Genomic DNA, 144,179 nt, shown 5'->3' with positions numbered 1-144,179 from the left:
CAATGTCATCACTTACAGAAATACTGCAATTGTGCCAAAAAGCTGTTTAACCCTAAATAAATTGATTTCTACTAAAGATTAAAATTAACAAATTTAAACTGAGTAATTATAGTTGTACTTTGTGATCTTTAAAAACATTTTCTTACACAAACCCACAAATAAAGGCCAGGTAGTGCAACACATAGGCATTTTAAGGTCTGCATTAGAATATCCAGTCATGATTCTCATGGGAAATTCTCCAGATGAATTATAGATTTGCCAGAGTGATAGCTAAGGTAGTTGAAATATATCCATACAGTTAGAGATAGAACTGCAAATCTCTACACCTCTCTCCCTTCAAAAGTACAACCCCTCAGAGCCAAAAAACAAACAGTTGACAAACACAGAAATCAGTTCAGACAAGAAGATGTGAAATTCATATACAGATGAAAAGCATTTACTCTCAAAAATAAGAGGTGCCTTTTCCATTTCTGCTTTCCAGAGAATGTTGACTGATTGCATGTAGGAATTTCATTGGATTTTCAAGTGCCGCAAAAGAAGATCAAATATTGGCAACTGAAGTCTGATTATTTCACTGCCTCACACTGCTTTTTAATATCCTGCCTACTTGTCTTCTTCCTTGACTTTTATAAGTACCTTTAAATAGTGTCTTTGCTCATTCAAAGAATAATGAGAGTTGAGTTTGCAAATCTCAGCATCACATCAGATACAGCTTAAAGGATATTTGCTGAAATACTGATCATAGAAGTGTTTCTTTCAGTTGAAGTTTTGATCAAGAATCAGTTAAAATGTCTATCAGTTACTATTAAGGCTTATGTTCTGATGGACTTATCTAGGGGTGTCCTAGGTGGAGTAAGTTTTTCATAGCAGCAATGACACCACTTGTGTGTTTTTGCCCTACTCTGGATCAAAGGCAGGAAAGAAGTTTACCCTCAGTGGATGATAAGTCTTTTTGTTGTCATCTTTGAGCTTGCCAGTAAAGTCAGTTTAAAATATTGAAAGATCAGGTTGTCAATAAATGAATGGAGAGGTGAAGCCTGAGGCATAAACAAGGACAAGTTTCCGTCCTTTTTGCATCCTGGCTTTGGGAGGCACCTGCATTTGTCAGATAGTTATCTCCCAGGTCTGGCAAATACTCCCAGATCTGGTGACACGTTTATCTACATCTCATATGTGCCAGCTCATTTCTCCTGTCTTTTGCTGAAACGGCCCAACCAGCTTTCTCCCAGAGGGAACCCAGCTACAAGTGATAGAGCAGTGCATAGCAAAGCATGTTCCAGCCATATCATATGAACATTAATTACACCAGGTTTTGCTTCCTCTGCCCAGGACAATTTCTCTTATCTCTGCAGGCCTTGCCCTCTCAAATGCCTCTCAGTGCCATGTCTTAGAGTATGCATCCCACATTCTCACAGGGATGATACAAATTAATCATTCTGGCAAACCCTCACATTATATTATGCTCTCACACAAAAGTAATTACTAGGACTTAAAGTCACCTAGAATCCAGAGAAGATCCAGGCCAAGTGTTATGTACGGCAAGCACACAGTCTAGAGGCCAAATCTAAGAACGTGAATGCAAACCACCTTGCTCCTCAGGCTTGAAGGCCACATATAACCTACTGGGTCAAAAGTCTTAGCAGTGCATAGGCAGAAGTACAGTTACTGAAGATCTGTAATTCATTTTCCAGATTAATCTGAAAGGAATCTATGATGTATGTGGTAACATGGCAACCAGAACACAGTAGCAGGGCCCACCAGGAAATTTCTTTCCCAAGCACACTCTTGATCCAGTGCTAAATTGGTTGCCAGTGCAAACATCCAAACTAAAATAATGAGATGCATTGTTTTCCTCCCATAACAACCTTCAGCCACAGGCATCTTGCTTAGCCTTTAGAAGACTCCTCCGAAACAGGCTTCATTCCTAGTCCTGTCTTGCTACTTCCTATCGTTATCCTTGCACTAGTCCTGTCTCTCCATCTGATCTGCTTCTCTTTTCCCTCAACCACTGATATCCAGTCATATTCTCCAATCTCCATTTTTAATATTTATACTGAGTTCTCCTACCTCCTTCTTTCAGTTTATTTCCAACATGTCACCATTGCTAGTGCTGACATCTGACGCAGCTCAGGGACCGCAAAGCACAGGATTATGGGCATTGCAGAGGAAAGGCTGCCAGAATGTTGAATGAGGCCAAGACAATACTTTTGCCTGGAAAAAGTTTGGACCATGTTAGGTGAAATTTTCCATAAAGCAAAGAGTGCTTCTGTAAAGAGAGCTAACACAGGACATCCCACACTGAATGAAGTTTGGTCAAGTGCAGGGTCTAAAAGACAATGTCAGACAGTCTCATCAACAACGGGTGTCACAGTAGACCTGCTGTATATTAAGAATGGTTTGAGGAAATAAGATTGAAGGACATAGCAAAGAGAAACAAGGATGTATTCTGTGAAATTAAGCACAACACTCCAATCAACTATGCAACTTATTTTCAGAAAATACTGTTTGTACATCATGTGTTAGGTTCACCTTGGTGCTACCAGATGCCCACCAAGAAGCTCTATCAGTCCCTCTCCTCAACAGGACAGGAGATAAAAATATGATGGAAAAGCTCATGGGTCGGCATAAGGACAGGTAAATCATTTAGCAATTACTATCACTGGCAAAACAGACTTAAGGAAATTAATATAATTTATTGCCTATTGAAAAAAGATCTGGGTAGTGAATAAATAAGAACAAAATTAAAAGCACCTTTTCCCCACCCCTCCCTTCTTCCCAGGCTCAACTTCCCTCCTATCTTTCTAACCTTCCCACTCCAAGCAGCGCAGGGGGATGGGGAGTGGGGTTTGCGATCAGTCAATAGTGTTTCATCCCTGACACTCTTTCCTCCTCATGCTCTTTTGCCTACTCCAACATGGGTCCTTCTCATGGGCTACAGTTCTTTATGAACTTCTCCAGCGTGGGTCCTTTCCATGGGATACAGTCCTTCAGGAACAGACTGTTCCAGCATGGGTCCTCCATGGGCCACAGGTCCTGCCAGAAAACCTGCTGTGACACCAGCTCCTCTCCAGGGACTGAAGTTTCTTCCAGGAGCTTGATCTAGTGCAGGCTCTTCATGGGCTCAGCTTCCCTCTGAGCACATTCACTTGCTCCAACATAGGGTCCTCCATGGGATGCAGTGTGGATATCTGCTCTGACATGGTCCTCCCTGGGCTGCAGGGGACAAAGCTGCTTCACCATGGTCTTCTCTGAGGGCTGCAGGGGAATCTCTTCCCCAGCACCCGAGGCACCTCCTCCCTCTCCTTCTTCACTGACCTTGGTGTCTGCAGAATTGTTTCTCTCATACATTCTCACTCCTACCACAGCTGCTGTGAAGCTTTTTTCACTCTTTGTTAATCTTTCTTTCTTACCTTTTCTTGAATATGTTAGCATAGAGGTGCCACCAACATCACTGATGGGCTCAGCTTTGAACAGCAGTGGGTCCATCTTGGAGCCAGCTGACACTGGCTGTGTGTGACACAGGGACAGCTCCTGGCATCTTCTGTGAGATGACACCACCACAGCCACCATTCCACTAACAAAACCTCAGCCAGGCAACCAGCATGAGGTGTTCACAAAAAAAAAAAAAAAAAGGACAATTTAAAAATGTTTTTAATATTTTCATGGATAATTTCAAAATTTCTGGTATTACACAGAAAAAAGATTTTTTAATACCATTATCATGTAAATTTTCTAGACTACAAATGAACTGTAAGGATTCTTTCTGCACAGCTCAAATTCTTCTCCTTGATTCTTAGGAGTTGTAATCCCTTAACAGAGATTAGAATTAAATGAGATTACTTCTTTTTTCACTAAATATATTGATTCTTGAGTTCTTCATATACTTTTAAATCTTGTTTAAATGTTCTGTTTTGTTTTTCCATTATGTCTTCATTGTTGGTTTTTAATTAATTTCCTTTTAGTTTAGTAATAATAATTATTTTAAATGATGTCTCATTTCTATTTGCTTTTCTAGTTCAGATACATCTAATAACTGATGAGCTATGGTGCATGCAATATATCTATACTGAGTAACTGTAAAATCTCTAACTTAATTACAGCTGTAGAAATACTCTGAAGAAATGTTCTATTCTGAAAACATTCAGATTTAAAAAATCAGATAAATCTGTACAAAAACACAGTTTCATTTGAATTACTGATTGATCTTACTGGATCTAGAACTTAACATTAATAAAAACCTGATGTAGACAGAAATAGATCTTTTGAACTAATCTGTTATGAAAATTTTACTGGAAAACATTACCTCACAAAAATTCTGACAATGGGGGAAAGGGCAGACCCTTCATGCATGAAAGTATTTGTTGTTGCGTTCATATTAGTGACTAATGATTAAATTAGGTTCACAACAGATGGGAGGAATGTAAGTCCGTTTGTGGCAGAAGGCAGACGTCAGCTAATGAGAAATCACAAAAGTATACAGCAAAGAGTGGACTGAGGTGGGTGAGCTGCGTCTTCATGCAAACTGTATTTCCATTCAAGCTGTGAATATTTTAACAGAAGAACTAACAGTACCCTTCAGTGATTCACGCCTAATAGTATGTATAACTATCACGCACAGTTCTAATCTCCTCTAATATATCTCAAAGGGACCAAAGGAATCTGTTCATGCAAAGTGATAAAAAATCAAAAAAATTATACTCTGGCCAGGTAGTGACTAACAAAGTAATGTGATATCTGGTCTACAAGAACTGGCTAAAAAATAAGTATATATATAAACTTTATAATATTTTTTCCAGAATGTGAACTGGTGATTGAGTTAGTCACTGATATTTGAACAATTTATATTCATACTATATTTGACTGTAAAAAGTAATGCTTGTTCTATGGAAACAATTAGCCAATTTCTCAAAAAGCTAATTCAATTATATATATTTGGATAGTGGTAGACAGTCCTATAGTTCACAAATAACCAGATAATGTAACTATTAAAGAAGTGTGGAGCAATTTCTGTATCTAGATGGAAATAAAACTGAAGCACTACAAGAGGGTGATATCAATAAAAACTCCTTGAGAATGAGATATATAGTAAATCTTTGTGGAATGATACATATAAGAAATCTAGGAAGGAAAGTTAAAGCACTTGATAGTCAGGGCCATCTCCACCTCAAGACTGGGACACAGTCCACAGAATGATTTACTGGAACTATTGGTACATTAAACTCTTACCACTCCTGCTAGATGAAATACATTTGTTCAAGATGAGTACTTGATGCACCACTCAAAATAATGGTTGACACTCAGAAATCACAGAGGTGGTCATCACACAAGTCTTGGTGGTGGCTGCCAGGGCTATGGAAAGCACAAAATGCAACCACCCTGTGGATCACTGGTTGGTGTGCTGTGTCTTAGTAAGTTGAGCTTGCCGGGCTCAAATGTACAACAGACGTTCCAAGTACCCAACGAGGTGGGCTCATCACATCTGTGCCCTATGTCCTGTGTACTATCTGGTTAAGGCTGTCTCCAAATGAGGTTTCTCATCATGTTACAAGTTTACAACTGTTTTCAGATCCCATTTTTTAATCAGGTCTGCTTCCAATGTGCGCTTCAGCTGTAAATAAACCATTTAAACACTAGAGATTCAGAAGGTCTACTAGGTCCACATGTTTCTAACTGTCTTTTACAGTGTAAAGTCCTCTGGGAAATTCTTCTATTGATCCTTCCATTTTATTGTAAGACCAGAATAAAAATAAAATCTACATATAGAAAATTATGGTATGATTGCTCCTAGCTCTCACCTGGGGCCTGGCACAGATTTAATTGATACTCCTTTATTTTTTCTGTTTTCTGTATGTGTATGTGGAGTGTTAGTTGAAGTATCTCATATGTATCCTTTGAATTTCTACAATAACGCAATTTCCGCAGTCATGGAGTTCTACATGATTCTAACAAAATATAAAAACGGTTGAGAAAATCAGTCTTCCCAAATAAAAAGCACAGAGATTGTGGTGTGATAGATTTTAAACTGGAACATTCAAAACAGAACAAAGACCAAGGCAGTTACATTTTGGTATCCAGGTTATTTTCAGAGAAGAAAATAATACAGAACAAATGACAGCAAAAACATTTTGATTCTGCAGTTCCAGTTTCCTAAGGAGACTTGTTGTGAAAACTACCTAAACTTTACTGTCACTCACAGAGTAAAAATATACATATTTTAAATATAACATATTATTAAATTGCTTTATCAGATATATTCATCAGCTATGTGGATATGAAACGTCTTTTTCCATACAAGTTTTCTCCTAGCAAAGAGCAATCTATGAACTTGCCAAGGTAAATTTAACTGCAGAGTTCTAAGAAAATTAGCTGTAACTACGAGAATTTTAAACTACTTAGGTTAACAAAGGTCTCCTATACCTAGATCTAATAGAACTTGAAATAACAGTTAACTTTATATTTATGAGACAGACTGTAGACAAAGGGACCATTGCTTACCAATACCATAAAGAAAAATATATAAGCATTTTATTATAAACTTCAATGAGATGTTGTTTAAAATATGACTTGAGTGGAGGGAGAAGCGTACATGAATCATCTGGTGTGACTGATTTCCCCCACTCTGTTTTATTTAAGCAGTTTTACTGTGCCATTGAGATGGGAAAATACCAGGGATGTGTATAAATTCCAGACTTAAACTCATGTCTCTCAAAATCTCTGGAACTATTGCCCCCTTTTCCAAGGCATTATCTTTCAGACTTGTCTTCATAGAGCCTTTTTAAATACATAACAGGTTTAAAAATACAGGATTTAAAGCCAACATTGTTAAATGAGTTGACCTGAGTTCTACTGATCAGCTTGACTGCTTTCCCCATTACCATGGAGTTGTCGTCTGGTTTGTGCAGAGAAGGTTCCAGCAGCGTTTTGTGTGGCACAGAGACTCTCATCAGACTGCGTGAGTCCAGCTCCGGGAACTTCTCTTCCCTCCTAAAGTGCAAGATAGTTTATAGAAGGCAATGAAGGACGTGAAAGAGTCACCATCTGAAAGTCAAGTCCTTCATTTACTAAATTCTTATAAATAAGTACATATAGCATTACTCTCAGCCCTCTTTCAAATCAGTTTAAAACATTTTTCAGACATTTATTTTTCCAATTAGTCTTTTGAATATTTTAAACAATAAAAGAAAGAGGAGAGGATGTTGCATATATTACAATAATAGCCTCAGAACTGAACAGCAGCCTCTGAAAGAGAGGTTTTTTTTGAAAGCTATTAATACATACACATTCTGAATATTTTATAAAGACCAAATATTTAGTATAAGGGAATTTTAAAACAAAGAAACAAACAAACAAACCAACAAAAACAGCTAATGAATCTGTCTAGACTTTTGTTTGATACTCAAGTGTGTGCCTCTGCCTTGCTGAAACTTGATTGCTTTTTCTTCCCATCCTTCATTTCGACACAAAGAAAACACAGGTATTTCACTCCAGACAGGTTTGGGTGACCTGAGCATCATCTGGACAAACAGAAGACCAGGATGAGAGGATAAGGGCACAACACAAATTCTGACTAGGTACTGCAAAGAAATGTGATTTGCTTTCCTGGGTAAGGGGCATTTTACCTGGTTGGTTTGAGTTTGTTTCTTTTAGTATAAAGACCTATAGGACTTACATTCCACCAGAAATACCTGTCTGCCCCTCTTGTGCTGAATTCCACTTTCTTTAGCTGTGGCCTGATGGAAAGAGGCAGTTTTAAAGAACTGTTTTTTATAGCCTTTTCTAGTAACAGGAATGCAATACTGTAGGTGAGAGTGAACCCTCTGCATCACAGAGCATGTTTTTCATCCTAGAGGAATAAGTAAAAAAGAGGAAGCTATGCCAGCTTTTCTTTCTTTCTGGAAGTACTCTGGGAAATAAGTTCACAGCATACTTACCAGCACTGACCCTTCAAGCAGTATGGACACCTGAAGGGTGTCAAAACCCAGGGAGTATGTTGTCTTCTGGGGTAGCAAGTGTGGGGATGTTTTGAGTGAAGCAGGAGAGCATCTAGGTCCCCATTACAATTATGGTCCTCAAAGCCCTTATGTACATTCAATTAATTCAATGGGTTTCCATCTCAGATAAGAGCTATCTGTCTCTTTAAGGTCAGAGGACTGATAAAGACTCTACGTCTAAATATAATTATCCTCTTTCACAAACTAGTCCACATTTTTCCAAGAGACACAAACAAAATCTATGCCTTTCTGCTCCCAGGTAGCACTACCAGGAAAAGAGCTCTCAGATTTACTCAGGCAGGATAATTTTGATTACTCTGTCATGAAAAGTGGTTTTGTCAGGTCAGATCTGTATTTCTTTGTGAAGAATAAAAGGCTTGAAAAAAGACATATAAGAAAGAAATGGGGATGTATCTCTTTTGAAGTACAAAGGCAGTGTGTTTTGAAAGTTATGTTTGAGGCTGTTACTATGGCTGCTTGTGTACCTCCACAAATGAAACTAGAATGCAGAGGGGTCAGCATTAAAAATTGTTTTCAGAACCCATTGTACTGAAATGTTTCATTGTAGAAGAAAATGAAAGGAATCTGCTGTACCTAAAGCAACAACATACCATTTTTTTAATTGCAGAATCAGATCACAAGTTTTTAATGTAAAACACTGCAATAATTAATCCAGTTTAAAGGCAATGTGTTGCTAAAAAAATTAAGCATGCTCACAGATATGCAAATGCTCTTTTTAAAATCAGACCCTGGGACCAGACTTCTGGCAAATAATGTTCTGCGTCACCAATAGTACTCTAAGAGTTTGTAATGTTCCTCCTAGGCTTGACTGTAGCCCTGTTCAACACCACTTTGAAATAACACTAGCAGTGAGCAAAGCCAGCACATTAACCATCCAAGCACCTCTTGTGTTCAAATTCTGTACCTTGTAATTATATTCTACCTTTTATGAGCTTTTATTACAATTGATGTGCTTTTCAAATGTAGAATGTTCTTCTATTTTTATGTACTTTATTTTTCAATGTGTTTCTTCCATTGCAATGAGTTTGCCCTACATATTTAGTTTTTCTGCATTGTTTGCTTTCTTTCCCCCTGCTTTCCCAACACAAAATATTCTTAAGTTCATCTGCATTTAATGCCTTTGGATGGTTATTTTACAACAATTATAATTGTTGTAAATTGTAATTGTAATTGTAAATCCAAGTGGTGCTTTCTGAGAATATAATCTCTCTTAATGAGGTAAAAAACCACAGTGCTTCAGAGGGGCTGCTTTCAGTATGGTGCAGTATTAAAGACATTCCCTTGATATAACTTTAAAGGTTTAAGTTTACTTTAATAGTGGGAAGTGCAAAATTACGCAAGACCTCATTTTGTGTTGAGGGGGCAAAGTGAGCCCACTGGTAGCATCCTGAGAGGAAAGCACACATAAAACTGCCACATTAAATTTTTCCCAGCCAGAGCAGCTGCTTCGGTAAAAGACTTGTAAGTGTGTCAGTGCAAGAGACAGAGTTCCCTCAGTTGACCCAAAGTGGGAAATAAATTCCCACGGGAATGAATAGTTACAACAAACCTCACCACCTCTGTCTGCACATCTTTGACCTTACCTTGACTAGTAGTGTAAGTATATAAGGTGTATTCTAAATACACCATCGGTCACTGCATGTCATTATTGACTGGGAAGGAGAGGAATAAACAAAAATATAATAGATGTTAGTCATGTCCTAGTGTGCCCTAGCGGGGGCTTAGATGTGGCAAGGGTGAGTCTGATTACTCAATGCGCAGTAGAAAAGGGGTTGTGACTGCTTCTTTTTTACAAGCTTAATCACAAATAGCATGTTTCTCATACAATAGGAAATAGCCTGGCCAAATTCTTTATTAGCTTCCAGCAGTTTGACATGAAGGTGGTTCCTTTGATGTCAGAAGAATTTTTATGATTTTAAATGGGCTTGACCAAAATGAGAGTCTGTCCCTGCTTTTTACAAATACAGAAATATAATAATCATGCTATCTATAAATTTACTTTTAGCAAATGCTGTTATCCTGTGGGTTGTGTGAAACTCAATTAATCCCGTAGAGAAAGAACTGCCATAAGGAGTCATGAGATGCCTTTGTAAAACTGGTAGCTGAAAAGCAGCTGTTGCATGTGAGACTTTAGGCATGAATTAGGATGTACACTCTGGGTTTAACAAAGGCTTGCATCTGAGTGCTCTTTGTTGCTTGATATAGTTGTGCAATGTGTGTGCATACATGTGTCCTCATGAGGGGGAAGAGAGGAAGAAATCCAAGCAGCAAAACATTATAGCAGGACATTGAGGAAGTAACATGGAAGTGAAAATTCCACCAGGCTTTGCAGCGTGATCCCAAAGCAAAAATAAGAATAGTGCTTTGGGGAGTGCTTTGGAAATGTGAACAAAGAAAACTGGCTCCACCCTCTATATGTCCCTCAAAACGTCCCTGCAACAACCCCAATATTAGCCTGAAACAAAAATTAAGTGCGATATTACTAATGTGGTCTATGTGATGGCAACTGTATTTCCCTTATAAAAAATCAGACAGAAGAATAAGAATCTGTTAAAAACTCATTGCTGAACACTAGGTTATTCACATTCTTATTCTGCCTGGAAACATTTGCAAAAGAATATTTAAGACAGGAAAAACCTTATTCCATTAATAAAAATGCTGGCAAGATATGAAAAGGCCTAAAGATTACGTGACTGGTCTGGTTAGGTCAGTTAAACAAGCACTGGTTTAAGTAATTGCTTTGTATATAGAGGAACTCTCCTGAAAGAACAAGCATTAGCCCATTAAAAAATTAAATATGCTACACCTAAGTGAATGGTCACAAGGTCTATAGCATTGCAAATAAAGACAAGCTATATGGGTCCGATAGTCCTATAGAGATGCATGTTAAATATACATTACCCTAAAATTCACAGATCATTTAAACTTAGTTAAACTGCTGAAATTGAGGCTATAGATTTTGAAGTTAATCTTTTGGTGAGCAAGTCCAATAGGTGCATAGTTCCCCATATGGGTGATATTCTTACAAGCACTATGGTTAGAGCACTTACTCATTGGCACTGCTGGTAGTGTTAAAGTTCCTGCATAGTTTCCATTATAGGTTCCTTTTCATCCAAGCACTGTTTTCAACACTACTGTCAAAACTCACTAGAAAGCTGAAATCAGCCAAGACTAAGTTATTAATTCTGTATGTCTGTGTTTCTTAACTGGTATTGTATTTCTAGAATGAAATAGAATAGTTTTCTGAGCTGGGTGTTTTCCCTCAACAGTAACAGTGAAATCTACCCCCAAGCTAAGGGTGTGTATCTAAGTCTTACTTCAGCCCCACTTGAAAACAGATCCTGCTAACCATTAAACACACAGATTTTCCAAATGTAAGTAGTGTCAGTGTGGTGGATAGTTTTACTGATGCAGACAAATTTGTGTTTTTAGGGCCAGGCCATTGGCTTGAGCCATTTGTACAGTGTTGCCTTTTATTACCAAAATGAAATTATCTATCCTCAGTTTTCTGAGGAAAAAAAAATCCTGAAAATTAGAGAATATGAAAATTCCATTTTGATTTTTTTTAAATTTTCCCTTGTTATCTAAATTATGTGTCAGTTTGTTTGTTTGGGGATTTTTGTCATTTTTTCAACCTGAAATTTTTCCTCAACTCCTCTTTCCTTTGAAAGGGATAGGATGAACTCATGCGAGGCTGGAGACCTAAAATTATTTTAGAGGACTTTCTAAATGTTCTATTAAGAAAACTGAACTAAACAAAATAGCTGCTTATTCAGATCCTGGCTTTAACAAAAGAGTACATGCAATCAACGACTAATCATGTACTTTCATCCACCACACTCATGGAAGGTTCAAGCAGTGTTCAGCCCACTGAAGAGCACCAACAGCAGCAACACACTGCAGATGTACATTCATTTTTCCTGCCTCTCTTCATTTCAGTGCTCATGCCTCTTTTCCCTCCTGTCTAGAAAAGGCACAACTGAATCCTGGAAAGAAAATGCTCTTTACATGTTATGTAAATGAAAATATTTTCGATGGTTTGGCTGCAGTCACAGGTTTGTATCAGATTATTTTTCTTCTGCATTCATTTTTTCATGTCTCATCATAATAAACAGTAAATTTAACCTCAGTTAATTAGATACCTTGTTTGCCAGCCTGTAAAGTGTATGTTGTTGCGGAGAAGCAGGAATGTATACAGGCATTCAGTTAGAACATTAGGCTCCGTATGCTTCCTCTACAGTCAGAGGAGAGCAATAAACACCTCAGGAAGGCAATTCAAAGCATCAGAGTTAAAGTAGACCCTTTGGTCAGCTGAATCACTCTCTAGATCTACAGGCTTTATGGACTACAGGAAGAGTTTAAACATATAGCTCACACATAAGCCCACATATCTACACCCATAAGCACAAGTGTTTCAGTGGACTTCCAGCTGCATGAATGAGTTTAAGAGGTGTACCTCTCTTATATCCTTCAAGAATCTCATTGTAGCGATATTAGGAAGGTTTTTTCCTAGTTTTAGGGGAAAAAAAATTTACATTCTGTGAATTCTGTAATCTACTGCATTTACTGTATCCTTAGTTACATATAGATTGTGAATTTAGGCCTCAAAGAAATCTTTCAAAGCAAAAAAAATTAGAAGTAGGGAGAGAGACCAATGAACGAGCTCATTTACTCTTGACTACAAACCTGACTGAGAGGTACAGATGCCCTTGTTCATTAATCTGCAGTGTAAATGAGTTAGAAGTTTTATATGACACATGCAGGAAAAGCTTTTATCAGGGGAGATTAACCTTTCTTCTCCTTTATTTCTCATCTAATACATCACAAGGCACTTTCTTTGGAAAGCAACTTTCTTGTTATTGTTCAAAATCTGCTTGTCGACATTTCTTATGTGTAATCCCTTTGGCTATGTAACTCCTCATCACATACTTAGTCCTTAAGCGATAGGGCTGTGAACTGGCTGGAAATCCTCTGGGTTTGCACACAGACAGACAGACTGAAGTCTTTCTGACGTGTATTTAAATGTGGATAACCTCCAGCCCAGATGCCCTATAACCAATATTAGAGCAACCTGGTGTTTGAAATATTAAGTCTTGCTGAGAGCTATGGTACGTTAGAATGAGCACAGCATGGCACAAACATGGCTATGTGATTTCTGCAGGGGATATTAACTCAAATGCAGCATTTCACTAACGCAGATACTTGCTTCCCAACAGGAGCTTGCCCTCAGATTAATAAATAGGTCTAATCTGCATGTGTCACTGGTTTCCCTAGACAGTCTGCCTATGCTGACTACAAGATAAACTCTGCTGTGGGTGAAGAATCTTTAGCGAGCGTTAAATGTGCTCAAAACATTCTTTTTTCTACCTATCATTTATTTGAAATATAAAATTGCGCTACGGCAAGATTGATGCACATAGAACATTAAAGAGAATTTTTAATGATTTTCAGGAGCTTTCCGAACTCATCTGCAGTCCTTCAGATCTGAGATAAAAGACAGTCTCTACCTGCTGGTTCCACTAATAAATGATCTTCCTTGTTATAAAATCAGATTGTTTTGAGGCCTTCTACCTTTACAAAGAAAATATTGAATCGCATACTTAATGACATTGGCCTTGTTTTCAGTGTCAGATTCTTAGCCAGTATCAGCTGATGCTGAGTTCATCAGCTTCTTTGAATAGCTTAAATTTACACCAGCTGAGGATCCATGCCAACACAAAAGGACTTTCCTCTCTGCTTCTTCTAGGTCTTTCTAGCATTACAGCTACTAATCCCAGATGTAGCCTGTGCTGCTGACAGATGTCCTCAATAATTATATTGTTGGGTCTTCTGCTTACTATGTTTAGCATGATACTGACATATGGCAATGCTGCAACGATACTGGGGCACGGAGCCAATGTTGTCATTTCCTATTTACAAAGTAATATGTTTGGGAACCAACATGAATTCAAATAGGAAGGAGCTTTCTGATGAGGGCCCCACAGTTGGTGCTGGTTAGTGGGAGGCATAATATGGAAATGGAGAGATTAAGTGCTTTATTTTAATTAATCAATTACTTAATTAAAGGGGCAGGGCTGACAGCTGCATAATCAGGGTTGGATGTTTGGAGGTTGAAACATTTTCTTTCTCTTTTCAGGTTCTCAACCTTCATGTCACCTTTCATTTCTTTCACCCCTTTTCCCACCCTAATGTCCTGCTGTTTCTTTCTCTATAATACTTAAAAAATCAGTCTCTTCCTCGTCATCCCTGCTGCCCAGACATATTGTCTGTTTGGCATAATTTCTCTTCTAGACTACCACGACCTCCCCTCTTCTCTTATTTTCTATATAATTTCATATACAGCTGCAGATGTTTTCTGCCTGTCCTCCCACTGCCCCTGTGGCTTTTCTTCTCTTTCATTGCTCTGTTCCTCAGTGCCAGAATTTTCCAAAGAGATAATTCAGATATATTCTTTTCTGTTTGACAATCAAGGATTTTGTGACTCTTTTCAATTCTTATCCATAATGGACTTTCTACAGTGTCTCCTCTGACCTTCTGGTTAGCAAAACAAATAAGCCTTGAAGCTTTGGAGGAAATATGAGCACTAAATTCAGGTGTTTTTCCAACCTCTTTTATTTACAAAGCCCTGTTTAACTGAATTTAGGAGGAAGCAAACAAGAGGAGACTTCTTCCTGTTAGAGCAGTTCTATGTCTCTTTCAGCCACCACTTTACCCCAAAAAATCACTCTTGATAAGGTCTGTTTGTTTTGAGGGTCAGGCTCTCAACACTTCTTTGAGGAGTGACTAGTGTTTCTTTCCTCAGTGTTGTTTTTCCCACCTTGGTGTCCTGTGCACATATATATGTCTTCTAAGGCAGCATTCCCACAAATCCTTTGTCAACATGGGTATAGGTTTTCATGCATGTACTTTGCAGGAGATTTTCTACAGATTTAGCCATCTGGTTGCTAGGTGTTTAACTGCATGTTATCTAATATATCTTGTAGGCTGCTGTTTTCAAGTGAGTTTCAACTCAGACCATAATTCTGAAACAAAATGGTCAAAGGCAAAGGCTCAAGTAAGATAAGTCTTAGAAAAGAACTCCTTTACAACAGGTTGGTCACTCAAAATTAATGAGAGTACAAACACAGAACAGAATGTGGATCAGAATATTCTTGCCTAGTATCACATATGTTTTATCTCTAACCCAAGTTTAAAGACAGAGACAGTACAGAAGGCTGTAGGCCTTCTGGACTTTAAGTCTGATGTTATCTTGAGAAAGCAACACAGAACTTCACACCAGTTGTTTATAGAGATGGCACTGCTCAGATGGAAACAGATGGATGTTTTGATTCAGAGGTTCTGCATCCCACAAGCCACATGTAACCTATGTTTTGTCTGCAAAGAGACAGATTAATTCAACCACTTTTGTCAGAATAAAACAACTATGAAGGCTAAAGCCAACATAGATCTTTTCCTGTTGTAGTGGCTCCTGTATGAATAACCGGGAACTTAGGTCCTGAAGTTGTCAGCCAATTAGAAGATGGAGAAGTCTGTTTTGTTGACTTATTAACTAAGCTTCCTGGCTTTAGACCAGAAAATCCTGCATACTGGACTCCATCTGCTTTTCTTGAATCTTGTCTCGCTCTAGCAGCAAATCTATTCCAAGAGAACCATACGTACATCAGGGAGTCTATTTATTTTTCAGGTCAAACTACTATATCAGTTGAAACTGGACGATTAGAAGTCTGATAGTCTACCATGGAGAGTAAATGTAGGATAGATCCTTCAGTGACAACCACAGAGCAAGAGAGGATTACCCTTGTGCTGTGTAGATTTGGGTCCGGACAGACTGGCCAAGCCTAGCTGCATTCTTGGGACTAGGAAAGGTTGGTGCTTTTGTGGCTAGCAAGATAGAGGACACATAAATCAAGAGATAAATGTACAGACCTGAAGATGTCACATCTGTCACATCCATAGAGTCAAAAATACAGTGACTAGAGGACTTGATACGGGAAGAAGAGATGGAGAAGCAATGAGAAACAGCACATGGGTTTATTTGCAAAAAGCAGCTGCATCAGACTGAACTGTGGCAAATCTGAGGACCAAGTGTTGCTCACAGAACTGGGGGTGTGTAGAGAGCAAAACAACATGTGTGAAGGAAATACAGATCATTTCTCACTGTCAGTATACTGAATTGACAGTCCTCTCAAAGACTAACAGTTATCTTCTGGAGTTCATGCCCATTAAATATTGTGTGTGTTCAGGCTGAGAATACAGCTGAAAATGATGCTTTGACTCCATTGTTCAAAAGGAAAAAAATTTGGAAGCATAACCATCTCAAAACTTTTGCAGTGAAAGTCTAGTGTTCTCTTCCCACTTAAACATGAATTAATCAGTGATGGTGATCTTTACCTTATTTGAAATTTTGTATTTGTCATGGTTTAACACCAGCTGGCAACTAGAACCACACAGCCACTTGCTCATTCCCCCTCCAAAAGTGGGATGGAGGAGAGAATTGGAAAGGGAAAAAAACCCTTGTGGGTTGAGATAATAACAGCTTAATAGGACAGCAAAGGAAGAGAAAATAATAATAATAATAGAATTTACAAAATAAGTGATACACAATGCAATTACTCACCAGTCACATACCAATAGTCTATTTGTTCCTGGGCAATGGTATTTTCACCACCCCCGGCCAACTCCAGTTTATATACTGAGTATGATGTTATATGGTAAGGAATACCCCTTTGGCCAGCTTGGGTCAGCTGTCCTGGATTTGCTTCCTCCCAGCTTCTTGGGCACCTGGCAGAGCATGGGAAGCTGAAGAGTCCTTTACTATCCAGCAACAACCAAAACAGCAGTGTATTATCAACATGCTTTTCATATTAAGTCCAGAACGAAACACTATGAGTTACTAGAAAGAAAATTAACTCTATCCCAGCTGAAACCAGGACAGTATCATGGCAGGTATTTCCAGTTACATCTGTTGAACACACAATTGATTGATTTCAATACACAATATCTATGTTGCCATAGACACTACTCTTGTTAACCCAGCACCCTACCAGCCGTTGTCTGTGGATTAAAGGTTAGGATTGAAGTGAATCAAAATCTATAATTGCATGAAACATTGAGATGAAAGCAACAGTATGAGGTGCATTCTATATTAGGCAGAAAACGAAGAATACCTCAACGAGTGCCTTTACATCAGCTCACTTTTGCTCAAGTCCACGATTGCGGAGGAACCGCATGCTATGCGTAAGAAAATTTGTCAGCTTGTTCTTCAAGAAAGTGCATTATAAACTGAACTTTGAGGAAGAAATTTTTCTGGGGACCTTCTTTTCTCCTTACTCAAGAGAGCAGTGAAGACCTTCCTGATCATAATTACTCATACAGTGATCCTTAGCAAGGCGTTTATACCAGTTTCAGGACTTCCTTCCAGCTTCTTGAAATATAACTTCAGCCAAAGTAACAGCAACCTCTGAAGCTATCAGGTTAATGTGAAATTCCCAGAGGAAAATCGTGCAGCTGTGTCTGCCTTTTGTCTCTGTAACATTAGAATGATGGCAAACTTTGGGAGGCCTTCCTGGCTACCCCATACCCTTAGTTCTTATGCCCTCTTACTCTTTGGATCTGAAGTCCACAGTGTCTTTAAAGTAAAGTTCCTTTTTGACAGAAAGAACGTGTTGCCTGGTGAGACCTCTCCTCTCTGATGGAGGTAAATTCCCCTCTGCAGGCTGCACAAGGACAAACTGCTTGGGAGGAGCTGGAATCCCCTTCTCCAACAGTGTAACTCCTTTGACTCCAGTGACAGCAAAGGATCTGGCTACAGGATTGTTTTGTGTAGTGTAGTGGTTAAAAATCCCTGTTGCAGTTATTATCATATGAATAAATCAGTCAAAAGCACTTTGATTCTTTGACAAAGTCCTGGCCCTTTGGATATGATATTTCTAGGGCTTAGTATGGGTGCTGGTTACCATGCAACTGGAATTTTTGTTTGTTTTGTAAATACAAGATTACTTTATTCAGTGTGAAGATTGGTTCAAATTGCCAAGTGCAATAAAGAAAATCTGAAACAATAAACAAAAAATTATCCCTGTACAGAATTTCCTTATATGAGCTTGAAATCACTGATCTGTTTCTCTGTATCTAACTGTTAAAGGATGTGCATGTTTTACAGAATGGAAGCTATTCAAAGAAAAACAAACAAACAAACAAAAAGAGCAAAATAAACCACCTCACATCATGATATAAAATAGAAAACAAAAAGGTGAAATAAAGGTATAAAATGAAAAATACTTGTGGACACTACTGCCCTAGGAGAATCTCCCAACTTTCATCTCCTCTCCAGAAAGTGTGAATTAATAGAATAAGCTTTATGTTATTCTAACATCGTGAATATCTTTGTTTTCAGAAACTGGTATATTCATAAAAAGTTCAAAATTACTAACATTGACAGTGAGCTGTTACTTCTTCACCTAGTATATCTTATTAAGGCAATCACTGAAAAGTTAACACACCATATGCATGAAATAATTGTTTTAGATAATTCAACTTAAAGACCTCTGTGTAGAACCCCATTCAAAGAAAGACATATGTTGCAACAGACAGTAATGTGTCACCTAAAATCTTGAGTCTTTGGAGTAGGGGTGGAAAACATATCAGCCCCTCACACACACAAGAGTATTGACAGCGGCTGGCTTGTTCTTCCAGCTGGAGACAGAAATGTATCTGAAATTGTGTATTTTCCCCTGTCTTGAGCTTTGCCATCCAATGTATACGTACAGTTGGTATTTGCTCCTCAGTTAAGCCAGAATGCCGATCCTTGCTATCTCTGTTGATTTGAGAGCAACTACAAAATCAGGTGTTTTGCTGCTAATAACTGGAACAGATGAAAGCCCTTCTTAGCTTAAGGGAGCTAAACTCAGATCTCCTCTGTTCTAAGAGGATCATCATAAGCTTATCGGTATATCCACCACACCTCAAGCAGTTCATATGGTGAGCACAGTTCAGCTAGCAAGTCTGGGACCAAAAATACAGAAAGTAAAACAAGATTTAATAGCATTTTCTGTTCTGCTGCTGTGGATTGCTTCTGCTTTTCAGTTTAAACAGAGAAACACACATAAAAGGAAATTATGTACAGTGTTTAAATCACTGGACTACCAAATAATGTTTTCTCTTACCTGTTCTTTCTTGGGTCTCATGGCTCTTACATTCTTTGCTGCAGAGTTCATGGTTTTCAAGGGAAAGGGAAAAACTGGGAGTTGCAGTTTTCAGCATGAAAATCTAAATTATACAGCTCCTATTCCCTGCACAAAATATTTAATGAGTAAACTGCTCTATCACCTCCTTTTGCTGTGTTTCAAGGTGGAAGTAATTGTGACTTTCACATTTTATTTTGAATGCCATGTACTCAGAATGTGTTAAGTGTGACTTAAAGGATACAACACACTTCAGAGACTTCTGATGTCTAAACTGAGTCAGGGCTTTAGATTAGACTGCTGTCCTGAATTTAGAGGTCTATATTCTATTTCAGAAACATAAATTATATTTTAGAGAAATTCCCTATAAACTGATTTTCAGACTGTGATTTATAGGTATGAAACTACATGTTATTTCTGGCCTCAACTATACAACCCCAGTTTTGGCAAAGCTGAGGATCTTCTCTTCTGCTTGGTGTCATTAGAATTTTCTGTCACACTGCACTTCAGAAAAATACACTTTTTATCATTTAATTCTTAACTGAAAATTTAGGACTTTTAATGATCAGAGTACAAAATTGATATTTGGGTCTCAAAGTCCATATTGCCCAAATGCTTAGCTAGTGTTAATGATGATTTACACAACTGACACTCTGGCTCCAGATAGCCAGCTCATTGCTTTGGGAACTTTAAGTGACCATTTAGGCATTTAACCTTAGACACGCAACTTTGCAAATCAGGTCTTAACTGCTCGGTATCTCCATAAGAGAAACACCTCCCTTAGGAAGATTTCACATGTTATCAGGTCTGTTTTTCATTTAATCAACAAGTAGCATAGCAACTGCCTTGTCTCTTATTAACTGTGAGAGCTTAAGTAGATACTTCAAAGCCCCTCTTGAAATTATAATGAAAACCAATTTCTAGCTGAGAACAGTAGAATCATTTACTTTACATTCCCACGGCACCAGAGAAGAGAGAATAGCACAATGAAGCTGAAGAGTAATGTGTTGACAGAGAGAGAAGTTGAAGGCTTTAAAGACATGTAAAACAATAAACATTGTATGTCATGCCATCAAAATATTCCAGAGGCAAAGCGGTTCAGGAAAAGAGTCTGCTTTTGCAGTCTTACTGTTTGTTTTTTTCAGATTCTACTTATTACAGTAAAATTATACTGGATGCCCCTTAACATTGTAGGGAACAGGCAGCAATCAAGCTGTATTGTTACTCTAAGGGCTACCAGAAATGGTTACTTAAATATTGAAAATTATTTTTGCAGAACAGCCTTTGTCACTGCAAGTGTTTGAGTTGTTTCACCTTGGATACACATTCATATTTTATGCATCCTGCAATAATTGCTTTGTTTCTGGATGTGCTCAAATTTTTCATATTTCTTTCTTGTTCCTGTCCACTTCTGTTGTGGTATTGCAGAAACCTAGGGGGAAAAGTCTGCCTAAAGCCAAGCTGAGTCTGTCTCTCTATAAAGTTGTGTGTCTACTCTAAATGCAGGGAGGACAGGAGAATATGGTGCCAAACATCCAATCCAACTTCTTACTCTGCTGTCCTGGATACATGGCTTGACCTGTTGCGTCATTACTCAGAGATAAAGCAGGTTTATGCTCAGTCCTCTAACCAGGGCTCACTGGGTACCAGAACAGGCCATGGCAGAGGTGACTGCAGCACTTAAGGAGACACATACTGTCATAACTTCAGGAGAAACTGGGGTGACAGAAAAGAAGACTTGAAGACATTAATGCAGCCCCCTAAAGGCTGAGGAAAGGATCATCCAGGATCCATTTACTGAGCACGTCATTGCTGCACGTTACTACTGGATGAAGCCCTCAAGATGTAGCAGTGGCCAGCCTACCTTGGTGAGACATCCAATGCAGCACCCTCCACTCACTGACAAAACTGGTGTCTAGTCCTTCCTGTCCCAACAGAAGTGGCATATTTTGTCTTTCACATATCCCTGGGATATTCTGCCTTTCAGGTTTATTCAGTCATTAGTTATTCCTCTTTTTTCCTGGGTTCTTCACTTCTCCAAATAGCAGTGAAACTTTCTGCATTATTTTACTTCTCAAAATTTTATTTTTCAGTGACTCAGGTAGCAGAGGAAAATAGAGCTTCCACACTTTTTTACATAACCTATAAAGATTTACATACTACCTGTAGAAATAAGCAAGATTATACATCTTTTCTCTCAGTCTTTGAGCACACAATACATGGGCTTATGCTCCACCTCTATTCACTGTTTAATTACATTCCTCATGAGGAACTAATTTGTTTAGGCACAACATGAACTGATGCAATTATAGAACTGCAAACTGAGGCCTCTGCATGGTTTGCATAGTCCCCATGTGGATATGCCACCTTATTCAGACTTTGAATGAGACTCTGCACTTCCCAAATAAACAGATCCAAACAGAACACCAATTAATCACAAGTATATTTAATAATTACTTATACTTATTTTATCATCTTTAATGATATAAGTCTTGAAAGTTTATGCATTTTTAATCTCTTGGACCACAATTTTACATGGGCCTCATTATTTATTAATTTAATGACTGCTACTTTCTAAATTCTTAACTTTAGCAATTTTCAAACCCAGCCAAAAGTTTTTTTCTCCCCTCCCAGGTCCTACCACATTTGAAGCATTATTTCATTATTTCTATGCTTCACTCACAACATTCTATATAAAACCTCATTAGCACATTTCTTCCTTTCTTCTCTATTTCATGTGTTCAGTATTCATTTCTGGGCTGATAACTGGGCAAGCTGTTCCCAGGTCTGGAACCAATCTGCAGGTCAGCCAGTTGGAGCAGTGACAGAAACACTGAACTGGATATCATCCCCCAGGGGCCAGCAGCTTGCCTCTCAAAATGTGTTAATTCTTTTCTCATGTTCTGTAGGCCAATGGCCTCCTACTTGACGTCCACTCTTTCATCTCCTGAGCTGGCCCTTATCTTTTGGTTTCGCAATGGTTAGGTCTGAGTACCAAAGCCCTAAACCTACACTGAAAATACAAATATTTTATGACAAGATCTTCTACCATGTTCACATTTATGCTTAATAAATACTAAGTGAATCAACAACATAACTTTTAGTAAGTTTCCAACATTGTTGAAGTCTGCAGATGTAAGAAAACTCACAGCTGAAGCCTCTTTTTTTTACTTGAGCATTACACCAAAGGGACCTAATAAGTTCCAAGACTTCTGTAAAGCTAAGTGCGATACAGACAGTTGGAGGAATAGAGAAAAAGCTGACATTCTGCACTTCTAACACCTTTGGCTTTTAATGGTTCAACTTAAAAATTCAGGGTTAATTCTTGCCTCAGGCAAGAAAGACAGCAGCATAGCAGTGTTGCATTCAGCACAGTATGGCTACAATTCAAGGCAATGAAGAAGTGCCTGTATAGAGAGAGGTTTGCTAGTAGAGACACGAGAATATACTGATACTATGCACTTACGTAACTGCATCTATATGCGAGTTTTTGCCAGAATAACTGCTCGGAAAGTTATAGCAATATAAACTTGTGCTTATAGTAAAACATGAGTCATGTTATAACAGATTTATTAAGGAATGTATTTCAGGTAACCTCTGTGAAGAGGAGAAGAGTGGTAAATCCAATTTACACTGCAGAGAACTGAGAAATACGTTTACTGAACATGTCCTCAATCAGCTTAAAGGATTCTCTTCAGGATTTTCCATTGATGAGCCAACACAGTTTTCTTAAAGCAAAAAGTAATTTCATCTCCACATAAGTAACACAGTGTAACAAGGGAAAGTGTTAATATAACATAAGTCTAGAAGAATGCTTCTATCTTCTACATGAGATCTTTTGCATATTCCTCTTTTGATACATTAGGCTCTGGGTTTTGCTTTCCTTGAGCAAAAGCAATGCATCTCTCCCTTAAGAGAAACTATTTAAATTCCTCTTCTCCATCTTTATTGATTTAATCTCCTCCTCCTGCATTTACTGTCCTCGGGAAGACAGTCTGGTGAGCCCACAAAGGAGCAGGGGAGTGGCTATTTCGGCTGCTGTCCATTCGCCTGGTCATCCAGCTATGGAATTTGGATATTAAACACACAACCTTCTTAACGTTTCTCAGAAAGCAGTGCCCATAGATTAGTACAAACTGCTTCCAGCCTGTTGACACAGAGTCATTTGTTGAGTGCCACTAGTGTGGTTGGCACTGCGAAGCAAATTATAGGAGATGTGGATGTTATCCCAAAGGGATGTTTGTGACATCCATTAGAGAAAGCACTATGGAGGCACAATCTGCTGCTCTACCACCCTTGGTTTCAGGACAAAACAACAACACCATCTATGTGAGCTGAGTTTGAAAAGTGATTTGCATGCTGTATGTTAACTGTTAAAGCTAGATTCTCACTTTGTGTATAAATAGCCATTAATGGAAGGACAAATGATCCAAAGTTCCTGTGGCAATTCCTACACATCTCACTGTTAGCGCTGAATCTGTTGGTTTCTGCCACCTCCTGTCTTTCACCTTAGACTTGTCTTTTAAGATCATTAAAACTGGGTCAGGCACAATCTTTTCATTGTGTATCTGTATCACACATGGCCCAAGAAGAATGTCCATGAAGCACCGTGATGTCTGCACCATTTGATGGAGCAGTTCAGGATCAAGCCTGGGCCTGAGCCAATCTTGCCTATACCAGACGTGTGGCTGGAGTTTGTGTGCAAGCCAGGACCCCTGCTTGGAGACCTGCTCCATTTGCTCAGGACAAAGGCCAGACCATCAGGGAGTTTGAGCTCCAGTGCAAACTAACCTGACCAGACACTTCTGGTGAGGTTTCACACCTGCTTTGAGCTAATCTATACTTGTACTGATGCGCTGATCCTGCTCTCTCCCTACCCCAACTTCTTCTTCCCACCTAATCCCTCATGTCAGTGCAATAATAAATACAAAATGTAAAAATGTAATTTCAGTTTCTTAGTCTTTGCAAATTCAAACCCATGGAGCCAAATACATTATTCTTGATGGACACTACTATGGCTGATAGTGAGTAGGAGCAGAAAGGGCCTGTGGCATTACTATTTTTAGGTCAAGTCTAGCTTATTTAAATTGATCTAACATGTATATTCTTGGCTAAATTCTGAATTTCTTTAGCCTGTGCATTTTCAGGGTCTCTGGCTGGGATTTGTAAGACATAATTTGAGCAGATTGTGTAAATCAGTTTCTTACACAAGTAACTGTTCAGATATTTTCCAAAGCAACTGTGTCAGAACTCTTTATTATGTTATCTAGAAAGATGGAGAATATCTTTTCTAATATTTCTTGTATTCAACTTTGAAAATCATTAATGGAGAGCATTAGTCTACATCCCAAGATAATCCATAATGGAAAATGAACACTGCCTCTGGCAGGCTCTTCTAGTTAGCCTAATTTACTGCAATATTCCCTAAATGTAATCGTACTGAAGATGTATATAGAACAAACATACATTAACTGAAAAAAACTGAAAAAAGTGGGATTTTTAAGGTCATTTAACTAAGAAAATATTTCAATATCATTCTTTAACTGCAAACTACTGTGTTTTTCCAAATCAATAACCTTTAATTTAAAGATTCTTAAGTATACCATCATCAGATAGGATAAGGGATTCTACAGGAACAGGCATCCTGAAGGTTTATTGTTTCAGCAGTGGGCAGAAGAAGAGTTATAGGCAGGTTAGGGTACTGGCTACAGGATCTTCCTGCAAAACTGTATTTAAAAGCACACATTCCTGAATAAGGACCTTTGTCTCTGCTGAGAAGTTCAGTCACTTGTAACAGATCTCATTGTTCTCCTGCTCTTGAAATACAACCTTCTTCAGCACTTCCACACTAGCTGCGCTGAATTAGGGTCAGGACACTCTTTAATCCTTGACTCAAACTAGTTTACAAGTACACAGATTTAGCCGCAGTGCCTTCTGGTTTTGTAGTTCGCAGTCTCTGAGAAAACAGCATATTTGGGGAATTTTAAGGATTCTTCTGGAAGGGTCACACATTCACAGGTTGCATGAGAAGCTGCTATTATTTCTATGAGATGCCTGGGTTAGAGGGGAGTTCAGTTGGATTAGAAGCCATTTACGTTGTTGCAGCAAGGACATTTTTTATACCTGTGAGCTTAACATTGCTGGCATTTCATTTTTCTCTTAATCAGCTTTCAGTGGAGTTGATCTTGACTTAAGATAGGGGATGACCTCTCAAGGTCATACCCTTTCTGTCATCTGAAAAGCATTAACTCGGCCAGGCCAGGACGTAGGTTTTTTTCTTTTTTCCAACCAGCAGGCTCGTTGCCTGAGAGCAGAGTTTCAGATTCAACTTCTTAGTACTTTCTATTATGAACTTTATTTTGCTTTGCAAATTCTTCTGTACAGGCTATATTCTTCTTTCCATGAGTATGATGAGATTTCAAGGTTTTCCAGCCCAAAATTGTTGTTGGTGAGTTCTGAGCAGTAAACAAAAATTGCTAGCAGGTCACTGTTCTTAAAAGCAATAATGAGACAGTTATATGGTGCTTTTTCACCTAGGTCTCCTGGAAAGCAATTGCCATTCCCTTTCACAAAACTATATCCTTCCAAAGGCACAGAGATGATTAAAGATGAAGGTTCCCTTGACAATTTCTTCTAGTAATGTGCATATACTAAGTACAATATATTTTAACTCAAACATGCACTCCTTAAACTTCCAGACATTGGGTTTTGTTACTTCCTTCCTCCTAGATTGAAGGGTTATTTAATACCCGTTACGTTCTCCCTGTGAAAGTACTATGATTGTGATCAAGGGCAAAACTACATCATGCTGGCAGAGGCATCCAAGGCATCTGAGCTGTCTCAGTTTATACTAACCAGCAGAAGAGAAAGAGAAGTGCAGTACAGAGGCACCAGAGCTGCTTGCACTCTGAAGAGCCTGAATGCAGAGAACAGCATAGTTGTACTTGTAGGCAGGTAGCAATTAGAGCTAATTATCAGCACTTTTACCATGCTGAGACCTCACATCAGTCTGCTCCTTCACTTTGATCCCTTGGTCCTTTTCAGAGCCCTGTTTACAAAGAGATCCAGATCATCCTGCCTCATTGCCTTACCCTTATTTACTATTTTACCACAGTCTTTCTCCAACCTCCCCCCCCCCCGCTTTTAATTACAAATGTTATCATAAGTGATTTATTATTTACTTTCAAAAACAATCAGTGAAGCCATTGAATGGTATCAGGTCTGCTACTGATCCCCATGAAACTCCATTATAAGTATATTCAGCTGTTGATAATTTCCTGGAGACAATCTCTTTTTAAGATCTATCACTTAACCAGTTCTTAATTCATAAAACATTTGCTTTATTAATAGTATAGGATGCCAATGTTTAAATCAGAACATTCTGTGCTGCTAAATTCAAATATTTTACAAAAATCAGATTACTCAAACAAGCTTGCCATTTCATCAAAGAATAAAGTGAGATTTCTTTGACATGTTCTGCTTTTTGTAGAACCATGTTGTCTGGAATTAATTTTATTTCTATCCTTTAATTATTTCTCAGCTGATTCTCTTCCCAGCTTTTCTGTTTTATTTTCTGGAACAGATGTCAGACTAATTGACCTATACTTACTCCAATCATCTTGTCAGACTTTTTGGAAAATTGGCATACTGTTAGTTCACTTTCAGTCTTCTGGAATTTTTTTGGTATTCCAGAATTTGTTAAAAATTAGCATTAAAGATTTCCTAGAGAAATTCGTGTGCAAACCATCTGTGTCCACTGAATTGTGTTTAATTTTAGTTACAGTTGCTCTGTATTTCCTTCAGATCATGACAAACCAGAAAGAAATTTGCTGTTCTTATATGGTAGAAGTATTTCATCTGTATTTTGTTTCTAGAAAGCCAGTTGTTTTATGAGTTTTAACTACTCTATGTCTTCTAATAAGAATTTGATGATTTGTTGCCAACATCAGGATGTATCTATGTTAAGACATAATTTTCTTCCAATATGTATTTAAAAACTACATTTTATCATGCCAGCATTTCCCTCAAGATTTTTAGCTTCTAACATCCTCTTTTTTGTTGTTTTGGTTTGGTTTTGTGGGGTTTTGTTTTGTTTGTTTTTTGTTTTTTTACCTCCAAGTTACATCATAGGTATTTCTTTATATTGTACATCATTGTGGGTTTTTTCCCTGTTACCTTACTTCTTAATTTAACCAGACTTTTTTTATAAACAAGCTAGAGACTTGCATGTGAATCACTGGAAGGCTTAGCTATGTGGCAGATATACGTCAAAGCAAAACCCATTATCAGCCTATATTTCAAGTCCAACCCCTTCTCTCCATTAGGTTCTCCAAACTGTTTTTGCTTTAATAAATTGAACCCTTTTCAAGGCACTTGGAGGTGATTAATAAATGCGAAATAATTAATATTTGAGATATACCTTCTGCTTTCTCACCTTAAATACAGACAAATTACAATCAATAGTTTTCAAGGAGCACATTTCCAGTCCAATGCCACTCTTGCTTTTATCCGTCACTTAACCCATCCTGTCATGCTGCTGTGGAAGCTTGAAAGCATGTTCCTTCACTTGGTCCTGAAGAAATTTATCAGCAAACCTGACTTTTATGATCACAGTAATCTTTGTCCTGGAGAATATGATGTTGTACCCACTTCAGTGGAAATGTCCCTCCTAACTTCTCTACTAACTGTTCTAAGAATGAAATCTTTTTGCAAACATGTTTGATCTGACTTACCGCACAGCGAAAAATGGGCCAATTTGGAAAACGTATAGGAACTTCACATGTAAAGAACCATTGAACAAGTGTTACCAGAGAAAGAAAATCCTGGTTCCTCATCGAAAACACCAGCCTGCATGCAAAAGCAAGATTTCCACTGAGCATCCTTCAGGTGCCAGCCGAAGGAAATTAGTAGGGTAATTTACAAAATATTACAGTGGCGCATAAGACATTTAAATTAACTCATTATCTCTTATCTGAGCATGTTATAAGCTACGCAACACTCCTGCAAGACAGAACTTTTCTGTCTTTTACTGTAGTTTTTAGCTCAGAAGAAACTGAGGTTCAAGTGAATTGTTCAAGATCATACACAAAATGTGCAGCAGAGCAGGGATTTGAACGCTGTTCTCCAAAAGCTTAGAGACATGAGCTCCTGGACTGAGCTCCCTTTCTGTAAAAACTACAGCTGTTCTTTGACTGAACAAGGAATTTACTTCCTGTGCAGTCAATTCACCCCCTAGCAGCTCTCAGATTTACTTTCTTCCAGTTCTGTCAAACAGCTTATTTGCTTCTAAATCTGAACAGCAGATAGAGAAATAGGCAGCTCTGGAATGAAGCTTGTGATTAATTTAATTATAATAATGTTAGATGGCCCACTAAACCACTATCATTCTACAATGACAATAAGCTTACAATAATCTATATTCCCATCTCCATCTTGCATTGTTCTAGTTAGGCTGTTTGTTTAAGCCTCTTAACCTAATTAGTGAAATTCATTGTTCTCATTAGTGCCATTTGTTACCAAAAAAGAAAAAAAAGGTTTTCCTGACAGAGTTGGAATAGTCCCAAAGTATGTGGTTGGCTCCAGCACTTCTCTCATTCTCACAAGCTTAGGCCAGCACAGAACATCTTTGTTTTGCAGTTGTCAAGGCTCTAAGCAGTTGTTGGGGTCTCTGTACACTGAACATTTGCCATCACTTATGGACAATATAAAATATATTGACAGCAACATGGGTATAATTCCCAGATGAGATTACTGGGATAAAGGTAATTTTTCAGGAAATGGAAGTGCTGCAAATTGATGCCAGCATAAAGATTTACAGGAAGATAATACAAATGAACAGACGTTCCTGTGGCAAACACCATTCTTGTCTTGTGATAGACTTGTAACTAGATGCTGCCAACGGAGTTTGCAGGAATTACAGTTTGCATTCCTGGCCATCTCATTCCAGTTCGTTGGCCAGACTCCTTTTCCCACAGTGCATCTATATCCATGACTGCCTTTTTGTACAAACTTCATCCAAGAAACTCATCTACTGAATTGAAAATATGAGAAAAGTGAGGATCTGTGCTAACATTTCTTCAGTACCATCCTCAGGCTCTGGTGTTTGACTTTTCAGTTGCAATTCAGCTTTTACTATAGAATGTGGACATGGTCAGATACAATTTCAGTGGGATGTGCAATTTGCATAACAGACGCACTGAAAATATGTGGTAGAAACCCTTGCAAATGAGATTGGAGTGCATGTCATTTTTGTGTGGTACATGACAGAAAAAATGTGTACTTTCTCTTGTATATACTTTGAGAACTTTCTTGTTAAAGAATCTGATTTTTCAGAATAACATCAAAGTTTTCTAAACTTGCTGAATTTCAAGAGCTTTAAGACATGTGCACTTAGGCATCCAAATGATATGTGAAAACCTATTTCTAAAATACAGAGTTGCTATGTCCCCTCACGTTTGTACACAGAAATGACCTGGAATCTCTGTTTAGCAACTCTACATTCTTTAAGTCATTTTTCTGAAGGTACATTTTGTCCTCTTAGCTTTGTCCATGTGCTTATTGAATTTTATATACAAGCAGAAATAACCACTCAAAATAAATTATCTAACATTAAATTATGTCACGGTTGCTTCAAAGCTTATTTTAATGAAGTTTACGTAATTGGTTTTGGTAGGAAGTAATTTTTTAAGTAAAAATTTTACCTTAAACCAATAGGGAGGCAAGGAAAGGGAAAGAGGAGGGAAAAGAGAAATATGGAACTTTTTTGCAATTTCTATTTCATTCTACGCTTCTACCCATTATCACTGAACAAGCAGGGCATAGGATTAAGAATCAGAATACCAGGTTTAATCCCCAGGCCTGCCAATTTGCTGTCGTCCACCCGTAGGCAAGTTACTTCAGCTTCAGTTGTTTCTTCCCCTGTTATTCGTCCATCTAAGTTATGGACACTGCTCTCCTCAGCAGTGTTTAGCACAGAATTAGTGCTGAGTCCCATTCAATAGCATCACGATATCCAGTGGGTCACGTACCTACTATTCAATGTTCAATATCTAAAATTACAGCGTGATCCTGCCTGCAAAAGGAAAAGTACTTGTGCCAGTTATTCCACACTCATAGATTGTACCTAAAATACCATATCATGAGATATGCAGCATTAAAGCATCTAGCAGTGTAAATCTGTACTGAAAATACGCAGCAAATTGCCCTTTTTACCTTTTCTCCTCTTCCTCCCTTCCCTTCGCCTCCACCTTGACCTTAGTAGTAGAAATAGTCACTTTCTACTCCTCAAACCTCCTCTTCTCCAGATCCCAGGTCATAAAAACACATTTCCTTCCTGATTTTTTTTTCTTCTGATATAGTGAATAACGTAACCAGTTCTAACAAGGACATTCCTTCCTGACACCATGATGAATCGCAAGTCACTTGGATACAAATGAGACTGAGTCAATCTAGAGAGGAGAACCTAGAGAATCTAATAATTTCTTTCATTTTGTAAACAAGGCCAGACCTTTTGGCATTTAAATAAAATATATCAGACAAAATACTTAGTAACCAAATTCAACTAAGTATACCTGTATAATGTGCTCTTAATTCCTTTGTGGGAAAAAAAATAAAAATAAAAGCATTGAGTACATTACCACTATAGTACGTTGCTGAACTATTTTTATTTCAAACAGTTAAAGCTGAGAGATATGGAGGTAGATTTCTTCAACATTATGCACTGAAAGCCCAACTTCAGTGGATCAAGGGGACAGTGGCATTTACTTTAATGGCACTGAGATTTCACCTTCTGTAGCAAACTCAGCAATTTTCTTCGCTCACAAAGTGCTTGGATCAGGCCCCTAGGACATTGCAAAGACCAAAACATTTTCCTGTTCAGAAGCTTTTCAGAAAGCCTTAGAAATATAAGCTACCTTTTGATTTGGATGTGTCTGTAGGGTGGATTCTGCCAGGGCAGGAAGGTCACCCCTTCTTCCTCCCCGGAGCTCAGGGAGAATGCGAAAAGCATCCCCTGAGCATATGCAAGTCTCCTTCAGTAATGAACCACATGCTTGTCACTAAGTAAGCATAATAATTGCATTATATCCATATGCAGCTTTTAATATCTGAATTAACTGAATACTATTAACATACTATTTAATTTTGCAGTATATATACATATAAAATTTCAATTTCTTGGGGTAGACTTCCTGAGTTCCAGTGTTTTATGCTGAAGAGTTATTTGTTGCAACACAGAAACAAGCCAGTAAATTAAATGTGGACCATGTTGTTCTCTGTCATTGAGATCAAATGACACAGTAAAGCCTGCATCAAGAACATTGCACCCAGTGTGAATGCCCAAACAGAGGACATTCAATGCCTACTGAAATGGTATTTGCCTTGTGATAGATTTGAACCATTTCTGAGGCATTTGATATACGGAAGTTGGCCCAAGCTAAAGACATGCCAAGGATCTCCCTGACGATTTAACAGCACAGATGATGAAGTCCCAGTCCCTCGGGACATTCAGTGGAGTTATTCAACATGTAGTAATATGTGACTCAGCTGAACAGCTGCACAGTCCCAGCAAGGCCACCAGCAACACCCCTGCCTATGTTCTCTGCCATCACTTGCAGTATCTGGAGGTGCTAGCACACGTTGACAAGGATAATTGAGTGCCTATGGTAGATGCATCACTAGAGCTAGTCAAATAACTAATTTAAGTGGTTCTATGATTAAGAAGTTGACAGTTGAACTCTGTAGGATGGGACATGGTGCATTTAGCACTTGGAGCTAATTTCATAGTTGAACCAAGCAGGTGGAAATCCTCTGCAGTTCTCTTTTCTGAGCTAATTCCCTGACCATGGATTAAGAAGACTTGGTGGAAATTAGACAAGCTTAGAGCATCAACACAAACTGAGAATGTATTCTAGTCTCAAATCATGTGAATCATTATCTTATCTACAATATTTCCTTCCTTTTATGAGCACCAGTATTTTAGCTTATCACAGTGACTTCAGAGTGTCTGTATATTTCACAATTCAATTAGTCATTCACAAGTGAAGTATTGCAATTCATTCTTTTTTTGGTCTCCACTGGTGATAAAGGTAATGGATGTTTTTGTCAAGTAAATGGACTTCCTCTAAATATCTGCTTCTCCCTGGCACTGCCTTTGAAGTAGATGGTGGGGTGTATTTCTATAAATAGAGAAGTAGCTGGCAAGAGGGGAAAAAAAAAAGAGAAGGGGAAAAAAGAGTGGAAAACCATATATTTCCTGACATTGCAACATTCATGATGGTTTAACTACCACAAACGTACATTCTTAAAACACTCCTATCTTGGTGAACATTGCAGGAAGCAGAGAGTAATTTGGATGTTAACAGATACTGCTTAAAATACAAAAGAAAAATTAATCAAATGCCTTTGTACAATGTCCGTGGTTTCAATTTGGGGGAACTGATGTTCTCAGAAAAGGCTAAAGTAGCACTTTGGTACTAAGAGCTGTGGCTTACAGCAAGAATTGATATACCATTTTCCAGCAGCTGGTCTGCACTTGAAAAACAGAGCAAGCAAAGCCTGAGAAACAAAATCAATCAGCTGTGTTTGCCACAGCTCTGTGAAGTCCTCAGTTATGGATATTGTTATCTGAATACAGTTTTCCTTCATGCAGTGAGGGGCAACAAGCCAGGAGCAGCGGTACAGTTACCTCAAAGAACACAATGCCAGGTTTCAGGGCCTTCCTCTTTGTAATGCTTCCTTTCACCACCTAGAAAAGACTTGCTGACCTAAGAAACATCCTGGATCACATTAAAATCCCATCACATCTGAACTCTCTGGGAAGAATTTTTTACTCATGGAAACCAAAACTGCTGATTCCTTGGCTTTTTGCCAGCACTGCGATGTAACAGAACAGGAACGCCTGGCATTTTGTCAAGATCATGCACATGATTTTGGGAGGTACACAAGTAGCCGTTGGAGGTAGAAAAATATTATCATTTATCTGTCAGTGATGGTCCTTTCCTTCTTGAGACTCACATGAAGATGTTAAAACGAGAAATTCTGGTGTTCTGAGATTTTCAGAAAATTAAAAGATAATAGGAATCTCTCTGGACAGCTCATGCAGGATTCCTAGTGGGCCACTGTGGCTCCTTCTTTCCATTTAGCTGATTTTATGAAAGAAAAGAATGCATCATTCACAATGGAATATGTTCCACTATATTCACCAGTCCTATCAGCTCTATAAATTAAATCAAGGACTTCTAGAACTGTACCTAGAGGAGAAATATTTCAGAAAAGTCTGATGATGCTTTCCCTAAATTGTATTAAAGCCCTCCATGCTGTTGTCTTTGGGTCACATATAAAAATGTGACTGAGGCTTTACATATCCCAAGGCATATTTTCAAAAGCAAAAGGATATTAATCTGCAGCCAAACTTGTTTGGGTGTGGGCAGTCTTCTGAAATTTCTCAACAATCTTGGATGTTATAGCTTTTCTCCTATACCCTGCCCTAAAATCTAGAGTGGTACTGTCACGTACTTGTAATATACTGCAGAATCTTACATTAAAGATGGATAAAGAGCTCCATAATTTTTATAATAATTAGAAATCTAATCTGAATAGAAGCGCCTTATATCTTAATATAAAATAGGATTTATTATAATTAGAGATATAAATGATCTGTTAGATCCTATAAGGGCAAGATATAACTTTGAAAAAATATTAACTATTGTGTTTCCAATTCCTTGTAACACATAAAGAACTGGAGAATTTGGAGTATTTGGAGAACCTACTAGTTAAAGTAGCACGTCTTTTTTGAACCTAGGGATGACAGCGTAAAGGTGTCCCTTTAAAGGTAAAGAGCACTTTCTCTAGGTAAAGAGCACTACAAATTAAATGTGAAAGGCCAGCTAACATCTCCGTGCTGAGAAAATTCAGAAGATTGTATCTTATTGCCCACTCTTGGCTAAGAGAATGTGGAGTTCCCATCCAGGGTGGAAATGGGCTGACTTCACTGGCATCTCACCTCTTTAAGTTGGTGATTAGAATTTTTCTTCCTCTTTAGTATGCTAAGTTTCACAAGACTTTTGTGCGTCAGCATTTCTTCCCTTGCTTGTAGAAGAGATGGGCATAGAGGAAGTGTGGAAACTTGCTTGGCTCTTCTCAAGAGCACAATTGCCTTCCTAACATTTTCTATTTAGTGAAAATAAAATAATGTTATTTGAAGTCCACGTCTTTAGCTAGTGTTTTGTTAACATGGTCTTATTGGTTTTGATGGCTGCTGATGCCAATTTATTTCAAATTAGGACTGTGCTGTCGTTAGAAAAATTGCTTAACTACAAAATCTCCTTTTTCAGCTGGACATTATGTTCTGGTTTATGTTATGTTCATGATGAGTTATAGTCCATATATTTTGAATAACATTTTGTATCACATTTTTAATCGTGTTCAAGTTTAAAAAGTGATCTAATCTTTTTATCCCTACCCCCATGTATTGGTAAAACATATAGGCACTGCCAAGAGTGTCTATCAAATGTCCTAAAATACAGCTAGCAGGAATGTGTCTCTTCAAAGATGCCTGCCTTTCTCTGCAGAAGGTGATCCTCTGGGAAATTCACAAAGACAGGAAAAACCCGGGGTTTACAGAGACAGGAAAAACACTTTAGTGATAAAAGGAGGTTGTACGAAGCTTGTTCAGATGACTGGAGTTAGTTTAGAAATGAAACACATTTGTTCCAAAGCCAACTCACTGGCTCCATTAGCCAACATTGGGAAATTGGAGGTGGTCTTTTTTGGAAAAAAAATATGAGAAATAAAAGAGTCACAGACATTTTTTCCCCCTCATAAATATAAGAGGACTCTCTGTGAAACCGTCGCTGATCCACAGCTGCATTGTGACAGCTCAGAGTACTCAGAGATGGGGAAGGGAGTGGATGCGGAGGAATCACACAGCACTAGCACTGAAATGGCACAAGCAGAGTTTGCCAAGCAGCAGTCGGGAACCTCATACATCTGTTCCTCAGAGCTCAGCAGGCCAGCTGCGATGGAGAGAGATTAGCTCAAATGAAATGGAAGATGAAAAGTCTGGTGAAATTGCCACAAATATAGTAAAGAGTGGTTCCTGGAGAGACAAGCAGCTCCATCTGCAGCAGAGCTAATGAAGCTCGCATTTTTTTTATGGATTTGTGTCTTGTGGTTGGATTCTCTGGTGTGAGTACCAATTAAAACTTTTCCTGTGGTTGGGGCAGCCATAATAGTTGTCTTCTGTGTGAATTCTCCAGTGGGTGGAGAGCATGCTGCAACCTGGTGTTGAAGCTAGTTCAGTGATTCAGAATTATTGGAATGTAGATGGATACGATAGCAGACCTAAGTGCACAGATTTCTGCATATGCACAAATGCAGTGTAATGCTGTATTGCCCATTCTTCAGGGAGCATCATATGTTGTGAATGTATGTATATGGACCTTTAATATTATCTCCTGGGTAATATTGGCTTGTGAATTAAGCAATAAAAGCCAAAACATGCCTTTTGTCAAGGTGATGATATTTACTACGACAACAGCGAGTACAGAAGTGTTTCTGAAGACACATGCCTTTTGGCTTAACAAGGGTCAGTAGTGCTAGTAGGCAGATCACAAAGGAAACAAGAAATCTAACTTTATGCTTTATTTGGAAAAGCAACTTCAGCTACAACTCCTGTTTGTAAGAGAAAAATAGTAATCTCTTCCACCCATAGTTATCCACTTCATTAATTTCACATTACGTGTTCATGGACTGATACCCTTTAAGCTGAAGAATGCTCACCTTTTACCATCATGGTGGCTGTGACGGTTGAATGTTGGGTATCCCACTTGTGTGACCAGGGAGCAGATATTTCAGGTGACAGTACTTCCATTTTTGAGAAGCAGAAGTCACCTTCAAGAGAAAGCCCACAGCTCTAACGTAAAGATCTGCAAAATTTGATTGAATTTTCTAGACACTCAGTTCTTCTTGGCACTGGAGCAAGTGGACCAGTTTTCTGAGCAACTTACTGAACTCGTATTTTTAGTAAACTTTAGGAGTGACAATAAAATAGAAAAGATGGTCCTATATTGGGCTCTACCCTGGCTTCAGTTCCTGGCTTGGTTGCAGCCTTACTGTGTGTTTTGAAATCTTGTACCATTTTTCACCCTGTAAAATTCTTCACTGTCTAACAGGGTCATTGCAAACTACTACTCCTTTCTCTTTTTAGGTACAAAGGCACTAAAGCATAACAGTCTATATACATCCATATAAACACTAAGATTAATACAGTTCCAGAGCTACTTAGTGACTGACAGAGACAGGATAAACAACTGAATTCAGAAAAAAAGGCTTTTTATAGACTACAGAAAACTATTTGCAGAATTCTTATTTTATTCCATAATTTTAACAAAAATAAACAAACTTCCTCCCCCAATCTTCCCCCAGCTAGAAATGTAAACACTAAACAGAACACTTTTGTTAGGGCAATTATTCCACATTGTGTCCAATGGTTATGTTAATTTTAACACATTGCTCCAGAACCATTGGCTCAGACTCATTGTTGAGGATTTTGGTGTAATATGACTTTCAGAATAAGAACACTTCTATGATCCAGTCAAAATGTTGATCCCATCTGCTTGTTGTCAGAGCTGGAACACAGACTAAAACTAGCTCTTCCCAGATGTCAGCAGAGAATTGCCATATATTTGTGGATCTTATTCCTGAGAAATGTTATGCCAAGAACACCCCCACCTGGTCAAGGAAAGAAATGGAGTCAGAGAAAGATTACGACATTTGAAATACATTGCACAAAAAAACTACTATTCTGTGCTTATTTTTGGAAAACCACTGTCCATGAATGTCAGCATGAATGAAATTCTACAGGTTATAGAAAGAGAAAATTAAGTTCTCAATGGCAATTTTTAGTGATTTGGTATTGTTCATTGAAAATTCATTACATAATCTTATATTTCAGATTGTGGTGCAAATACTCAAGCTATCTTGCCTGGCATCAGTACTCAGGCCCCTACAACATCAACCTAAGTACAAACTAGTTTCATTTGTTGTTACTGAGGAACAAAAGTTTTCCTAAATAATAATTCCAGCACTAGATATGGAATTCCTGTGTTCACCAGAACTATACCATACTGTATACATTTATTATGGAATTCTTTACATATGGCTCTTTATGCTGCCATTTTTTAATTCACAATTAAATCTTATTTTCCAGAATCTAACAAAAAGCACAATATCAATAAACCGTTGCAATCCTCATCAAAATTCCCTGGGAGATTTTCAGTGTTACTTTGGTGATACTTGGACTGTAGCTTGGCCAGATCCCATTGGGAAGTTAAAGCTAACAGTCTGTCCTAGAACTCAAAGAACAGAGAAAAAGTAATGGGAATTAAGCATATGACCAGATTAACAATCTCACAAAGGATTCATATAATAATTTTTCTACCATTCCTTTCAAAAGAACTTTTAAGTTACATTTGGCTAAAGTAATGGTGTTTCTACACTGTCTCCCGAGAAATGAGCCCAGACAAAGTGATTGAAATAATGCTGTGAATTTTAGCACATAGGAGTTTTTTTTAAATTTGTTTCTTTTTTTCTTTTTTTTTTTTTTTTTTTATTTAGCAAGATTTGTACAGTGTTGAACACTCAAAGACAGCAGTCACCTACATACAGCTGTGCACAAAACACAACATCAGCACAAACATTTTTCTTGCATTCACTCTCAACTTTCGAAGGAGAGCAGAGAACCAAGAACTCCTCTTTTATTTACTGTAGAGAATCAACTTACAATCATCCCTCATTAGGCTTCCAACAAGATGTTTGGTTCCAGTCCAGGAGTTCTTAATTAGTCTATATAGCCATCGATTTCAAGGGGAGTTTTATCTGAGTCAGGATTTTGAATGAGGCCATGAAGAGTGAGCCCCGAGGAAGCAAATGGAGCCTCACCCTGTGCAGGTGTGTGGGTGAAGCTGCCAGGAGCTTCTCCAGTCTCTGTAATCTTTTTGGTCCCCTGTAGGTAAAAGGCCGTATTTTTAGTGTGGTTCTGCAGGAATTTAGAAACATCCAGACAGGGTTAAACGCGCTTCAGAAAAGGAAAACATCCCAGTAAAAACAAGAAAGAAAATTTGTAGGGAAAAGGAATTCACAGTAAAGTTCAGGAGCAGCAAAGCTTTGGAAATAAGAAGTGAGGGTTTGAACTTGACACAGGGTTTCTGTGAAAAAAAAGAACACCAAAAACGCAGCTTGTGGCAGGAGACTGGGAGGTAAATGTGAGCAGGATGTGAAGAGCAGAGCTGGTGAGGAGCTGAGGCTGGATGGAGAACCAGGGGTCAGACCAGCTGCCTGGGAGGGGGCTTGGGGAGGTCTCTGGCCAAACCTCCTGCTCACACACAAAAAAGAAACTTGGCCTGAGAACTGGTGGGTCTGTGAAAGTGCAGACAATGAAATGAGAAAAAGGAATCACTTTATAGAGAGAATGGGGTGACATGTTGTGCCACTGTGGGAAGATGAGGGCTGAGATGCTGTAAAAGGCACAGTCCCTCCCTGCCGAATTTTAAGCCCCATGTGGGTAATTGGATCACTTAAAGAAAACTGCCTCTGTAACACGAACAAAATCATGTACTTTTCTCAAAAATGATGTATTAGTTTTCTGAAACAGCTGAAGAATTTTGGACAAAATTTTCTGTGCACATGCACAGAATTCCACACAAAGCAGATGCTTGGCTTAAAAAAATAATAGCCCAGAGAAAAGGGACATTCCAAACAACTGAAAATCTATTCCTGTACATAGCAATGTTTTAAGCTTAATGAGATACAGATCCCTCTCTAAGATTTTGAAATATGAATTGAGATATTTAGCAGACTCTGTTCATGTAACAGTGTGTGGATGATGATGTCCAGTAAATGTAATTGTAGCAATCAATAAGTATATATTGGCTTTGTAATTACTTTCCTATTAAAGCTAAATTAGCTAAGGTATATTTCAGGCATTTTTTATAATGTAAAGGATTGCTGATAATTCTTATCTTATTGAAAAAAAGATTACTGCTTATTGGAAAGGCCATAAAGCAAACCTGAAAATCTTTATCCATGGAGTTTGTCTCACAGCCTGTGGTGTCATCAATAAAACATCTCATGGATGGCTCACTGCTGCTGCGCAGAACTGAGAGTCCTCAGTAGGAGTTGATCATTTTCCGTCCTAACACACTCTAACACACATTTTAATGCTGATCTTGCTCTTGGATCATGTCTCACTCCTTTAGGACAGGTCTGTTAAGCACCCAGCTGACCTATTTGGCATTCCTAGCATACCTTCAGTCAAGCCCATGAACTGATATCCAGAAAAAGTCACTTTAGCTGACAGAAAGAGTACAATACCCTGGTTTTAAATACCTGCTTTTAAAAATCTGCTTCGTAAAACTTATTTTTTTGCCTCGGCCACCCAGCTCTGTTGTTTTTTCGTGCTGCAAGGAGCAGCTTGCATCCTCCCCTCCAGATTTTACCAAACAGCCTGAGAGGGGCGAAGGCAGTGTTTAAACCTCTCACTAACCAAAAGTTAACTCTCACAAATCACCTGTTGGGGGAAGAGTCTGCCTTTGCATATGTCCCTCTTACTATTCTGTGCGTGACACAGTTTCTCTCCTGTGTGGCCCAAGTAGTTTTCTCAGGATATGATTGGCATTCTGCATAGGCCTATGTGGATCCACACGCCTCAACAAGAGTGATTTTTACAGATTTACTAAACCAGTCAGAGGCCCAGGTAGGACTTGAATTTTTTTTCTTACTTAAATGTGATTCACAACAGTCTCAAGGGCCGAACATTGCCCAGCTGCTACAGGCGTAAACTCCTGGGAAAAGCATACACGTCCAAGGTGGAAGATCCTTCTCAAGGCACAATCCCTGCCGAAGACTTTTTAAAGGAGCTAAAGAAAACTGAGGGTTCTGACATATGATCAAGTTATTGAATATTAATGAGTTACCATGCATCAGCTGAAACACAGCAGCTCCTGCATACTTAATCATAGCCCATTGCTACTGCCAAGGATAACATAAAAGTGTTATCTTTTTCACTGAGCTCTGGTGTAACTCATTTTATCTACATTTGCTACAAACTGAAAGCACACACAGAGCCAGCTACTGCCACTCAGCTGACATGTGATAACCCATAAATCTACGGTCACAGGGGATACAGGGAAATCAGTAGTCAGGTTCATCAAAGTTGCTCATGCACTTCTGAAATGCCATATCAAATGTCAGTACAGTGGCAAAAGCACTAGCAAATGTCTCCTAACTTAGAAAAGACATCCTTCAGCTGTCAGGAGAACAGCCACAGTGATACAATGAGCACTACTTTGACATCTCCTATACAATGGCTCTGTTCCTAAATTCTCCCTCCACCTTAGGAGCTTGTATGTCACACCAAAAGACCTTATTTCTCACCGAAACTCCTTTGCATGGTCACCATGCTTTTGGCAAGAGGGTGAAGAGATGCTTTGCAAACCAGTGCAGCCCCACCTCAGTAAGATGTCTCAGTCTGGTCCTCTCCTATTAAGTATACAGCACAGTTTAGGTTTAAATAATTTATTTTTTTTTTAAGTATTCGCACACAAACAAGCCTTGTAGGCTACAGAGAAAAGTGGCCTTTCTGGATTTTGGAGGTGGCTTTGTTTTGTTGTGTTTTCTTTTGCTACTGCAGAAAATGGTGCCGGGCACCTATCCACAAGAGATGTTTTGCTTTGAGATAATGCCAGCCAGTTTGGGGTGGGGCAAGAAACCACTAGTAGGCAACAGGTATTTTTGGTGATCTCAGAGGATAGAAGCCACTGAACATTTCTAAAGTTGTATTACTAATGAAATCAGGTAAATAGAGAATCACAGAATCATAGAATCATTTTGGTTGGAAGGGACCCTCAGAAACATTGAGTCCAACCATAACCTAATTCTGGCACCAAACCATGTCCCTAAAACCTCATCTATGCATCTTTTAAACACATCCAGGGATGGTGACTCCACCGCTGCCCTGGGCAGCCAGTTCCACTCCTTCACAGGCCTTTCCTGAAGAAATGTTTCCTACCATCCAATCTAAACTTCCCTTGGAGCAACTTGAGGTCATTTTCCCTTCCTATCACTTGTTACTTGGGAGAAGGAGAAGAGACCAACACCCTCCATGCTACAACCTCCTTGCCTGTAGTTGCAGACAGTGATAAGGTCTCCCCTCAGTCTCCTTTTCTCCAGGCTGAACAGCTCCAGTTCACACAACCGCTCCTCATCAGACTTGTGCTCCATCCCCTCATCCCTTTTCTGAACTCTCTCTAGTATCAAAATGTCTTTCTTATGATGAGAAGCCCAAAACTGAACACAGTATCTGAGATGCAGCCTCACCAGCAGCAACTAAAGGGGTATAATCACTTCTCTAGTCCTGCTGGCCACACTACTCCTGATACAAGCCAGGATGCTGTCGGCCTCTGGCCACCTGGGCACACTGCTGGCTCACGTTCAGCCAGTGTCCATCAACACCCACAAATGCTACAGTGAACATCAAAAGTTTATGAACACGAATACTAGGACAGAAGTTTCTATGGGCTACCAGGTGTTGCAATGTAAGACAAGCTGGATCGTTATTTTCAAAATTCCTTCTCAAAATATATATGCTTTAAGTGTCGCACTTCAACATAACTTGGGGTTATTTATATTTGTTCCTATTCTGGTATTGTGCAGTTTATTTAATGTAATTCAGCCTCAATATTCTAAGGGAATTGAGTATTCTTATGGGCCTTCATCCAAAACAGATAAAATCTCATCTTCAGCTTAATTCAAGCTAGCAGCAGGCAAATACAGCAGTACAGTCCCGAGGTACGATTGGCCTTCTGGGCTGCAAGTGCACATTGCCGGCTCATGTCCAGTTTTTTATCCAGTAGTACCCCCAGGGTTGCTCTCAATCCCTTCCTCCCCCGGCCTGCATTGATACTGAGGGTTTATTTATCTCTGATATGGCTATAGTAAATGTCTTCATCTGTCAAGACAAGAAAAAAGCCTAAACTGGTTACCAAGACGGCGGTTAGCATTTCTGCAACTGCAACTTCTCCATAACACTGAGCTTTGTTTCTCCAAGGTCAAAAGATCATTTTTGTTGTTTTAACTGAGATTCCTAAAATAAAGTTGCCAAGCTTTTAGTGTCAAACATCAGGTAAGGAGGGAAACTGCATGCCCTAGGAGAAAAAGATGCTGTGAGGCAGAGTGGGTTTTCCTTTTTTAAAATAAGCATGATAGAAGTGTTTAGTAAAAGTAAGAAATGTAAAGAGGAAAAATAAGAAATGTAAAGAGGGAAACTACATGGGTCATGTAGTGAGGATATGACATCCATTTCTCAGCTATACCTGCTCAGAGAGGGACCATTTGCTGTATGTTTAGAGACTTAGAAGTTGCCCCCTCCTAAGCTCGCAGGAAGTTATGTGCAGTTTTTCACAGTCCATGATTTCCATGATCCCACGGGGGCAGGAGGACTGTGGGCACATGTAAGCAAGTCCCTGGAGCCCTGTCACTGATGGGAAAAAGATCAGTGCAGTTTGCAAAGACATGGAGCAACACGATAGGGAAGATAACTTAGCAGAGCATCTACCCCAAAGTGATTTTTTACCAAATTGCCGTCGTGTGTGCCTGACAGCTTCCAGTTCACTGGGATTAACATCAAGGCTTCTGCGCAGGAAAGGTTCCAGAGTGACCGTGGAGAGAGACAACAGACAAAGCTGGGCTCTTTCATCTGGGCGCTGCTGGAGCAGAGCCCTGACAGGTGATGGATGACCAGAAACCGACGCGACTTCCCCATGTCCTCCCCAACACTGCGTGGTTTATTGCCCGACACACTGTGCCCATTATCCCACCCATCGCACCCAGTTCCCCCTGGCCCTCCCCTCCCCAGAGGCCGCTGCATCCTCCACTAGTCCCCAGGCATCCTGTTCCAAAGCCTGACAACCCTTTCCCTGAAGAAATTTTTCCTAATGTCCAGTCTAAACCTCTCCTAGTGCAACTTGAGGCCATTTCCTCTCGTCTTATCCGTTGTTACTTACGAGAAGAGACCAACACCCTCCATGCTACAACTGCCTTTCAGGTTGTTGTAGAGAGCAATAAGGTCTCCGTTCTCCTCCACAAGTCACTGTGTGTGTGGGGCATTGCTGTGTGTGTGACATTGCTGCCTGGGTGTCACAGTGCTCTGTTTATGTGTGGTGAGGGCATCCAAGCCATCAGACCTTCCAGTGGTCCATGCTCCTGGGTCTTTGGTGCCATCACTCCCATCACGCTTTCAGCCACTTAGGGCACTGAACACCCTAGTCAGTCCTCTGTCACTGTAGGTACTCTAGGTTTTGTGGTCATAATTGCCATCAGATGTGACCATTGCACAAATGTTACAGAATAGATCCCTAAAGGTGATGAAGGGTCTGGAGAACAAGTCTTATGAGTTGCAACTGAGGGAACTGGGGCTGTTTAGCCTGGAGAAAAGGAGGCTGAGGGGAGACCTTATCACTGTCTACAACTACCTGAAAGGAGGTTTCAGCATGGAGGGTGTTGGTGTCTTCTCCCAGGTAACAAGTGATAGGACAAGAGGCCTCAAGTTGCTCCAGGGGAAGTTCATATTGGATATTAGGAAACATTTCTTTGTGGAAAGGGCTGTCAGGCATTGGAACAGGCTGCCCAGGAAGTGGTAGAGTCACCATCCCTGAAGGTGCTTAAAAGACACATAGATGAGGTTCTTAGGGACATGGTTTAGTGCCAGCATTAGGTTAATGGTTGGATTTGATGATCTTGAGAGTCTTTTCCAAACAAAATGATCTATGATTCTATGATCCATGATTCTACAGCCTCCTGGAGGGAGACATTTAGAGAGGAACAGGAACAGAAGACTTGGATTACTTTTGCTCCATCCTTCACTGGACAGCTGAATTTAGCCCTTCACAAATCTCAGCTCAGGGGGATTTTAGCTTAAAAAGAGAAAATCTATCTAAACTGCTTGGCAGTTCAAGACTTTTCAGTGTAGTTGCTTTATATGAGGAAATATCCATTAAGCAACTTTACAGCATCTTGTTTAGCTCTCCCGTGATATAAATATTTAACTCTGTGATTCAATCATGTCCCTCAAAATTGTCTAAGGTCTAAGATGCTCTGAAGTCCTCTTCGATATGTGCTTCAAACTCATGCTTACTAAGAAAAAAATTAAGCTTTAAAAGTCCTGGTACCACAGCAGCATTGCCACTTTGTAAGCTAAAAATTAGATTAGATTAGAAAGCAGGAAATTGCCTGCAATTTAATCCGTATTTTTTCACTCACTTTCTATTATATTTCAGATAATGAGACAAGAAGGATCAGGAAGGGTTAAGTACAAACGTCATAAAAGATATAATAGTGTAATTAATTGGGCTTGGGAGGGGTAAGAACTGAATGAAAAATGAATAGTCTTTAAAAAGAGCTGAATTTATTGTAGTGTTACATGTACAAAATTTAAAATATTTATATCTGTCGTTGTTAAGACAGGTATAGAAATACCACAGCGATGGCCTTTTTTATGTGTCAGCAAAAGGGTGTGACACCCCTGTAAACAGAGTTATTGAGCACAGCTAACTTGGGGGGAGGGGTTGTGCTTCAAGGATAAATCACAGAGAAGACTAAATGTTTGGTCTTCGATGTGCCCATATGGTGAAGTCTACATCTGTAGATGGTGATTCAGAGACATAAAAAGAAGTCTGGGGAAGCAGCAAGAAACCATCTGAGCTTGTTCCTGATAGACCTTGATTGATGTACCCAGTATTCCCTATGTTATTAGTCAATGCACAAAAACTAATACTTCAGTGAAACACAGTAAAACTGATTAATATAGAAGCCTTTGAGTCTACAGTGTTATACAGATGACAGTTTTATAAATTCAGATTTCAGGTGAGCAATGAAGAATGCATGCCATTAAGTTGCATAATAATACGATGATGCTGAACGAGACAGCATTAATAGAAATGATAGCTAGATGGACTGGAAAAGCAACAAGATAGAAAGTTGAGGTGAACTGCTGCTGCTTTTAAAAGTAAAAAGGTAAACCTGATGATCGGCTTGTTGGATTGTTTTTCTTCTTAAAACTGGCAATTTCATGTCCTCAGAAAACACATAGAGCTGTCCTTAATAATTTCATTAATTACTTTATATAGCTGATGAACAGATTTCATTTAGCTTTTGTCTGCACAAAACCAGATAATTTAAAAAGCAGTGCAAGTGGAGCCATTTTAGGCAGTGATGCTGCTACATGAAATTACAAAAATTTGGATCTGATATGATGTTAGAAACCCTCAAAAATTCAAGCTCTGTTTGGCACTGTGTATCAAATGTTACCCTTCTCATTGAATAATCCAGCAGCAAACCTTACAGATTTATCAAAGTAACAAGCAAAACAACCCCAATTCCTTTGTTTCTATAACTTGCAATACATTAATTCAGATTGCCTGTAAGCTCTGTACCCATTGTTAAACTATTGCTGGCCATTCTCACCATTAATTTAGTTGATAGAAACATACTCTTCTGCTCAGTTTAAGGTATTTATGAAATGTTTTCTGTCATACTTTGCAGAAAGCAGGAGTGGTTTTAATCTGATTAATAAATGGCTTAAACTTTTTGAATTTTATTGTGATTGGCAAACAGATAGTTTGGAGACCCAGGCAAAGTTCTCTTTTACTTTACAGGTTCCCTCTCACATTCCCCTTTCACTTGCTCACTTTCTGGTGCTGTGATTTCTGCATTCCTGAGACCAGCTTTTGTATGGCTGTAGGGGTGGTGGAACACAATTGTTTGCAAGCATGTAAGTTTTACTTTGAAATCACGGGTGATGTTAACATTTCCAGCAGGCGGAACTGCCACTTGTGTAAAGCTGTTGGATTCAGTCCAGAGAATTTGGCTTGGGTGAGTGAATAAAGCCGCACTGAAATCCTAGGAATTCCTCTCTTCCCTGTGGCTCAAAGAGGCACTGCTGGCCATAGTCAAAATCTTAAATCAAAATTAAAAAGCTGCTTGCTTTGTCATCCATGTGTTTCTGATAATTTAAATGAAACTATTCACATAAGGGAATTGTGCAACATTTATCCCATTTTCCGAGGAATACTACTGTATCATATAACATCGTGTCATTAATGTTCGGCTGTCTGCACTGATAAAAGTTAGCTGTGTCACAGTATTTACTTTAAATTGCTTTGATAATATGTTTCCATAAATTACAGTATTTGGTCTTTGTATGTACATTCCCTGTTCATGTGTTGAAACTTAAACTTGTTCCCTACTGTTCTTACTGATGCAAAACATTGCTATGAGCAATTTTCTGTATACATATACTACTTTTGGATTACTGAGATTGCCTAATGAGAATATAATTTTCTGTATAAATATTTCTAATGGAGAAAATACAGTGTAGAATTTGGAAAACATCTTTATCTCATGTCAAAACTTCCAGCATGTTTTGTCAGAAATATTCCCAAGAAAGCCTTCACAATTCTGCAATAATTTTTCCTGCATAATGCTAATAAAAAACCATCAGTTCACATCGCTGCTAACAGAAAAAAAAATTCTCAATTGTTTCGCCCTATCAGGCTCCCACACTTGGAAATTATTACAAGCAACTGCTAGGAACAAGAAAATGAACACAGGAAAAAGTGGAGAGAGAATTTTCTTTACTTTGATTACTCTTGGCACCTTGGGGTGATCATTCAAAACTGGATCCAAACAGAGTCAGTCACCTGTGTGAAACTGCCTCCAGTGGAACACCTCTCAATATACAGGTTAAAATTTGTTTTATCTTTCTATGAATTCTAATTTTTACAAGATGCCTGGATTATGTTTTATTATGCAACACTAGAACAGTTGGGTTTTAAAAAGGAAGATTATTTTTCTCAAATTATTTTAGAAGTAAGATGTCGCATACCAGTGTGCTTTACTAACTGATGTTCACAGGCAGGAGTTCAGCTGGCTGGAGGGAAGGTGAGCTTTGCTGCATTTTGGGTTAGTTTGCTGCATTTTTGGTTAGTTTTCTGGATTTTTTTATTTTTTGCTGGTTGAGATGCTGGTTTGAGATGCTGCAGCTCTGGCCAGCTTGATACAAATGCTTCCTTAAGGTGAATATTGATGCAAGCTTCATCTTCCTACGATTGCTTGGAAATCAAGGAAGATGCTGAACCTTTTACCACCATATCCTGCTGATTGTGGTAAAAAGCATTGCAATAAAGAAATGCATAAAAAAGCTCTGATGAGCATTAAATAACAATTATTTTGTCTCTTTTATAATCATACTGTCTGTACTAAACAAAACCAAAGCATGAAGTAAAAAAATGTTCACCGATCATCCTTGTGTTATGTCCAATTTAAGAAGTTGCGTGCCCCAAGAGGAATGGATCTGTAGAGCAAAACTCTTGGTGCTGAGGACATGATGTCCCCTGTATATGTCCAGATGTATTCTGGTGTTGTGGACTGAACTCTCATTAGCACCTAAAGCTGCTAAGTGAACTTCTGCTTCAGCTCCTGGTTTAGCATCAGGTGAAAGGAGTTGCTTCATGTGCTCCAAGACAGCTCCACCACATGGGCAAGGAAGTAGCTTCAAAAACTCCATTCCCCTCATCTAAATTAAAAAGCAATACAGACACATCCAAATACATAGTTTAATTATTACCATGGGGCCTGCTTTATATGGATGTAAACTCTGCCATGTCACTCGCCCTCATCTTAGACCGAGCCACGGGCTGTTGTATTTGCAAAAACAGCCACAGCCGTCCTGCCCCCACCACACGTTCTCATTGGCAAGAGAAGACATGGTAAATGCAACTCACATTCCCTCGATTTAATCTGAACATTGGATATTAAAGAAGTGGAAAAGGTATGTCTGATGACTTCAGGCTATGTCTATGCTTGAAAATAAAACTTGCCAAATATCACAGCTTGGCTCACACCCATAAACATAAGCTGTCTTTCCTCCAAACCCAGGGTCTCCTCAGGTAAAAGCCTTCCTTTCTTGTAGTGACATTGCATATCTCTCTCACCCACTTCCTGTTGTTTGTTTGTTTCTTTTAACATTATTGAGAATTGAACAAAAAAATCCGCCACAGCCAGATAAACCCTCTCTCTTTCTTCTGTCTCCAGACAAGTGGCACTATTGTGCTATTACAGCTCTTTGTGATCGGAATAATAAAACTTCCAGAAACAGAAGAGACTTGTTGCACACCCTGGCAAAAACTGGTGGAGCAGTACATGAAGATGAAGTTATATTCTTGTTTGGGAATGTGGTGCACCCCTTGTTCTACCGTTCTTCTGAGGACCACACCACAGAACATGCGAGCACACCTTAAGTCTGCAGCACCCAACAGTCAACCTCAGAGACCAATGCATCTAAAATCCTTCATGCTTTGCATAAAACTAACACAACTCAAGCCCATCCTGCAGATTCTGTACAACTTGAAAATTGCTTTACTTTCCTGACACTGATGAAGATGCTGCTGATGCCCAGGGGTCCCAGTCTTCATTGCTTCCAGTGCTGGCAGTTCTGTAGATGCTGTGGTCTCTCTATTAGGAAAAAATTGCCTTTTAACCTCAGCTCACATTGAAATGTTTTCTGTCTTCTGCTATTGTTGACATTTCTTCTTTGTTTTATAACTGAACACCAAAAATAGCAGCCTGTATTTCTACATAGACAATATAGTTAAAAAGGGTTCAGGTGTAAACTGCCAGTAGTTTGCCTCAGTACACGGTGTCTGGTAAGGTCATATCCTCTGCTTAGATGAGTTAGAGTTGCTCATTGAATAGAGCTATTCTGATTTGTGACAGTTTTCAATATGACGTGAAGAAAAATTTCCTAAAACTTAGACATAGCATCCTTGAAGACTGATGAAGGAACATAATGCTCATATCTGGTACAAAGAATGCCTTGATTTAAAATCTCTGCATCTCTAAAACTCCTGTCCATGGACACTCTAAAATTGCACATCCAATACTTGTCCATATCAGGAACATTAATTCCAGACAGGAGCGAAGGCTTAAGAACTAGCTCTCTAGTCTAACATCTGGATGTTCAGGGGGAAGTATTTATTTAAAATCCACTTCTCTACTAGAGAATTTACAGACTAGCAACATAGCATGAACATGGTTATATGGACAAGCCTACCTATAAAGATGAAAATGAAAAAAAAAAAATCCAGGTTAATCCAAAATAATTCGCTTAAATAAATCTCATAAAGGAAAAGCATACTTAGAGTCATCAGTTGTTCATTGTCAGAAGGAAGGTATGTATTGAAAGATTTGCAAAGGTCTGTCCTAATGTCCAGTGTTCTCCAATATATTTATAAAAGTCATGGACAATGAGCTAGAGAATACTTTCATTACATTTGTAGATAATACCAATGTGGGAAGGATTGAGAATGCAACAAAAAGACTCCAGGTACAGCTAGCTACCGAAAACCGGTCCCATTTTCCCCAAGCCTTTCTTTCCTGCAGATACAATTATTCATGTGGCAGTTGGAAATAGCCAACAAAAACCATGAAAGGATTAGTTTTCGACTACATATTGTAGACTGTGAAGTGACCTGACACCTGGCCCAGAACAAGGAATAGGGTGGGGATGCATGAAGAGAGCTGGGGGCATGTGGGGCAGATGTTCTCTTCAGCCACAGGCATTGTACAGCGACCCCACAATTGCATCCTGATAAAACCCTTAGGCCAAAAATAGAGTTCAAAATAATCTTGACAAATACAAAATTCACTGAAAATTGCGTTAAATAGGATAGGAGTGAAGTACTGTACTTAAGTAATACAACTGGCCATGGTAGGAGGATTACAGGATTGCAGTTCCCCCTTTGAAGTTCAGTTTATTTCCATGCTGACTTCTGAGTGCACCATGCTTACCTTGTGCCTCTGTGCTACCTATGCAAATTTTGGGTTGCCTTTCCAGCTATGATTATTAGGGCAAAACAGAGAGAAAGCTTTTCTACAAGTCAGTGAGCCGATACCCAACCTGCTGTCAATGCTTACTGCAAATAACGTTTGTAGTAATCCTTGCATCCTACAATTGTTTCACCTACAGCCTCCAGTTTCTGCCCTTTCAAACAAGGCAGGAGACAAAACAAACAAAAAATCTGCTCTCACAAGCAAAAATCACATCCTAAATAATATCGCTAGGAGGCTTCATGTCTCTCATATTGTATATCCACAGGTACACCCAATGCTGAGGTCTTTCCTCAGTCTTCAAATAGTCCTTACTCAGGTGGAAACCGTGTGGACCAGTTCAGCTTACCAGAGATTTCAGTTGCCTTCTCGAGATATTGTTCTCCCCCGTACACTTACGCTTTATAATTATTTGCTTTTATAGATAGGCAGCCCAAAGATATACCTGCATCTGGAGTCACCATCCCTGGAGGGTTTTAAAAGACATGTAGATGAGGTTCGTAGATACATGATTTAGTGCCAGAGGTGAATTAACAGTTGGACTCAATGATCTTGAGGGTCTCTTCCAACCGAAATAATTCTATGATTTGATACTTCAAGAGGGCACAAGGCCTATAGTTTCCTAAATTGCCCTCATTACCTTCCTACAATTAATGGAGCAATATTCTGTATATCGAACATGAAATTTTTCTTTGTTTTTTACAATAATAATTGCTTTTCCTAGCATTTAAGATTAAAGGAAAGCTTTTTTTTTTTTTTTTTTTTTAAGAATTACCTTCTGATGTCATTTAAACTAATGGAGTTACACTGGAGTATAAACAATATGCAAAAGAAGAGACTTGGGCTCCTAAGCCATGTTTACATAGGTGTCTGAGTGAGGAAACCCTTTCTCTGAGCCACTCACACATCATCCTCCATGGAGCGTGGTTTGTATAAAGCTGTATTGTTCCCTCTTCCAACTCACTCAGAGGGCTTTTTATGTTTTCGCTGCTTTGTTACCACCCCCATCCTATACACAGCCCATTTTTCTCTTTTTATTCTTACGGCTGCTGTGTCCTGCTTCCTTCTTCGGCCTCTTTGAAGGACGTAGCTGAGCTTGGACTCGCACCTCCCAGCGCACAAACAGGCTTTCTCCTAAAAAAGCCTGCAGATGGAAGAACACACCATCACATCAGCCCTGGCCAGGGACCAGCGGCATCTCTAAGCACATCCTGAGCCCCTCAACTTCTGGCAGCGAAGTGAACGGCCGGGTGGGAAGTCCATGGCTCAGCATTCAGCCTACGTCAGCAGTAACTCACACACCCCTGGTTTTACTCTACTGGCATTAAGAACAAAAAAAACCAAAAAATCAACAAACTACCTGCCCCCCCCCAACCAAAACAAACAGACAAAACCAACCAACCAAAAAAAACCCCACAAAACATTTAATACTGGAATTAAATTTGCTTCCAAAACCTTGTTCCCAACAGCTTGTGCTGAAAAGAGAGAAGGGTCTTTTCTTCCCCAGGTAAGATGAAGGAGTTGTGGAACTGACATAAGTTCACAAAATTCAGAATTTGTCTGGCACCCATGGTTATTAAATCCATTATTTTATTGTTCTTTTCTTACTTATTTTGACTATCTGCTGATAATAATTATAGAGCAAACATAAGAGAGCAAAAGTAACATTTTACTCACATTTAATTATGCTACACTTCACCTTTGTCAGATTATATTAATTATAATTCAGGGCTTTAGCAAACCACTCTTACAGTTAAAGAGCACTCAAATAAGGAAGAAAAACAAATGTAATCTCAGATTCCAGTGTCTTCATGCAAGCCCTGTTAACCTACTGATTAAATGATCTAGCCTTGAATAATTATCCCTGTTTTATGGACCGGTAAACAAAGGCAAAAGGGTGGCTTTTGTAGTGAGAGCCAGCACAGGGAAATCTTATCCAGTATTTTCCACTGAAGCTTTAAGAATATTACTGTTAGAACGTTAGTATTTTCCCTTAATGTTCACAATCTTCAAACAGGATAAATTCTTACTTCTGGAATCAATGATAGTATTTCAGCAGGGGATGAGAGATGACATGAAAGCCCCTCATATTTTAGACTACGTGGGGGAGTTTGCATTTAATCAGCTATTACAGTTTTATATAATACCACTTAATAAAATTAAACATTTTCACGCTCCCTCCTGATTTTTAAGGGCAGGCACTTGACTCACCTCCCCTTTAGAAGCCATCACATATAACCACAGTCTGTGCTAAGCCACTTCATCAAACACCTTCTGATGAAGCTCATCAGGCCCAACCTACTCCAAAATACAGAACTTGGCTAAGGCTGGGGCACTGAAGCATGAACTTGATATTCAATAATATTATTTGCAGCATATGTACTACTTGCTATGGGATGATGGTGAAAAAACATTTGCTAATGGACTGATCAGCAAACGACACTAGAGAGCTTTTCCTTTACTAAGGTTGTGTCTTTTCATATTGCTATCACCAGTGCTATGTGCCACTGGAAGCACCATTCCTTTCTTTTCTCAGTCCATTTTAATGCTTTCACATCTTTAATTTTTTATGTTGAGAAACATTCTTTCTCTAAAACTATCTCTGCTAATATCAGTCTAGGGTAGGGTAACTCCACTAAGTCAGTGCAGCAGTACCTATAGGAGACAATTTCTGATTTTAAGTGTTCCAAGGAGCTTCATTGCTTTGCTTCATTCATTAGCTTCTTGACTTCACTGCATATTTCTAGAGGCTTTTTGTGGATCCTAAGCATTTCCAGGTCCTCCTGTCCCTATATGATTGCATTCGCCTCTCACGTTCTGATTTAACTGTTTAAAGGGCAATGAGAGTTTACAGAATGGAAAGACCTTGGAGTCTACAATATCAAACAGCGGAGTGACCTCAAAGGAAAACATATTTCATTAAAAGAAAAAAGAGTTTCCTTGCAAATCCAGTTTGTTTTACCCACCCAGATCTGTCTTTCTGCTGCCTCTGTGGCAACACATGTTTTATATGAATCTATATTAAGATGAATTTTAACCTACAAATAACTAGATACAGCTATGCAGTAGAAGGGAATTCCTACAAGATGATGTAAAGTTTTTTAAGCAGTAAAATTAAAAATAGCCCAGCAAACCTGACCAGTGGATTTGGATCTGAACCAAGGCAACACATTTGGGAAACATTATCAAGTTTTTCAGGGGCAACATATCACAGAAAATCTGCTTCTGTTTATATGCCATTTATTATTCATTTTTGACATTTCCCTTTTTTCTTCAACCTTTTTTACCCCTAAGCCAATACATGTTAGACTTAACTGAAATACTGAAATGTGAGATAACAGACTGGCCTTTTTATTTTCTTTCCCTATAAGACAAAAGCAGATTTGACTAGAGGTTAAAAAAAAATAAAAAAAGAATCTACGAAATATAAGTACAGGATAAAAAGTTGTCAAAGTAACACTGCTAATAAAGGAGGAATCTGCCTCACAATGAAAACCAAGAAAAATTAAAATGCCTAACAAGATTAAACTAAGGGCCAAATTACGTCCCTAAGCTGTCTTGCATTTCATGATGTATAAATAGCACATTACAGACTTCTGCTTCATGCAACATACCGTATCTGTGATAAAAAGCTCTATTTTATTTCTAAGACACCTACATTAACAGAGTTATGCCAGCAGAGACGTTTTGCCCATGGTTTTCAGAATGTTAGCAGGTCAAAACAATTTATAGTAACCAAGTCTAACTCAGGGAAAAATACAAAAAATGAAAGCAAATCCATTCTTGGTAAGTTACCCAGTCCATCAACTTTACTCACTCTTATCATTGCAATCAACTTTAAACGAGGAGGAGTTATACCTTCACTTGCTTTTCATCTGCCTTCAAAAGTCAGTTTAAACCTGATCGCAAGCCAGCCATGAGTCATGCAGTCTTTCTACTGAATATAGTTCAAGTTGGAGCTCAACTTAAATTTGAATTATTTTATTATTTAGTTGCTTGCCCATCAGTAGGTTTGTAACTTTTTTCAATGGATTCAAATGCAAAATATCAAAATGCTTTTGAAAGCTGTTATGGAAGAGTGGTTTGTTCTGATGCTGAGATCACCAGCTGAGGTGAATGTTTATTATTCTTTGCTTGGATGAGCAAAGCTCTTGGAGTGGTTTCAGGAGCAGATCTTTCCTCTCTGTGTGCTCTAGAATACACACACCCTATCAGCAAACCCTTCTTGTAGCTCAGAGAAAGTGGAAACCTTAACAGGTGTAAAATGGTGGAGACATTGATTTTAAAATGCAAGCGAATCCCCAAAATATTTTTAACATATATATATATATATTTATATTTTAGTTAGGGCTTATTTATTCTTATATTTTAGTAAATATTCCACCTTGGAAAGTAGAGACATTTTTTAGAACATATGTGATAAAACAGTTCTGTGATTTTACCAGTTGTTATGTACTGTTGCCAATGTAAATGCTCTTTGAGTAGTGATTGAATATTTCCAACTGAACAGGCTTTTGTGATAACACAAGAGAACTATGAAGATTCTTGCAATTGCAACCTAAAATGAGTTTGCAAATTCACACCCAGATGTTGTTATACTAAGGAAATTTTGGGCAACTCTCCACTACCATGGCGGAGCACGACACTCATATTTTCGTAAATGTAAGGTAACATGTCTTAAAACATGGTATTTAGAGAAGGTTTATTCGAAGTGGATACAGATGGAAGGGACCAGAATGAATAAGTCTAAAGGAGTTCTTAGGAACCCAGTTAGGCTGAACTGCTGAACCCTGGTGATGCTGTCAGGTCACTGAGCGCTGCTTGGCAGGAAAGATTATTTGTTAATACATGTGAAGAAAAAGTTGCAACTTGTAAGAATGAAGAGGTTTTGTTTGCTTTTTTCTTTTTTGAGTTTGTTTTCAGTTTGGCAATTTGAAGGCTAATGACGTGAACATGCTTTATTCTCAAACATAAACTAAATGAGATTTAAAACCAACTACTTTATTTTATATTGCTGCTTGTTTTGCTTCTCTTTCGCTGGTGCAGAAATCCTAGCAGAGAACAGCACTAGACACTGCTCAAAGCAAAAACTTCCAGATACTGTGAACATGATGTTTAGTTGCCTGAGGATCAACACAGGAGCTGGAATTTCATCCAAGGTGGTAAGCCAGGATCTCCATGGTCCATAGCAGAGAAACATCTGGGGGCGACACTGTCTACCCTAACACACCAAAAAAGAATGAGGGTCTTCAGCATCTGTCTCTCCATGGTCTTCGGAGGGCTGCACATAGAAGGAATGTTTTCTAACTTGGGGAAAGCCCACGGCTTTTGCAAGTGGTGTCCCTCGAAATGTCAAATGAAAATTAAGGTTGTAACACCTGCCATCTGTATCTTCAAGATGTCTGTGTCGGGCAGGACTCAAAAGTCCATGCTTCAAACAGCATATCACATCAAGATGAACAAAGCTGTGGAAGAATTTATCTGCTTCAAATGGAAGGGAAAAAAACCACTTCTAGTTTGGTAAAGAGATGATTAAAAAAAAAAAAAAATTAATGCCATTAAAAAGAAGGTGAGTGGATGTCCTTTCAACAGCTCTGATGCCAGGAATCTGACCATTAATTATTTTCATTCTGCTTTCAAGATCATGGAGGTAAATGACCCATCACTGCAAAGTCTAGAATGCCATCTTTCATTTTCATGCTTCTTGACCCATGAAGTCAGTAAAAGATGTCTCAGAGGAATTCTTCCAGAAGAAGTTTCTAATATAAGTTTGGTACAATTGAATGAATACCCCAGGAAAAACGAACTTTCCAAATACACAAAAAATCCTAGACTGATTTTCCACGAGGTCAAAAACCTGCTAGTTCATGGGCCCCACTACTACCTGCCATAAAAATAATCTGAATTAAATTGAACTTTGTACCTCTCAGAGATAAAACCCACAAATGTTTAGTCTTTATTTGGTTGACTTTTTATTAAGTATGGCATTTCAAATTGTTCTTGCAGTCAGAGAGGACAGCCTTTTTTTTTCAGTTTAAGAAGTACGAAAGAACTGAGGAATCTCAAACTTTCCGACATGAACAGTGATCAGCAGCTTGAGCGCCTGTGTCAAACTACAGCAAAATCATTCAGTCTTGTCTCAGCTCTGCTACACCATGTCTCTTCACTCCAACTGTACCAGTAAAACTTCAGCTTGTATTTGGAAAATACCTACAATAAGGAAGACTACTGACACTTGTTTGAAAAATAATCTTGTCTCAGAAGTAATACGTTTTAACAATTTAATTTAAATACAATAAACTAATTTTCAGATAGCATGCATTTGAGCACTTTTGCTGACTTCACTTGACCTGCAGTAGATTTTATTATTTAAAAATCTGGCCATTTACATAATGAATGACAAAAATAAAGAAACAAAAATGGTCTTATTTGCATATCTCAATTAAAATAATTACAGTTGTACAACATATAATTAGAATAGTGGGTCTCAGTGTGAATGTGAAACCACTGAACAAAAGGCATCTTCATTAGCTTTTCAAGCTTCCAAATTTAATAAAGCAAATGTCACTTTGACAGGCTATGGAAGACAAATGTGGCATTCACCCTGTAGTTTTAAACCACAGCTGCAAAGACTTGGCTAAGTCAGTAGTTACAAGTAATCTTTCATTGTATAAATATCACAGACATTATTATGAATGTATACCTGAGTATGCATAATCCCAAATTAATCAAAGAACAAATATGTACATTTCATCTGACAGTTAAAACAAAAATCTTCACAAAATCCTTTAATTAGATTGACTAGATAACACAACTTTTCTTTCTGCAAACTAAAAATGTTCTTAGAGATATAATACCTGGTTCAGTCTTATCTTGATATATTCAGTATTTCAGTAACTAGGACTATGTATCCCTCTTTGGCGAAGTTTATCTAAGAATCCTAATTCATGTCCACTGTAAGGAATCTTGTTTGGGAAGGTTTCTATTAAAGGGCCTTTGAGCTGTGATGCTGCATGCTATTAAATCTGAGCTTGTTAAAGTGCCTATAGTTATATATTTCACTATCAGACATTTATGAGTTTATAAAGACACAAATAGGATCTGCAGAGAAAGTTCTAGTGAGAAAAAAGAATCATATAAAACCATAACACTTGCTTTAGAACTATATCTGAAACTGTCAAATACTAATACTGCTGTTCAGTAACCTTCTCAGAAACATTACCAAAATGAGGTTCAGTACCCATCTGTCTGAACTCACTCTGTTTACAGGAGCAGAAGGCAGAGGGAGGCTGCGTACAGGTGAGCCAAGGTGAGCTACCTCACCTGTCCTCACACGGCAGGATAAAGCCAAGCACCAAGGAGCAGAGGACAGAGCCTGGGGTGGGCCCTCAGGCTGCCACTGGAGTGGGAACTGAAGCACAGAAAAGGATGTCAGGGCCCTTACACCTCCTCCTACCGTGGCATCCTAAAATCATGTCTGCAAAGAGACCCATATCCTCATTTTGGGTAGAATTCTTTCCTGATCAAAGCCCTTCGGAAGCCCCCTGCCCATCTAACATGATCTGACCTTCAGACACTGCCACGGGACAGGGTAGTTTCTGAACTGCACAGTGACTGCATCCATGTCAATTCTCATGCTTTGTCCTCTTTCCATTAGGGAAAATCTCTACCACTTGAGGTTGGTCATCTTCTACTGTTCTCTTCCAATTTCTGTTGTGTGTCTAGAGAAGACAAGCAAACTCTTCCAGTTTTCAAGGCAGCAAAAGAGTAGCTGTTTGACACAACAAAAATCCATGGAAAAAAAAAATCTGTAAACCCTACGATTTCACTGAAGTGGATACAGAATCAGAACAATCCTGAGCTGTAACAGCAATTTTGATCCAAGCCACATACAAACATTCTAACCTTTAAGTTCTGTTAGCAATTTTAAAATGTCAAGAGGTATGTCAAGTTCTTAATACCCAAGGCTACATATTGAATTGTCAACAACCCAAATATCCAAGAAAAGAGAGGTATATTAATTCCAGCTGGACCCCAAATTAAGATCTGTTGAAAAATCATGATATATCTTCCTTCTGAAGCAGGGATTACTGCATGGTTGGTCTACTTTTTGACTACACATGTATTGATTTTCCAGAACATCTACTGCACCGTTCATTTTAGTTTTAATTTCAAAGCAGCCAAGTGCAAGAGATCTCTGCAAGATTATCATATTACAGCATTGATCTGCACTAGCAGGAGACTCAGTTTGCTCCATAATAAGGAACATAGGTCAAAGGTCACAACCGAGAAAAGACAAAGGTTATTGTTTACACCCATGTCATTCAGAAATAGGTCTATTGAAATCAATTGAGTTACATTTGTTTCAAATCAGTGTGAAAAAGAATTCTGTGTTTGCAGGATTTGGATTACGTGACAGTCAGGAATTCACATTTATTAATCTGTAGCAGGAAGCATTAGGGAGTATTAAATTAATATAATAGATCTGCTATATTGTTTTTTTAACCAAAATGAGTTTTATTCTCTTACTGGCACATCAAATTCATGTCATTGTTTCAGCTCATTGGCTTCAACTGCATTATTTAATCTGCTTCATGGTATCAATTAACGGATTATTTTAATTCGCATTAGAGAATTAATCTGAGGTAACAATAGTTATTAGTGTCCCAATTCTTAAAGAAAAAACAAAACAAAACAAAACAAAAACCCTCAAACAAAAACAGACAACCAACCAACAAAAAAACACCACCTCTTCCAACTATTTGCAACTATTAACAAACTTTCGGATATCCAAGATTTTATACTACTTAGCTTTTGATGTTCATAGAATCATGCACTTCTAATAGTCCTAGAAGACATACAAATTTAAAAGTGTATTTCGGACTGTACAGCCACAAGATGATCCACAGGATTTAATTTGCAAATTCTAACTTGGCTTGTTCAGGGATCTGGCTTAGAAACATTGCACAAGATACAGCCCCGGAGAGAAGAGGAGCCCAGGAGAGCTGGCTTACTTTCAAGGACTACCTCCTCCAAGCTCGCGAATGGTCCTTCCAGATAAGCATGAAACCAAGCAAAGATGGCAGAGGCCTGCAGGGATGAACACAGAGCTCCTGACTAAACTCAAACATAAAGAGGCAGGAAGTGGAAGCAGCGATAAAAGAACCAGAATACAAAGATGCCATCTGAGCAAATCTGGGGAAGGATGTGAAGGTCAACAAAAAGGGCTTCTACAGGTATATATCATCAGCAGCAGAAAAGCTATGGAAAATGTGTGCCTGCTGCCAAATGGGGTATGGGATCTGGTGACAAAAAACACAGAAAAGGCCTAGGAACTCAGTACCTTCTTTGCCTCAGTCTTTAATGGTACAATTTGCCTTCAGGAATCCCAGGCCCCTGAGACCAGTGAGAAAGTTTGGAGCAAGGAAGACTTACTCTTCAGAGAGAAGGATCAGGTTAGGGAACATTTAAACACACTGGCCGTACACAGGTGTATGAGACCTGATGGGATGTATCACAAATGCTGAGAAAGCTGGCCAATGTCATTGAAGGCTTGTTGAGCTTGACCTTAACAAGACTCTTGACACTGCCTCCCACAACATCCTCATACACGAACTGATGAAATAGGGATGAGATAAACAGACAACAAGGTATACTGAGAATCAGCTGAACTGTCAAGTTCAAAGGGCTTGTGATTAGCAGCACAAAACCCATGTAGAGGCCAGTCAGTAGTGGTTACACCACAGCGGTTGATACTGGGACCAACACTGTAACTTCATCATTAATGACCTGGAGGGTGGGAGAGAATGCACCCACAGGAATTTTACAGATGATACAAAACCGGGAGAAGTTGTTGATACACCAGATGGTTGTGCTGCCATTCAGAGGGATCTTGACAGACTGAGGACTGGACAGACTGTTGTCCTGGTGGACAACAGGATGACCATGAGCCAGCACTGTGCCCTTGTGGCCAGCAAGGCCAATGGCATCCTGGGGTGTATTACAAGGGCAGTGGTTAGTAGACTGAGAGAGATTCTCCTTCCCCTCTACTCTGCCCTGGTGAGACCCCATCTGGAATATTGTGTCCAGTTCTGGGCCCCTCAGTTCAAGAAGGACAGGGAACTGCTGGAGAGGGTCCAGCGCAGGGCAACAAAGATGATTAAGGGAGTAGAGCATCTCCCTTATGAGGAAAGGCTGAGGGAGCTGGGTCTCTTTAGCTTGGAGAAGAGGAGACTGAAGGGTGACCTTATTAATGTCTATAAATATATAAAGGGTGAGTGCTATGAGGATGAAGCCAGGCTCTTCTCGGTGGCAAACAATGATAGGACAATGGGTAATGGGATCAAGCTGGAACACAAGAGGTTCCACTTAAATTTGAGAAAAAACTTCTCAGTGAGGGTGACAGAGCACTGGAACAGGCTGCCCAGGGAGGTTGTGGAGTCTCCTTCGCTGGAGACATTCAAAACCCGCCTGGACATGTTCCTGTGCGACCTCACCTAGGCGTTCCTGCTCCAGCAGGGGGATTGGACTAGATGATCTTTTGAGGTCCCTTCCAATCCCAAACATGCTGTGATACTGTGAATCTGTACTGGGTTTTGGCTGAAACCAGATGTGGCATGAAAAAATGATGTATTTCCCAAATGTGCATCCACCTAACTGGCACTGTGTTTTTGTAGGAATATACTGATTCCATTAAACACCTCAAGAAGTAAATGGGGGATGGGGAAGAGAGATGATTTCATAAGAAGAATATATGTCCCATATGTAAATATACAAACAGGAGTCATCTTATATATTACTTACATTTTCCAGTTTAAATTTAGCTGAAATACAACTCAGAAAGTACCAACTTCTTGTTGGTTTGAAAATTTTAGTCTACGTGGAAAATATTATTTACCTGAGTGATGTGGTCTATCACAAACCAGTAAAGATAATCTTAGTAATTATCCATTGTGACAGCCATTTAGTAGCAGCAGAAAGCTTAGAAATCATAAATTATGTTTCAAACCCAATCATTTGCAGTAGCAAATTCTAGTCTTTCAGATTCACACCAGCCTAAAATAATATTTTCTTTAACCACAAAACAAGGAAATATTTTAGGACTGTTCTGACCCAAATTACTCACACTCATTTGTTTATGCTTATTCTGAAATGCTGCTATTATTAGGTTTAAATATTTATCATACTACAAACATGTATTCTTACATAATGATGAGCCAAAGTAAGAAGAAACACTGACAAAATGGAGATCAATAACTTTGACCATTAGTCTGTTGTTGTGGTTTAACCTGGCAGGCAGCTAAACACCACACAGCCATTTGTTCATGTCTTGCCCAACTCGGATTGGGGAGAGAATAAAAATATGTGAAACTCATGGGTTGAGATAAAGACAGTTTAATATGACAGAAAAGGAATGGAAAATAATGATAATAATAACGATGATGATAAAGGAATATACAAAACAACTGATGCACAATGCAATTGTTCACCACCTGCTGACCGATGCCCAGCCAGACCCTGAGCAGCAGCCACCACCTCCTGGACAACTCCCCGTTTTTTCGTTCCGCATGATGTCATATGGTTCAGAATATGGTTCTGGACATCCATAAATCCATGGGTCCAGATGGGATGCACCTGCAGGTGCTGAGGGAGCTGGCTGAGGTCATTGCTGGACCACTCTCCATCATCTTTGCTAAGTCATGGGAAACAGGAGAGGTGCCTCAGGACCAGAGGAAAGCAAATGTCACTCCAGTCTTCAAAAAGGGCAAGAAGGAGCAGCTGGGTAACTACAGACTGGTTAGCCTCACCTCCATCCCTGGGAAACTGATGGAACAACTTAACCTTGGTGCAATCTCAAGGCATTTCAGTGATAAGAGCGTCATTAGAGGCAGTCAACATGGCTTCACCAGGGGGAAGTCATGCTTGACCAACCTCATAGCCTTTTAAGAGGACACAACCAGGTGGATGGATGATGGCAGAGCGATGGATGTGGTCTACCTTGACTTCAGTAAGGCATTTGACACAGTCTCACACAGCATCCTTGCTGCTAAACTGAAGAAGTGTGGTTTGGATGACTGGGTAGTGAGCTGGACTGTGAACTGGCTGAAGGAAAGAAGCCAGAGTCGTGGTCAATGGGGCAGAGACTAGTTGGAGGCTCGTATCTAGTGGAGTGCCTCAGGGATCAGTACTGGGACCAGTGCTATTCAATATATTCATCAACAGCGTGGATGAGGGAATAGAGTGCACTGTCAGCAAGTTTGCTGATGACACCAAGCTGGGAGGAGTGGCTGACACGCCAGAAGGCTGTGTCATGAGGATGGAGCGAGGCTCTTCTCGGTGACAACCAATGATAGGAAAAGGGGCAATGGGTGCAAACTGGAACACAGGAGGTTTCACTTAAATACGAGAACAAACTACTCACTGAGGGTGACAGAACACTGGAACAGGCTGTCCAGGGGGGTTGTGGAGTCTCCTTCTCTGGAGACATTCAAAACCAACCTGGATACATTCCTGTCTAGTCTCATCTAGGTGTTCCTGCTCTGGTGGGGGTATTGGACTGGATGATCTTTTGAGGTCCCTTCCAACCCCTAACACTCTGTGATTCTGTGAGAATATCCCTTTGGCCAGCTGTCCCAGCCGTGTCCCCTCCGAGGTTCTTATGCACCCCCAGTCTCCTCACTGGCAGGGCAGTATGAGAAGCTGAAAATTCTTAACTTAATGTAAGCACTGCTCAGCAACAACTAAAACATTAGTGTGTTATCAACATTATTTCTCATCCAAAATTCAAAACACAGCATTATACCAGGTACTAGGAAGAAAATGAACTCTATCCCAGCTGAAGCCAGGACTTTTCTTAGCTCTTTTTCCCAGGGCAATTCATTTGCACTTACCTAAAGATTAAATGAATCGTCCTCTGGTGACCTTATTGATTACAAACGCAACCTGAGATGGCAACCATAGCCTAGCATGCCTAATGTGAAGATATAAAAGTCATAGAAGGGATTAATGTCCTGTACTCTGTAAAGCAGTATCAATAACTTCCCCTGGTCAAGATGACAGACAAGTGCCAAAAATGATCTAAAAAACCCAGGAATTGTTTAAGTGACATGAGGTTATATTGTTACAGCATACAAGTGAAACATTTGAAATGCTTTTTAAATAAACTATAAACTGTATACGTGACCCTACTATAGCTCAGATACCAAACTTTAAATTAAATATTTCTCAACTTGTTGATGATGTCTCTAAATACAGACAGTCCCAATGCTTACTGTACCAAACTTTTTATTATTTTAAACACACTTCTGTACAAAAACATGAGAGCAGGCAAAGAAATTCAGTGACCTGGGCAAACAGCACATGACGACTCGCAGAATGCTTTAAGGTTTACATTTTTATTATACAAGTGACAAAGAGCTTTCCTTTGGGCTACTCAAAGGTAAGACTTCATCGCTTGACCAATAACCATGGGTAAAGCATGTATTAACTTCAGTTACCAAAGCTCAACAGAATGACCTGTTATCCACCAAGATTTACCTAACTGGAAGTGACTATGAGCAAAGCAGGATTTCCCCTAATATACATTTGTAAGTGTCCCCCCATCAAAAATGGAGTTTGTAAACAGTGGATTTACTACTGTGAAAAAGCAGTGTGATTGCTGCTTCCAGACAAAGAAAATAACTAGCGTGACGTCTAATTCTGCTCCTGACAACAACACAGTGATCTGCTGCTACAACTGCAGATGTGTGACGTGAACGCTGGAGTTGCAGTGCTGTCCAGTACCATGACACATGTAACGTTGGCACCTCTGGGGTCTGATCAGGCTTGAGAAACCTCATAGTGGTAGTTCTGCTCAGAAATGAACTCTAAGGCAATTCCTACTCCAAAGAACTTTTGATATTAATACCATTTAAGGACTCAGTTCAACGACTGAATTTGTCACAGTGCAGCCGAGTTTCAGCAGACCAAATGCATTTCCAAAGTTTTACGGTAATGTTTTTAAAAGTGATATGCGTGAAAATTCCAGTGATGACACAAACCCTGATTTATGTACACAGGAATAAGCAAATACAAATCTGAATCTGTGCACAAGCACTGGAGTTTTCACACACACATGCAAGCAAAGTACACAAAACCAAACACATTTTCAGAACGTGACCTCTGCAAGAATATGTACAGCATCTGCAGGCCACCCAGAAGACACACTTAACAGAGCACAAGCACTTTCCTGCTTCTGGCAAAGTATTTCTATTCCATTTACTGGAAAAATTACTAGAAATGATAACTTGGCAAGGAAATCAATCCCTTGAAGTATCAATCACATCTCAAATGCCAAGGAAGAGCAATCAGCTGATAAACGTTTCTGTGTTGACTCCGAATCATCTATTGAATAATACTATCAAGGAACTTGATGGAGTGACTAACAGCTCAGCTCTTAAAACCTGTTTATATCATCCCTAGTTTGATGAGGCTAATTTGACACTAGGGAAGTTTGCTGCTACAGTGGAGCATTCTGCTTTATACTGGTTTTATCAGCAAAGAACTTACCGAGTAGAGCTGTCTGAGAGAATGTTCATCATGATATATTTACACTGACAAATCTTTTCTATTTAAGTCAAGGCATTAGTATTTTCCCTTTCCTTTCTAAATCTAATAAAATTATACAGAATTTTCAAAATCTAGCAATGGTCTTAAAACATTTTTTCCATTTATTTATATTGAACCTGAAAAAGGATACTGATTTCCTCAACAGTTGAGAGGGACAGGTTATACTTAATAAAAAAGGTAAACTGACATCTTTGCAATATGTTTTTGGATCTCAGCCAGCACCTAATCCTTAAAATTAGGTGGATCTACACTTCTTACAGGAAAGACAATGTATTTTATGAGACTGATAAACATTCAGGTTTTCTTCTATTCATAGTAGTTTGATGAGATCCTAAAACTGACTAAAATACTGTGCAGATGTTCTTAAAACATATCCAACGAATTTTACTTTCTCTTACATTAACTTCCTCCTTCTTTAAAGTTCTTTTTCTATGGTATCTTTGACATTTCAGTTTGTTTGATTTCTATTTTGTCTTTACTACTACTTACTTCTCTGATAGAGAAGGTGTTTAAGGATTAAAATGCACAGATAAACTGTTGTAACTGAAGTATCTAAGTAAAAAAGTATTTTAGAAGTCAAAAGATAAAGACTAGCATAAAAACTTAGGCTGCACTATATAAAGTCAGTCAGGTTATGAACAGATTCATATATTTTAGCAACGTGGAGAAAATGGTTATGTAAATACACACAAGTATTAACATCAAACTGTATTAAATTATGTAAACATACACATCTTCTGTGATCAATACAAACATCTACTTGTCTCAGGATACTACTGCAGCATAGCTCGAATTTGTTTTGAAGTAGATTCATCATTCAGGTGTTTTGTAGTGAACCTAGAAATTACAAGTTAAAACAAGATTTTATAAAATGAACAAGGATTAGAAAAGCCTGAAAATTTCAGGGCCTGTTTTTGAAATCAGTGTAGTTCTATTACACGACAGAGGAACTTAGACATTGCTCTAAACATTTATCACTGGAATTTAGCTTCTAGTAGTCTGGTGCTCTTTATCTTCTGAATATCTCTTGCCATCAATTATTCCCTTTTAATAGATGGAGAATTGTGGCTAAATCCTGCCTAAATACTGCTTGTCATCTGCCTATAACACTGTCATAATTTTGGCCAAAAGGATCTCCTTCTTTCTAGCTAAAGGTCTCAAAAGAACAAAAAAAATCATGGAAAGACATAAGAAAATGGGTAGATACTTAGGAATCTAGATTGAATTTTGGCATAATCCATAAACTTAATTTTAAGCAGATTTCTTAAATGTCCTGGGAGGAATGAAGAGCTTTAGTGTTTTTTTTTCCACTTAAGCCCAGACATTCTCCACTGGTTATGTTCCTAGGGAGATCGATTACCACATCAGCTCAAAACACATTTGATACCTGTAGGATTTAACTCCACATCAATTTTAATTCAAATGACACAATAAGCAAACATGGAGGTCGTTATGGCTGCAGCTCTCACTCGATCCAAGCATTCAACAGTTAAAAGAATTAATTACAGCTCTGAAAAACTTGGTACTAAGGCTCCCTTCTGAACTTCAGAGAAGTGTCAACCACTGTGTCTTGCTTCCTGAGACATCACCTTCAACACTTAGCTACGGGATTGGGATTTAGGTTGCTGTTCTCTTGAAGTTGTATCATTTAGCAAAATTAAAAAAGAAAAAAAAAAAAAAGAAGAGTCTTGATAAAAAAGAGAAGCATTAAAGGCCTGAGAAATAGAAATTCTACTCTTCACTTCTAAAATGTCTAGTTGCTGGGGTATTTTATATAATAAATCTTAGCTCAGACGTATTGTTTACCTTTGATGCATTGTTTAGCGTTTAGATGGATAAGTGTTAGGTGATAAAATAAACCTTAAGTGTTTCTGAAGGACATTATGACTTCCAATATTCATAGTCATTGCTTATCAAAGTGAAATGGAATTGAAAGGAATGAATATTACTCAAGAAAACCCCAGGTGATGAGAGCAAACCTGAAAGGACAATTTTCTTAATAAATCAAGCTTCTAAGGTGAAAAGTCTTAAACATAAATAGATTGGGAGAAAAGCAAAGAAGAACTTGTTAAGACTGTATAAAACAATTATTCCACACGTACCTGAGAGCATTCAGAAGTCCTTCCACAGTGTCAGGTGGTTGCTCCTTTAAAACCTTTATGCATCCCTTCATCTGGGAACAGAAGCATGCCACTATTGAACAATAATATATAAATTGCACTAGCTGAAAACAAGGAAAAATTTCACCACAGACAGGCAGGTTTTCTCCTACTGAGAGTTAATGCTGCTTCATATGATACAATAAACGCATTAAAACTTATTAAAAATTATCTTAAGTTAAAAACCTAATTTTTGAGAAAACAGCATCTACTTTAACAAGCTTTTGTAGATAGCAAATTATATATCAAGTGTATATATTTTAACTTGCACATAATTTCAACTTAACAAAAAATCAAGAGCAACTGATATAAGCTGAAAAAAGAGATTATGGAAGAGGGTCCCATGTCATTGCTGTTAGCAACTATCAGAAGAGAAGGTTAAACTTTGACTTGCATTCTTGAACACAAGGAAGTAATTTTCAATATTCAGTTTTGAGTTGTAAACCTAACTGTTAATAACTTATGATTTGTTTCACCACAAGTGGTTATGAATTTAATCTGAGATAAGAAGTCCACAATGTTGATTTTAAACACCACACTGAACAGAGGTATTTGTGAAGACTGTAAAAAACAGGCTGGAACTCTGTACAAACTTGCAAAAGGGGAAAAGGAGAGAAAACAGAGGTAGAACTCATTTCACCCATACAGACCGCCCATCTAGTCAGTAGGGAGAAATAAGAAATTCCTCTAACCTATTTAGAATATACTTTCACATGGAATGAATCGTGCTCCAGAAGTACCTATTTATTCCCACTGCTATGAAGACAACTAATAGCTATCCAAAAATCAGGCTAGATTAATTCCATCTTATTTGAAATGACTTACAAAGACATGGCAGAGCCAAGATTTGAACCTTCTAATTTTGCAAGCCACGTTACAGTGCTACATCTACATGCCAGTATTTTCTTTGCAGCTCAGCTCTGTCTTATTACAGAAGTGGATGCCGAAACACCTAATGGAAGTCAAGGTCCATGTATTTGGCAATAAAAATTATTCAGAAAAAGTAGTTCAGCCTCCTGCACAATGACCAGCCTAAGAGTCACTGATCACTGCTCAGGCGGCTCATTTCTACCTGGAAGATAAAACTAAAATAGCTTTGCGAACAGCAGATCAGATGAAATTCTCAAGGTAGATGAAATTCTCAGGTATCTCTCAGTACAGTTTTACGTGCTCCATCAGATCAGAGCAGACAAACTCAAAGGGATAAAAATTCAAATAATTCTTTTACATATTTGTTACAGAATCCCTAAGACAGTCCAAAAAGAGAAGCTGTTAGGACATCTAAGCTAGGAGCCTGTAATCAACAGCTTGAAATACAGTCTCCAGTTGTGAAAGAGTAAGGAAAGGGTAATTTGTACCATTGTCCCTGAAATTCTCTTGAAATGGCTCCCAATAAGAGACTGGTTTGGAGAAAATAACTGTTTTTCACAGTAAAAAAAAATCATAATCAGAAAAAAAAAAAAAATATATATACATATATATTTCTTTTTTATTAGAGAAGAAACACTAAACTAATTAGAGAATTAAGATTTGGGATCATTACACTCATTTTAAAAAACTGAGTCTTACATCTCCTGCCTCTCATTTACATCTAGTTAACTTTCCTGTAGGATTACAGGGCTTTAGGATAAATGTGAGAAACAATGTACACACACTGTATATTTGGTTCTATCAAAATTTTACTTGTGTTGTCTCTGCAGGCAAGAGACTGAATGAGCAGTCAGGAAGTCTGCATTCAATTCCTGGGCTCTATCTGCTGCATGACCTTCAGCAAATCAATTCACCTCTTTGTGACATATCTTTTCCCGCCGTAAAACAGAGTCAAAAGAGGAGACGTGGTAAAATACTGTTACCTGCAGATGAAAAATGCTAACAATGACTCACTGTCATGGAGCGCAATAATATATGTATTTTTTTTATTTTCTTTTGAAGTAGGTCCTCTTGTAAAGGGAAAGCCTTAGCATATTTGTTCATGAATTACAGCTTATTTCTACTGAAAGATATGGCCTATGAGATTTAGGTTTGTAAAAGCATGTATCAAAAATAAGAGTACTTTGTTGTGTGTACTCGCAGTATCTCAGATGGAAGCAGAAGTCTGATTTCCCTGTGATTGGTCATGTAAAGGCTAAAACTGAAGGCTCATTATCAATATTGCAACAATAACATTTCAGTTCTGCTACTTCAGATCTCAGACAAAGCAGAGACAATGTAGAATATCTGCTATTTACAACAGAGCTACTGCCAAAGATAAGCATTTCAGCATAAATTAATTACATGATTAGAAAAAGCTTATGACCATAGAACTTATTATAGGATAGGTGTAATACAAAATTATTTTAGTGTAACCATGTAGTTGCCAGGAAAGCAAGACTAAAAGACAAATGAGTATCTGTGCCTGGAAGAAAATACAAAGAAATATAGACTGTTCCTTATTTTCATTTTAAAGAAGCTGATATATTAAAGTATGCAGGTGAAGATAAATTCAAAATTTTGCCATTCAAAAGTAATTAAAATGATTTATACAAAGTAATAATCTCGAGCTAAAAAAAAAAGCTGCATACTAGTATTCTCAAACCTAGAGAGTATTAAAGAAAAGTCACTCTTACATCAATCTTCGATGTCTTTGAGAAAGCTCCCACAGGATGAACGTGATCGTACAGAATAATAACTCCCACCATTACTCGCATGCAGAACATAAGGGTCTCTTCACTGGTGAATCTACTCCTGTATTCCCTGGAAAACAGAACAAAATAAAGACTCTTGACTTTTTAGTGGACAGTTTTGCAAACTAGACTATGAGTACATGAAATCTGACTATTGAATTTTAAGGTTGCAGGTGAATCTCAGTAAGATTTTAAAGATCTTTGAATTATTAAGTCCTTGTCAATTCAGAAGGAAGGTTAGAAAGCAAATAAAGATAAGTAACCCCCTTCCAGCATCCCTTCACAGTTCAGATCCTCACTTCAGCAAAATGTCTGAAACACTGGCTTCACAGAAGACTTCCACAGCTCCTGAAAAGTTATGGAGACTGAACATGGTTCTGTTTAATCTTAGAAACACAACATATTAAGAACTCAAAGGAAAGCTACTCTTTTTGCTTAAATTCCTACTTTGAAACAGTTAATACTTAAGTGGGATCTAATTTCAGCAGCTTGTACGTTCAGGGCTTCACTGAGGCGGCTCATAGTCGTTGCTGTCCCTCTATTTTCTAAGTCCATCGGCAACTTTAGCAACCCAGGTTCACTGAGCAACTAAAATGCGGAAACCTGTAAGCAGGACTGGACTGAACTAGAGTTTTTATTTGACTTTTCAATTCCAAAATAAGATTGTGGACAGCACAGTTAAGAGAGATCCTATCAGCTCTAATCCCTGAAACCATCATCAGGAAATGAAAAATGAACTACAGAAATCATGAAAAGCATAAATTATCATAATTTCTCTAATAAATATTATTTTTAGTAGATAGTACACAGATTTATCTACTGTCGTTCATTGGTTTTCAACATAAAATTTGATTTTTTCACTTAAACATATTATTAAAAATACTAAAATCTGTACTATATTACCTTTCAGTTTACAATAACTTCAACTCTTATTCTTCTGTTTCAATAACACAGCATCGTAACATGAACAGATTTAAAGGCTACAGCCATTTTGACATGAAAACGTTTAATTAACCCACAATTAGAACTAAATATGAGACAATCTTCTGGTAGATGACTCACAACTGTTTCTCTACTTTTGCCAAAAAATGAGCTGACACATAAGGTCACTTCTGTGATGTCCTGAGATCGTGAGATGAATCCCACCACCTACATACACTTCTCCAGAATTTTCATAAACAAACATAATAACCTCAGGAATTCTACCCTTTCCATGGCACCATGAACAAAGACAGGAAGACTACCTTGACTCTATCTTGCATTGTGCTTTCCACTCAGAGAGACATCTAACCTAAAAAATACTTGCTAAATGCACAGCTAAACAACAGTAACCCCACTGGCCATACCTGTGCTAGCAGATAAGGAAACAATTGTACTGTTTCCATACAGCTGAAGTTTCTTGTACCCAGAGTAAGATGGCTACATCCAAAAAAGATCCGCTCAAGCGATCCTCAAAATAGTCCCTTGTGAAAGTGCTACTTGGAAAAGCCAAAATCTTGCCCCTAAGCTGCTAATAACTAAGCAGCACAGGCAATCGAGAGACAGCAGTCGGCCCATGGCCCTGGTTAGACGAGACATGGACACCGAAGCCTATGAGTGCATAAGATTACACCTGTATTTTAACCTTCTGTTGAAATCCAGGCTGGCCAGGTGAGCTCTCCCTAACAAAACTCAATGCTGATTCATGAAGTGTATCATGAGCAGGTTAAAAAAGGAGCCAAGGCTTTCTAATGCCAGGTCATGCTTTGTATACAAATGTGATAACATCTTAAGGCAAATACACAGGGATGAATTTGGAAAAAAAAAATGTGTTTATCCCAGGTGGCTACTTAAAATACAATACAAATTCTATCATGCAAGAAAAACAAGATTGAAGGTAAAACTTACGGTGTTTCCAACATGACTTTACATACACTAGCCATAGTACTTAGACAGTCCGTTGTATTTTCAATTGGCAATGTTTTGTTCTAGAAGGGTTTAAAAGCCATTGGTCAGTAAACAATCTTGTAAAATTCAAAACAAAAATAATTGTATTAGGCCTTTTCTCCCCCATTACCTACTTCTGATACAAAATGTGTAGTTGCATTACTGAGTGTTTTCAGCATTGGTGTGGCTTCTGCATAAAACAGGGACATCCTATTAGCCATTTCATTGTTCACTTCATTCTCAATGTCTAGCTGATGAAAACATAAGAAAAAATGGTCAGTAAAACTCTTTGAAATCTTGCCAGCAGCAAGAAAATGATACAGAGCATGCTCATGTCAGCAAGCAGATTATTACATGAATAGTTCCACTCTAATCACTTCATCTGGACTGCTGATTAACTCTCGGTGGGAAAGAACATGACAGCTAGTGAATCAAAAGAAAAAGCATTGCCACAAATGGTATAAATGCATGTGATGAATACCTCCGTATGAAGAACGGATCAGATTTTATTTACTTACATGCATGTTGTTTATTCTGTTGCGACTTATTGTCCGCCTATAATAACTGAAGTCATTCTGAATTGCTGGGTTTCTCATCTTAAAAGAAGACAAATAGGAAATAATCAGCCTTGGTTCAAAATACATGAGAAAAAAATCAGCATGTATCAAAAAATTTTATTAACCTTAAGTTCATCAAAACGAAGAGTAAAATGTAAGATTTCTGCAAACTCTTTCGCTAGAGCCTGTTCCCGTTCCAGGTGCTGGGTTGGAGTATAAGGTGGGCACGTCAAGGACTCCAATAAGCTCTGCAGGGCTTTCTCTGAATAAAAATGAGAAGCACAAATTCTGTTCAGTCCACATTATGACAAAGTTTTAAGTAAGTAAGTAAATACACTTATTTGAAGAGAAGGAACCCTCCAAATATGCAGAGCCCCAACAGAAATGTTTTCTTCTTGCTATTCTAAGGTAAGAAACATCAGTCAAAGACACCTGCCTCCTCAGGCTCTCAGCCATTTTCTCTCAATTTTGTATCACTGAGCTGTTTTCCCTTTTTATCACTCTTTGTCTGGGTTCCCTATCGAAAATCCTACAGAAAGCATTTTTCTTGCATTCAGATATTCAACTCTTTCATCTTCCCCAATTAGCCATCAGTTCAGTATAGAGATTTTTCCGGCATCTGTAACTAAGAGTGTACTCTTAGGCACTGATATCAAAGTAATTCAGCTCCCGCGGCTACAATTACTAGCATAACTCAAAAAGTGAAAGACATAGTAAGGAGGATGTTGTAGAAGTACTCCCTTGCACTGGGAGCTCTCCCACTTCATACATGCGATTTTGCACACTGGTTCTTTTCCAGAGCTGTAATTCAAGGAGTAATTACATCATTTTTTGGGTTTGTAGGGATGACAAAATCAGTGCAAAACATGCCCAACTTTGGATTTTCACCCTGTGAGAGATTTTGTTGATAATCTTCTCCATCTGTAATCCCTGTTTTCTAAAAGTCTCAAGATATTATTGGTTTGCATTCCTTTTAAAATGCTGAAGGATTCAAAATACAAAAAATAAAATTAATTAGCACAATATGAACCAATGAAGTGCAGAAGCATGGCAGGCACCAGTGAAAAACTTCCTACAGTTTTATCATATTGTTTCCTTGTACTCTATTTAGATACTATAGATTTATTTTAAGTGACAAACTAACAAACCATAACAATTTTGAAATGAAATGAAGATTAAAAATATGCCTTGGTAAATGCAATTGCAGTTAAATGTCTGTTGATATTGAACAAAATGAATAATAAACCTTTAAAAGTCTGTGGAAAATTAAACTTTCTATTTATATACAAAGTAGGCTAATAAACGGGAATACTGAAACAGGGCTCACCTAATCTGAGTGAAAACTCATAAAAGCGCTTCAGCCTTACAACCAGAGGACATACTGAATTCCAGGCTTTTTCTTGCAACTGGATATCATTGGGATTTTGTATTGCCTGAAATTAAAATATTACTGTAAAGAACTGCAGCATATGAATAACAAGCAAAAGGTGGTCTGGAATTTTTCCACTATATTATTTTAGAAACTAAGTACTGCAAAACACAGAATAATTACGAGAAATTATGTTGCACAGGAACAGGAAATTAGTAAATTCAAAAAATGTTTTTCCACCTTCCCTCTCCCCCTGTAACACACCAATTTTAAATTATTCATTCCAATGCACCACTGACATACAGAAATATGTTTTAACATATTCTTTGAGGAGCAAAACTATTGTAGAAGCATCAGGTAAGACCTTTTCTATGAATAGTGGTTGCAGAAATAGCCTTTTTTTCAGCTTTTGATATCTTCAAAATATCCAGGTTCTTAAGTAACCAACAGCTCATACTAACAGTAACTGTGAAGCTGATGCAGGAAAAAGTTTGGTCAGCTGAGAAAAAAACTAAGATACAGTTCATAATTGTATTATGGGACCAGTTTTACAGAATAAAAAGCTTGTAAAGTGGATGTAAGGTTATAATTTACTGCTGTTCATACACAGAACAACTATCTTCAACTTTCTTTATAGTGTATTTCTGAAATCTGAGTACTATTTCTTCCATGTCCTCAACTTTGACTTCTACCACGAGAGACATGAAATGGCGTTTCTTAAAGTGAAAAATAATTAACGATTGCTACTAGTAAACTTAAAACAAAGTCCAACTGCCATCATTTAATTTCACATTAGCACTTTATATTCAACGTTACGTATAATCTGTACCATATTGTCTAAATACAACTTTAACAAAGGTTTTCATACAATTTCATAGAATGTGCTTGGATACAGAACAGAAGCAAGGACCACACTGAGTTTTGCTTGATTTTGCTTCCAAAGAACTGTCATTAACTGTAACAAACATACATCTCTAATTTCTTGTCCAGCTCCTTTGTAAGCCTGAAGGTCTGCAAGCATACTTTCCGAGTCCTGCAAAACTGCACTGATTTGGTTCCATACCTCCCTTTCTCCATCTGTGGGCTGCGCATCTAAGAAACAGAAAAGCCAAATGCACAAAGTCAAAAGGCAGCTGCAATACAAATGGCAAGATTACTCAGTCCTACTTAACAACATTAAATCCCGCTTGACTACGTGTAACTCCATTCTAATGTGGTTTTTTTAAAATATACAATTATCTTGCACTGCTATTCTGCTAGGTTTCTGTTTCTATAGCAAGGAACGAAAAGAAGTACGTTTTTTGTATGCTCTGGCTCATAATGCCTCTTCTCAAAAAGCAGCGTTTTAAAGTGAAGAAGTATCATAAGGCAATGTTAGTAGAAAACAGGATAACGCACCAGTCCTTCAGTAAAAAAGTCCCTCTCTTTCATGAGTTCCACAGCTCTATTACAAAGAATTGTTCACTTTTCTTGCAGCTTGGGGATAAAATCAGGCCTTTCAGTGGATGGAGCAGTGGGATATTACACCACTTTTGACTTTCCTCCAGGTTTCCTTAACCAGGGTAATTTATTTCTCCTTTTGGAAAACACAGATACCGTACTGTTAAAAATAAACATTTTTCTTATGTATGTCAGAGATTGTTCCTGCTACTAAAATAAATCCAGCTCCGTCAATGATCAGTTTTCAGGGTGGGAGTGACCTGTAGACCTTTATTGTTCAGAGAAATGACATTTGGAAGCAGATCAATTTTCCCATTCAAATCCTATCCGATGGGATTTTAGCTGCAGTGAGACACCAGGGAGGGATGTTATCCCCAGAACGCATTAGACGAGGTAGAGATCCTCTGCCTTCTTTTGCTTTGAAACATAGAAATGACTGGCACTGATTAAATTAGATGACCTATATACAGAATTGTAGTCAGTATTTGTTGAAACAATCACATTGTCCCAGCAAATTTCTACAGAGAAACAACTCCTTTTTTTCCTTAGATTTGTATTAGCTTATAATTCTTATGGAAGAAAAAAAAAAAACCACTCTGAAGGTGAATCTTAGGATTTAAGGACCACTTGTTTGAATTAAAAGCGATGAGATACCTTCAGTTCAAAACTCAACAATTAGGAAGAGCTAGTGTATACACCTCTATATTAATGGACAAGAAATGCTGAAAATACTTTTTCTATTTAGTCTTCTCAGGGTTCTTAAGAAATAAGACACAGTTTTCCACCCATATATCAGTACAGGATTCATTTACTCACCCTCCACTAGAAACAAATGAACCAGTTCACCTTGGAAAGTACAGAAAGAGCAGGGATTCTCTCCATGATGTTTCAGGTTAGGATAATTTGTCTAAATGTGTCAAGTTATCCACAGACCTTGCACAAACTAGACACAAAAGTCTGAGATTTACATGTCTGTAGCTCTGAAGCAACTAATACTTAAAATCTTTCCTGTATTCCTATGTCACCATGAGTCCCATGAGACTGGGCACAAGAAAAAAAACTGATTTGACTTCCCTTTTACCCTACAAGTTTTCCTTTACCTTGTTTAAAAGAACAAGAGAGAGTAAAAATAAGCTGGGCTTACTCGGCTGGGTTTTATATCCAAAATACTTAATGTAACTTAACAACTCCACTATCCTTCAAAAAGTGAGGGTAAGTGGCACCAAAGGGGAAAATTACCCCAAACAGGAAAATCCCAGCTGTTGAACCGACCTACTTGTCACCCGGAGCACCCAGAGTTACTGACCGGTTATTTCCCCAAGCTGCAAGAAATCTCAGGTATACAGCATAAGGTGTTTGTCACCTTGTGATAAAGAAACAAAACAGTAAATGCTTCCAAGTTTAACAAAGAAAGTGGTAATCTTGCTGAACAGTTACACACCATGGAACAACAGAAGAGGGGGAACAGTAGGAGTCACCTATAAATCAGCATCTATATTTTAAGAGTTTAATAAAAATTAAAATAACATTTTCAGTGAAAATTAAGACAGAAAAGAGAATAAGTAATTTATTAGTACAGTTCACGAGTGTAACATTTGTGTGTTCATCTCACTTGAAGCATGGCTTGGTTAACAAGGTACTTCTGTGGTACGCTTTACGACTCATTTGCTTTAAAAAATATTAGCCCCTAATAGAAACATAAATACTATAGACTGCTCAGGACTTTGGGACTTAAAAATGGCCTTAAATAACACCCTTTACTGTTAGTCTTTTTCAATTTTTTTCCAGTTCATCTCTTGGAAGTTGGGAGAAGGTTGTATATTTGAAACCCATTGAGCTTTCTGTAGTATCCCAGCACCTGGGGAAGCAGGAGGAGGAGGAAGGTGGGTGGGTGGAAGAGGGTAAGAAAGGGAAGGGAGATGAAAAGGGCTGCAAAGGCTACAGAGCAACAGGCTTAGCTTGCATTTGCAGAAGCAGTTTGTATTTATGCTGAAAGTGCTTAGCTTAAAAAATAAAGGTAAGGAGGATGATTCAGGCTCTACTTTAAGAAAACATGCATCTTACTTATGAAATACATGCTATGCAAACACATGTTCTGATAAGACCATGGCCATGTTTCAAAAGGGATTTTACATGAAGATCCTGCCAAAAACGGTCAGTTAAAATACCTGTAATCGATCACTTTGAAAAAATTTAAGCTTGCTGTCAACAACAATAATAGCAGCAACAATAACTAAAACAAACACAGACTTCTTCATTACAGATTTTGGTTTTCTATTCCAACAATACCAAAGCTTGTTTCTCTGTCCAGAGTGAAAAAATGCCATTCCTGAAGCAAAGTGCGGAATCACTGCTTGGCAGTGCTCACCTATTACCCTAAACCACCAAAGAACCAGCACACGCTTAAGCAATTTGAGCCCATTTATAAATAAAACTATACCCACTGACTAACCAACATTGAACACAAGCCCTCTCAATAATATGTTACCATAATTCCCAGACTTACAGCATTTCAAGTCTGAATTTTTAGAATACTCATGATGAGCATTCGGAGCATGCTGTCTTTAATAAGATAATTCACCTTTGTTTGTCCAAACGTTTCTAGCATGAACCCTAAACCTGACAACTATAATAAATGAATCCTCTATCAAATTAATTCAACAGTCAGACTAGGCTTGACTCTTTCATATAGAGACTCTACCAGCAAATTCCGTGGTTCCATCAGAAATAGCTAGGATATGATAGTTCATCCATTCCATTAACAATGTCTTCTTTCATCTTTACACATGGTCTATTCCATGTTTTGGATGGGGCTTCAGACTGAATTAAAAAAGAGGGAAAGCTGCATTCACTACAGTCCCTTTGTGGATGCACTAAATATTTCAGGTGCATGGTGGGGGGCAAAGGTGGAACCGTCATTCTTTTCTTGGAAAAATATCTGTCGTTTGTTTCAAAAAAATCTAACCCTAACAGCACAAGGTATCTACCTTGTTCTTCACCAAATGTGCTTTAGAAGTAACATAGAAACGGCTACGTAGGTAAGACATTAGTACTCATAGGGCAAGATTAAATATAAAAAAATAACAGATACAAGGCCTTTACCGATACAAAATCAAGTATAACAGTATCTCAGTAATTCATGTTTATGAAGAGATAACAAGACAGTACTAAAAGAAAGGCTTCCAACCCACACACCCTTTCCGTAGATGAAATGCAAACCAAATAGCACAGAACTTTATCCCACCCTCAGTCAAACTGGTGGTAGGTTAAGAGGATTCCCACTGAGGCTGGTTGGTGTTTGCATTTCAGTGAATGTGCAATCATATTTGTCAGAAAAACACCACAGCCTCCCAGCCTAGAGAAAGAACGGTGAGTAAAACGAAATGTCTTACAGGCTGTGCTCTCAGCTTTTCTTGTCCTGTCCACTGTTGAAGGTGGCCAATAATTTTACCAGTCACTGACACAGAGAGCAATACATATATTTTACTGTATAATGCTAAAGTCCTATTTCAGGTTTGTCATTACAACAGTGATTTTTCCCATTCCAATCTAAGACAAAATTAGATGAAGAGCTAGTCCTTAGAAAAGACAAAAGGCATTACAACTACAGTGAATACTGCATTTTGGAGGGTATCAGAACACACTGTTGTCCATACATTAAAAGATAGTATCGGGTAGAAACAGTACCCTATCCAGTCTACACTGGGCTTTTTAATGTCATCCCTTCTGAACTAGCTAGAACAAAGTGAAGCTCCCTAAACTGTTAACACTTGCTACAGCACGCTGTGTGCCAGGGTTATCAGCGCCAGGCTCCAGCTCCATGGCCAACACAGAGAGGACAGGGTCCCTTGGGCACTCGGCAGTGCAGGAGACCAGAGTTTAACCTCCCACAGGCTGGGTACAGATGACATCTCCAGCCTTGCCACCTGTGGAGCCAGGGTGTTAATTAATAACCTCTTACACAAATGTGGGCAGTTGCTCTGCTGCCAGACATGTCCTAATAATAGACTTTAAATCATATACGAACAAGGAAAACTGAAAGTTTCAATTAATCTTTCTGGGAATGGGGGGGTGGGGAAATCCTAGAAAGTAAGTGTCCTTGATTCTTGGGGGGATGAAGAAGATTAAATTAGGATCAGGTAATGAACCCACTCAGCTAACATTTAGGAAAAAAGGGAACATGCTTAGGTTAAGGTTAGAGGGCTTGGTCTTATAAAAGGTATTTGTATCTGAGGAGTGGATGGGACTTATAGACACCTCCTCCCAATATTCTATAAACTTTAGTCTTTTACAGAATCACAGAATGGTTGGGGTTGGAAGGGATCTCTGGAGATCATCCAGTCCAACCCACCTGCTAAAGCAGGTTCATCAGAGCAGATCACACAGGAATGTGTCCACGTGGGTTTCAATGTCTCCAGAGGAGGAGACTCCACAACCTCTCTGGACAGCCTGTTCCAGGGGGCTCTAGTACCCACAAGGTAAAGAAGTTTCTCCTCAAAATCAGATGGAACCTCCTGTGCTTCAGTCTGTGCCCATTTAGATTCAAAACAAATCATTGTCACCTCAAGCTTCGAATTATTTCCAAGAATTTGTGTGGAATTAGTTACTTTGCCTGAAAAAAGCCATCTACAGGCAGCAGTAATTTGACAAATGTTCTGCAAAAACAGAGCACTCGTAAGCTGCTATGGAAAGACCCTCAAATACCCAGAATTCATTTACCTGTAACTAGTTTAAACAAGGCCAGCATCTGAAGAACAAAACAGTTCTTGAATCGACAAAATCCACTTCAAGGTAATTTGCCTTTATGGCTCATGAAATCCCTCAGACTCTGAAAACTTGCCATGCACTTACTCTCCCTAACGTTATTTTTGAGCTGAGAGCTTAAAAGGAATTAAGGCAAAATAAGTGGTATATAATCAAATCCAATCCGTAGCAGTTCGATTAAGAATACCCACACCAAGACTCAAGTGTAAAACAGCAATGCAGTTCACATTCTGCTAAGAAAGAGATAATTTGTCTTTAAATAAACCTTTCAGTAGACCTTAAAAAAAGAGTCAATTGGCTGAATGCTTACAGTCTGCACTACACCTAAAGGTAAAGGTTTTTTGACCTGCACAGGAGAACACTTTTCTCCATATAATTCACTGAGGTTACCACAGTTACCATTTGTCCCCATTTGCTTTCAAGGTTGGACCGAATGGATCTTCAAATGGCTTCTCCTTGCACAGATTCCAAATAACTGCATAAAGTCTTATATGATTACAGGAGAGCATACGGAACTGCTTTTGCTATACAACATTAACTGGAAATAATGCTGGATTCAAGGTTTCTCAAGTACGATCATAGAGTTATGAAACCTGGTTCCTCGTTTGGAATGAAGAATAATGCCAATAAAAGGTGTCATGAGAATTGCAACTGCTGATATAGACAGCTGCAGGAAAGGGGGGGGGAAGAGATGATTTCAAACACTTTTTTTGGAGCCTAAACTTTTCTAAAGGAAAAATTAAAGTAGTTATTAAAAAAACCCAACCAACAAAAAACAACCGGAAGGTAAAATTTTGAAATGTACTTCTCTTTTTTTCATGATTCGTTCCTATTTTCAAATATAACACAAGACAGAATTTAAAAAAACCCCACAACTTTTAATTAGGTGAGAAAATTTAGTTTTTCTAAGTCTTCCTGTTTCTACCTGCCCATTTTTCAAGATCTCAAGAACTGCACAGAAGACGAGTGGGGAGGAACCTAAGCCTAAATACAAAAAAATCAGGTTGGTAAAAAACATTATTTAAGAGAAAAGTGAGCATGAACCTGATGAAAGCAACTTGTAATAAAGTATATTTTAAAACAAACAAAAAAACCCCAATGATGAGATTTTACAAAAGATGCCATACAAGATTGTCTTCTTCAAATTTGTCATTGAATCAGAACGCTGCCCTCAACAATAAAAATTTACAAGAAAACAAATTCATTTTTGTTGCACAGAAGAAGTCATCCTTACAACACATTGCCTCTAGAAAGCATATTAGCCACAGATAATAAGTGAAAATAATAAAATAAAAACCTACCAGGCTGACCTTGCTGTTTAGCTTCACGGCTGACCTGAGTTATCTAAACCTGTACAACTGCTTCCCATCCCCTCGCGCATTTCTGTTCCCATTCTGAACCAGCACTGTGGGTCTCCCACCCGCACCAGCATCCACAGCACCCCGACCGGCTGGAAGAGCACTTGGGGACAGAGGTAAGCTGGTACTTGGGTGGGTTTAACAGCTTGATCTTAGCAAGTTTGTTTTCCCACGCAGCCATCATTCACCATGGGAGCAATCGTGTTTGTGCGTTCAGATATGAGACCATGTGGCAAAGCATCACCCATGGGATGGCTCCTCTGTCACAGCACAGGTTAAATCGACTGCCAAATGAAGTTAACACCTTAATATTATTTTTCCCACTTTCTTTGTATAAACTCTTATATTAGTTTTGACCCACATCAGCCCACAAAGCCTCTGATTTTCGAGGCATGGAGAGAGATTGTATCTGTTCTACTCCTGCGCACAAGAAAAAAGGCTGTTTCTGTTTTTTTTAAGCAATATTTGTGTGGCATGCTGTACACTCAGAAGGAAGGAGTATGTCACACACCCTCCTTTCAGGTACAATACATATAAAATGAAGAGTAGCAAAAAAACCACAAGGGCAACAGTATCCCAAAACTCTGTAAAATTTTCAGAGTGATGCTGACAGATTTGAGATTTCAGCTAATGAAAAAGTGCACAAAAACCAGAAAGCAAGATGCTGATGCAAGTAATGAAATACAGTAAACACATCAACTCAACATATCCCTCATCCTCTGAACAGCCCACAGTACTGACCACTTTTGTCCATGAACACAAACTGAAAACTCAGGCCACAAAAAGTCACACGTCCAGCAAGCACCCAAGCAGCTCTTATCTGTGTCCACTAAGAGTGTCCTTTTACACCGTACCCTGGCTAACTAAAGGAGACCAAAGCACATAACGACAGGCATCTTAAGTCACATCCCTTCAAAGCAACATGGATTTCGTTCCATAAAAACCTCCAGGACATTATTTCAACAAGTAAAACATTTTAACCTTTCACTCAGGAGCATCAAACTCACTGAAATTTGGAGATGACAGATCTGTTCCTCTCTAGGTAGACGTGCCTGATTAGTGCGTGTGTCCATGCGCTTGCACTGACCACTGGTCACTGCCCATGGGAAAGGTGCTTTACCCCGCTCAATTCTTGGCAATGGACTTTTGGAAAAAAAACAACTTTAGCTGTCAAGGCAATGAAACAGACATATTCACCTTTCACCATCACCTCTGCTCCACCAAGGCTTCCCGTTCCCATAGCCAAGTCTGCAGCCTGGCTCGGGAGAACGTTCTTACCACCCAGGTCATGATGGGGCTGATTAAACCTGGAAGCTCAGAGCAGCTGAAAACCTTCCTAACAGCTTGGCAAAGCCACTGAGCACTACCAAAGCCTTCAAAAGTTTGATAGAAAGAAAAAATATGTGGTGGTTTGGATAAAGGTTTCACATCCCAGGTTTATAATTAAACTCTCAAATGATACGGGCAACAGAGAAAAAAGGCTACATGGCTCACAGGACCTTCATCTAAACCCAAACTGATTCTTCATAATGAGGTAAATAAGATCTGGATGAGAAGGTATGTGCAAAGTTATAGTCATACACTGTAGCTTTCATCCAAGAAAGCATGTTTGAACAATTTCATGAGATTAAATATGTGTTTAAATGACTTTTTTAACCAGTGCTTCAGAGCGCACACACATGTACAGTCTCATATCACGTCAGTAACTTTTTTTCAGAAATGTAAGTCAGGAGTAAATTATTCAAGAAAACTATTTCAAGGTGATAAAATATGTCTAATCACCTGAAATTCTCTCTTAAGCCATGCATCAAAATGAAGTTATTTTAAAAGCACTCAAAACTTGTTTTTGTTTTGTTTTGTTTTAGAATATAGGTATTAAGAGAAAAAACACTGCACACTGTTAGCATTTTAAACAAAAAGCATTTCACGTAAGTGGCAGAGTATAAGATAAAACCCATACTTAAGGATTTGATGACCAGTTTTTCAAGACAATGTCTGGAAGTACATGCAGGGAAACTATAACCACAAAAGTGAAATAGCTCTGAATAAAATATAGGTGTGACAAGGAAATCAGAATGCAAAACACTGTTTTGCAAACTGATAACCATGCAATTAAGAGAGATGCAATCAAGCACATACACCATGACCACTTCACTACTTTTTAGAAACTGTAATAATCCCAGTTAAATCATCACTGAACTGAGTGAAAACAGTGTCACCTCCACTGCTTACATTTTTTCAGCTTTATATTTCTGTTTCAAATATATATTTCTATTCCAGGAAGCAACATCAATAATTTTTTTAACCCTGATTTGTTAAAGAAAGCTGAGGTCAAGCTCATCCATACCTAAATTTAAGTACGGCTCATTAATGTTTTGAAATTAATTCAAGGTAAGGTTTTACTTGCATATCTATCATTCTGCCCTCTTCTCTGCTCAGAATGAATTTAAGTAATTTTGTATGGCTTTATGAGTATCAAACAGTAATATCCAACTGAAGTGTAATTTGATTTGTTTGCAAATCCCTTTTGAATTGCTTTATGATGCGTAAGCGCATGCAGTTTATTAGGAAACAATAAGCAAGGAAGGCAAGCCAGGCAAGAAGCTTTGCTCACTTTCAAAGTCAAGGAAAAAATTTGGCCCCTGATCAAGCTCTGTGCAAGTGAGAACTTTTAAAAGATTTCCCATTTGGTTCCTGAAAAATAGAAAAGGAAGAGAAAAGGAGTCCTGAGTGAACAAATGATTTCAGAGACAAGGACTTGGACAGGCTGGTTGTGCTGGAAAATGCAAACTGCAAGCAATCACATTTTAAAAGTTTTCCTCAGTTTTAAGTCAGGGAAAAGATTCTCTCATTGTCTTGTAGTTGTTTGAACTTACTTTCAAAATCCAGGAAAAAATGTGGATAGTTTTCAATTTCCCTGGTAAGGACCTTAAGAAGATTACCCATCCCAGCAAACCTAGTAAATGCAACAAAATCATAAACAGTTATATACGTAAAGTTAGAACACTACAACTAAGGGCTTCATACAGTCTGTGTCATATATTAAACATTTTGGCAAGTTCTGGACCATGAGAAACTTTTTGATGGTTGGTTCTGCAATATTAATGCATGGAGACAGAGTAAAACCTTAGAAAAACACAGACATAATTCCATTCAACAAACTGGAATTTAAACATCAGTATAACATCACAGAGTACAAACATATATTTATGAGTTTATTTATTTAGTAAGAGAAACAAACTTGGAACTATATCTGTATTTGTAAATTCCCTAAATTGTTAGATACAAGATTACAGAATACCATTCCAGACGACAAAAAAAGAGGTCTTAATCCTTGGTTTGGATTCTTTACCATAAATCCATGTTGTTCAATGAAAATAACTCAATTAAGTCTGATTTTTTCAATCAGTAAGGTTTTATAAAATACTACTATAAAATATATCAGAAAGACAAGCTAAAAAGCTTGCTTTTTTAACCTTTTAACTTTAATGCATGTATGCATTAAAAAAGGAGGCTCAAACTCTATCCTTTTATCTCTTTATTTTTTATCACCTTGGAAACCTTTGCATTTCAATTTATGAAAAAGTCCCCAAAGGAAAAGTGTCCAATTCTCAAAAAATTCTCTATGCAAGACAAGAAAAGGAGGTCTGAAGAAAAATTTTTTTACCAGTACAGTCCTTAGGAAGATACATTATTCTAAAATTATGTAAAAATATAGCTTTCTTGGGCAAACTTAAACTTTTCCTGAGAAGAAAGAAAAATTAAACCATGAAAGGCACATACAAGGATAAAGAGGCCTGCCTGGAGGGATGCAGAAAAATGTAATTTTAGATTTAAAACTCCGATTGAAAACTGATTTTTGCCTCAAAGATAAATATTCTCAGTACTCCAAACCATGGCTCTTGGGGCTCACATCTGATGCTCATCTATTTTTCAGTTTAACTCTTTTCCCACTTCAGAAATCAGACCGCAAAAAATTATTCTAAGCATGTACATGGCTCATACTCCATATGAGGAGACAAAGTGTTTTTTCAAATTCTCCCCCAAGCATTACAGAATAGAAGTATTATGAACCCTCATTTCTATATGCATATTAGGGATACATTTCCATAGCAGGAAAACCTAGAAAGGTAATGTAGGTCTTGGAAATTTTAAAGCAGACACAGTCATTCCATAAAATAGCATAAATTTAACCCATAATTCGTTCAGTGCATGCAGCTTCATGTAAATGAGGTTTTTGTTAGACAAATGGCTTCGTTTTGCATTAACTACTTCAAAATTTTCTCTCCAGAACAAATCCAGTGAGCAGACTGTCAAGCCCTTTAAAATTAGCAACATCTTGCATATACAACATTGAAACATGAAGAAACATTCTCCATTATCCACACAGTTACAGGAAAAACAAAATACACGGTTCTACTTTCAGAACAAGATCTGCTCTTTATGAACCAAGTCTGACGTTCTGTTTAGCCTACAAAGGGAAAAAACCTGCAAACAGAGCAAAATAGATTTTATACGGCATTAAAACTTGTATCTTCAATAACATTTTCATCACGCTGGTATAATACATCTTATCACACCAGGTAAAAGGGACAAGATAACAGGCATACTTTTAATTTCCTTTTCATAACCTTCAAAGAAACTATTGCGATTATTATGAAATACCATCACAATCTAACGACTCAGTTTGGATTCTTCACTCTCAACTGGTTTCCAGCCGTCTCTTACCTCATTGCCTTCGATCTTCAGAGAGTCTCCAACCATTTCTTCTGCTGCCAAGGCGGGCGCTGCAGCCGGCGCGGGGCTGGGCCTGCGGCTCCTCCCGCCAGCCGGGAAGCCCTCCTGCCAAAAACCTGCGGATCCGCGGCCTCACCTGCTCCCAGCAGCTCCAGGGCATGTGCCCGAGCTCCAATCCTTCCTACGGCTCTGGAGATTGAGTACTTTTTCCTGATTTTTGACTATATTTCTTAGCTTGCTTTTCATTTTGTTCCCCTCTCCTTCAGTCTCGCTGTAGCAACTGATGCAGCTATTCGGGTCGCAAGTATGAAACAAGAGCACTGCCACAAACTTTATTCCCATTTTCATGGTCGGTCTGCATCATTTTCCAAGGATCTCGAAGGCACTGGTTTGACACAATTTCTGATGTACATCAGCCCCCCAAAATAGTGATATTCAACATCAACATCTAGAAGATATGGTTCAGGCAGCTGCTAAACATACTTTACTTCTTTATGATTTGAAGTAATTTCTGGCTTCTTAAAAAAAAAAAAACAAAAAAAACAAACCTAAACGTTTCAAGAAACTTTTATGTTAAACTATAACCCATCATTCAACACTCAGTTTTTAACTCTGCATTAAAAGGTCAACCTTCACCTTAATCTAAGTGCTAATAAATATACTCCCTTGCCCCAAAATGGATTATTTTTTCTTTATGGCTTGCTGTTTCCCAGTACCTGGATTTTCTAAATTGTCTTCTCCTGGAAACTCTAACAATGTATTCCTAACCTCAGCATCTACAAGCACCTTCCAGGAAAATTTTTAATGATACTTCAAAGTAACTAATGACACAAATTCTGAGCAGGTCAGTATACACACTGCAGTTGTTAACAGATACGCAAATAAACAGCTGATGCACAGGAGCGAAACAGAAAGGTTTAACTGAAGACCATAAAATTCCATTTCATTAAACTGGAAAGCATTTTGTTTTACTTACTGTTAAACCAGTTTAAATGTTGGAATGAGACACAATGCACATATAAAAAACTTGCTGTTGCAGCACTCCTAAATCTCAGCAGCTTCTCTTTAGTGTCCCAACCCCCTGAAATCCCAACTTAACAGTCTGCTTTAAAAATGATGACATGTTGACATGACAATGATATTTTCTTGTTTTCTACTGTTTTCCAAGACATTAAAGTTTACTCTAAGATATTACATAAACATACAGAAAATACTTTCTAGCATAATATTGACAGTTTAAAGCTCATTAGTCAATTTTTGATGCTCAGTATTTAATTAGCAGCACACAGACATTGAACTGTAAAAACAGTTATGAACAAGAAGGTACATTTAGCATTTTCCATTTTTATATACCATTATTCAGGCAATTTTTTCAAAATGCTGAGCTCTGAACAAAGTAACACAGGCTGGTTTTCTAACATACCACTTTGTTCCTAAAATTTCATTAATATAATTTTGACATTTTACAGGCATTATATAGGATGGGAAAATAAGCTCCTTCTCCTCCACTAAAATGATCAATTTATTTTTGAATTCTGATGGATAAAATACTATCCCCTCAAAACAAATCAAAACGCAACCTTTCAAATCTGATATGGATTTTATACACATATACCAGAAATATACTGAAATACGTATTTATTGTATACTAAAAGAGTTTTGAAAATTTAGTAAATGTTCACAAACTGGGTATTATCTAATAAATATCGCATGCCTAAGGATAAATCTCATGTCATTTAACTCTTTAAAATATTTGTTTACACACAGTTTTAAGCAATTACATAATTTTGAAGTGTGGAGTTTTGCATTATTTTGTAAATGCTAGCTATAGCACTACATAAATTGCTACAGAAGTACTAATTTATTTCTTCTTCCTTTATGGGACTAATTTAATCAATTCCAACCACAGCCATCAGCATCACTGCAGTTACACTGAAGGTACGACAGACAAAGCGTTTAAACCTGGTTTTAGCGAAAAAAGCCACATTCTCCAGCTCAACCCTTTGCTCCTCACCACTGCTTCTTTGCCAGATACTATTTTCCTAAATCTGCCTGCTTACATAAACAGAAAGGCTTGCATCAAAATGAGCTGGATCAGCAAATACCTACTGCTTAAACTCATTTAGATCTCCCTAACGAAGCAGGGCTGGGAGTGTTCTCATGAGCGGCTCCATCGGGAGTTTCAGGAGAAACAGAGACTCCCAAGTTCAGGAGTGGCAATCAATGATTAGGAAAGATAATCCCTAATGGCACATCTGCATGGGCAGAGACAGGCATCCCATCCGCAGTCTGAGGGAACTGTATTGCACGAAGCATATTAGCGCCATTAAAGCTGTGGAACTGATCTTACTGATGAATAATTAACCGTGGTTTCAAAAAATCACCAGCATCTGAACTCAAGATCTCTCACATCAAAAGCACGACTCCAAATCGTTGTGATATTCATCGCTATAAAGTTTGTTGAGGTGCTTAGAACAGCAGAAGAGCAAGACTCAGAGAATGGCTTTATTTTATTAAGGAATAAAACAAAAATGAATAAATATTAAAAAGAGCAGAAGTTTTTGAATAATGATCATCTACTTTGTTTTCTGAAGGAAACCCTGTGTCACCCACTGGTTTTTGTTTGGGAGAAGAAAGAAGATATGAAACGTAATTTTTAATTGCATTAGCACACTCTATTACGAATGGTTTTTTTCTGCTTTTTTCATTTTCTCTCTTCTATGCAATAAACAGGGAAGCATTTTGATTCACATTGACAGCACTGCTATAAAACTGTTACACTTGGGCTTATCTAGACCCCAAAACAGAAACAGCAGAAGCTCTGTCATTCTGCACTGATGTTTGTCTGAACTCTGCTTAAAGCTCTTCAAAAAGCTCCTTAAACTCAATCACGACAGTGCACATTTTATTACACCTGACCAGTCTCACTGCCCTTCTCAGAAACCTCTGCAAGGGGTACAAATTCCACTCAACTCTCAGTAGAGTGCTCCAAATGCATCCAAGTATGGTGCCTTATAAAGAAGGAATCGTGTCTTGCAGAAAACTGTGCTTTTCCCTCAAATACTATTTGTACAGTTTCGTTTCACTCATTGCTTCCCCTTCTGCATTTTGGTTTTTCATTCATCCTGCTTCTATACAGCACCTTATATGTATCCCCATCTAACTCCACATAGGGTTTTTTTTAAATCATCTCTCCAATTTTCTTACAGTTAAACATATTTTCATGGATATAGTAGTATAATTACCTACACTTATTTTACTCGTAAATGTTTAGATTTTATAAACTGTAGTTGCATTGATAAAGAGAAATATAGCAGCTGATATTTAACAGATAGTTGTGCAAATAGATGTTATATTTGCAAAGTGGTATTATTCCTCTATGGACTTTATTTTAGAAATAAAACTGCATTTTTAAGAAAAAAAATGTGTACTGGCTTTATAAGATTTTCATAATGTAAGTAACATATTCATATAACAAGATGCACCAAGAAACAACCTACACACAAGTGAAGAAAAAACAGTGCCACACATTCTTCATGCAAGCGATGCAAAAACCACCCCAACAAAACTCAAACCCCAAAAACAAATGTAAAGAAGTGAAAAGCATAATAAGAGAAAAAAGTTGCTTGAGGTGAAAGTAACTCAAGATAAAAGAATCATTTCTGCTTTGAACAATCATTTTATTACAATTCCTAGATAAGCAACACTTCAAGCCAAGAGCTTGTGCTGTTAACTGATTCGCAGATTGCAGGACACAATTAAAACATACAAAAAAGGTGAGGCAAATCAAAGGTGAGGCAAATCAAATCAAACTGTTGTTAAACAGTTTGTAATGACAAATACATTTTTCACTAATCATAAAATGTTAAAAGAGCTGGCCAACAATATTAGTACCTGTAGCCCCAAAGATTAAAGAGCCTGGTTCATGGTTTCACTAGAATAAAAACGTTTAAAAAAGCTGGTTACCTCAGATGAACTTGTAACTTACTCAAGGGGGAGATATTTCTAGATGCCAACTCTCGCACCTGAACATACTTTGAACAGAACTCCTATATGTTTTTGAAGTGCATAATGGTAGAAGAGCCATCATGAAAGGACGAAAACCAGGCAACCAGAATAGCTGGATTCCAATTCATAGGCCATAACAATAATTTTAAAAAAGAGTAGAATGGAAGTCAATTAAGTAATTAGAATAGAATTATGTTTGAAATTAAGAAAACACTGCTGTACTTTGATCCTTCCACAGGAGTGTACAGTGACTACAACAACCTAGTTTGAATAGGGTTTGCATGCACAGATGCTGCTACACAAAACAGGGAGACAATTTCCCTGCACGCAATAAATGAAGCCTCTATCAATTGATGCTGTTTGGTAAGAAAAGCAAGATACTAATGTTTACCAAACTGATACACAGGAGGGAGATACCTCTAACAGAAACAGAACAGGTTTGGCTAGTTTAAGTGTTTCTTCCTTCAAAACAAAACCACTTTTTTTTTTTTTCCAGGTAGAGTTTGACTTAGACGAGCAGCCACATCATCATTTTTCTCTTAGTTTTCTTGTCCTTGTCTTTTCTCACCAAAATTAAAGTGAAAAAGGAAATACACCATTTTAGAACATGCTCCATTTTGGAAATCTAAGGATTTGGGCATTTGAACACGCATCTGGTTTCGACATCTGTGAATATGTGTAAAAATATCTACTCTAGATCATACACATTCTTTGATACAGAATCACAAACAGGAATCTCAGGTGAAAAATCAGAAACAGAAAAAAATGTGTCTGGTCCCTTCTGTTAATGACTGTCACATATTCAGCCTTTTGACTATAGCACATGGATTACTGTGTACTATAATCACAGAAAATCCAATGCAAGTGTCTGAAAAACAAGATGAAAACCATCATATTCCAGTTCTTTGTGCAACTGTGGTAAAGATTTTCCCCAGAGTGATTTTATTTCCAAGTTATTCTTGTGCCAGTTGATAATGGGAATAAGTCTTTGCATGTTAACTTTGTTCTTTATTTATTTTACGTCTCTGTTTAATACATAGAAGCCAAACCAGCACATGTAATCTGAGTCGAGCAAGACATAAATCCCAGAGTGACTGGATTTCTTATGGCATATTTGCTAGTGATCTGCTCTAAATGTGTCAGTATGTAGGACATAATGTATTCTGCTGGTTAAATTTGTACTTCTGGTTTGGAAAGCAATGATCTGTAAGATATAGATCTGAAGCAGTCTTTATAACTATTCTTTACTGGAAAGGGGAAGAGAAGTCAAACAACATCTTACAATACTAACCAGACAATGCATTCTGATCAAACAAACATATAGATATTACTGAAATTAAAATAACTGTCTGGCACAATATGTATCAATAGCTCAAGATTTGAGGAATTGAAGATGAAATGTGGTCTTCATAGAGATTAGCTGCCATTAGCTTAAAATACTGTAGTTTGTATAATAGTGGTCTGCTTTAATATCTCATTACACAAAATAAGAAAACTTGCTGAACAATTTGCATTACGATGCTGTTGATGGAAACGGCAAGAGTTCCACCAGGTATGGGGGGGATAAAAAAAATGCACTGTAAATAGACTGGAGGATAAAATATACCTTTTTTAAAAACTTAAAATTTCAGAAAAATGGTAAAAGAAAAACTTCCTATGTGTCTCTGGGTGAGGATAAAGGAGGAATGAACAGGTATCATCCCAAGACAGCAATGTGAGAGACCACCTAATCCCAAGAAAGTGGTAAAGAAATAAGGTTTTGCTGAACTATAGAGGCATCTGAATAACAGAATAAGGCAAGAACCTACAGATACCAGGTATCTGTAGAAGCTCCTGGAGCTCACTGGTGTTAAACGTTCCTTCTATAGCACAGAGGAGTTTAACAAAGGAATGGTTATTTTAGACTTGTTTGATACTTATGGGGAGAATTAATTGAATAAGGATGGAAGCACGTGAGAAATTATAAAAAAACAGCAGAGGTTACTAAACAAGGAGAAAACAACAAACTGAAGATCATGATTTCAAAAAAAAAATAGTTTCAGTAATTTCACATAACTGGAAGAATAGGTCTCTCAGAAAGATGATTTTTGGGAGAAGGGAGTGCAGGAAACTCGACAGTTAAGAAAATACAAAACAGGTTATTCCCATAGACAAAACAGAGACTTCAAAATCGATATGCCTGTATAAGCATATGGAAGAACCAAAGCAAAGAAGTTTATAAAGGAGGGAGTTTTGACAAATGACTGGAGATGAGAAAATGCTATTTAGTATCATAAATTTGCTGTGACACTGAAAGTCTGAAAAAGTAGTTGCCACTGGTTTACTGGTAAAAAAGATGATGGTATTTTTAAACAGTATCTGCTATCTGCTGTATAGATCTGGTTTTGTTCAATACTTTTAATTAGTAACAGACAGAGAAGAAGAAAGTACCCTTTTAAAATATGTACTATGCTAGAAGGGAATTAAAATATCCTGGAAAATAGGACCCTAATTCAAAATCACTTTGATAAATTGGTGATATTCTCCAGAAGAAATTCACTAAGTGCAAATGGGAAATACTCAAGGAAAACAACAAATCAATCCCACAAATGCAGATGGAATGGTAAGCAGAAAGTTTGAGGAAAAAGAAATATTTAATCTTTATACTGGACTATAAATTACAAAGGGTAGAAAGCTGCTAAACTCCATAATTGTTCAAAGATTGTTCTCACAGTCAAGTTACGTGACAAAGTTACTGAATACTGAACAAGAAGAGATATTCTCCAAAACACTAGTCTAATCTGTAATTACAAAGGAGTTACAGAAAATTATAAATTCCAATTAAACTCCCCCTTTTTTCTTAGTCAGTTTCGTGTCATTTTATAATCCCTTCTGATATTATTTTATTAATTCATGTTCTTTCACATTAAACACTCAATTCATTAAAACGTATTTTGGCAGACTGGGTCCATGGTATTTTTCTGCAAAACAGTTGATCTTCAAAATTGCCTTTAGTTAACCAGCAAACACATTAGGCCTCCTTACGATGTAAACATAAAGAGATTCTCAATTTTGCATTGTGCCCAATACTTTAAGAAGTGCATTCCGTCATACATCTGTTTTCAAATAATGTGTTTTACACACAGAGAATACCAAACAAGCTTTTGTGCCGCAACATGAGCTGCTAAAAACCAGTGTAACCTTTTTTTATATATTAGCAAGTCTGCTATTTGCCTAAGATGATCAATAAGGAAGGAGTACTGTGGATGGCTCTGAGTTAAAACCGCATTTAATTTAAAAATTAGATTTTTTTGTAAGTGTAAATGAGAATTAAAACTCCATACTGACTCCGACAGGCCCCGCAGTAATTAATTCAAATCACTACTGAAAGCTATTCCTAATTTAGCAATGAAATTTGCACAATAACTTTTTATTAAGACAATAAAATTCATGCACAGTGGTGACTTTATATCCCACTCCTGCCTTGCTATAAAATCTATTTTTAGCTAATTGACAAATCTGGACGGCGATTAATCACCAGCCCATTCACAGCACAGCTCGCTCCCTTCCCCGTTACGAGAGTCACAGGCCTACAGAGGCCCATTATACAAAGAAAACCGAGCATTGTTCAACCACGCGAGTGAAACCAAACACACGCACAGGGTGGACACGGGGCCGCTGCGGCGACAAGCCCGGGGCCGCGGTGCCCGGGCAGGACGCGCCGAGCCCGGCGGGGCGGGGGCGCCCCCTGCTGCCCCGCGGCCGCCCCGCCAGCGGCCACGCCAGGGGCTTTGACACAAAGAGCAGGAGAGTTCATGCTCCGGATAACAAGTGGTTGACTTCTCTGAAACGCTCGTACCTTTACTCCTCAGAAAACGGCCAGGATTAGATCTAGTCATTAGTTTATACGCGCACCGAGTCACCGCGGCCTTTTGGTACTTAAAAGTGGCCTATAACAAAAATGGGGACAGACTTTTTAGCAGGGCCTGTTAGGACAGGACACAGGCTAATGGTTTTAAAGTAAAAGATTCAGGCTTGACATGAGGAAGGCATTTTTTACAAAAAACACTGGCCCAGGTTGTTCACAGAGGTGGTAGATGCCCCATCCCTGGAGACATCCCAGGCCAGGCTGGACGGGGCTCTGAGCAACCTGATCTAGATCACAGAATCACAGAATGTCAGGGATTGGAAGGGACCTCGAAAGATCATCCAGTCCAATCCCCCTGCTGGAGCAGGAACACCCAGATGAGGTTACACAGGAATGTGTCCAGGCAGGTTTTGAATGTCTCCAGAGAAGGAGACTCCACAACCCAACTGGGCAGCCTGTTCCAGTGTCTGTCACCCTCACTGAGAAGAAGTTCCTTCTCATATTCAAGTGGAAACTCCTGTGTTCCAGTTTGTACCCATTGCCTCTTGTCCTATCATTGGTTGTCACCGAGAAGAGCCTGGCTCCATCCTCGTGACACTCACCCTTTACATATTTATAAACATTAATAAGGTCACCCCTCAGTCTCCTCTTCTCCAATCTAAAGAGACCCAGCTCCTCAGCCTTTCCTCATAAGCGGGATTCTCCACTCCCTTAATCATCTTCTCTGCGCTGGACTCTCTCAAGCAGTTCCCTAAAGATGATTTTCTCTTCTACACTTACTTTTCAAAGCCAAACTAATCTTGGTAATATTTTAATAACAACATGCCAGAACGAGTAACAATATTAAAAAAACAAAACAAAACAAAACATATTGTTTTCCCTTTCTTTCCACTGAAACTCAGAATTTAATTTAAAAAGAACTGTGTCTGCATTGAAAATTTTGAAAACCATAATTTCTACTGGAATGTTAAACAGGGTAACCAGGCTTAGCAGAGAGCCAAGTCCCAAGGCTGTGAGCGTTCTTAGCAAGGCATCCCAGCCCAGCATCTGACACGGGCTATGTCAGCCCTCAGCTCCAGTCCTGCATCCTCCATGTGAACAGAAACACCACTTTTATTTGCCTTTATCCAATGAAGTTACAAAGCAGACTAAAAGCTGAGAAGGAAAAAAATCTGGTTTCCCTTTTGCAGTCACTGACTAAAACCCAGATACATGAGATGAGATATGTTTAGCTTTAAAATGCCAATAATAAAACCAGAAACTATAAAACCAGAAACCAGAAACTATAGAAAAGGCACTATATTTAGATTCAGAGCAAAATTTAAGTTTTGATTTTACTTAAAAAGGATCTAAGAATCTTGTGAGTGTAATTTTCAGTATAAAGTAGCTCCCCATTCACACCTGAATGACATAAGTCAAATGTAAAATAAATACACCCTCGTAAAGGTATAACACATTACTTTCTGTCAAAAACTTCAAATTATAATCAACTATTTAAATAGTTCATTTAAAAATATTTTTAAAAGGCATATAACTTATTAAAAACTTAAATTGTGTAAAGATCACATATTCACACAAACATACATAACGTATGTACATACGTACATGTATACACAGCATGTTTAACAAAGAACTGAGAAACATTCGCTTTCTACAGGAAAACGAATAGATAAATCAAGAATAAAACCTAACACAATAATAGATCAAGATTAAAATAACTGACCTAATGACACTGAGTTTGCTGACTCAAACCCATCTACTACAGGTGTCTGCAGAAACAAGCAGTTACAGACCCGCAGCACAGCATATAGAGTCACGGAATATTTAAACTTCTTGGCTCATGACGTAGATGTTGTGAGTTCTCTGGAGGATGGGATGGGGCAGAAAAAAACCCCTCAATTATTCCCAATTTCATAACGAACAAATGGAAGATAGAAATTTCCTGAAAAGTGTTAATATTTGTCATTAATAAAACCATTTTGTAATACAGAACTGAAACATGGCTGGAAATGGAATTAATCTTTTCTTCCTCCTTCTTTGAGCCAATCATTATTTTAGTTACAGCTTATTCAACTGGCTTACTAATAAAAACAACGAAACTGAAAACTTTAGAAAAGCCTGAGAGATTAAGTAAAAAAATGCTCAGTGACTGGAGATTATCAGGGTTGATAGGAAACAACAAAAATTTACTTAAGGGGAAAAAAGTTCAAAGAACACAGTGTTAAGACTGAAAAGGAATGGAAAGACCTAGAACAGTGTATGTTTCAACAGTGCAAAAAACCTTTTCCACAAAAAAAAAAGCCAATAAATTGCAGAGGATAGTGTTATTTTATTACAGAATGAGTTTTTTTTAATATACCGATGTTAGAAAAAAATATACATATATACACAAGATAAACTATATATGCATACATAAAACGGTCTCAGATACAAAGTTTGAAATTCTATATGTATATTTTATATCAGATATACCATGTTATTAACACTACCATCCAAACTACTTAGAGAAGTCTTTGTGAAAATAATATATTCAAGAATTAATAACTGTAAATGACAGTGGTGGGACACTTGGGATCTCTCTCACCTTTCTGATATTTTAAAGCAGAATTATTTGAAGTCTACGAAAGTCCAACTAAAGCAGGACCCAGCCCAGTGCTCCACTTCCCTTCTCCACAGTGTCATCCAGGCAAATGCATTAACTACTCTCATTCTGCTTCTCTTCAATTTAGTTCTTGAAGAATTGGCTTGTTCCAGTTCAGTTTGCCCAGCCACCAACCTCCCAACCACAAGCGCCAAAACCAAGCACTGCCTAAACCACCAGAATTATCACCATATTACTAAGAACCAGTGCAAAAGGACCAAGACTGTTGTTGAATCTATCCAATCAAATTAAATATGCAAATAAGAAGATCCTTGTTTACCTGTAAGAACTTTAAAATTCTGTTACAAATTATTTCTGCATTTTAATGCATTTTAGCTACAAACCAAATTGGCTACCAAAAACAACGTAAAATGGGGTTAATAATAAAAGGTTCTTTGAAAACATGCTACAGTCCGCACGTTCTAGCTAGGAGGAAAACCCCGATATAAATCAAGGTAACTGCCGCTACCTGATTTGGTTTTGAAAAAAGGCTGCAGTTAAGGCTGTTATCCACTAAGTGGCATCATCAACTCAAACACCTAAATTTGACAAAAAACAATCATAGTCCAGTGCCTTTTAACTCCTACACATAAACTGATGGAAAACATTTTCTTCAGTTGATTCATTTTATTCAAGTTTTTTAGAAATTTAGGGATGATTACAAACAGTCAAATGTATTAGTAAATGAGCAGTACCAATTTACTTTTCACACCAAGACATTTGTAAATGTTTAGCAGAATGATCAGGTTAGAAATAAAATTATCATGATAGACATATTAAACAAAGCAACCAAAACACTGGAGTAATATGAGCTCAAATGAGACACAGGAAGACATAAAAAAGTAGTGTTGTACACCAGCAATTCTAGTATTTCATGTTGTGAAGTGTGAAAATACAAAAAGTCACACCAGATGGTTACTTTAAACACTTAAAAAAAACCCACAACAGTAAATCCAACAGAGTAGATAAACTGATGCAACCTGATGCTAGAAGGTATTGAAACAATTACAATAATTGGGAAATTAAGAAAAGCATTACGTTTCACTAATTATTTAAGGATCAGTTTTTAAAATGTTACTTGAGGATTAATGACTGTAAATATAGTTTTTGATAATTGTTGACAGGAAAAAAAGCATTTAGGAACAGTATAAATAGAAGAAAAAACAACAGAACTCTCATTTTAAAATAGTTTTTGTCCTCCCTATTCCTATTGTTTGTCTCTGGTCTTTTATCACTGTCAAGTTGTACACACGTAAACAGCAACTGAAAATAAAGGGGAAAAAAAATCAGCATTGCCATGTATAAGAGTACAAGAAAATGAAATAAGCAGCTACTTCTGTGTCTCTGCCTCTTAAAGGCATATATTTTAAGCTTGTGAAATGTCCTATACATGCACTAAAACACTGAGCATACGTCAATGCTGGAAAGACCAAGACATTCTTTTTTTAAGTTATTTTTTTTCCTCACCGGCCACAGAGGAATCACATTAGGACATCGTCCTCCTTCCCTACATCCGCCTACGACAACCATTTGCTGCAAGTCAGCGACTCCAAAACCAAATTGTTTACAATTAACTCAAAAAGCCATTAAAAAAATTTGTTTCTTTGTTCCAGTTGGAAGGGGAGACAGCCAGATGTGCGGCTTGTTGATCTTGCTCTTTTCTGACCCCTGAGTGTAGGAAGAACTGCAGCTGAGGAAGGAAGTCAGCAAGTTGTGTTAATGAAGGTGAACATGGCAAAAAAAAGATGTTTACAATCTTCTTTTCGTGGAAGAAAAATCTCTTTGAAAGAGTTTGTGTTAAAAAAAATAGATATTACAGAGCCTTAGTTTCTGCTATTGGTGGGAAAAATAGAGCCTTTATTCCCGGAGAAGTTAGCAGTCTGCAGGTTTTCTTGCTTTTGAAAAACTCTACCCTTAATTTCAAGAACTTCATGAAGTTTCACTGCTGTAAATTAGCAAATGCCTTATCATTAAAACCTGCTGGGAGACCATCCCCCGCTCAGGATGCAAAATTCAGGAAAAGCATTTTAATTTTAGGCTCTGAGTCACAGTCTACCACTACAGACTAAAATCAGGCCTAAAACTGAATTCCAGACTCGGAGAGCGCGCCCACTGCTTTGGGAAACACATCTGGCCAACAGCACAAGGCAAGAACCTACAGTTACCTTTCTTCACACCTCTCCCTGAACCAGGTTTCTGCACTGAATCTGTAAAGCACCTGGCAGTGAGTGAACTAGAAATCCATGCTGAAAGCTTCATTGCATGGTGCTCCTCAGAACAGTACAGAACAGCCCTGTACAAGATACTCTCCGAGCATAAAAAAAGAACAATCTTTTAAAGATTGCACAGTAACAGATGTGAAACATTATCATCTTGTTTCTGAACTTGGAATTATTTTCTATTAAAAAAAAAAAAAAAAAGTCTAGAATGCATTCTGAATTTCCACAACCACACTGCTCCTCATTTTATCACAGCACCTGAAGTTAGTAGAAGTTACCACAGTTGAGGTGATGCCTAATGACATAGTTGCATGAGAAGTACAAAATCACTTCAGGAGATGCAGTTTTAGATATTAATTCTAGCACCTAAGCATCAATCCAGACTCCTTACGCAGTCATGGGTGACAACCAATGATAGGACAAGGGGTAATGGGTTCAAACTGGAACACAAAAGGTTCCACTTGAATTTGAGAAGAAACTTCTTCTCAGTGAGGGTGACAGACACTGGAACAGGCTGCCCAGGGGGGTTGTGGAGTCTCTTACTCTGAAGACATTGAAATCCCGCCTGGACACCTTCCTGTGTAACCTCATCTGGGTGTTCTGCTCCAGCAGGGGGATTGGACTGGATGATCTTTTGAGGTCTCTTCCAATCCCTGACATTCTGTGATTCTGTGATACTGAAGCTTCCCAAATGTTCTACAGGCATCCAACTTAATCGTCTGAATTTGGTTAAATGTTTGACATCGCTCCCCCTGTAACGCCATCTTCATCTTAACAGCTCACACTAGTATTGGTAGAAAATTATGCCTAATTCTTGTCAACCAGTTACTACTTTAAAAACACACCATCTGAAGACCTGAGTAATATCATCCTAGTTCATCTTTCAAGTTATGTTTATTATCATATTAATTAAGAAAATTTCCTATGTAGTTTTAGAAAACAGGAAACTGAAAACTAGTTCACTCTCTCCTCACCCCGCGTTCTCCTACCCCCAAGGTAATTTAAAAAACAACATTAATAGATCACCATGCACATGCATATGAACACGCAAAACCATTTCCGCAAATGGTTATATTTAAACTGATAAGAAAATTCAAATTCTGGAGAATTAAAACAATGTTACATGTCATCTTTTTCAGAACAGTTGTAAGGGATACTGGTCATTTTAAAAACAGCCTAAGAGATTCACTCTTTCTCTTTGCACTAAGAGAAATGAAAATCCTCATCATGTAAGACATTCAGCACAGCTCAAACAGCTCACAGTTACAGTCACAAAGAATTGCAGCTACTGCACTAATATTTAGAAATTATTATTGGCTTGTCATCATATTAAGATTTTATTTTCCGAACCTTTTATTTTTGAGAAAAAATAGTTAGATGCTTCTACGGCCCATATTGACTCATTCAGAAGAGTGTGACAATCTCTAAGGTCATTAAAGACATATTTAAGAGCTTCATTTTGAAAAAAATAATTGGTCTTATAATCTGTAAAAGGTCTCTAATAGCAAGCAGTTTGGACTTCAAAAATTTAGCAGGTAAAAAAAATTACTAAAGATTATTTCTCCCAGTTGCAGTTCCTACTAAGCTATTAGTTCCTACCAATGGAATGAATAAAAGCAGTGATCTACGCTGCAGTAATGTTAACTTTCTACGGACTAAATTGAAAAGAATCCATAATTTGGCAAATCTGTTTCCTCATTTCACACTCCTCCTTCCTCATCACTTCCTGCTTCTTCTGACGTTAGAGTGCTCATCTCCATTCCTGTCATTTTTCCCTTTAATTCTTTCTCTTCACTCTGATTGTCCTGTCTCTAAGAGATCCCTTCAGCTCATCTCAGTCCCCCACACTAGGATAAGCCCATCCAGAACACTTGTTTTTGAGATCCTCTCCAGCTCAGAAAGACCTTTCTTCACTTAAAAAGTAGAACGGACCTTAAGTTTAATTGAAAATCTATTTTAATAGAATTTATTAGGTCTGTCATAAATTCAATACAAATGTAACAAAATAGAAGGCTGGAAGACATTTTAAGTGATAAAATAAAGTGTAAAAATAAAACAGACAAAGCAGCTTCACTGTTTAAGTATACAGTCCTTACAAATACCACACCATTAGTTTTCATGGTAAGGAAGAATAGCTGCCTACACCGCAGAAATTGACAAAGCTATGATTACAGCCTTTAATCTCATTAAGTCTTTCCTTAAAAGGTTTAAAGCAAATAAAACAATTTGTTGCTGCAAGTACTGGCACTGATTTCCTTGTGTCGACACCAGTACTTGTTTGAGTCCACAGCGAGCTGACGATGCAGAGGTCTGACCTGACAGAAAATTAATCCTCCAAGAAGCCTTTGCAATCTTGTAGATTTTCAGCAGCAAATTCCCTAAAGCAGCAGATCCCGGATGAGTGCAAGTGTTGATACAAGACAAAGGGCAGACAGAACTGAACCACCACTTCCAAGGGCAACAAGCTAATCAAACATCTACATACCCAATCATAGACAGACCATGCAGAGTTGCTGGTGTCACTTCTCTCAGTGAATATAAAAATTTTAAACAACTGAACTGTTATTACTTAAGATCTCAAATAACAGTGGACTCATTCAACAAATACATAAACATTGTACAAAGTGAAGTCTAGCATATTGTATTCTTTAGCTTTCTCACAATTAATGTATAAAAGAAAGGGGGTATTTAACACAAACACTTGGTTATGTCTTACCTAGAAATACAGTCGTTCCAATTCACATCCAAAAATCCAAAGAGGTGATGCTAAACATTCAACGTCCGCCTGTGATGAAAAACATTCAAGATTACATTTGGGATCACTGTGCGTTTCCCTCTCTCAATTTTCAGACTAAACTTGCTATCTTAAAAGGAAATATACCTGATTATATCAATGGAAAATGCACATTATTATTTTAAAAGTGAAATTTGGAACTTGCAAAAATTTTCAAAGTAATACTATTAAGAATGCTGCTGGGTTGAAATGATCAGTTACTTAAACTGAATTTTTATCTCATATAATTCTGCAGAACAGATTCAATTTAATTTCAGTTTCATAATGAGCTGTTGCCAAGACTGGTACAGCCAAAGGTAAATAATGTACTGGTATGCAGTGCACTAAGAATTAGAAGAAAGAATAAGGAACTAAAGAAAATGCAAATCCATTTCCAAATTATTTATTAATTTATTGTAACAGCTACATTTATTCAGAACAATATTTACACTGAAAGAGGTCTGGGTAAAGCTCTTCTATGTTCAGAAATGAATTTTCCAATCTTTTGAAACTACCGAAATACATGATGTAATTTAAACACCTAACTGATCATTTCTTTCTGCATGCGTTGTGAGAGAAAAACAAGGGGACCAGGTCCTTCATAAGGATCTAGAGCAGGGGTGTCAAACTCATGTATACAGCCCTGAAATTACATTCAGCCCTTTGAAGGCAACCCTGAGGCTGATGTGGCCCCCGGGGAAAATTAGTTTGACACCCCTGCCGTATAGGGACAGTTGTGCTTAAGGTCTAGCTCTTATGGCACTTTTTAAACTTACAAGGATGTGAGTCTGCACCCAGAACAAAGATGAAGTCAAAAAAAAAGAAATCTGCTACAGAAAAGCTCAGAAGTGAACTTCTGTTTCAACCATAACCTCAACATTGCTAATATAACTTCATAAACGATCTTCTTCCCAAATATTTGGGTTCACTGTTCTCACGACTACAGAAAAACAGAGGTCCACAACTACAGACAAATCGAGGTCATTAGGTCCATAAACCACTTGAATTAAGTTTTGGCTCTGAAAAACCCATGGTTGTTTTTCTGCAGCTATATTTATAAAGATATGACTAAAACCTGATTCTAGCAAAGGATTTTTATTCACTTAAGTTCAAAAGAGTAAGAGTGCTTGATCACCACTTAAAGAGAAATTATCTTTTGAAACTTGGGGGTGGTGCAATGAAGATTTTTTTTTTTTCTAAAACTACATTCCTTACTGAAAACTATAACCATTCATTATAAAAGCAGATTAAATTAAATCAGAATGTAACACTAATTTCTCAAGTAGAGCACCCACACAGGGAACTAATTAGGAATATCTCCTCTGTGTAAACAAACCTTTGTACCAATTAGTAGCTGGTCAAGTCAGGGAACTCCCTTTCTCTGGGAGAAAAAAGTCTATTTTCAGCAGTGCTTTATTTTGCTGCTGGTTGAAAACTGTCTCTCCAATTCTGTAGCAACAGAGGGTGTTTAGAACTTATATTTCAGAATCTCTGATGGGAACTTGGTCGAGATTTGAAAAAGAAAAAAGAATGGCAGCAGAAGGCCTAAAAAAAATTTATAAATTAAAAAAATTCCATAGAATTAGAATTTCAAAAGACATGAGAACAAATCTTGTTCACTGACTAGACCAGTTGGCCAATTCCGTCCCAAGGGTTTACACAGGCCAGAACAATAACAGTGAAATGATTCAAAACAAACAGTGGAGTAAATGAAAATAGTACATGGGAAGAACAATTCCCAGTTGTTGTTCTATAATAAGAAAAGCAAACAAATAAAAACCCCAAGGCGATAACATTATGCCCAGATAGCATTTTCACTGCATCGGTCAGGTGCAACAGTAAAACTCCATAACTGCAGGCCATTCAAGGGATGCCGAGAATTTCATTTGCTATGTTCAAATCTGAGAGGCAGCTGCTCTATGCAGGACAGAACCTACCAGAGCCAACTCTTACCTGTCAAAGATGATCCAGAGCCTTCCCGTTAATTACACAGAGGCTGTGATCTGTGGATTTTAAAATTTGTTTAGAAGAATTGTTATTAATGAAGCTGTTTTAATTACTAAGTAAAAATCAGAAAAGTTACTTAAATGCCTTCAAAATACAGTAATTTCCTTTTCTTTTTTTTTCAAAGCAATGAGCACTACTGCAATGTATCTTCTACTATGCGTTACGCTCAAAGCAAAAGGTCAATTAATCCCATAGTACAGCGCATCGGGGCAGTGAATGACCGTGTTTAGGATGTTTAGTTAATTCTGGAGAGTGATGGAGCTTACACAGGAAAGAAGCTGGGAAAGAGGAAAGAGACAACGGGCAAAGCAGGAGTACCTTGCAGAACCCAGAAACTCATCATTTCCTACAGAGCGGTGATGCAGTAAGAGACAACTTCTCACCTTCCAGCCCTGCTGGGTTGCAAAAACCAGCTCTAGATGCCACTGTTTTCTACAGAATTTAGTGGTTGAAGTTATAGGAAAACATGACCCCTTCCCTCCTGACCCAACAACAACAAGAAAGACAAGTCTGAAGGACTGAGGAACACCGGCACTAATTAAATGAGCACCCGTGAAGAAAGTTCCAGAGAGGGTATAGATGAAAATGATGAGAAAAGATCACAGGTGGGAAGAAGACACTGGAAAGAACAAAAGCAGAGACTCTGCAGGTAAAGAAACAGGATTGTGAAGTTTAGATGCTCATCAAAAGTACAAAAGGTGGAAATTAGCTTTGAAAGGGCAAGTTTAGCACAGACAATGCTGACACAACATGAACTGGCTTTGGAGGAACATCACAACATAAAAAAAGACCCTAAGTCAGTTTGACAAAGGGGTCAAAAGCATTTGTTGGCTAAATACCTTAAATACATTAATTAATCAATCAATCAATCTCGTACCAAAGCAAGCACCTGCAGAAATATGTTTATTGAGCCATTATTTGATCCATTTACATTCATTCCAGCAGGAGTTCATCAATGTGAAAAAATCAGCAGCTTTTACTCACTGAAGCCACAGGCAAAGTTTAATTGAATTAATAACCATTGTCACAAGAAAGAAAACAGAACTAAAAAGACCTTAGTAAGGGGAAAAAAGGTACTAAATTTCCACTTCTTTCTGGAAGTATGAAATGGAAATATGACTACAAACATCCTAATTTTTGAGTGAACAACTAATAAATTCCTTTCAAATGCACAGTACATACCTCACCAAATTCTACAGAAGTATTTGAACAGAATGTTTTTCAGGAAAATTAATTAATTCTAGAAAAAGACTTACAAGTTTAATTATAGTAAAAATTTGCCAGAAACATTTAAATTAACTGCAAGTGGGACAGAAAAAAACAAAACAAAACAAGCTAAAACTCTACAGAATAAAAATAAAAGATTGCTATAAGAAATGAAATAGCATAACAGTTGTAAAGCAGGTGCAAGAACAGAAGATCAAATATATTTGATTGAAACTTTAGAATTTGTACATGGCAAAACAGGACAACTGGAATGTTTCAAAAAATTTTATGCCCATCAGGGCACACAAGCACATTACTAAAAATCTTGAGATCTAACACAGACCAAAAGAAAGGTAAATGAGAATTTTCTTGAATCCATATTTTTATGTTAGATCAGTTTGTTCTGTTACATAACTTGGTTTCTTTGGAGAAAATTATCAATGCTGACACCAATAAACTCATATATAAGAGGGGCAAAATATACCGACAGAAAGCTTACAGACTGCAGCTGGGAAATAGACTATAACACAGTTACTCTGGAAGTCAAAACTCATTTTTATATAGAAATAGTACATTTTGGAAATAAAAAAACCAGCAACTATTGAGGAGCACCTCCTCTTCAGCTGAATGATGAGACTACAACAACTTTGCAACTTAACACAGGATAGCCAACCTAAGCACAACCTAAACAGTAGCTAGCATTGAATTAGATTTTTAACAACACATTTCAATCTGGAAGTCTGCTTTTTAACCTTTTTTAAAACTTGTTTCAGATATCCAAATGTCTTTCAGTCTAAAACAGAACCAAATGAAAACAATGTCAATGCAATTCACAGAGGTAATATGACAAAGGGGTGGGAAATGGGCATTTAAAAGGACACAAACGTGCCAGGAATCACTTCTTGTTCCACAGCAGGAACTGCGTGGAACGGGCTGCAATGCAAGTTCACCGAGGTCAGACATAGGGACTGACAGAGATGCCATCGAGTGGCAAAGCACGTGCCATGGGACAGAAAAAAGACAAACTACTCTGACTGGAAGAGCTTCAAATTTCCAGTTTTGTGTCTTTAAAACAATATATTCCTTCAGAAGTGGAGAAGAACAGTCCAAGACTGATAACAAAGTCTTCCGTAGGAAAGCCAGGCGAAATCAAGAGGGACAAGACCTTAAAATGTTTATAAAATAACTAAATACCAAGATAGTGCTTACAACACTTTGACCTAAATATGGGGTGAAGGAACGTGTTTATGAGCAACTGCTCCTCTTGGGAGAATTTGCAAGTCAGGAAGAAAGGAAAATGAACATCTCTCAAACACCAGTATGATAAAACTGGACAGAAACAAATAAGACACCCTGGAAAACTTAGCAAAAACCTTAATACTGCTTTAAGGAAAGGATGTCAACAAGGAGGCAAACCACCACATACTAATGCAGAAGAGAAAACTATCTTTTACTGTTCTGGTAGCAGCCAGTAAGTCAATTTATCCCTAGTTAAAATGCATTTATAGAATGAAAGACAGAAGTCAGGTCAGTATCCTCAGTGTAGTAGTCTGAGGGACCTGCTGGCAGCAAAGCTTATTATACACTCTGGGATTTGAGCAGTCAAATTCAACTTAAGGCAAAACACAGCTGCTACTTTGAAAGTTTCCTGCTGCGTGAGAAATAATTAAGGCTGTATGATCAGTAGTCAACAAAGCATTAAGAGCAAAGATGCTAAATTAATTCTACTTGCAAATAAAGAGTTAGGTGAAGTTGCATTACAGAATGGACTACGTAATGTTGTAGTTCAAAGGCAAAACAGAAGAGGTAAATAAGATGAGATGTGCATCAGAGGCCAGACTCTGAATGTCACTTCATGTTTTAGAAGTTCTTTACTCAAAAAGTAGAAGGTATCTGTTCCAAAATTAAGTTACAAATCTGTATTTTGATTTAAGATATAGGAAAAAAAAGGAGGAGCAGAACAAACACACTTAGCAATAAATGTACTGAAAAATCACAGGGTCATTAAAGCTTTTACTACCAACCTCCTACTATTTAAAAATTATGCAGAAAGCTGTGAGAAATGTCGATGGTAATACAGGTAATTCAGGGCGGTTCACCCTGCAGAGCATCCTGACCCGAGCCTCCTTTCTCTCTCCATACAACCCTCAAACCACAAATCACATCAGGGATTCCCAGCCCAGGAATGGCACTGGGCCCGTCGCTGTCTGTGTGGGGACCAGGAGCTCGGTTTCCCATCGCTGGGACCACTTCCAGGCGCAGGGATGTGTGTCCAGTTCACCAGGCAGCCCACGCCACCCCCACAGCTGTTCCTCACCTCCGACAGGACAGAGCTTGCGAGACAGATGGAAGCGCTCCACCGACCAGAGTCAACCCCTAAACTGTCTGTTGGACCAGACTCTGTTAAGTCATTAGGATGCTAAAAGCTTTAACACTGCTAAAAAAAACCCCACAAAAACCAAAAAACCACACAAAAACCCATCACACCCACAACACAGATAACAAAAAACCTCACACCCTACAGTTTTTGCTAAATATAAAGTTGGAAGGCAATCGGACAATTACAATAGGGCTGAAACATCTGCTTGAGACAGAGATCCCCTGGGAAAAAACTAAAGATCCTGCCAACTCAGGTTTGCACTAGCAGGTTACCACTTCTCCTTTAGTTAACAAAAGGCAAAGCTTAGGACAGGGATATATTTTACTGCCGGGATATACATCCTCTGGTTGAGGAAAGTGTAGATGCCATCTACTTACATTTAATTTATTCATTTTGATTTAAAATACCAGGCCATAATTATTCTTTTTTTTTTTTTTTTTTTAAGCTAGCACTTTCAAAATGGCTAAATACACCTGTGTATTCTCTGGGGCTTTTCCAGACACAGCTTATCACTTTCAGGTTTGACAGAACTTTTTCTCCTGCCCTTCTAAGCACACAAACCCAATCCTGCCATTGCCTTCTCGAAGGAGTTGCTGAATTCCAGCTTCCTGGAAAGCAGGATCTGTGGCCACATATATGTCAAAAAATAAAACAGACCAGGGCACACAGCCACGCTCTGGGCTTGGAACCAGGGAGCATGGTACAGCTCATGGCTGTACAACTAAAACCCTTTCCCTCTGAACAGCCTGGCCAGATCCAAACAGCCTTTTGAAAACGGCCCACCGTCTCTCTTAACCCCAGAACTAGGCTTAGGTATGATCTGGGAGAGTTTTATTTGGCACAGCACAAAACTGTGTCACGAACAGTACTAAAAATGTAACAGTGCAATCGCATGCCATATCCATTCCTCATTTAGTTCCTACTATGAAAAGGCATCACGATTATAGTACCCAGTTGCTTCTGGAGAACATCATGTATAGAAGTTAATTCCATAAGTAGCCAATGCATTTCAGAATTAACAGGTCATCTTTTCCAGGAATTATTAGTTTCTGGCTTTAACATCACATCATCAGCTAGGTGGCTGTTGCTTTCAAACCATGAATACAGAACCAAATAAACATGTAACAGTTGATCATTTGTGTTTCTACACGTATTACATGCAGCATGTGAAAATCCGCACTCTCTAGGTTTTGGACTTTTTTAATGTGTTCGGACAGACTGAGGATGAGCGTCCGACTTCTTCATTTCAGCAAAGCCTGGACTGCAGCCAGTAGGACTCTGATGGAGCCTGCCAGCTGGTGTGAGCGGGCACAGCGCTACTGACAGCATCCCCGTGCCCGGCAGCTGAGACGCCGCATCTCCAAACTTCACCCCCATTGGGGCAGTGGGCAAGGAAGAAATCCAAACACTTTACGCAAGTATTGTTTCAGGAACAAATTCACTGTGTTTTTTTTTTAATAATTCACAAATTTATCTATGTCTTCACAAGTTTGTTTATTTCTTCTAAATCTGAATCAAAAACATTTACCCTTAATTTGCACGAAAAGAATGACAGGCAACAAATCTTTGTAAACACAAGAGAAGCACATAAAAATTTTCCAAAGGAAAACATGACTACCCTACTGCAAATTCCAACGTAAATATTGCACTTAACAAGAATTGCTGTGTTTAAAACTTTGTATATATGTAAGTGATAATAGTGTCACAGGATACTGAAAAATTACACTGACAGTACAAAAGCCTACGCCTCTTTCACAACTGCTTACCTACAGATCATCTCACTACATGCTTCTCCATTCCCAACTCTGCTTATCTTGAAACAGTCTTAAAAATGTAATGGTACTGACAAAACTGCATATTATTCTGCAAAGCCTTGACCAGTCATTTATAACTGTTGGAATATTGGCTGCCAATCTGGTCTAGTGAGTTCACCTAATAACCATCTGCTCCAACCTAATAGGCCCAGATGATGAACTCCCACACCCTGATTTACCTGGCAATACTTTAATCATAGTGCCTTGAACTCCAGGTACAATTTATGTCTTTCAAAAAGATTAAAAGATGACACTTCTACCCCAACAGCAACATCAACACTTGACTAAAGACCATCACTCCAATTAACCAGAAAACTCACTGTCAGATTGTCCAAGAAACCAACCAAAAACCTACAACACAACAAAAACCATCTCACATTAAGTGAAGTAATGAGTTTTTTAAATCCCAGAGATTATAACACTGCTGGCAGGAGACAGACATATGTTTCTCACAGATCTTGGCCTACAGCCTAGTTCTGATGTGGAAAAAAAACTAATAAACCGGCTTAAGAAAATGTGACTTCAGATTCAGAATTAGTGTGGTCCTTCTGCTCTGCTCCCAGGATACCTACAGTGACACTAGAAAAGGATAATGTTAGGAAATGACTGCTCATTACTAAGATCTTCGTTTTCTCCAGCTCCCTTTGGAATCCTTAAAAAAAAAAAAAAAGCTTCATTTCCTAAGAAAGTAAATGTTTGGGTTGAAGATCTCCACTTTTCAAAGCTGTCAAAGAAAAAAGTCCTGTTTTCCACAGGTAGATCCATTCTGCTGTGATTTCTAAAACATCTTGTGTTGGACTGAGCAAGAGAGACAGCTCATGTACATGCCTCCATGTCAAGTCATTTCACAGCACCAGTAAACAAAGGGAATGTACAAGGCTGACTAAAGCCAAGCTGATCAATACTATGAATCACTGACTCATTGACGGCTTTGAGTGCACACAGAGGACATCCACAGGCAGCATGGCTGAAGCTGACAGTTCGAGACCATCCTGCACATTCTGAAGCCAAATCAGGAGCCCATCGAACACCACTTAGTAACCCAGGGTAGAAGCTGGGTGGAACATACTTAGAACTGTTAATTGTCTTCACTCTGTGGAGAAAATGTGACCCTCATTAGTGGGAGGGCAATGCTTTCTGCCAGAGTGTGTCATAAGGGAGTCAGGCAACTCCTGCTTCATTGTACTCTGAAAGTCACTGTAAGATGGCAGTAAGTGGGCTCAAGGACTTCTTCAGTCATGCAAAGGACCAATAACTCCAGATTTGATTTCTGGACAAGTCTTCAGAGAATTAGCAGAACAGTCCCTTTTCTGGAAAACTGGAGATGAAACTTTTTAACTGTGCAAAAAACAATAAACTTAGGCATGTCTACCTGCAGTCACTGGCATAAGATGGGAGAACACCACACATAGTCATTCTTGAACCAGCAGCAGGAAAGTGTCTGCAGGTTTGGCGCAGAGCCTAACCTCAGAGAACTGGGATTTTTTTCTTCTTTCCAAACTCAATTTATATCCAACTTCCCTTCAGAATCTCTCATCCATATAGATAAAAACAACAACAAAAAAAAAAACCCAACACACATTATTAGAAGAATGAAATGTTTTACTTTAGTGTCAGTTGAAGGAAACACTACCACATACTCTGCTAGCAATATCATGTTGAACACAGAAAGCAGAATGTCTTGCACTGTGTACAAGAGACAAAGCTACCTGAATAACCTCCCCCCAATCCTCCTCTTGTGATTCTCTCTAAAGTGACTCATATGGCAGCACTTTTCTCCTTTTATAGGAAAAATAAAAAGGGAGAAAGGAAGTCTGCACCCCGAGCAGGACTGCGTTGCCACATGAACTGAGAAACTCAGAGCTGTATTACCACTCACTTGTCCCTACCTCAGTGCATTAAGAATATATACCCTGAGAGTTGGATACCATGAATCAACTGGTATTTACTTAATGCAGACATAATTATATGTCACCAAGCGTTTCACACTGAACTCGTCACTACAGAATGTCTTAAGAACTAAAGGACAGAAGGCATGTAACATATTTGCATTTGCTTATCTACCATCTCCTTTCTTCGTGTGAATGTCCTGTCAATAGCACGAGAACCTCTTCTTCAGGAAACAGCTGTAATGATAGTATGACTCAGAACAGCAATTAAAACTATAGTACTTTCTGCCACATATAATTCCACACATGTCCCACACTGCCCCAGTGCCCACCACCCCCAGCCAGCATGGTCCACCTTCCTTATCTTCAGCAGCTCTACCAGATGGAGTCAGGGAAAGTTACTAATCATCTCACTTAACCAAAGTTGGCTTTTTTGAGAGAACTGTGGAAATGTTGTTAGCCCAACACTAGGGAAAGGTAAATGACATAGATAATTCCCTATGTATCGGGGCGGCGGGGTGGGGGGGAGGAATAAAAACGTTGTTGTTCTTTTATCAGTAGAAAGAAAGAAATCATTGTTTCTGCCTCAATAACCGACACTAGAGTTAAAAGCCTATATCATGGAGGACTCCTACCCATAAATAGCTAAAGAATTGAAAAATTATAAGGAAAGCCTTCTCCTCTTCATGCACAGGTGATGGGATCAAGACTTTGTGAGCGCTCCCACCCAAGCACAGGTGACAGGGTGCGTCCCTCAAAGCACCTGCAGGTACCTGCAAACATCTCCTGTGCAGCCAGGGCACATACTCATCAGCCTCACAGGTACCCACCGCTGATCCAGAACCACCCTGCTTTCCCTCAGTTGCTTATGTGCAACCATTCTGAGTTTCATTTGAATACTGCAGCTCAATATTTGACTGCTTTGTTTGGGAGTGATCCTGAAAACAACTGAATTCAATTACATGAGTTTGCTTGCTGGGTCACAGCCCACACATCAAAGTAAAAAAGACAGATAAGCATTTCCAGGGTCAGAGTCTCTGTCCTTAAAAGCTTTTTTTTATTTATTCTTTTTTTTCTTAAGGAAGGAAGCAGTCTCCTTGGTTATCAGATCATTGTCAGGTCAGATCAGATGGCCAAAACAGCAGAGTTCAGTAAGGAGTTAAAAATAATCCCATTGTTTTTTGAAGTCTAGTATTGGTCTTACACCAAAAATGGAATTTGTTAAATACATGTATATATGTATTTGTTCTTGTTAAAGATTACCGTTTGCTACTTGGAGGTTTAAAGTGCTACCAGTGTGTATTCAATTATCTACAGACAAAATGTTATTTCAGTATAAATATGAAATATTGCTTTAAAAAAATAGTGGTTTAACCTGTAGGTGTCCCTTTGCCTTATGAATAAATTAGAAGACACTGGATAACAGCAACCATGAAAGTACAAACACTTCATTGCAATTGTGGTGACTCAGACTGGCAGGATTTGGCAGCCCACAGTGTTCCTCAGCAGCAGAACAAAAGGGGATTTTTTTTTCTTTAGAGATTTACATTTAGTTCAGTAAAGGACAACATGATACTGTCTGTGCCATAATGAATCAAAGCGTTAGGCGTAAGTAGTCAGACCCCAATCAGTTTTTGTTCCACAGTGTAAAAATGCAGAAGCAGATTATTTATACTTCTAAAGCCTCTAATATGGTTCCCTCTCCCTGCCTTTGGGGAAAATAAATAAATAACGGTAGTAAGATTATCTAGTTGCAGAAATGCGAATCAGTTCCCAGAATACTTCAGGAAATATTTTCTATTTTCCTCTTGAATACAAGAGACATTGATACAAAACAGTTAGTGGATTTCTTAACACCTTCTCTAATTAACAACATAAACCCCATAGGCCTGAGTATCTCACTCTAACAAAATCTCTCAAGTATTCAGAGCATGAAACACATTTTGAGAGACTTGTTTTCCAGCACCCTCATCATGATCTCATTTGGAACAGCAAACCATCCCCGCAGTAATTGGTATTACAGAGCTCGGCTGCAGCACAGCCGTGGGAGAGGACGAGGGAAATATTCCAGTCCTACAGGGCATTTATGCTTTAATAATAAAAACATAGGAAAAACGGTTACAGAATATCAGCTCCCATTTCCTCTGCCACCATCAATTACTAGGGAGATGATTACAGACTTATTTCCAGAAGCTTCCGAAGTTGCCAACCTTTGTTATGAAATCTTTATCTGAAGGAGTCACCAACAGTCTACAGATGATCCTTGAAACAAAACACTGTGAAATTACAAAGCAACACAGTACAGAGGCTCAGACTGTGTATATGTGGGTGGGAGAAAGTATAACTGAGACAAAATTAGACAGTTCCTGGAAATAAAACATAACAAATTTTACAATCTAGCCTTCTAAAACCTAAATCCCTTTAAACGACTCTGAAGAATATTATTATAGAATTTTCCCCTTACCACTGCCTCCCTCCCCCAACATAACATTAAATGAACCCCTTCTGAAAAATTAGGACCAGCAAAATCATCTGTACCAAATAAAAGCCACTGCACATCTCTCATGGAGGCTATTTAAACAGAATTCTGGAATCAATTTAGCGGAGATAGGATCATATGGATCAGTTACCAGAGAGCATTTTCCTTATTCTCCAAAACCAATTCAGCTCCATAAGGGGCACCATCACTCAGCATTTCCATACCAGCTAACAACCGACAGTAATGAATTTTTGCCCCACAGCTCCGCACCACTATTAATATGCATGAGACAAACCAGAAGATGAACTTTCTCCCCACCTTCCCCAGAAAGCCATTAACTCAAGCTAACCTCCCAGACTTAATCTGGGGTGGCTGCAAAATGAAAATTATAATGATGGGTCCTGGTACCAAATATACTTGCAACAAAGAAAATAAAACAGAAATCAGTTTTTCTTTGAAAAACAAGAAAACAACCCCTTCCTCCCACTTCTCAGTCTAACCACATTCAGCCTAGACAACAATAGTCTTCGGACACTATTGGGCTCAGTTGAGTTGCAGAGGCAAATAATACCAAGCTGTGTTAAAATATCCCACTTTCCCAGTAGGTGCTACTCCCAGGACACGGGTCTTCTGGCCATCTTGCATCCGCTGGCCAAGTATAGGACACAGTGGATGTTGTAAAGCATCTCAGCAAGGATGAGGTGCTGATGATGGACAACTGAACCAAACCAGGCTCAAATTGTGTTCTAACCCCAAAATAAAGACCTTCTCCTGAAGCAAACCTCAGTCTTGCCAATTCTGGATATCATTAAAAAAAAAATCTATACTTTTCTTAGATTTACTGGTCCATATGAGACTAAAAGCATAAAATGGACTCACAGGAGAATTTTGAACATAGCTATAATAAATATAGGTATATAATATAAATTAAAATAACTGGGATAGTAAGCAGGAAGCCACCTAACCTAATAGGAAACAAAGTTGTGAAGGCTGTACTTTAAATGTCACCTATCCTGAGAACTCAAGAGCTACCTCTGTTATTAAAAAGGTTTGTAAAACCTTCGGGCCTCCCCAGGAGCAAGACAGAAAGTCATCCCTTTCACAAGCTGGTGAGGAAAGGAGTCATGCAATTTTGAAGCTCTGGATGAGCTGGCAGGACCATGCCCCCAAGCACCATCAAGCAATTTAAGAGCATCAGGAAAGCAACCACAGAGGAAGCACAGTGGGCGGTCGGCGCTTTCCAGGCTAAGGCTGGCTCACAACAGCATCTTCACATGCCAGCCGAGCGCCCTAACCCACGGACTATAGTCCGTCCTAGGCTATTCCTGCTTGAAGCTATGACATGGAAAAATATTTACTGGATGAAAGAATGAAACACCCATAGAAACCAGATTTCCCTCACCTCAGCTGAATGCCTTGATCACAGGGAAAGAGTCACTCTCCCTCTGGTCTAAATTATTTTTTTGTTCAAAGTAACGCGGTTGCAGGTGAAATAAAGGACAGCTTATGACATGCAGCTTGTTGCACTCTCCTGGGAAGAGGGACGTGAGCTCAAGTTACTTCACGCTGAAAAGGGAACAGAGAATGAAGCTTCACACTTCATGAGTAAGGGATGTAACTAATGCACCACTGAACATAAGAAGAGAAAGAGATAAACATCCTTGCAAATGCTTCTTCCTTGAGTTTGAGTAAACAGCTTACACTTACTTGTTTCTTTGCAAAACAAGCTTTTCAAATCCTGAGGGAACGTTCCCATTCCAGGTGCCAAAGGCAGTCAGGCAGGAGCGAGATGCTGCTCTCCAGAACGGTCACGGTAGTAACAGCTCTGGGGGGATGCAGAAATAAAGCTCTGTGCATCTGATTTTCTTTGCAGTAAAAACTACAGGCAACAGCATGCTTTCAGACATGAGTTGTAAGAACACTGGCCTTAACTTTGAGTCATCTAATTGTAAAATAGGGCACCTAAATAATTTATTAATTCAGGCTGTAATACAACAGGGAGAAGGATTTCCCTCACTCCAAATCCCATAAATTATATATAAAAAAGCTTCTAGCAACTACTTAAAATTTAAGTTAAACCTATGTGTATCAGAGAGCTATAGGAGAGTACAGAATGGCTGTTATCTAAAATGTCAGGGTGAGTCTACACATCCCCTTAAGAACACCAAGCCACCTCCACAGTGTTATTAAATTGTGCAAACACCAATGCCCAGATATGACTCAGTCATCCAGAGCTCACCACAGACAAACAGGGGACCAAGCTCCAGATCCCAGTATGCTCCATGCCATATTCGAGACATGGCAAGTCCCATGCCATACCGTAGAATCAAAGAATAATTTTGGTAGGAAAAGACCTTTAAGATCATCGAGTCCAATCGTTAATGCAGCACTTCAACAGCTCTGAGGGATTTACTGTCATGAATCACATTTATCAATGTAAGACTTTAACCAAACCAGACTACCAATTTGTGATGGGCACACACACCACAAGCTGCAGTGCTACAGGAACCTTCAAATGAACTTTTTACATACTTCACACAATCCTTACACAGATTTACTCAAAAGTAAGCCTCGGACTTCTGCATTAGCTTCACGTTCTGCATGGCCATTCATCCAAACTGTGATGTTAAAAGTCAACCTCTCCATTTCTACTACAAAGAGACCTACAGAAGCGTTGTCACAAACAGGAAAAAAAGGCATAAAATCCACAAAGAAGTCCCATAGAGGACTGGTTAGGTAGTCTGTTGACAAGTTCATAAATGAGACAAGAATATTTTAGCTGTTAACAGGCAGAAGTAACCATTCCCGAATTCAGGTAAGCCTGACTGATATTCAGCTTAATGTAAACATGGAGATACCAACCATGAGATTATTTCTAAACATTTAAAATCCACGTGGATAAATAAAAATCTTTCGAGCATGTGTGTGTCAGTGCTGTACTAGGACATATCTGTCCTAAAAGGTATTTGTCCTATATCCATTACTGTTTTTTTTCCTATAGAAGCAAATCCTGCTACCAGTTTAAATCAAGAACTTGTATCAAGAAGTATAAAAAGACAGAAAATAAGACGCATTTTTCATCTTAACTGGAAATGTGCATTGGAATTCTGTGAAAGTAGAAAAATGGTAAATTCAGTGCTTCAGAAGAATTAGGACCTGCACATCTCACATCATTCACACCACTCTCATCATCATTTACACGAGTGCATAGCAGCTTCTATTACAATTTTAATTTAAACAAAATTCAAATCTATGATTGTGTTTTTCGCAACTCTCAAGCTGCCTCATCTATTAAATATTTTAATTCATGCCTCTCAAACTGCTTTCCCTGATTTAATGTTGCTGTTTTGCATTCCTAGATAACATGAGTAGAAGGCACTGCTAAGAAATGATTGATAATACGGAAACAGATCCAAATACATACTGAATTCAGCATGGAGGAAGTACTGAGATGTTTTGGCTCCTTCAAATCAGCATATATTGTTAATATCCATATACCCCTGTTTGCTGATGTTATAGGTCACATTGATATGTTCAATTTGTCCCTGGGGTTTTTAAAAGTAGACCTGCACACAGGTTTTGAATATAGAATGTCCTTCTGTTTTGATAAAATGTTAACTGAATGTTCAAGTTCATGAGCTACTGCATTCATTATAACACCTGGTGCTAAAGAATGCCAGCAATTCTACAAAACTCTTGCAATTTCTCTAAAAACTCTAATTAAAATGGTACTTGGAAATACATACAAATATGATAAATTAAAGCAGTCTTATTACTAGTATCTGTACACCGATAAAATATCACTTCTGTTAAAGTATGGGAATTGTTATTCATCTAAAAAACTTCTAGTATTTTTGATACACATTTTAAGTTCTCATTTCGTATAACACCTAACATGTAGAAATCTGCAAGAGTGCACATGCAAATCCTCAGTCTTTGTGAGACTACCATACTGCTGAGGACAAGATATTTCAGCCTGACAAAACAGTGTCAAAAATGATGTCATGAAGACAAGCTAAGCACACCAACAATGAATTATCTTCCCACCGCTGCAAAATTCACTAATAGACTCACTATTATAGTGAAATGACATCTGCTGACAGTAACTATGCAGTAGTATCCACAGCAATCACCAGTTTTCCTTTGTGAATTAACCAAGTATTTTTTCTTCTAATTACTGGTGCACATTGTCTTTTTAATCACTTGCAGTTTGTTTATTTTCTGTTTTTAATAAAGAACAGAAGTTCACAGAAAAATGAAGTGTCACTGCAAAAACAGCACAGGAGGGTAGTAAAAAACTAGAGTAGAATACAATAAAATATTGGGCAGTCATTAAGAAGCCACATAAATCACCCAGAAAGCCTCACTTATACTTACTATAGTTTACATTTAAGTGAAACCTTAAATACCAGATAGACTATACTATACTGGTTCAAATTGAAGTGCCTATTTTATGCTTTTTACTAATTTAAGTCAAACCCCTCATGCTATTCCAAATAATCCTGTAAATAAATTTCATTAAAACTTTTTTTTTAAAGTCTACCCTAGGAAAGCTAAATTCATGAGCAGTAGGGATTTATCATTAGTTTTTAATTCAGGCCTGGTGAGGTGGCAGTGCAGGGGAATTACAGGAGAGTAGAAAGGAGAATCAAGCATGAGAAATTACAAGGTCTATTCCTTAAAAAATAAAGAAGTACATTGCTGATGTATAAGTCTTCCTTACATGTTACAAAAATTAGCCTAACAGAGAAAAGGGAAGTATCAGCTTGGTTCTTCCCTGTGTAATATGAGTTGGGGGATTTTTGTAGTGCAGTGCTGAACATGTGAAATTCTTTGCCCACAAGGCAACCTCATGTCACAACAGCATTTCATTCCAGATCTCCCCACCTACGAGTTCACAGCCAAAGTCATTTTCTTCTTTTTCTGACCTTGCAGATGGTCAGAACAGGAGAAGCAGAGCAAAAACATCCATCCCCGTTTCCCTTAACTTACCCTCTCCCCATACACACAGACACACGCTGACTTTAGGAGCTGGTAAACAAAAACAGTGCAAAGACAGGATATATGTCAATGAAAGAGTACCAGGAACAGGCTGGAAACCAACCCACATCACCATCCTTCGCAAGTCATTACCAACGCCACTGAAACCATGTTAAGTTAAGAGCCTTGCTGTGTTGCCAGCAAATTATGGAGCATTCGATTTCACACAGTGGCGTCATGTATTGCCAAGACCTTAGCATAACAAAACCCAGATAAATAAAATTAAAGCCAAACGGTCTTCAAATTGAATTAAGGAAAAAATAATAGGAAGAGTACATGCAAGCATGGTATCTGCTCACTGCAACACAACTCAACATGGACAGAGGTTCAAATGACGAGATGAATGTGGTATTACAGATCGAGTTTTTAATCTCACGCCCAGGTACACCCCTCTGGAAACACCACCTTTACAGCCCCCTGCAGCCAACCACCACCAGCAACTGGAACAGAAAGTTGTCGGTATAATCAAAGTTGTGAACTTAACCCCCCTCTCTCCCCCACTACAGCAGGGCCGTACTTACTCCAGTAAGGCACTACGACGAGCTTGATGGATATCTTTGGCTAGTGCCAGAGTTAAGCCAGGCTTCCGTGGGCCCGGGTGCAGCCAGAGCCAGATCCCCGCAGCGGCGCTGCCCTCCCCTGCGGCCGCGGCGGCTCCGGCATCCACCGGCCGACAAGGAAAACCCGGAGGTTTCCACCCTGTGCCCGGGGAAGCGTCCCCCCGGGCTGGGGCGAGGCCAAGCGCGGAGCTCCGCGGGGGCTCGCACCGCAACCCACGCCTCTCCAAAGGCAGCCGGTAGCCGAGGCGAAGCGAGCCCTCCCAGCGCCCCCCGCCCGCTGCTGCAGGCTGGGGCCGGCGCTTTCCCAGGCAACAGTTGGCTGTGTCCCCCGGCGTCCCCCCCGCCGCCAGGCCGCCCCCGCGGTGCCGCGGCAGCGGCCGGGGAGAGGTGACCCTGCACCGAGGAGGCGGCAGCGAGGGCTCCGCAGAGATGGCAGCGGGGCGAGGGGAGCCCTGCGGCGGGAGAAAGCCCAGGTGCTGCTGCAGAGCCTCGTCCCCGCCCCGCTGCCGGCGGAGCTGGTGCGGGGGGCGCTGCGGGAACCGGCGGCAGAGGCGGCTCAGCCCGCCCGCCCCCGCTTACCTGAACCGCCGCTCGCCGCTGCAGGGACCCTCGTCCATCCCCCGCGCCTCCGAGACAGCCGGCGGCGCGGCCCGGCCCGGCCCAGCGCGACGCTCACAGGCCCGCCCCGCCGTGGCTGCGTGCGGCTGCCGCCGGCGGGCGGCCCCGGGCGGGCGCGGCTGCCTCGGACCCGCCTCCCGCCGCCGCGGGCTGGGGGGGGGGGGGGAGGCGAGCGAGGCGCCCTGCGGCGCCCGCGGGGGCTGGAGGCGGAGGAGGGGGGCCCGGGGCTGTGGGGGCTGCGGAAGGGCAGGCGCGGCGGTGCGGCTGTGAACAGGGGGAACAGGGAGAAGGGGCGGCGGGGGGGTCCCCCACCTCCGCACAGACTGTACACGGGGACCCTCGGGCTCCTCAGTGCGGTGGGTGGGGGGGTTTGGGGGTGTCTGCGCAGAAATAAGGGCAAGGAAACGTGCCGCTGTCACCCTGACCCAAATCCGCCCGGTTTCGCAGGGATCCCGTCCTCTCCCAGCCGCTGGTGCGCCTTTTTTTGTTGTTTTTTTTTTCGGAGGGGGGAGTCGGGGGTTCAGCGGGACTGCAAGTACATGTTTTGCATTTCTGGCTTTGCAGGAGGCAGCACTTCCTCAAGACGTCAAAACCAGATCTGAGCCCATTCACAGCTCGTGAAAATACTTCGTACTTCCTCTTGCTGTTTTGAGGGTTAAATAAGGTTAAAGTTGCAAGAGTGCCTATGAAGCGCTTGGCTTCCCCCTTCCCCAAAAGCCGCTCTATGAGTCATTTACAGGAAGAAAGAAAAGAAAAGAAAAGAAAAGAAAAAAAAGAAAGAAAAAAGCTTATAAGTAGCAGTATTGGAAGTACAGCACAGAAATATCTGGTTACTTGTTCGTACCAGGGTTCTGCATGCTGAGCTGTGTAAATGCGAGAAGCCGTGATGCTGACCACAAAGCCATTACAGCACTGTGCCAGTGAACCGAGTTCACAGCTGCCTCCTGCCTGGGGCAGACACGTTGCAGAAAGGGCCTGTGCGCACCCAGAGGTGTGATTCTCATGAATAAGGCATGTTTTGAAGCCTGTGAAGCCGCGTGGTTTGGTAGAGCTGCGAGCACATAGGGTCTGCTGCTGACCTGACCCTCTGGCCTGTCGCTCCCACTGAGCAAGTGTCTCAGAGCAGCATCACTTGCAGGCTTTAATTTCTTGCCTTTACCCAGGCTGTACCCATATGTCTTTGAATTGTTCTTTGGTCTCAAAATTCCAAATTTTCTAGTTGGAAAATAATTCAAATGACATACTTAGTCTATTAAAAGGCTTGGTAGCATACTGTAGCATATATTTAATATAGCTACCCTTATAGCACCCAGCTTAGTAGAACACTAAGCTGCTGGCTTGCATTTTTTATCCACAAGTCTCAGAGTATCTTTTAAAAGAAGTAAATAGCATTGCTTCACTTTCAAGTGGAATGAACAGTCACATGGAAAACTTGAACCAGGAGAGAGAACTGAACCTCATATCCCCAGCTAGCAGCTTAATGTCCCCTTTTACTTAGTTTTCTGGGGCATGCCTTCCGACCGCGGTATAATGGACATGAACTGGATGCTTTTACACAGGAAGAGGCAGCTGTCACCCATCATTTGGAAATATTCTGACTCTATTAATGCGTGTTATGAGTGCTTTCAGATTGGCTGCGCTGAATGCCTCAGGGACTTAAGCAGAAGAATATTTTGTTTCTGGATATGAATAGTATTCAGGAGTTAGAAAAGTCCAATTTTTATATCCTGCCAAAACAAATGGACTGTTACGTATTGACAAAGTGAACTACAGAACATCTACATTGCTTTAGCATCGCATACCACCATAAGACTGAAGTTGAACAGCCTGTAGGGGAATGGCGGGTGAGTGATAGATTTCAGATTCTCAGCCTTGGACAATGACGTTAGAGATCAGGAAATTATTGTTTAACTGGCTACTTGTGTATTAGCCAAGCCACAGTAATTGTCTGTGCTAAACTGTTATCCCAGTGCTGGTGTGAGACAAATTCTGTTTGAGGCACATTAGTAGGGTTCAGATTCCCCAATAAAGTAATCTCTTACCACTTGCAATCTGTGAGGGATCTCACATAACACCCAGTTTTTGCTTTGAAGAAGTGCAGAGTTTCCATAAAGTTCTGTCTCATCTCTACCAGCCCCATCCTTGTATGTCAAACACCCTACATTTTCTCAGATGAAAGGATGTGCTTGTATTCACATAGGTGAATTGTCCCTCTAAATTTGGGTATATAGACATCTGCATGTTCTTAGACATTAAGGAGGTGTCTGATCTCCCAGTACGGCCAGTAGTAGGGTCCAGGTCTGGTACTTTCATGTGCTTGTCTCACACATCACAAGAAGCAGGTAGGTGTCTACAATCAGTTCTCTGGTTAGCAACGCAGTGGACCAGCCACTTAGAGGCTGTGTTATCATAACTCAAAGCTCCCCAGGCTTGGTTTACCTAAGTCCTGATCCATAGGTGGGATAGGCTTTTTAGGAGGCATTTAGGTATCTTGCCTTGTTTTTTGCTGCTCTTCCAGAAACATCAGATCTCCTGTAGGTCCTGTGACCCACAGAGGTAGGTCAGGTAGCTCAGAATGCCCATTGCTAGACAAGTGAACCTGTCTTCACTACAGTAGAAACTTAAACACCTAGCTGAAGACACTTGCATACAGACATCTAAAATTTAGGACTCTGCGTCTCACACTGAATCCCATGCAAATTGATTTGCAATCTCAAATCTCAGGGGAATTTAACACGTTTTATTTCACAGTTATGACAACATATTCACAACCAGTTGCTGTGGCTCAACTGGAACATAGCAGCCATCTCCCAAATTTTTCAGACGCTGGCCTTATAACGTCTGCTGTAATTTTAATGGTGACATGTTTTTTTTCAGGAAAGATGCAAAAAGTAATCTACAATGTTGATTTTTTTATCTACCTGGGAACAGTGTTGTCTAGTCTTTTGTAGAGTACGGTGTCTTGCAAGGATTGAAACTCGTGGTTTTATGCGGAATTGCACTAACAATCATCTGGATGCAGCCAGCGGTCTCAGAACAGGTGGGAATGTGAGTTTTCAGCTTTCAATGTTTAATTTGCTAAGCAGAACTGATGTATTTATCTAGCAGCTTTCTCAAGGATTACATGTAGGAGTTGTAGAATAGAAGGACATCTTTCTTAATGCTAATTTTAGCTCTGTGCAGACTGAAATGAAGAAGGTTAGTACAAAGAGCATTCTCAGGAAAAGTAAGGCTTAGGGCCCGGTTCAGAGATTACCAAATTCAAAGGAAAGAGTCTTCAGTGCCCGTGGAAATTAATTAGCCCCTTAATCATCTACTTAGTCTGGAAGTACTTTATTTTTGTAGTTAACACAGAAAAAAAGGATAATTCTAATGTATTCTGTGAAGTAAATTATATGAATATTCAGTATGATCCTGTCATCACTTGCATAATTCATGGTACCACTGATATTGTTTGGAATTGTAGCTGTTCATCACTTCTGAAGATGAACCTCTGTGCTATTTTGGAATTTAAGGGCATAATTTTATTCTCAGTTCTACTACTGAAAATTAGGAGTAAAGACAGTAACATTTGGTACACAATGAATCAAAAGAGGAGAGGAGGGAGTTAATCTGTCATTTTACAACTCTGAATTGTGTCTGAAATTGTTTCCTATGAGAGAAATGTGCTGCTGTGGTTTTCTCAGTATTTTTTTCTCCTCTCAAAGAGCCAACCACTAGAAAGGGGGCAAGAGAAAACTTCTGTGCTTCAATTGTTGTAGATATCTTCAGCTTGAAGAGCTTGCTTTCTTGGCATACATCGAGCCTTTATTGCAGTAAACCCCCAGTTTGTTTCTGGTACCAGCTGATGTGTGACGTTGGAAGAAGCAATGGGCAACCAGCCCTTTGCTGGCAAGGGACCAACCCTGGCAGATCGGAGCAGCCACACCGCTCACCAGAAATACGGGCATCTCAACCAAACACGGCTGGAAATCTGATTTGTGTTTATATACCTGTTTGGAAATCGATATCTAGGAAATATAATCCCCTTTAAAATACATGCACACACCTTGAATGGCACACAATGAAAATGTAGTTATTTTATACATTAAGTATTTTCATTAGGCATTCAATGCAGATTCATTGTCATTGTGATTCTTGTACAAATCAAACAGCTTTTCTCAGGCAAGTGATATGATTAAGGTTCTGGTACAGGCTTTTAAAGATATCGATATGCATGCATACATCTTAAAAATAGTCAAGATTTATAAAGTATATTATAAAATAAATTATAATCATTTTTAGCAAGTCAGCATAATATACATTAAATAATGGGACTTTGGCTGTATAATTGTATAGGAATGTGATTAGATCCTCGAACATTTTTTGGGTATGGTTCTCAACTGTAACTACCTTGTCCACATACACATGGACAAAGCATAATAATAGTGTTCCTGTACACTGATAGATGCTTATTGTTAATGCTGTAGCAATGAAAATAATAAAAACACTTAACAAAAAACTTACCTTTTGAATTCAAAAACTTATCAAGCAGCTGACATGGAATATTTATTAATTCTCTATGATTCTTCTACAATGAAATTGCAGGATACATTACTGGAATTACATTGTACAAAAAACAGTTCGGATTTGCTTAAAATAATATTCCTAATGTGAAAAAAATAGCAATAATTTCAATAGCTTGCTGGGTATGTAATGTTTCATTTATCACTATTAATAAGAAAACGTCTAAGTACCAAACTATTTTAAGATGGTCGGCACAAACCCATTTTCATTTGCATCTAGCAGGATGTATCCTGGCAACCGTATATTTTTGGATATGTAACAATTTATTCTATTCATTTTATGCAAATGGGGTAACCAATAGTGCAAGAATAATGAGAATTCTAGATGGATAACTTCCATCGTTCAGAGCTATAGATAGATGTCTAGGATTATATGTGACTCATATTTTTTTTTTAATAATCTATCAAACATTTCCTTCAATGCATCTGTCCAGCTAAAATGTTTATCTGGCATGATTCATATACTTTTACTCCAAAATGGAAAGCAGTAGCAACCCAAGCTGTTTTCTGTGGAGTAATGATCGTGCCACTCCACAGCCTTGCTTCTGCTTTGTTCAGTTTTCTGAGCTGAAAATGCTGCATTTTTTCCCAAACTCACATAGAACTTACAGAGGGAGGATGAAGAAAAGAGGCTCCAAACACTGACCACATCTGTGCATGCTGACTTGAAAATTTGATAAGCTAACACAGGACCTACAGCAAACACCACATTTACATGGTATATATGGGGTTCCTATCATATTGTGTGCAAATGTCATTGAAAGGGTATTTTTCAGAAAACTGTCTTCTGGTTCTGGTGGGTATGTGTGAATGATTTGTTTGCATTTGCTATAGAAGAATGTGTACGGTCACCTATGTATCTTCAGCATATTCTAGTATTATCAAAGCCTTTTTTGTTTGTTTTGAGAAGACCTAAGTAGTTCATCTGGGACAAAGCTATGTTTATAGAAAGGTACTGTGCATAATACCCACATAAATGCAAACCATTTATAAAAATAATTAATTCATTTTTTTATTTGTGTTCTTCAAGAGTTTTCAACCTGGATCAAAGTCACTGAACCTGAATACTCTAACAGACAGGTTTACATAGTTCCTTCTAAAGCAACAATAATAAATGACACTTTCTGTAGCAGCAAAGCCAGTGGACATAACCAGGACCCTCCAGCTATTCCTCAGGGAACACGATAGCTATTGTTCCACTGTGACACTATGATCTTCCACTGCTGACCAGTTGGACCCAGAATAAATTCAAATTGGATGACCGAAATGGTCCTCTGTCACTTTTCCTGTCCTTGTATCAGAGTTAAGTATATATACAGCAAGAGTGGTTGAACAGTTTCTGAAGCAATTACCGAGCCACCGAAATTTTCAGCTGATGTAGGGCCCTTTTTTCAGTTTACCTTCATACATCATCCTGATTATTCAGAACATGCTTTATGTTCTAACCAGTAGAGCCTTCCCTGGGTACAACAGGCTCTTGTCAAAGGAGAGGAGGACATAGCTAATGAAAATGGAAATCCCAGCCATCTAATTTTGCCCCATTGCTACATGGCAGTCAGTGAACTTGACTAAAATCTTTGTTAGAGAGTTAAAAGTTCAGGACTCCAACTTGGTGATGTGCGAAATGATGAGCAGTTGTTACAGGAAATTACACAAATGTGTTAAAGTAATAGTTAGGTTGCTAAATTAGATTCTTGGCTTTTGTAATAGGAAAAGCCAGGATTTTAGTTGCCCATACAATCTTGGTGTGGATCCTGAGATGTATACATTATGGTATTTTTTTCAGACTCCATATACATGAGTGCCTGATGCTTATAAACCAACACATGTAGCCTCTGACTCAGCCAGGAAACAAGGCAGGTGCCCGACTGGACTACAGAAAAGTTATACTAAAATCTCCATTCTGATATATCCTAATTATTAAAATCTTAACTCTGCAACTTTAGATACTGTATTTACTACATGTTTTCCGTATGTGGCACAATTACTAAAGGAATACAACAGATAAGATCTGATACCCTTGTCTTTCATGGAGTGTTTGGAAAGGATTTCCAGGATCCAGGCTCTCCTTTGTAGAAGCACTGTGTCGTGTTATGGGTGTTGTGTATGTTATCTCCTCAGTTCACTGAAATTGCAAAGAACATTACCACTCCCAGCTGTTTGTCAACTTCTTGCCTGTGTTTACTGTCCCCTAAGATCTGCTGGGTTGATTTGCTAATGTAGTCAAAATGAGGTTAGATTAAACAGTTTATGAGGTCTTTTCTGGGTCACCTTATTTTGACTGAACCATGTTACAACATACTCAAGGTGTCAACTATGCAAGAAGGCAGAGTAAATGTGACAACTTCCATCACAATGTGCAGAGAGACGGGCAGGTTGTTCCTGGAGTGCGTGTCTGCTTGGTGCTCAGCAGACTGAAGGGATTTAAAACTGGGTTCTCTCTTCTATAATTATTTGTCTCTTCCGATAAAGCAAAAATCTTAAAGCACATGCTATAAATTTTATTAAAGTCACTTGGATTTATCTGTTGTTTGCTCTGTCAAAATAATTCTCAGGGTAGATAAATATCACTAGGAGTAAATCTAATGATTTTTCCTGCAGGGTTCTTTTTTCTCTTTATCCATGTTTCACAAATTGTGGAAGACCTGGACTACTTGCAAGACAGTTGAAGTCTGGCTTGTCTCTGTTTACTGTTTTTATTTGAGAACAAGGAGGACAGATAACTTTTAAACTGTCTTGCATGCTTTAGTCATCTGACAAAAAAAAACACATTCCATTAATTACTATTTTCACCTAAAATCTGAAAAATAGAGTAGTACCTGTTTTAAAAGGAATGGTTTTCTCTTTTAGTCAAATGTTCAAAGAAAATTTGAGTGTAACAACACTGTTAAAGACTATTTGAGATGGTGCCAACATGAAAACAATTTAAGTCCTTTACAGTCTAGGCATTCCAAGCTTAGACTATGATTTCTCTGGTTTGTAATACAAACAGAACAGTAATAGAAGTGCTGGGAACATTGAGATAACACTTTCTTCACTTATCAAAACTGCATTATTCTTGTTATGTCTTATTAGAGTTAGAATAATCTTAGCCCATATACCATCCTCCTGCTAGATAATGTTAAAACTACTTAAAAAAGGTAAACGTCCTTATTAGTAGTAAACTAGTTGGTCCTTTTCTGACATCTATAACTAGAAAAGCTAAACATTCTCCTGAGTTCTCTAAACAACCATTAAATCTCTTCTTGCAAACATTGGGTCTATATGTAAATGAAATAAAATATTAGTAATCCGAAGGCTAAATACAGCAGTAATTATGAAAAGTCAATAGTCAGCAGTCAAGCAGATGTTTATAATGAATAGTAATTAATGCAAAGTCAATTATAAGGATAAATGGAAAGTTAATTCATATGAATGAAAAAAGATGTGTCTCCACAATAAACTGAACAATCATCAGATCACAGAATCATAAAATAATTCATGTTGGAAAGGACCTCAGGTGGTTTCTAGTCCACCATCCTTCTCAATACAAGGTCAGCTGCAAGATCAGATAAACACTGGATCAAAATTCAGTGTTTATGCAGTTAGGTCTTGAAAACACCCATGAATGGAAAATGCACAACCTCTCTGAGCAAACTGTTCTACTGCTGACTGTTCTCATGTTGAAAAGGCTTGTCCTTACATCTAGTCTCACTCTCTCTTTTTTCAACTCGTGCATTGTACCATCTCCTCCTGCTGTGCATCACTCTGCAGAGCCTGGCCCTGTCTTCTTGATAACCTTCTCATGGGTATCAGAAAGCTGCTGTTAGTTCCCCCTAATAGTGATATATGATAGACTGTAAGTCTTTGCCTTATTTTTCCCATCGACTGCGATAAATAGGAAATAAATATCTTATTCCATCTCACTTTCTTCTGTTTACCCAATAATGCCACCTCTCCTAATCCTCTGCCCCCTCCTTGTTCTGTCTTTTGGGATTCATTCACCCCAAAGCCCCCGGAGACATCTTACACCACGATGTTGCCTTGAGCTTTTATTATTCTAGGGAAAGGAGCTCCTCAGTTACCAGTAGTAACCAGAAGTTTCTGGGAGTAAGAAAAAGTGTCTCACTGCGTTGGCACTGCTGCTTGCAACAGTCCTACTCTGACATCCTGCAGTTGTACCTTGTACAGTTATTTCAGCTTTGTCACTCCACTACAAACCAAAGTATTTCTCTGACAACACAAAATGCAAACAGTCTTTTCTAGCTAGGTGGCAACAGAAAGCTATTTCTGCTATGACAAAGATTGTTTTCATTCAGTTATTGGGAGGATCAACCGAGCATTGAATTGTAGAACAATTAATTTTGTGTGAGACAAATGAAACTCATAAAAAGCTTTTTGTCAGCTCCTTATAGATCTTGTAACAGGAGTGAAGCATATTCTTTGCTTTAAGTCTTTCAGTGCATTTTCTACATTTCTTTGCATATGAGAGGTGGCTGCAGGTATCATTTTTAAAAGGAGCTGTAGGACTGAACTGAGAGCTGTATCTCAGTGCAGCCTTAACAAGAAAATGACCAACTGTGCCATAGCTTCCATCAGGGTGAAGGCAGACGACAACCACGGATGAAGATGGAAAAAACATTTCCTGGGTGAGACAGCCTCTATGTCTCAGAGATGGCAGAGGAGAAAACAAATTATATACCTTTTCTTGCCATCCTTACTAGATCAAATCATAAGTAGATCTATCTTCATCAAAGAGTTTGAAATTCAGCTAAAATCTGAAAAAGAAAAAATGTAGGTGGATGCTCTTCTTCCTACTACTGCATGCAGAGCAGAAAGGAGCTCGGCCTTCTGCTGCGATCAAGATGAGGGAATTAATTTCTTTTCTGTGTGTTTTATTTGTGTGCCCAATGATTGCAGATGATGTTTTCTTTATCCTGAAAGTTCAGCAGTAATAGGGAAAGTCATGCAATGAACAACATGTGATGTGTTTTTAGAGCTTTTCCTTCCCAAGGATTAGTTTGTATCACATTTTGTACTGAACTGCACTGACTTCTTCCCACCAAGTAAAGCACAGTATAAAGAGGAGGCTTAATGCAACAGAGTCAGTGAGGTAATTAGTGGTTTATTCAAACAAGCAGGTTCAATTCATACAGTACCAAATAAGCATTTCCAGCTCTGCTTCCCTGGCAATCTTTACTATTAATTGAGCACATTTAGCTTGCAGTTTGCTGAATAGCACAAAGATGACGACATGGGCCGTGCCGCTGCACATGGCTTGCAGTCCATTGATTACCCTACAGCAAATGGAGAAAAAAGGGAGAAGGTTAAAAGTTGTTTTTTAAGCTCTTAACGGCTATGAAACCTACTGACTTCAGGATCTGGTTCAGGGTTTCAGTGTCTGGCAGTCAGCAATGTTCAGATCTCTGGAGAGCTCCTCTCTCTCTCAGCAGAAGCAGCACAGATATGCATATTCAGTTCTGGGTACAATAGCTCCATTCTCGCTCTCAGGTCAGCAGTCAAGTTCAGTGTAACTCCTCCTTCTGTTTCTGAATCATGACTTTATGGAAATGCTGAGGATTTTTAATAAAGCAACTCTGCTGTGAAACAGATCTGCCCTTCGTGACAGCTCTTTGCTAAGCAGCACCAGTGCGGAGCTTATTAAGTCAAAATTTTAAAGTTCAAAGGCAGAATCAGGTTTCCGTAGGCGTCTCTCCTCATCTGCTCTTCACAGCAATTTAATTTGTTACCACCCATATTTTTATTACACAAGTAACATCTACATGCTCTTGCTGTTGTAACACCCAGTCTATTTTAGTGACTAGTGAACTATTCACATGTTTTTCCTTAAAAGCTTCAGATTTTTAAACTGATCCTCAGCCTTTTAGTACCTAAATTTAGTTGCAGCCTGTGATTTCTAATCAGCAGTAAGCTCTTCCGTAGCCCTAGAAATGGTCATTTTCAGTGATCCATATCACTGTGCAAAATTAAATTCATGCATCACAGAGCAGAGAAGAATATTATCCCGTGACTCCCAATTCAGTCATTTGTATGAGCTGACTTATGGTCAGATCTTGCTTCACAGAATTTGATTTCTCATGTAAGTAAATTATCCTTTTAAACTTTTGTGTTATAGCCTTTGCAAAAGACAAACAAACAAACAAACAAACAACTGTTGCAGGTGATTATAGTCCTGAGTGAAATCAGCATCCAAAATATTTCTTTTTTAAAACAAAAATGCAAAGCATGCAATTTCTGGCAACATTCAATTTTTTGTTTGGTTTGGCTTAGTTTTGTTATAGAAACCCTGAAACCCTAAGAAAAACTTCTAAAAAAATGTCGTTGCACCAACTCATGGTGATTTCTCTTGTTTTTATACTAATTTCTGTGCTTGGAGCTGCAATCACGTGGAGCCCAGTTTTTAAGTGCACAAGGCTTGTAGTAGTGTTAAGTGCATGGAAAATGATTTCCTTTAAATGACTCGTTCTCGTGGTGCCTGCCTGTAGGCAAAGTATTGGTCAGCCCTGCAGTTCCCCATCATTGCAAATCCATCCAGTGGCTTGAGTGTGATATTTCTAACCCAGTGACTGGGTCTCTGGCCCCATTTTTTGAGGATTTATGAATACAAACATACTCCTTTCCTTGTTCATCCCACAGCAATCCTATAGATTTTTTTAATTAAATCAAATAATTCAACACCATCTTCTGGGATTAATTTCATATATGACCAGTGGACTCAGTGGGAGCTAGATGGCTGTGTCTGATAAAAGGATCTAACTGATATATTTTTCCAAGCTAAACTCAGCCATATCTTTCTGTGCTATTGTTAATTTTTTGGTCAAAGTTTCCATTTTCTGTACAGGAAGTTTTCACCGAAAGTGCTTTGTATTGTGAAATGATATGCGGTCAATCATGCAAGGTGACAGTAGAGTAAATAGGATGCCTGTTAACGAAAGTGAATTTCCTTCTACACAGTCATTACTTTTGTCATGTTAACTTTCCATATCCTGTAAATATGATCCTCACTGTGAGCAGGAAACACATGTGCGCACGTTCTTGTCATTGAAAAAAATTATAGAAGGCAAAGTTAGCTGGCACTGAACTTTCAGACTGCAATGTTTGTGAAAAGTCACAGACATAGCAAGAAGAGACGTATATCGAAAATATGAAGCGTGAAATTGTAAAGTGAGAGGTGAAAACCAACAGTGATATTTATTAGATTTTCTTAAATAAACCTGAGCATTCTGACTTCCTTTCCTTCAGGCTGAAGGCTTTTCTTGTGCATATAACAGAACCTAAAAAACTCTAGTAATGAGAATTCATCTTTGAAGTCTTACAAAGTTTATAATACTGCACCTATACAGTTCTATAGCTGTCAAGGGCCAGTTTATGTTAATATAAGCTGATACAGCTCGAACAAAATTAAAGGAACCACTTGTGAAATGCTTGCATGTGTATAGTAACCTGTGTTTGCATATATACAGAAATATTATTACTATTTTACAGAGCAACAAAACCCCATCACTTCACAAACAATTATTCTTAAGGGAGACTTTTTATACCTTGCACAGAATAACATTGCACGGATTGAGTTTTAATGAAGTTTGGGAGTGCAACTTCAGGGAGCCAAGGGAGAATCTGATGAAGAAAGTCTCTGATAGCTTTTAATTACAGAGAGACTATCTGCATGCAGGAAGGAAAAATGTGATTCTTTATCCCTGTGTTCCCATTCACAGCTGGATGCATTAGGACTGTGCTGCACTATGTGCACTTCAGTGAGGCATAATGGCTGTGGTGGCCTGGATAAGTTGCTAAGAACAGCAGTAATGGGGCCAGGAATATCGACAGCTATAGCAACAGTATGTGTTATGAAGGAAAAAAAAAAAAAAGGAGAAATCTTACAATGTATTTGACAAAAATATAACATAATTATACAAATTTACCTTTCTATAGCAGCTGTCATCTCAAAACATATAGGAGATGCCTGTAGTGTTGAATGAAAGTCACGGTAATTCAGGCCAAAGCTGAAATTTGATGGCTTAATCTGGAAAGGCAATTCTTAAAATTCACACTTCACTTTGTGGGCACCTCAACATTTCATCACTAGCGTTACTCACAGCTTTGATTTGAACCTTTGCTTAAAATTGCTGCCATATTAGAGCAAGAATCTATATCCTTATTTCACAATTTAAGCCCATTCTAGGAGGCAGAAATAGTTACTCTGCGTCAATCATGTGAAAGGCAGAAACTGATAACACATTCTCGGCGCACACCAAAGGGAAGGCAGAAGAGCAGAGCTTCACCCACCGGCCCGACCACAACTTGTGATGGGAGCTGCCCTCGGAGATCCTGAGCAAAAGGATATGGGCTGCTGAGCTTGTCGCGTTCGCTTTTTGCAGAAGACACCTTGGGAAGGGCTGGGAATTTCTGCGCTTCAAAGGATGCTCAGGGAGCAGCGGGAGCAGGGGCTGGGCAGGGTGGAGAGATGGGGGTTTCCCCAGTGCCAGGCGTGGGGAACAGGGTCAGCCATGGCCCCGTGAGGTCCAGACACCACTACCATGAGGCTTTAAATTATTTTGCAACTCTACCCCAGTAAGAAATTTTATTTTTAATGGAAACAAGGATATAATAGGCTTGAGTAAAATGTTCTCTAAGAGAAGCAAAGCTCCTAAATTCTTTCTTCTCACTGGTTATGTCAGAAAATAGTAATTATTTTTCTTAATAGTTATTTAAAAAGCCAATGACCCTTTTTAGTTCTACATCCTTATCAGAGGCTGGCATTTCTGGCAGTCCAGCAATGTCTGTTGGGGCACTTAATCACAGATCCATATGTAGCACTGCAAACATTCAGTTGTAACATCGGATCTATCACAAGTCAAATGTTTGTAGGCATTTGTAAACATACAGGTCAGTTCTTAATCAAGCCTTGTATGGCTTTTCTTCTTTATAGGTACATGCTTTCAATTAGCTTTTGTTTATAAGCATGCTAAAATGAAAGTAATAAAATATGTGCCTGGTGTCCCAGCTGTGACTAGAGAGGTCACTTGAGAGAAGGCTTAGCTGTTCAAAGAACTGGCAAATATGGGGCTTGGCAGCTGCTACGTAACCAGTTCTAAAAAGCCCTTACAAAAGATCTAGTGAAATAGGATCTTCTTAAAAAAAAAATAAATACTGCACATACTAAAGTGCTGATTGTAGGAAGCAACACTAGGGACATTAGATGTTTGTGTCAGTCAATGAATATAGCCCTTAAGAGTCATCGCACGTCTTTAAAATGCCAAAATGTCGTTACCTTTTTTTTTCCCTTGCCCGTTGGAACGTCTTGTAACAAAGTCAGACCAGTTATGGTAGCAGGCTTGGGCTGCAGGAGGTATTCATTCCAACTGCGACAATATTTGTAAAAGAACATTCCTGGGAAGTCTACTGGCTTATTTCAGGATGATCTTTTCTATAGAGACCATTTTTTTTTTAATACTTCAGTAGTTGTTGCCTTTTTTTTATTTTTCCTCCCTTGTTCCCTTGTTTTTTCATGGAAAAATTGGGGTGCAAAATTCAAGACATTTAAAAAATTGCAATGTTCATAACTTTCCCAGATATACAATAGTTATAGATGATACACAATACATGAAGGTACAACAAAAAAGCCATATTACAATAATCACTAACATACACTAAAAGTAAAGCCAAAAAGAAGTCCTAAGACATATAAAATCACCTTTAATAAATATTGACACCTCCCTGACTACTACAAAACACAGGTTATTTTCTCTCACTTCCTTTCTATGAAACTGCGTTTTCTGGGTCTCTCTGTTTTCCATTCATGTGAAAGATCGAGGTGTTAAACTTTGATCCATTCCTATGACGTCCAACTGTTACAAGTTCCAGGCCTAGGGGGTGGAGAACAGAACTGGGTCACCCAACTGGGAGCTGCCAAAGAGAGCAGTCTTCTCATTCTGAAGGCATATGAACAAAGATAAACAATACTGACTTAAAGGCTTATAAAACACAGTTTCAATGTAAATATAGGAACACGTGTATTTATGTAGTATTTAGATTCTAAGGGTTTATCTCATCCTTCATCTGACCACCTTATAGATGCTTCGCAGTCCTCTGGCTAAGGATATGTGTGTACCTCCTTCAATATTAAATCTTCAGGCTGCACAAGAGCTGGTACTTTTCTGAACTCTGTTACAGTTCTTCGGAACTGCCTTTGAAGGATATTCAGGTTTGGTCCTCCATGTCTTTTCCTTCTTTATGGATTTCCTGGTTCTCAATTTCACCAGGAAGATGTTTCAGCTTTCTTGTCATTACATGGTTGTTCAGCCCCTTGAGCTTTAGAACCATGATGTGCTTTTGTCATGGCGACTTGCAGTTATTAGCTCTCTGGTACTAAATGTGGTATTTTCTTGACACTGAAACCAGTTTGACAGTGAAACCTACTAATCTTTTTCATGCCTGTTTGCTATTCCTTCTCCTGTTTCCTGGACTTTTAGATTATGCCAGTTATTTTTAACTCACATAATTTGACTGATCTGCTTACAATTCAATTTCACAAAGGATTTTATTGGCAAAACTGCAGATTCGATGAATTGGGACAAAAGTGAAGGGGATTCTTCTATGCTGAACCAAGCATTTAGTAAAATATTCATCACAGCAAGACCTTATTCAACTCTCAGTCTTTGTTTAGAGGACATGGTAAATTTAGGTTTAGGATTCCTAGCACCAGATCAAAATATAATGACATGATAATAACACATTATAATAATAATTTTTCTAGTATAAACCAGTTGTATAAGTTCATCTCTTCTCACGATTAATTTATGTGAGGCCTGGACCTTGTAGTGGTAGGTTTTATGCACAGTGAGTAATTTTCTGTCTAATCCATTTTATACTGCGTCAAATGCTTGCTCTTCTCCCATAACCAGCTTAAAGATGGCAGGAAGACATAAAGCCAACATGAATTTTGTGTTTTATGTTTAAGACTAACTCTGTGAATGCGTGATTATCTACCTGTTCTTAATCCAAACCAGTTTAAAATTGCTCAGTCAAGTATTGATAATCATATCCTTATTTTCTCAGTGTGAAACTCTACATATGTTGAGACATAAATAATAAGAACATGTGAAATGACAATCATACTTTATATAAATATGTAAGTGGAATTGATCTCTCTGACTTCTGACAACTCCAGACACTGTGGTAACAAGTCACTTCAGAAGGAATGTAACTCCTCCCTCCAACTCTGTCCTTGAGGGATACCATACTACATGATTCATCTGACCTAACTTTAGATGTCTACATCTGAGCTAGCCATACTTTATAGACAATGAAGAGAAATGGGTATGTGATTCATCTGTCCTATTTTAGCCACTTACGTTAGGATGAGTTTAATTGGCAGTCAAGAAATGTGTCGTAGTCTCTTTGACTATAAAATTAGTCTATGGAGGCCTGATCAGATGAAGATGTCTAAAACAGGTCAGATAAGAACCATTTAAACTATCTGAAAGCAGAGACCAGACTATGTCAGACATTCCACAAAGGAAGCGGAAAAAAAAAAAAAAAAAGGATTGGAACTTAAATCTATGCAGTCCCAGGAAAAATTAAAGGTGTTGGGTGCTTGCTGAACCATTTTTATGTTGTAAAGGGATTAATAAACACAAAATATCCTCCATTCACTTGTTCTCACATAACATCTACTCCTTTTTTGAGATGCCTTGGGTATTTGAAAGAATTGAAGAGGTCTATCAAGTATAGGTGATCCAGACCATTTTGGAGTGGCAGGTAGGGACCAGGTAAAGCAATAGGGTATACCAAACAATCCAGTGTGTGGACAACCACATCAGATCCCTATTCTCCTTGTAAAAAGATAACTAGGGTGGGATTCAGGTCCAGATGGAGAGACCTATTCTTAGGTTTCTACCTGCAGGAGTTTGTATATGTGCTTGGTGTCTAAAGATCTTGTTATAGTCAACAAACCTTAAAGCTGGATTTGGCCCCTGCATATAGGTAGGTAATGGTGTTTGATATGCCCCAGAGAATGATAGCTTGCCCCAACAACCACTACAAAACCACAAGTCCTATTTAATTTCTTAAGCAGCAGCAGATGGCAGTTTTTGCAATGACTGAATTAAACAGAGGATGTTAAAATCTGGGTTTGAACCCCATTCTCATATTGTGTCACTCAGTAATTGTAAAGAAGAAATGATATTTTATGAAGTCTAAGCAATCATCTAAAGTAAAATTTATTTTTAGAATTATTTAACAAGACTATAGAGTTCAGAGAAGACTGTCAAGCAAAGACTCTTTATCAAGTGTACTGAACTTTCTCCAGGTTCCTGTCCAACACAACTAGTTTGTATTGTTCTGTATATAGGACCATATATCAATTTGTATCAATTACACATTGACCTAAGATGTTACCAGGTCAGGATATTGTTGCTATGCATCTACTTTTGCACATTTAATGAATAAACAAGTCTCCCGTGACCAATATTCTTTCTTCAGTAGCATCAACTGTATTATGATGGCCAAATTCATACCTATTTATTGTGGCATTTGACTCATTATTATCCTCTCTATTGTTTGTGTCATAACATGTTGTTTTTTGTGCTGTAAAATTCGGTCATTTATGGTAGCCTTATTCAGTCATTTTGAAACAATTTTAGTGACCTTAAAGCAGAGTATAAAAATGCAAAAAATCCACTCTTTTGTTTCTAATATACAAAACATAGCTTTCTTATTTTAAGATACCATGTCATGTTGCCTGTACATTTTAGGATGAATGTCATGAATTACCAGTAAAATTTAAATCTAATTTGTGCCATGTTTTCTAACATCTATAGTACAGGTAACATACTTAATGTTTGCATGTGGAAATTTAGAAGTCTGCTTCTAATCAAATGGCAAAAGCTTTTTTTTGCCTAATTCAACCCAAGTTTTTTCTAGATATAGTTTATACTCGAGAGACATGCATTTGTTACTCTTCTGTTTATAACCTTTAGTGTCATACAGATCACAAGCATTGTAAAAAATGCATATTTTACATAGAAGTGTAACACAGCTCAATACCCATAATCCAGAGGTTTCTACATTGTGCCATCACCAATCTCTGAAAAATATTGAGAGTTGAATATTACGGGTGAAGACCTTGCCCACATAGTAATTCTGAGCATTAATCAGAACTCTAGAAATAATTCCTAGGTATTATTCTCCTATGAATGCTGAAAAATAATAAGCTTTATGAGTGCCTTAAACCCATAGCAATATTTATTCCTTTACTTATTGTGATAATAAAGTTATCACTAAATAAAGATTCAGATATGGCTTAAAATTTATTCACATTTGAGGCAATTTACTGTGTGTTAGTGCAAGTGCATATTATAGATCTTGTTGCTTAGAGACATGACAAGACTGGACTATCTGCAGAATAGGAACTCACTATAAACACATATTTCAGGGCTCTGAGCCAAACTTCCAAACACCATGTCTGTTTTCCCGCCCTCCTGTCTCTCTTCCCTTCCCAGCAAATGCATAAAGATATGAGCTGAGAAACCCTTTGCCAAGATTCACCTTTATTATTAGTTTCCTGCCTTGAAGAGATTAAAATACACAAATCCCTACTCCTCTTTTCTTCTGAATTCCTCTTCCTTTTTTTTTTTTTTCTTTCTTTTTTTCAAGGGAGTGATAGTTTTTTAAGACTGACTATCCCAGTGCGCTTCACCATAGCGCAGGGCTGTCGAACTCATTTTCACCAGAGGCCACATGAGCTTTGTGGTTGCCTTCAAAAGGCCAAATGAAATTTTAGGACTGTATAGGAGAGGTTACACTTTTACAGTCCTAAATTTACATTTGACCCTTTGAAGGCAACCGCGAGGCTGATGTGGTCCCTGTGAAAATGAGTTGGATGCCTCTGCCATAGCAGGTGGTGGTGTGGATGCCGATCTCTGTTCCCAAGAAACAAGTGACAAGATGAGAGGAAATGACCCCACGTTGCACCCGGGGAGGTTTAGATTGGATATTAGGAGAAATTTCTGCACAGAAAGGCTTGTCAGGCATTGAAACAGGCTGCCCAGGGAAGTGGTGGAGTCACCATCCCTGGAGGGGTTTAAAAGACGTGTAGCTGTGGTGCGTGGGGACAGGATTTAGTGATGGATGTGGTAGTTTTATGTTTATGGTTGGTCTCGGTGGTCTTAAGGGTCCTTTCTACTCTAAATAATTCTATGATTCTTTAAGGAGGATGGAAAATGAACAAATGAATACTTTTTAGAAAGCTGTCCTGCAATATTTGTCAAGTTTGATGTTTCTTTGTTGAGTTAACACTGCTGTACAAACAATGTTATTTTGTATCCCAACATTTTCTTTTCTTGCATGTTCCAAATACAGAAATAGAGAAAATAATAGTAGTAGTTAAATAGTTCAAAATGGAACAAATTTCAGAGATTCCTTGAAATTCATCAGTGACTTTCCTATTATGTTTGACTTTATGTGAAGCCACTGATCTACTTGTAATGAGTGGCAACTCAAAACTCAGAGACAGATGTCCTGGGCCTGTCTTTCAAAGATACGCCTAAAAAGTTATTGTAGTTAGGCATTTTCCCACAAGTAAGGAAGTTTTTCCTCACCTTTATTGCTATAAAGACAGGCTGTATATTAATTGTGTGACATGCTCCCCAGCAGGCCTTGTATGTTGAACTTAAGACTGGCAATCAGACAGAGATTGAATGGCCTACATTTTCCCACTGAAGTGAGTGGGAATGGATGCCTTCCTCCCTATGCCTTTGGGAGCAACCCGTTCCCTGCGGAATGCAGAGAAGGTGTAGGACATGCCTTTTCAGGGAAAACTGACCTTGGCATTCATGCAGGAATGTTGAGAAGAGAGCTACTTGAGTTTTATGAAGGAATCCACTAATAGAAGAGCCACAACTTTTTAGGTCTGAATAAGCATCAGCTGTCTTAAGTTTCAACCAGCAATACCAAACTGAGTGTATTGGGTGTGTCTGAGAAGCTCTTTTGATCCTCCTTTCTCCCAACATGAAACAGATTCCTGTTCCCCAGGATTGAAACTTGCTTCTTTGTGTCATGTTGCTGTTCTGGAAAGCTTGGGTAAAATTATATTTAGGGCTGCCAATAATATTAATAAACACATTCTGCACAGGTGGCCATGCCCTAGAACTCCTTTCTCTTGTAAAACACCTTTTTTCTGACCATAAAAATATGTGTAGATTAACTTTCAAAGAAAATAAAAAGGTTGACAAACTCTGTGGGGACAATTAAGTATTATTTCATGAACCTGAAAACTTCCAATGAAAGTTTAAGTTCTAGGTAATCATATTGATGTGTTCTTGCTTAATCTAAACAAGACCAGCTGTATTTATTTTTAGTCTCTGTCCATCTCCTAATAACATTTGTGTAATTGCTGAATAAGTTCTACTCTATTTCTACCTAATCTATTGTTTAGCTAAATTTTTATATTTCTTGTTCATTTATTACATTTTTTTTTTTTTTAAGTAAGCATCCTTTACTCTTTTTACAATCTCTAGTAACCTACAGTATGTAGGTTATGTGTAAGGATACAGTAACATTTATTGTTTTAGGACACCACTAATAATAACTCAGGTGACATAAAACAGTGCCATCTTGTGGCACACATCAGTTGTATAGATATTTCCTAATTTTTCAGTTGCATTACATTATAAAGTCAACATTTCCAAGAATGTTAATTTTTGTTGCGACATAATTACCACCCCTAATTTTAAGGTTTTCAAGATTATTCTTGAAAGGTTGCCCATGAAAACAATTAAACAAAATTACCCTGTTCTCCCAGGAACACTTTTGAGATCTTTTGTTTGGCTTTTGACAATTTTTTTCATACTGTTAAATAAAAAGAAGAAATCCTACCTCTTCTAAAAGTAATTTCAGGATTTGAAAGTACGCAAACTGTCTAATCGTCCTATGAAAATATGTTGTTAAAGAGGTAGATTGACAGGTTGCCCTGATAAAAATGGGGTTCATAGAAAATTTGGAAAGGATGAAGAGTGTCCTGAACACCAATGTACTGTGTGGTCAGAGCACTGAACATCTAAATTACTGAAATGGTTTCAAAAATCTGTCTACTGTTATGTTCATCTATCTAGCTAGGTATTTTTCTCCCCAGAACTGTGGAAGCAACTGATTTTCCCATTTTTTACTCTGTGTTGCTCCTGATGAGAAGGTCAGCACCTGGGGAGGAGGAATCCGATTCATCATCTATGAGTGTGATATACATCAAAATAAATTAAAAGATTAGAAAGGAGTCCTCCTTGTGACTTCTGTTCTCTGCATGACCTTAAGTTAGAAAAGGTAGAGTGAGATTTTCAAAAGCACTTGGCCTTGACCTCGTTCTCCTCTAATTGAATCATTCCTAAAACTCCCACTCAGTAGGAGGTCATTTAGGCCATCACTGCAGACTTTAAAATTAGTTTTGTTGCTTATTTATGCTTCGGTTCCTCCCCTCTGCATAATGGATGTAATAATCACCTACTCTGTAGGAGTTCTAGAAAGCTTCATTAGCGTTGGATAAAATGAACTAGAGAAGTCCAAAGTGGTGTGTGCTTCTACTGCAGTTACATTTGCTGTGCGTCTGCACACGTGATATTTTGCTGTACAGTTCATAGGAGGGAGTCTCCAGCTGATAGAATTTCATTAAGACATTATCTTAAGAATAAATAACATGACTTACACGATATGATCATTAATTAAATTATAACTACATCTAACTACAGTTTTTCTCTGGGAATTCACTTACAACCCAACACAACAACATTACAATTTTATTATGGCAACAAAGTTTATATGGAACTGATGTGCATATATTGCAGTGAAGCTGAAGAGCATACTGGACTGTGTTAGTAAGACCACAGCCAGCAGGAAGAGGGAAGTGACTACTGCTGTCTATTCAGTCTAGCACTTGTAAGACTCCATCTGAAGTACTATGCCCAATTTTGTGCTCCTCAGTATAAGTAAGATAGTGATTAATTAAAATGAGTATGGCAAAGGGCCATCAAGATGATTGGGGGGCTGCAGTACTTGACATAAGACAGTTGTAGAGAGATGGGTTCATCTAACCTGAGGAAGAGCAGGCAAAGGAGGATGTAATTGCTATTTTTCTGCTATTCAGTGGATGTTTATAGAGAAAATGGAGCCAGATTCCTCTTGGAGGTGCACAGCCTTCAAGGGTAGGGGCAATGGGCACAAGCTGCAGTTAAAATTACAATTAAGTAGTAGGACAAATCCAATTGCTATAACAAGAGTGATGAAACACTGGAATGGGTTGCCCATAGAGGCTGTGGAATCTCCATCCCTAAAGAGACACAGATTTTGTCTTGGCAAAGCCCTGAGCAGCCTCATGGTTTCAAAGCTGGATTCAAGTTGGAAATTGGCACTAGTTTGAGTGGTGAGTTGGACCACACAACTGCCCAAGATCCATTTCAACTTGAATTATGCCATGACACCCTGATTCTATCTCAGTAAATGTGTTTTAATGTTAACAGAAATTACAAGAACATTCTTCTCAGACAGTAAGAGGATTGGCTCCTTCGTATTTCCATAAATCTTAGTATTTTTGTTTCCACTTCTACTGGAGCACTGTGCCATCTGGAACACACTAATAACTCTAGTGCTGCTGACTTCATTTTTTGAATATCAGTGGCATAAAATAATGTCCCACTTTTTAAATTCTGTCCCCTAGCAATGTGTTTCTTTGCTTATGAAAATCCTTAACGTTATCATTCAAAATGTTAGAATAGTCACACTGGGACTAAGAGGAAAAAACAAAGAGGCAGTGTTTTATTCTAGAAATCAATGCCTCTAAGGAAATTAAAAGGACATTTTAGGATGAAAATATTTGGCATTCATAATGATGTCTCTTGCTCTAACTTTTGCAGATATATACTATTATCTGGAGTCCTATGTTCTTGATATATTCCCAATAAAATCCAAAGTAGAAGGCATGTATTTACTGTAAGCATTGTAGACTGTATATTCCATTTGGTCTACATGTCCTTTACTGACAAAGGAAAAATAAAATATGGAAATTTTTCTAAGGTGATTTCTGTTTGACCCATGTCTTTCATGGAGTAAATGACTTGACTTTTGGGGCATGTGGATAGAACCATTCTTAAATATGGTTCCAGAGAGGCTCTATTTTGCTCTCTCACTCTGCACAGCTCAGTCTTAACTTTGCCCTCAACACCTCCATGCTGTCTCGATTTACAGGTAGAAATCAGAGGTTTGTGACTCAAAAAAAAAAAAAAAAAAAAAAAAAGACAATTCTGGAAGAGAACTTATTTCCTCTTCAAGGGATAGCTCTTGGGTACTTTCATGCTCAAAAACATTAAACGCAGTTCTCTTTATAACTGTACTCACACAGAATCACAAAATGTTAGGGATTGGAAGGGACCTCAAAAGATCATCTAGTCCAATCCCCCTGCCAGAGCAGGAACACCTAGGTGAGGTTACACAGGAAGGTGTCCAGGTGGGTTTTGAATGTCTCCAGAGAAGGAGATTCCACAACCTCCCTGGGCAGCCTGTTCAGTGTTCTGATACCCTTACTGAGAAGACGTTTCTTCTCATATTTAAGTGGAACCTCTTGTGTTTCAGTTTGTACCCATTAACCCTTTTCCTACTGTTGGTTGTCACCAAGAAGAGCCTGGCTCCATCTTTGTGACACTCACCCTTTATATATCTGTAAACATTAATGAGGTCACCCTTCAGTCTCCTCCAAGCTAAAGAGACCCAGCTCCCTCAGCCTTTCCTCATAAGGGAGATGCTCCACTCCCTTCATCATCTTTGTGGCTCTGCGCTGGACTCTCTCCATTCAGGTCCACACAAATAATAATTCTATGTTAATGACTCATCACAGATAATAAAAATATATTACCATTTTTCCCCAATGATTTGCATGAAATACCTGTCATAAAACTAATCTTTACAAGGTTAATGTAAAAGAAAAGCCGCAGCTCATAAGGACCAGTTTTAATGCTTCTTTAATGTCACAGTTTACATGCACATAGGTGGTAAGACATGTAAAGTGGGGGTCTTGGTCTTGGGGATTACACAATAAGATAAGATTGTGTTTGTCTCGTAAAAGTCTAATGTTTTCTAATGAGGAAGTATTAGAGTCAGTGAAACTAGACTTTTCGGATAAATTTGGGGTATTCTAAGGAGCTAGGGTATGGCTGCTACATGACAAGGCAGGCTAATAAGCCTAAAACAAATATGGAAGGTTAAAAACCTATTTTTACATCTGTATCTTCTAGCATCAAGTAAACACGAGGGTGATAATTAGGATTAGAGTTTGCCCTTCTGTAGGCATATTCTGGACAGTTTTTTGCCTGGTGATAAGAGCAGATTAGTGCTTGATGCACAAACATGCTATATTTTTTGCGTGTGAATAACCTGTTCTTCAGTCCGGGGGTGGGTACCAGTGCAAGCTGGCACATTCCAGCAGATGGAGCTCAGCACTAACAAAAAGAAATTAAAAATACCCACAAAAAAACTAAACAAAAACAACCACCAAAAAAACCCACCAAAAAACAGGGAAAGCACTTTTTTGTTGTTTACATTTTCCTGTGACTAACAGCTATTTTGGTGTCAATTTTTGTGTGTTTTGTCGCCCCGTGGCTAATATAGCAATGTCGTTCATAAGTGATTATAATGAGTTTTAGGTGGTGGATAGGTGAGGTGGTGTTGATTAGCTGTTGACAGATCTTCTGCAAGCTCTTTAATGGCATCCTGTGAGATTCAGACTGCTTTGAGATTCCTATAAACCAAACTCCATCATAATGTGAGTAGAAATGACAGTTAATTGCTGTGGAAGAGCACCAGATTTTTAAAGAGAAATTCTTCATATGCTTTAGAGATCTAGTCCTGGTACACACAATTCACTATACTACATGAAATAAAATTTGACATGAGTCACATCTTTTAAATGCTTGAACTCAGTATTAGCAAAAATCTTCAGAATATACTTTGGGATATTGATTAGGAGAAAAAAAAATAAATATAAGTAAAATATTATCCATGTTTACAAGTGACTTGCTTTCCGGTGAAATTACATTATAAAGCAAAGCCAGATAAATCTCAGTTATTTGTTTTGTCTTTGTACAAGAAAAAAGAGCCTTGAGGTCTGTTGTCAATGAGATCTGAGTTAGAAACTGCCTAGCAGATATTTGGGAAGCTGGACCTGACACATCTCCCTGCCTGAGGGACAGTGCAGAGCCCCTGGCAGCTGGGCAGTGCCATGTAGGGGACACAGACTGGTGTTTCATTGTCTCTAAAGACATCGTGTTGGAAGCTGTGCCCTTGCTGGCAAACACACTAAAAACTGCTATTCCCCGGTGTAGAAATACCAGGACACCTCCTCGGGGATGGTCATTCCGTTTTTAGTGCATTGCTCGCCTCTCTC

The 144,179-nt window shown here is 38.6% G+C and overlaps 2 protein-coding genes across 16 annotated transcripts; both read right to left on the bottom strand.

The window, feature by feature from the left end:
* Window positions 1–1,363: 1,363 nt before the first annotated feature.
* LOC135578976 (uncharacterized) lies at window positions 1,364–20,072 on the bottom strand. Of its 2 annotated transcripts, XM_065055864.1 has the most exons (3): window positions 19,175–20,072; window positions 6,876–6,984; window positions 1,364–3,584 (listed from the first exon to the last, which is right to left on the bottom strand). In XM_065055864.1, exons 1-3 carry the CDS (start codon window positions 19,223–19,225, stop codon window positions 3,100–3,102), a joined length of 645 nt encoding a protein of 214 aa, XP_064911936.1. In that variant the 5' UTR covers window positions 19,226–20,072; the 3' UTR covers window positions 1,364–3,099. The 2 variants fall into 2 exon arrangements, 1 of the variants encoding a protein (XP_064911936.1); XR_010471105.1 differs by lacking the exon at window positions 19,175–20,072 and adding an exon at window positions 7,397–10,102 and having other exon boundaries at window positions 1,364–6,984.
* A 43,326-nt stretch (window positions 20,073–63,398) lies between these two features.
* CYRIA (CYFIP related Rac1 interactor A) lies at window positions 63,399–119,311 on the bottom strand. 14 transcript variants are annotated; one of them, XM_065055856.1, is made up of 14 exons: window positions 119,154–119,310; window positions 103,153–103,202; window positions 101,143–101,211; window positions 83,851–83,930; window positions 83,589–83,668; window positions 74,383–74,504; window positions 73,371–73,476; window positions 72,169–72,305; window positions 72,005–72,082; window positions 71,621–71,737; window positions 71,448–71,527; window positions 69,504–69,630; window positions 66,841–66,911; window positions 63,399–65,575 (listed from the first exon to the last, which is right to left on the bottom strand). In XM_065055856.1, the coding sequence occupies exons 5-14, from the start codon at window positions 83,659–83,661 to the stop codon at window positions 65,512–65,514; spliced, it is 975 nt and encodes a 324-aa protein (XP_064911928.1). In that variant the 5' UTR covers window positions 83,662–83,668; window positions 83,851–83,930; window positions 101,143–101,211; window positions 103,153–103,202; window positions 119,154–119,310; the 3' UTR covers window positions 63,399–65,511. The 14 variants fall into 14 exon arrangements, 11 of the variants coding, with proteins under 11 accessions (XP_064911928.1, XP_064911930.1, XP_064911933.1 ...); XM_065055858.1 differs by lacking the exon at window positions 83,851–83,930 and adding an exon at window positions 114,682–114,799 and having other exon boundaries at window positions 119,154–119,301; XM_065055861.1 differs by lacking the exon at window positions 83,589–83,668 and adding an exon at window positions 114,682–114,799 and having other exon boundaries at window positions 119,154–119,299.
* Between the last annotated feature and the right edge of the window lie 24,868 nt (window positions 119,312–144,179).

The sequence above is a fragment of the Columba livia genome, chromosome 3 (genome assembly GCF_036013475.1).
Source record: "Columba livia isolate bColLiv1 breed racing homer chromosome 3, bColLiv1.pat.W.v2, whole genome shotgun sequence".
Classification (NCBI taxonomy): domain Eukaryota; kingdom Metazoa; phylum Chordata; class Aves; order Columbiformes; family Columbidae; genus Columba; species Columba livia.
The sequence above is the reverse complement of the archived record's forward strand: the minus strand, read 5'-3'. Positions and strand labels throughout refer to the sequence as shown.

What these genes read in the sequence shown, in the direction of transcription:
- LOC135578976 (XM_065055864.1), bottom strand. Translation starts at nt 19,225, where the DNA reads ATGAACTCTGCAGCAAAGAATGTAAGAGCCATGAGACCCAAGAAAGAA. An exon ending in TGAGACCCAAGAAAGAACAG is followed by an intron (nt 6,985 to 19,174) that starts GTAAGAGAAAAC and finishes CTTGCACTTTAG; the next exon opens with GAGGGAAGAGAAGTTCCCGG. An exon ending in AACCAGACGACAACTCCATG is followed by an intron (nt 3,585 to 6,875) that starts GTAATGGGGAAA and finishes TGCCTGGCTGAG; the next exon opens with GTTTTGTTAGTGGAATGGTG.
- CYRIA (XM_065055855.1), bottom strand. An exon ending in CTGGACAAGAAATTAGAGAT is followed by an intron (nt 73,477 to 74,382) that starts GTATGTTTGTTA and finishes TTTTAATTTCAG; the next exon opens with GCAATACAAAATCCCAATGA. An exon ending in ACAGAATAAACAACATGCAT is followed by an intron (nt 71,738 to 72,004) that starts GTAAGTAAATAA and finishes TGTTTTCATCAG; the next exon opens with CTAGACATTGAGAATGAAGT.